Source organism: Grampus griseus (assembly GCF_964374135.1).
Source record: "Grampus griseus genome assembly, chromosome: 14".
NCBI lineage: Eukaryota > Metazoa > Chordata > Mammalia > Artiodactyla > Delphinidae > Grampus > Grampus griseus.
This window is the reverse complement of record NC_139008.1, coordinates 9,559,019-9,701,354: the sequence shown is the minus strand read 5'-3', so window position 1 is coordinate 9,701,354 and position 142,336 is coordinate 9,559,019. Positions and strand designations below refer to the sequence as shown.

At 48.6% G+C, this 142,336-nt stretch overlaps 3 protein-coding genes across 7 annotated transcripts; 1 reads left to right on the top strand and 2 right to left on the bottom strand.

Annotated features, from left to right (window-relative positions):
- Positions 1 to 39,280: 39,280 nt before the first annotated feature.
- RFC2 (replication factor C subunit 2) lies at positions 39,281 to 62,406 on the top strand. Its single transcript, XM_082670603.1, has 11 exons — positions 39,281 to 39,413; positions 42,064 to 42,133; positions 44,292 to 44,333; positions 44,633 to 44,739; positions 48,489 to 48,590; positions 49,875 to 49,975; positions 57,128 to 57,285; positions 57,535 to 57,600; positions 58,323 to 58,403; positions 59,590 to 59,703; positions 61,277 to 62,406. Exons 1-11 carry the CDS (start codon positions 39,307 to 39,309, stop codon positions 61,385 to 61,387), a joined length of 1,059 nt encoding a protein of 352 aa, XP_082526729.1. The 5' UTR covers positions 39,281 to 39,306; the 3' UTR covers positions 61,388 to 62,406.
- Positions 62,407 to 63,496: 1,090 nt separating this feature from the next.
- LAT2 (linker for activation of T cells family member 2) lies at positions 63,497 to 78,503 on the bottom strand. Of its 4 annotated transcripts, none has more exons than XM_082671346.1 (13): positions 78,236 to 78,503; positions 73,743 to 73,871; positions 73,242 to 73,281; positions 69,642 to 69,685; positions 69,398 to 69,458; positions 69,133 to 69,170; positions 68,807 to 68,842; positions 68,696 to 68,726; positions 68,078 to 68,133; positions 66,941 to 67,003; positions 66,585 to 66,656; positions 65,980 to 66,100; positions 63,497 to 63,784 (listed from the first exon to the last, which is right to left on the bottom strand). In XM_082671346.1, exons 2-12 carry the CDS (start codon positions 73,840 to 73,842, stop codon positions 65,997 to 65,999), a joined length of 645 nt encoding a protein of 214 aa, XP_082527472.1. In that variant the 5' UTR covers positions 73,843 to 73,871; positions 78,236 to 78,503; the 3' UTR covers positions 63,497 to 63,784; positions 65,980 to 65,996. The 4 variants fall into 4 exon arrangements, with proteins under 4 accessions (XP_082527472.1, XP_082527471.1, XP_082527473.1 ...); XM_082671345.1 differs by lacking the exon at positions 78,236 to 78,503 and adding an exon at positions 75,431 to 75,545; XM_082671347.1 differs by lacking the exon at positions 78,236 to 78,503 and adding an exon at positions 75,431 to 75,545 and having other exon boundaries at positions 65,980 to 66,064.
- Positions 78,504 to 84,866: 6,363 nt separating this feature from the next.
- EIF4H (eukaryotic translation initiation factor 4H) lies at positions 84,867 to 109,353 on the bottom strand. Of its 2 annotated transcripts, XM_082670162.1 has the most exons (7): positions 109,218 to 109,353; positions 93,987 to 94,174; positions 91,891 to 91,955; positions 91,711 to 91,807; positions 91,335 to 91,394; positions 86,895 to 87,032; positions 84,867 to 86,804 (listed from the first exon to the last, which is right to left on the bottom strand). In XM_082670162.1, the coding sequence occupies exons 1-7, from the start codon at positions 109,274 to 109,276 to the stop codon at positions 86,665 to 86,667; spliced, it is 747 nt and encodes a 248-aa protein (XP_082526288.1). In that variant the 5' UTR covers positions 109,277 to 109,353; the 3' UTR covers positions 84,867 to 86,664. The 2 variants fall into 2 exon arrangements, with proteins under 2 accessions (XP_082526288.1, XP_082526289.1); XM_082670163.1 differs by lacking the exon at positions 91,335 to 91,394.
- Positions 109,354 to 142,336: the final 32,983 nt, after the last annotated feature.

Sequence of the window (142,336 nt, the reverse complement as noted above, 5' to 3'; positions counted from 1 at the left end):
TGCAGTGGAGACTGGCCGGTGACCGTGGCCGAGGGTCCTGGGGGCGCCTACACGGCGCTTATCCACGGCATCCCACGCGACGGCCAAGAAATGCAGTTTGGGGGATGGGAACGGGGCCGGGGCTGGGCAACTGGGGCTTCGTTTCTATTTGTAAGATTTGCTTCTTCCTCCTCCTCTTCTTCTTCTTGTAGGCCATGCTGAATGGCAACGTGGGATCCTAGCTCCCCAACCAGGGAAGGGATCAAACCTGCACCCCCTGCACTGGAAGCACAGAGTCTCGACCGCTGGAGCGCCAGGGAAGTCCCGAGATTTGCTCAAGCCCTGCAGGCTGTACGTGGGAGTTCACTGTGCCCTGTCTATTCTTTTTGAGTGCCTCAAATATTTCAGAACATTTTTTAAGTCAAAAAAATTTAAAGACAGACACCAGGGGACGGGGAGAGGAAACAGTTCCTCCCCTCCCCATGCACACCCACCAAGAGGAATGGGGGACAGGCCCCAAACAGAGTGAACCCCACGGGTGCTGACCGCCAGGCTCCCAAAGGCAGGCCCCTATGTGGGCGCGGCGTGGGCCCCCCCAGCTGCCCCACGGGCCATCCCAACACTCCCGCCTGCACTAGAAACCCAGTGCTAGCCCAACCCCCATGTCCAGCAGGGGCCCCAAGGGCGAGTGTGACCAACGTCCCCATGGGCCTCCGCCCAGGCGGCACCCACTGCTTGTCCCACCTGCTTGGAAAAGAGGCCCATCTTGTTCGCATGCGACTGAGGTCCAGGGAATTTCACCCAGTGGTGAAGCGAGAATCCCCACAGAGCAGAGCAGATCTGGGACAGCCCCCCCACCCCCGCCCCCCGCGAGTCCTGCCAGCTCACACCAGCTGCCCCTCAGGCCTGGGAGAGCGGAGGAGACGGCGCCCGTCTGCCCGCGCCCCAGCCCCCCACCCACCCCTGCTCTCCCCCGGTCAGTGAGGCCGCGGGGTGGGCTGTGTGAGCCCAACATTCACACAGGGGCCGGCCAGCAGCGGGAGATGGGACGGGAGACCCCAGGAAGAATGTGGTGGTGGTGGGCCCGGCTTGGGGCCCCGAGTCGCCCTGGGAGTACCCAGGGGCCTGGTGGCCATCCAGAACCAGCGTGGGGAAGGGACCCAGCCAAGCCTCACAGCAGGGTCGGGGCAGGAACCCACGCCACACCAGCTGATATGGCTTCAAGGACGGGGAGGGAGGATGACGCTGGGAAGACGGCAGGGCATGCGTGCCAGCAGCTCGGACGTGGGGTGCAGGGGCACCCACGGGGCTGAGCGGGGAAGGACAGACCGACCTAAGAGCCTGTCGACTCCCCGCTTCCCTGGCACCTGCCGGGGGGAGACAAGCAGGGGCTGAGGCCGGAAGGCTGGCATCCAGTGCCACACACTCACCATCCTACCATCCTCACGGCCTCTGAGCTCAGGGCTGCGGTTCTTACTTTGTAAAGTCAGTTGGTATCTTCCGTGTCCTGCCCACCCCCGGGGTGACTGCAGAGCCCTGGGAAGGGCCACCCTGTCAGTCCTACCTGAGCTGGACACACTGGGGTGTGGCCATCCTCCCCTCGAGCTTGGAGTTCAGATCCTGTCTCCTGGCAAAGGGGATCAGGGCTGGGAATTGGTTAGGACTCCGCACTCTCACTGCCGAGGGCCAGGGTTCAATCCCTGGTCGGGGAACTAAAATCCCATAAGCCATGTGGGGCAGCCAAAAAAAAAGAAGAAAAAAAGGATCAGGGCTGTGTCAGGTCTAGGGAGGGGAAGGAACGTCAATATACTTCCCTGTCTTACACACACGCATGCACGCACAGTTGGCATGCTCAGAACCAGGGCACAGCCATGGCCCCAGAACCCACTCCTGGTTGTGTGGCCACCCACGGCCCCAGCAACTGGACATCTGTAGCCCTCCTGCTACTGGCCCAGGACACTGGGCAGGCATCACCCTGGCTCCGCTGGATGGGCTCCCCCATCAGGCCCAAAAAGAAGGGCTGGGGAACAACACACCTCAAGTTGCCCCCTGACCCACCTTTATTCCCACTTCACAGAATGGGAAAACTGAGGCCCAGGGCACAGGAGTGAAGCAAACAGGACAGTGAGCGTCAGCTGCCCAAATGAAGAAAACTTGTGCTGGCCAAGAAGGGCCCTAAGACCAGACAGAGTCAGAGGCCCAAGGTGGGGAGGGGCCTGCTGAGGTCGCCCAGCGATCAGGGGAACAGGAAGGAATGGGCTCTGGTATCCTGCCTTCCGGGCCAGGATGCTGACCCAGTCATCTTTCACTACTGCCTCCTTCGCTTCTGGTTTCCATGGCAGCCCCATCCAACACATCCAGGCCAGGGCAGCTGCAGGAAAGTCACCCCCATCTCCTGGGTTCTCCTCCCCAACCCAGCCTGTCGGGGTGGAATTTGCACACGCAACTCAAAATTACCCCTGAGCAAAGGAGAGTCTTTACAATAAGTGGTGTTGGATCAAATGGACAGCCACGTGCGGAAAAAATCATGCTCCCTTCTGCGGCTGGCAGAGTAATGGCCCCATCCCCAGTACTTGTGAACATGTCAGTTTACGTGGCAAAAGGGAATTAAGGTTGCACAGAGAACGGTTGCTCATCAGCTGACCAGACAGAAGAAGATTATTCTGAATTATCCAGGCAGACTCAATGTAATCACAAGGGTCCTTATACGTGGAAGGGGGGAGGCAGGAGAGAGAGAAGCAAAGAGATGGCAGCCTGCAAAGGACCCGGTCCAACATTGCTGGGTTTGAGGATGGAGGCAGGGGCCAACAGCCAAAGCATGCGGGAGGCCTCTAGAAGCTGGAAGAGGCTTCTAGAAACAGATTTTTCCTTAGAGCCTCTAGAAGGAACGCAGTCCTGCTGACATCCTGCTGTTAGCCTGGTGAGATCCATTTCAGACTTCTGACCTCCAGAAGTGTAAGATAATACATTTCTGTTGTTTTCAACCACTAAGTCTGTGGTCATTTGTTAGAGTAGCCACAGGAAACTAATACACTTACTTCATATCGCACACAACAATCAACTCCAGATGGATAGAAGATCTAAACGTGAAAGGTAAAACAATACAGTTTTTAGAAGTAGACATGAAAGAAGATCTGCCTTAACGCTGGAGCAGGCAAAGACTTCAACCCAGGAAGTGTTGAAAATAAGGGAAAAGATGGATAAACTGGACAATATTTAGAGCTTCCTTGCATCAAATGATACCAGTGGGGGTGGGTGGGGAGGGAGAGAAAGAATTTGTAATTCCTGTATTGTACAAAGGATTCCTATTCAGAATATGGAAATAACTCCAAAAATCGAGTTAGAAAAATCAGCAAAAGACTTGAACAGGCGCTTCACCAAAAAAAAAAAGGGGGGGGGGGGGAGTGGGTAATCAAAAGACCAATAAACAGGTGAAAAGATGTTCACCTTCATTAGCCATCATGCCAACACTACATCCTCCGGAATGTATAAAATGAAACACGGACCACAGCAAGCGTTGGTGAGGATGTGGAATATCGAGAACACTCGTGCACTGCTAGTAGGAGTGGAAATTGGTGTAAGCAATGTGGAAGACAGTCTGGCATTACACACTTAAGCTGAGCATGACCAGCGATCCCACTCCTAGCTATGCCACCACAGAAAAGGGCACATACATGCACCAAAAGATATGGACTATTCCTAATACTCCCGAACTGAAAATAACCCAAATTACCCCTCCATCAGAATGGGTAAATACCTGGTGGCCTATTCACACAGTGGAATAAAGCACAGCAATGGGAATGCACAAAGTATCAGTACAGCCACGTGCGACAATACGCATGAACCTCGTGAATCTTGAGTGAAAGAAGGCAGATGTAAAGGTGCTTCGAGTGCGACCTTATGCTTCCATTTAAAAGGAAGTTCAGGGCTTCCCTGGTGGCGCAGTGGTTGAGAGTCCGCCTGCCGATGCAGGGGATGCGGGTTCGTGCCCCGGTCCGGGAGGATCCCACATACCGCGGAGTGGCTGGGCCCGTGAGCCGTGGCCGCTGAGCCTGCACATCCGGAGCCTGTGCTCCGCAATGGGAGAGGCCGCAGCAGTGAGAGGTCCGCATACCGCAAAAAAAAAAAAAAAAAAATCTCAAAGCCAGGCAAAATGTATTAATGGTGCTAGAAATCAGGGAAGGGGGTCACGCTTGCGTGGCCTGGAGAAGGGATGAACCAGGCAGGGGCCCATGATTACCAGCAGGGCCAGCCAGGGCTGCTGGGGAAAGAAGGGGGGAGGAGGGGCAGAACTTGGTGGTCCCAGGGGTGAGGTCAGTCGCTAACAAGCTCTCAAAGTCAGTGTTTTCTTTTATTGCTTCCAGAAAGGCACTCCCCACCTCAATGCTCCCCAGCCACCAAATCCTGGCGGAGTGCCACCGCCACCCCATGCACTCTGTCACATCTCCAGGCCTTTGCACACGCTGTTCCCTCTGCTAGAACACCCTTCCTCTCACTCGCTGGCATAAGCCCTAGACTCTCTCACTGACAGCAGCTTTAAAGGGCAGGTTCTTTGCATATCTTGTTGGTTTCAGGACTCACGGTACCTAGGACAGCGCCCAGCACATAGAGAAGCTCAAAAGATGTCTAAGGAATACATGAATGAATTAAATACACTCCTCTGCCTCCATCATCCTTCCCATGTTGACTTGGAGGCCCACAATAGCTTGTCACACCCCATGGCCACACTCACCCGGTCGGCTTGGAGCTATCTTTGATAAGGACAGAGAGGATTAACTCACATTCTTCTGAATCCCAGCACTGAGCACACCCAGCACAGAGCCAGTGCTCACCAGTGGATCCAACAAGCAAAGAATCAGGTAGTGAGCTCCCTGTCTCTGGAGGGAATCAAGTAGAGACTGAGGCCTGCTCTCAGAGTGGGTTCCTGCTGCCCTGAGAGGCTCTCATGAGCTTGCACAGCAATTATTACTGTCAGTAAGGTTAACCAGAACCTGCTGAGCCCTGCCCCACGCCCCCAGGGCTGGTCCACTGCAGCAGTGCTCTTCACTGCACCTGACTCTGAACCTGTGCGGTGTGCTGGGTGTGGCAGTTCAGAGGGGATGAGGCGCTATCCCCTGCCAAGCTGTTTCAGCCCAAGGAATTCCCAGACCCGTAGCATTTGTTCTGCTGCAGGCATGTCGGAGCCCTTTACAGATATTAACCTGTTCAGTCTTCACAGCAGCCCTGTGAAGAAGATACTGTTGGGAGCTCTACTAACAGGGAAACTGAGGCCCAGAGCCGGCAAGTCACTTGCCCGGGATGACACAACTGAGCAGCGGCAGGTGGGATTCGAACTCAGGCCCTCTGGCCATGGAGTTCACATTTTTTTTTAAATTAATTTACTAATTTATTTTTATTTTTGGCTGCGTTGGGTCTTCATTGCTGGGCACGGGCTATCTCTAGTTGTGGCGAGTGGGGGCTACTCTTAGTTGCGGTGTGCGGGCTTCTCATTGCGGTGGCTTCCCTTGTTGTGGAGCACGGGCTCTAGGCACGTGGGCTTCAGTAGCTGCGGTGCGCGGGCTCTAGGCATGCGGGCTTCAGTAGCTGTGGTGTGCGGGCTTAGTTGCTCCGCGGCATGTGGGATCTTCCCTGACCAGGGCTCGAACCTGTGTCTCCTGCATTGGCAGGCGGATTCTTAACCACTGCGCCACCAGGGAAGTCCTGGAGTTCATGCTCTTAACCACTGCTCTTTACTTCCTCAGAACTGAGACCAACGCTCCTCCAGGCACAGGGTTGCAGGAACAAGGGCACAGATTTAAGCAGGAGGTCATGAGGGTGCCCCACGGCCCTGGGTGCCAAGGCCATGGTCCACAGCACCTCTGCCATCTGGCCTGGCCCCCACTCGCCTCTGGCCTGTTTCCTGGGACCCCTCCCACCCAGCACCCTGATTCCAGCTTCCCTGAACTTCTCACTGCTCCTGAAGACACCCCAGCCCATTGCCTGCTCTGCTGGAATGCGTTCACCCCTCTTCTGCCCCTTAGCCAAGTCCTGGAGCCAAGTGGGTGTGTCCGGAGCTCTCTGCACACCCCTGTACCACAGTCCCTGAGGCCTCCTAGCAGGATGGGGATTCTCCAGCAGGGACCAGTCTGGCTCCTGGCTCACGAGGTCTCACCCAGCCCTGGAGCCCACTAGGCTCTCATGGAGGGGGCTGGCTGTGAGCATCAGCCCCAGCTCCCACAGCTGCTTGTAAGGACCCTCCAGGAGGAGAATTAGAAAGATCAGAAGGTGGCTGCCTTCCTCCAACCCCCCCACCCCACCACCGCATTCTAGACGTTGGCTCACGGGGACCCTACCCCAGAACCAGGACCACACTGTCCAGCCCCTCCCTGGAGCTGCTGCCCCTCACTCAGGCTTTCATGTTATATATAGCAGCAGCTTGCACGAGACAATGTGACAATGCGAAGACACTCCAAACTCCTTATCCCCCTCGATCCGGCTGCTGGAAAGCTCAGAGTCAAATTACCGCCGATAGAAGGTGCCGCAGCTCCTCCAGCTTCATCTGATGTTTGCTACCCAGGGTTTCTCCTCGCTCTGATTTTCTCACAACTTTTTCATCCCGTTATACTGCATTTATCTTTGTAAATCACCTCAAGTCCTTTCTGGAATCGGACAAAGAAGACACGAGACCCTTTCAGATGCCTTCCCTCCTCTGCTCCGAGTTCCCAGTGCCCAGCTGAATGGGAAAGAAGCTGAATGAGAGTTGACGGAGCGAACTTACAAGCAGATGACGTTAAGCAGGGCACAGTCTACGGTAGAAAAGGGAACGGCAGGAGCGGGGTCAGCGCACAAGGTAGCAAAAAAAAAAACAAATCGGGAAACACCAAACGTCATTCCTTCCTTCACCGCAGGGTCCGACAACCAGATGCCCGACTTCACAGTGGACTTGGAAGAATGGTGGGCTCCACGCTGAACCCCACCCCCGCCGGACACTCGACACCCTGCCGCCCAAACTTCTCCTTCCCTTTTCTCTCCCTGTGCCCATACGGAAGGCACTCCCTACCTACCCAAGTCCACCCACCCTTCGGGACACAGCCCAGTCCTTTTCCCCCAGTCTCCTCAGCCTTCCCACACACCCCGTGCCCTGCCCGAGCAACCCTCGCGAGACTTGAACCACTCCCGGGGCAATGACCCCACTGGGCAGGGAGGCTCTTCTGCTCTGGCCTTAAAATGTTCCTCAAAGATGCTGGTGTCGTTTACACTTTCAGGAAGGGGGCTGATGTCTTCCTAATTCAGCAAAAGCTTCTCAAAGGCAGGGTCCAAAACTAAGGTGTACTGTGCTCTCCCCACAGCGAGGGGCTGGCTTCCCCCCAGCCATCACCCTCGATGCTGCAGGTTGGAGGGAAGGACTGGGGCACCCCGGGGAGGAGATGGGTGCAAACAGGAGCAGATCAGCCCTGGACACCACAGGGTCACCTCCTTAGGGAGGAGAGATTAGAAAACCAGGCCCTCGGTGTGAGCCTCAAATTCCCCCCTCTCAGGGTGACAAAGGCACAGATGGAAGTGAATGAGGAGTGGGCGTCTCTCTCTGGGCTGCAGCTGGAGTCAAAGGTAGGTTCCAGGGATGGAGCCAGAGCTGCTCCGGGAAGACGGAAGCCGGTAAGTGCACGAGGCCCCAAATTTATGCCTTGTTAATAAAAACCACCTGATATGCTCTACTTTCTATTCAGAGGGGTAATGTTTCATTATCATTTTGAAGCGTTTCCTCTGAAAACTTGAGTTCTGTGTTACTGTTTCTGTGCGCCTGGCAGCACAGCCCAGAGGAAGGAGTGGTGGGACGGGGGGGGGGGGGGGGGGGGGCCCTGCCAGCAATCGCCACCCCCCCACACCAATTCCCAGGCGCTGAAGGGAGAGCACATCCTCTGCCCCTGAGCCCGGGGCGGGGCAGGGGGGCGGGAGGCCTGAGGTGGGCTGCCAGGGACAGCGAGGCCACCACTCACTCCTTCTCCCCCAGCACACACCCCGCGTCATAACTGCAGCTGACACTGTACCAGCTGTGCCCAGCACTGTCTTCCACTCCCAGCCCCAGAGACCACGTGGCCTGCCCCGACCAGCGGAGGGGATGGGGTGGGCGCCCTCACCCAGGCTGGGCCCATCCGGCTCTTAGGCGCCCAGAGACTGAGGGGAGTGCCCTGGGTGGTCCTGGGGCCTCAAGCGGAAGCCACCATTCAGGGCGGCCAGGCCGGCGATCCAGAGAGAGCAGCCTACAGGGAGAGGAGAAGGGACAGAGGCACTGGGAGAGGATGAGAAAATGAAACCACAGTCCAGAGAGAGCAAAGTCGGAGGAGGGGCTGCCTGCCAGCTTCCCGGGTCCTGGGGGAGCCAGGCCGAGCCAGGCTGCCTGCAACTGTTTCCTGCAAAGTTCCTTTCCTCTCAACTCCCCTTTCACTTAACCTAATTGGAGGCGGTTCCTGTTCCCTGCGACAAAATCCTAAGACATGTGTCAGGGCCCTCCCCCCTCTTCCAGCTCAGGGCCAGGCCCGCCCATCAAGCCAGGGTCACTGGTCAGTTTATAAAAGGTGAGGCCTGTCTGGGTAGAGCCTTGCTGGGAAGGCAGGGCACAGCCAGCTGGGGGTGTCTGGACTTTGTACTTGAGCCAGTGAGGTGGAGGTGTTTGAGGAAGGCACCGCCAAAACCTCGCTTGCTTTCGGAAAATGAACCAGGTAGGCAGGTGGGTGGGGCGGGGGAAGGAAGCAGGTCTCCCAAGCACACAGTAGGTGTTTAACAAACGTGTGGAGAGCAAACAGGGAAACCTCTCCACATCTTGATTTCCTCATCCGTAAAATGGAGGCGATGGTACCAAGATATCCACAAACTAATACAGGCACTCAGATCTTCAAACAGTTCCTGGCAGAGTAAGCATTCAATACGCATTGGGTTTGTTTGGTTTTTTTAACCTATACGAAGGCTGACATTCTCCCCAAGGGCCACCGGGCAGGTGCTTTGGTCTGAATGTGTCCCCCCTCACCCCGCTTCATAGGTTGAAATCCTAACCCCCCAGGGAGACAGTATTAGGAGGTGGGGCCTTTGGGGGGTGATTAGGTCATGAGGGTGCATCCCTCATGAATGGGATTAGTGCCCTTGTAAAAGAGACCCCCAGAGAGCTCCCGAGCCCCTTCCACCACGTGAGGATACAAAAATAAATGCGACTTGGAAGACAGTCCTCACTCAACCATGCTGGCATGCTGCTCTCAGACTTCCAGCCTCCAGAGCTGTGAGAAATAGATGTGTTGTTGATAAGCCCCCCAGTCCTAGTATTTTGTTAGGACAGCTCGGACTAAGATAGCAGGGAACCAGGAGGGGTGAAGAACGCAGCTTCTCTCCTCTGGGTGTTGAAGCAGAGGTAGGGTAGGCGGCATCAAGAGGGCAGGATCAATCTTTAGGGTGGCAAGGCCAGGGAGGAAAGGTCAAGAGAGAACTGTCCCCCACATCGTGGACCAGAGCAGAAGGAGCAAGGATGGCCAGGGTTGTGGGGATGGCGGCCTTCCCATCACCAAGGGAGGCTGGACCAGAGCAGAGAGAACAGCCCAAGGAGGAGGCTGCATTAAAGCAGAGAACAGCAGGGCCTTGGGCAGGGCTAAAGGCAGGACTACCTGACAGTGGACAAACAGCTGGGGAGGGGATGGGCCACTCGTGGGTGTGGATGGAGGCTGGAGGGCCACCTAGTACAGCGGCGACAACAAACACCAGGCATTCTCTCCATCACAGTACACACTTTGCACACATCCATCCATTCAATTCTCTCAATAACCCTAAAAGGTAGATACCTTAAGTATCCTCATTTTATAGATGGGGAAATTGAGGCAGAGAGAGGTGTAGTGACTTGTCTGAGGTAACACAGCAAGTAAGTGGCAGGGCTGGGCTTTGAACCCAGGCTGGCAGGCTCCAGCATCCAAACTCTTAATCGCCAGAGTGGACAGCAGATGCTGAAAAGGGACTAGTGCCTCGTGGGTGGCACCCCTTGGTATTTCAGGCTCTGCATACAAATTCCAGGCACCTCCTTCCCAGCCTGCTGGCTGCACCTGGGGGCTTACGGGTACACAGTCCTGTGTGCTGAGGGTCCCCCCGGGTCTCCTCCGCCAGACTCTTCTGCCTTTGAAACTCCTCTCCGTCCCATCCCCCTCCACCTGTCCCAGAGCCTGTATCCCAACACCCCTCCCAGGCCAGGCACTGCAGATGCCAGTACATCCAGGGCTTATGGAGAAGGGCATCTAAGGAGCTCCACCTGGGAAAGTAGGAGGGACAGAACAATCCCTTCCAACAACAGAACCTCTCTTGCCTTAAACCTCATGCCCCAGTCACCCAAATCCTTTGCTGCTCCTCTCAGCCACCAGCCACCAGGCCTCCTGCCTCCTCTTCTGACTCCTATCCCCTGCCAATGCTCTTTCCCCTCCCTCAAGCCCCCTTTGGCATCCTGACAGCAAACTTCTACAGTGAGCTCTATCAAGCTCCCTGCTCCACCCCATCCTCCAGGTGTCCCTCCTCTGTGCTCCCAGCTCCCTCATCACTGCACTCGTCAAAGGCTGCTGGGCTGTGCTCCGTGGGAGCAGCGAGGCCCCCGTCCTGGGTACCTGTCGGCCCCTGGCAGTGCAGGGCCAGGTGACAGCAGCTTGATGAATGAAGAGCTCACTGTTTACATTACAACTGGTTGGGAGTCTCGCCCCACGTGGTATCCCTGCACCCTCCCCCTCCTCTGCCCACAACCCTAAGCCAGCAGCACCCCCACTAGCCTCCCAGGGCATCTTACAGGATGGAGGGCAGCCCCCCCCCCAGTATTGGACTCCCACTTCTCACCCAGAAGGGAGAGGCGGCATCTCAGAGGTTGGGGGATTCGCAGCTGGGTGTGTGACTCCCCACAAGGTGCCCCCTCCTATCCAGGGTGGGGCTGGGACTTGCATGGCAGTGCCCAGTGGGCACCCGCCCCGCCCAGGCCCTGCCTGAAGGACCCAAACGGGCGGGCCCTGGAGACCCAGCGAAGCATCCTCCGCGCGGCCACGGCCCCTCCCTGAAAATGTGCTGCCTCACCAGCCATGAGCGCCAGCTTGGAGGGGGGGCACCCCTGCGGAAAGCCGCCCCACCCCAGTCTCCCCTAACCCCCTCCGCCATGCACTTCAACCAAGTTGTGCAAAGGGCATTGGCCAGGCGACCCCGGCCAGCGGAGCGGGGGCTCCGTGTCCTCCCGGATCCTGGGGCTGCGTAGCCGCGCCCACCAGGCTCACCCCACCACCACCCTCACCCCACCCCCCTCCGCCGGGCCTGTGAGCCCAGAGCCCCGCGGCGCGTCCAGCCGCCCAGCGCTGCCCTTGGGAGGAGGAACGGGCGGCTCCCCAATATATGTGCCGAAGCCCTGTTGGGGGCACCGAGGGTGCAGGTGATGCCTTCACCGAGAGGACCCGCAGCCCGGGAAGGGTCCGCCAACACCAGCAGCGCCCCCTCCTCGCCTACAGGCGACGGGGAAGTTGGGGGTGCACCCAGGACCAGCTCCCGCTCACGCCCACCCGCCAGCCCCCGGCCCTTAGACCTCCCCCACGCCCCGAAAATGCCTGCGGGCCGGCCGCCCCGCTTCGGACCAGGCCGGGGCTACCGCGGCCTCCCGCCTCCCTCCGTCCTTTGTTGCCCATCGAGCCCCCTCCCTCGGGGTCCCTCCGGCTGCTCCTACCTTCGCCCTTCCAGCATCAGGTTGAGTGGCGGGTGGCCGGGCACCCGGCCCCCTCCCCTCCCGGCCCGGGCGCCGCAGGGACAGAGGATGCTGCAGCCCCTCCCCGCGCGCCGCTGCCCACCGGCTGCAGCCCCTCCTGGCGCCCGGGGCTCCGCGTTCGCGCTCCGGGCCCGGGCCTCGCGCCGCGCGTGCGGCCGGCCGGGCGGCGGCGGGAAGGCGGGAGGCTCTGACCCTGGCAGCCCCGGCCGCCGCTGACCCTGGCAGCCCCGGCCGCCGCCTGCGCTCCCGGTGGCCGAGCAGAGCGGAGCTGAGGGGGAGCGGAGCGAGCGGCCGGGCTCCAGGAGGGAACAAAAGGGGCCGGCGCTAGGGCGGGCGCGGGAGGGCGGGGCCTGGCGCGGCGGGGGTCAGGCGCGCGCTCGCGCGGCCTCGCGTTTCTCAGGCTGCGGCGCCGCGCCGCAAGGGGGCGGGCGGGCGGAAAACGGAGTGGAGACTTGTCCACCGCTTCCAGCGGCAGTCAATCGTGGGGCGTCCGAGGCGCGCCATCCCCTACCTCAGCTCTGGGCACCTATTGGTGCTTCAGTCGTGTTTGGCGGAAGAGCATCCTTCAGCCTTGCTCTGCTCACAAGGATGTCCCAGAGCACTGCGAGAGATGGAAGCTCGGGAAGCTGCGGAGAAGGTTGGGGAGGTTCCTGGAGTTTCCGGGAAGGCTTCACAGGGGAGGTGACGTTTGAACTGGACAGGAAGGGATGAGGAGGAGACAGGGTAGCTGACGTGCGAACTCCAGGTCTTACTGAGCTGTCTTGAGGCCAAAACGGGTGGGGACAAATGGCACGGATGTCTTGGTGATTTTCTCCCAACACTAGTTTGGAAAAAGTGGTACCCAGGATACAGATTGAACCCTGCACCATCCTCCCCCGGCAGGAGCTGACTCCTACAATATCAGAGGATTGGGATAGCTACCCGCCTACCCCACATCCCCTACCATCCACCCCCTCCCAGGTAGGTCAAGGGCAGAGGCTAAGTGGCAGTCCAGGGATGAGAAGTAACTGAATCCCAACACCCAAGGTACCTGGCTGTGGTCGGCCTCTGTGCCTTTGTTCCCCCTTTTCCCCTTGATGAGCTAACCTCAGTTCCTTTGCCCTTGCTGGTTCCTCGCCACTTTCTCGGTTTGACGAATCCTATTTCCCCTTCAAAGCCCATCTCAAATTCACCTCCATCTCCCACGCATATGGGAATGTGGGTGTGTCGTGGGAGGTGCGGTCTGTACAGTGAGACTGGGGAGGGCAGGCACCAGGCCCAGTCTTATTTATATGCCCTGTGAATAAGTGCACTGCCTGGCCAAGGGTCGACATTCAATGACACTGTTTGAATGGATGAATTTGCTAAGTTGCTACCAACCATCTCTCCACTGGTATCCATAATCTCTGAGAAATGAATGAACCTCTTTTTTTTTGGCCGCGCTGCCTGGCATGCAGGATCTCAGTTCCCCGACCAGGGATGGAACCCGTGCCCCCTGCAGTGGAAGCACGGAGTCTTAACCACTGGACCGCCAGGGAAGTCCTCTTCACCTCTTGAGCTGAGTTTCCCCACTGATAAACTGGAGATAGTGTTTCACTTCAGTTCAGCAAATGGGTCATGATATTGATGATGGAGTGTGGGCACTGGACCAGCCCTGAGGAGGTCTCCGCTGGTCAGGGGAGCCAGACCTGGAGACCAAGGTAGGAGGAGGGTGCAGAGTGAGCCCAGTGGAGAGCAGGCTTCTGGAGGAGGTGTCAACAGGGTGGGAAGGGAGGAGAGGGCTGAGCTCGGGGAACATGGAGTGAATTGTTCCATGTGGCTGGGATGGACGGTCTTGATACTGAGACATAAGACCTTAGGCAAAGTGCAGTGGTAAGAATCCAGCTCCGTCACCTGCCAGCTCATGGGCAATCCTCTCTGGGCCTCAGTTTCCCCCATCTATAAAATGGAGCTAGTGACACACTTACCTCCTAGGGCTGTTATCAAGGTTGAATACGTTAATCTAGGTGAAGTGCTAAGAACAAATAGTGCCTGCATTCGCGAAATGTGAACTTTGTTTCAAGTGGCTGCGTCAGAAAAGAACTTGAGTGCCTATTAGGAGTTTGGATTTTCTCCTGTGGGCAATGAGTTCTAACAGGGACTTCTCTCACGGAGAGGAGGAAACACAAAGAGTAAAGGGGCAGGGCTTTTGCAGGTTACTCTCCTCTGAAGATTCTGCCTGGGAATTAGTGTGGGGTAGGAAGGGAGCCCAGGATGGCTACAAAGGCCAGGGGGGTCCTGATGACAGAAAGCAGGTAGGACTCAATCAGAAACTACTCAGAAAGTTCTGGGACTTCCCTGGTGCTCCAGTGGTTAAGATTCCGCACTTCCACTACAGGGGCGTGGGTTCAATCCCTGGCTGGGGAAGTTCCACATGCCTTGAGGTGTGGCCAAAAAAAAAAATTATTAAAAAAAAAAAGGAAAGTTCTCCTAGCAGCCCATGGGAGCAGGCTGAAGCCCTAAGAGACCAGCTGGGAGGCTGGGAGGCTCCAGGCTAGAGCTGGGGGTCTGGAATTCTGTTGGGGAGGGGAGACAGCACAGAAAACAAAGGGAGAGGCCGAGGCCAGGGGTTCTTATAAGTTTTTAGGGCCACACATGCCTTGGAAACTCTGAAATCCATGGGGACTCTCCCCAGACACATGCAATATGCTTACACACATACACGCATGCACACATGTATGTGCACACGTGTGTGTGCGTGCACACACACACAGAGTTTTGCAGACAGCTTCAGGCAGTTCACAGATCCCTGAAGCCCACCTGGTCTGTACACCCAGGTTCTAGGGCAGGAGAGAGAGCTCAGAACAGACAGGGGGGAAGTGGGGTGTAGCAGAAAGTGTGATTTGCCCGAACTGGGGCAGGGCCGGGGAGGGGGGTTGACCCAGATCAAATGGCACCTGGGCCCTGTGGGCACCTCTCCCTTCTTCAACACCTGAGGCTTCTGGAACCAGGAAACTGGATAAAGTTCCCAGGACACCAGCCCATCAGGGATGGACTAAGAAGCTTCCTTGTTGCAAACAAAACCACCATTTAGTACTGGCCCCTCCTTGTACAGGTGGGGAAACTGAGGTCTGAAGAGAGACAGGGATTTGCCCAGGTGCTGCTGTGACACACCTGAGCTCACCTGTGCCACCTGGCAGGTTCAGTCACCCCTCTCCTGCCCTCCTCCCACCCCGGGCCTCACTGGCCCCCCTCCCTCACTGACAGCCGTTCCCCCCCCCCCCCCAGTTATTCAGAGCAGCAGGGAACACCACAGAGTCCTAGCTTCCCCTCACCTGAACGGTGGGCGGAGCTGCAAAGGGGCAACTCACCTGAGAGGTTCTGCCCTTGCTACTGCCAGGCTTGTTCTACGTGAGAAAAGATCCGCTTCTACCTTGCTGAAGCTTCGATTGGGGTTTTCTGCTGTAGATGTGGAGGGTGGAACTGGGCACGACGCCCTGGGCATCAGGCCTGGGGATGGGGGGAGGGGGGAGGCCTGGGGGAGGGGGCTGTCCCCATAGACCTCTCACCCAGCTCTTTTGTCTCCACAGAAAGTGCTGATTTGGCCATCTTCTTGCTGACACTGGCCACGACTGGCAGCCCCACGGGAGGGGGAATTTCATGGGAAGAGCACGTTGGGAACGGGCGGGGGTGGGGGGGGGGGCCGGGGCAGCGCTCTCGCGGGGGGCCTGCGGTGGGGCGAGAGGCCTGGCTGCCCTGCAGGTTGCTGCCTCCCTGGGATACTTTTTATTGTATAATTTTTTAGGACCAATAGCACATTCACATGATAGAATATTTTATAGCTTCTGAATTGCTGTTTACAAGGAATTTGTAATAAATAACATGGGAAACACTCCTGGATTTATGTCAAATGAAAAACAAAATGTACATAGGGTACAATCTCAGCCTTGTAAGCTGTCAAGGGGGAAAAATGTAACCGTGGTAGCCTTTGGGTAGGGGGAGCCAATGGTATTTTTCTCTTCCCTTTTCTGTGTTTTCCTACAGGCGTGTGTTACTTTTAGAACTAACAAAAGAAATGTAAACCCAAACCCGTGTCTGTTCAAATGGTTGTTTGGATGTTGTGTCTCTGTTAAAAACACACAAAACATTGTTTGGATGTTGTTGTGGCCTTGAGCTGGGAGTGACATCACCATGGAGACAGGAGCTGAGGCCACATCACTCTGAAGGCCACACCCTTACTTTCGAACGCAAGGAAGATGCCTGAGCCCAGTTCTTCCTTCCTCAAGAGGAAGCCGTGCCTGCTCCCTCCGCTTGGTACAGGCTTGATACAAGCCTGTACCCAGGCTCGCTGAGTGACCCAAAGCTGGCATTTCTGACTACTTATTACAGAGTAGTTATATGGATTATGGAAATCCACGAAGCCCACCCAGCAGAGAACCAGCCAGGACTGTTTATGCAGCGCTCGGTCTAACGACGGAGTCAGATGCAACACTCGCATTTGGCAAAGACGCACAGGCCAGGAGTGGGAGGGCTTCAGAGAGGACCAGAGGGAAGGTTCGGATGTGGGGTTTGTTTTGTTTTTTTAATAAATTTATTTATTTATTTTTGGCTGTGTTGGGTCTTCGTTGCTGCACACGGGCTTTCTCTAGTTGTGGCGCGCGGGGGCTACTCTTTGTTGCAGTGTGCAGGCTTCTCATTGCGGTAGTTGTGCCTCGCGGGCTCTAGAGCACAGGCTCAGTAGTTGTGGCGCATGGTCTTACTTGCTCCGCGGCATGTGGGATCCTCCCGGATCAGGGCTCGAAACCGTGTCCCCTGCATTGGCAGGCGGACTCTCAACCACTGTGCCACCAGGGAGGTCCTTGGGTGTGTTTTGTTTGGAGGCTGTTGGCTGGGGAGGCTGGAGGCTGGGTAACTAGAGAGGGATGAATATCACCTCTGTGACTGGTGAGGGGAGCGCATCTGGCTTTCGGGGATTGGCCCTAAGCTGGAAGTAGAGGCAAAAAACTCAGGAAGCCGGCAGTTCTTGATCGAACCTTGGCCATTCGGGGCCCATTGCTCCGGGGGTTACCATTTGCCTTCCTGGACTGGAGGTTTCAGACTGTGAGTCAGTTGTTTTTTATATACGGTCTGCCATTGTCCATTTGCCTATGCAGCCTGTCAGTATCAACTCCTGTGATCCTCACCAAATATTCTACAGCTGGTGGGATTACTATATCATTTTAGAGAAAAGGAAACCGAGTCACAGAGAGGTTAAGAGACGTGCCCAAGGTCACACAGCTTGTGAGTGCAAGGTTAGCCAGGCCCCCGGGGTTCAGAGCCAGGCTCCCTCCGGCCTGTAAGGAAAGAGCAAGGAGATAGATGCCACCTTAAACTCCAACCTGGGCTCTGTTTGCTCCCCGGCTTTATGACCCTGGGCCGGTAACACAGGAATCCTGCCTGCTCCACAGGGCTGCTCGCAAAGTGCCGGTTCCAGGCGTACACTTTGAGAGCCTATTGTATACGCTGCATTGATGATTCGCTCCATGCCAGGCACCCTTCTAAGCACCTGAGATTCTGTAAGCTCACGTCATCCTCAGGACGCCCCAGGAACAGGGGCTGTACCCGCCCCCTTTACAGGTGAGGTTCTGAATCTCGGCCAGGCTCACAGGCAGGTAGGGAGAGGCACCCTGTGGGATCCAGGCGGCCCAGGGCCAGAGTCCCTGTTTTAATCCCTGCATTTCCGGCCTCTCAGATGAAGCAGAGGCTGTGAATACGCATCGGGGGGGCACCTGTGACCCCGGGATGGCGCAAGTCCCCCGCTGAGGCCTGATTGGCGGGGGAAGGTGCTTCTCCTCGGGCGACTCCTGAATGGGCTCCTTCAACGGGGGGCCTTGGAAATGGGGGACTGTGGAGGGAAGAAGCCACCCCCTGCGTGGATGGACAGCACCCACAGTCACTGAGAATCGGGTGACGTGCGGCTAAGGACTTTGCTGCTGCCGTGGTTCCCGCTGGGGTGGAAATCTGCCTCTGGGGGTAGAGGCCTTAGGTGCCTGTGCCTGCCACACCCCTGGGGTTACTTCCTCCCTGGGTCCCCAGCTGGGCCACAAGCACCCAGCCTCCTCTCGCCAAGGGAAGCCTCTAGAAGGTGCTACCTGCAGGGCCCCTCTGCAGTCCCTTGCTTTCCAACCGAGGGAAAGAGCCTTCCTTCCCAGCTGCTGTCCCTCATTCCTCTCTCCACGTCCCCAAGTTGGCACATCTGTGCATTGCATCATTCGGCCGAGGTGGTAACACGCCCTGGAATCATGTTTATTCCGTCTCTGTGAGCCTCTTGCCCGGGGAGACTGCCAGTGTCCTTCTCCCCAGGATGCCAGCTGCTGGCCCCTGCCCCCTCCTGGGCCGCCTGCCCCTCACAGGCTGCACCTTCTCCGCAGCCCCCGCCTAAGGGGTCATCTCTTTTGGTTTCGGTCTTTCGGGTCCTTCTGAGAAGTCGCCCCGATCACCAGTCACCCCACCCCACCAGAAACACAAAACTTGAAACTGACAGAAGGTCACCAGTTTGTGATTTGACCATAAAAAGACGCTGGAAAAAAAACAACTGGGCTACCACCGTCATGGCCTGCGAGAAAGGACATTTTAGCACCATAAAAAAGGTAAGAACGTCATTTTGGAATAAAAGACAGCCCTTTGAATGAAGTAAACCTGGCTTTCTGGAAAACGTCCATTCACTTTGCGGCAGATGGAGGTCAAAGTTGGCAGCTGTTCCTGGAATGTTTGGGAACCAGTGTCCTAAGGAGGTTCACGCTGGCCCAGGGCAGTGACGTTCCTGGTCCCACCCCTCCTGGGTTTCTCGGCCACCTTGGTTGCCTGACAGAATTGCGCTGCCTAATCTGGCTTTTCTTAGACCAACCCACACACCCTTCCATCCTCCCCACCCTACCTTCTGGCACGCTCTGAGCTTTGGTGTCATTCCACCCCAGTGTCTGTGAGCCAGATGTTTGGGGAGAAGCTAGGAGGTCATTTGTCCAACCCCTGTTGCTTTTCAGCAGGAAAGATAAAGTGCGTTAGACAAAGCATCATTAGGAAAACCACCGGCAGCCTCCTTACTCTACAGCTCACCCCTGCAGCTTCATCATTCTTAAACATCCCACAGATGTGGTCCAGGTGTGCATAACACACAACAGTTAGAGCTCATATTCAAAATGTTAGTGTCCCAGCAACAAAACCCCTTTTACTGCTTTTAAATACTTTCACCACTTTTCTGCCCAGTGTGTGGCTACAAAATTGCTTTGAAAAGATGCAGACACGGTTTCTCAGTATAAAGTGATAAGAGCTCTGATGAAGTTGTGGGCAGAGTGATTTGGGCCACATCTAATTCTCAATGCAGCTTCCTGGAGGAGGTGACAGCCCCGATGTGTCTGGAAGGATAAGTGTGGTGCGCAGGCAGAGGGGGCAGCTCACAAGTGATGTTGGGAGGAAACTTGAAGAGCTCAGCCCGCAGAGCACCAGGGAACTGGGACTGAGGTGAGGGTGGAGGGGCAGCCTCAGTCTCCTTGTCCGCAAAATGGGAATGACAGGCTCCACCTCCACCTGCATGGACAGACAGACAGACAGAGTTCAAAGCCTAAGTGCTCTGATGGAGTCATGGTCAGGGTGCCTGGGGCCACGTCTCCCTCTCAGTTGCGGAGCTAAGAAGACAGGGAATTTAGGGCAGTGGGGCCGTGTCTGTAAAGCATTGCCACGCCTGTCTTTTCCTGTTGGTTGGGCAAGAAGAGGCAGAAGCAGCGATGTTGGCTCAGAGTGGGCAGCTCTGATCGAGATTTAGCAGGGAGGAGAGGAGGAGGGGACCAAAATGAACATTGTCCGTGTTTGGCAGGAGGGAGGGCGTCTGTGAATGTCATCAGCAAGCTGGCTCCTCTCCTCCGCCAGCCTGGAGAGCCAAAAGCGGCTCCTGCACAAACCCTCCCTGGGGCTCTGAGAAAGCCACCTAACAACTTCCTGCCTCAGTTTCCCCACCACACGCCGCTGCTGTTTCTTCTCACGGCCAAGCTCCCCCAGCCCTCGCCACAAGGTCCCAGGGCTGGTGCCAGTGCAGGGAGGAGCCCAGGTCCTGCAGCCCCTCCGACGTGCTCCTTCTTCTCTCTGCAACTCCGTCCTCCTAGCCAGCGCCCCGAGCTGAAGTGTCCAGAGGCCCCAGGGCAAGTCAGAGGGGCTGTCAGAAATCAAGAGGGTATCATTGACCAAAGAATTATCCACCAAAGGGCCTCCATCTATCAAATCAGGGGGTGCCCGCCTGCCCACACCCAGCCTGCAGCTGCAGTCTCCCCAAGTTTCTTGTCCACAAGGATCTCTGTCTGAGGCCCGGCGTGTTGCTCGAGGCCACCCCTCCCCCTCTTGTGCCTGCCAGCTCCCCGCAGGTGAGGGTGCACTGGGGACAGATCACCCTCTAGCCCCTTTGCCCCGGGTTTGGGATCAGCACACTGACCCTGGTCTCCTCCCTGGAGCCTCGTGGAAACACCAAGATCAGAGTCACAGCAAGGCCCCTAGACTGGGGTGGGGGTGAGGGGTGGAGGTGGGGCTGTCTCTAGGTCAGGGTGGGAGTAGGGTGGAGGGTCTCTAGGTAAGCGTGGAGGTGGGGTGGGAGTGTCTCTATATCAGGGTGCAGATGGGCGGGTGGAAAACAATAGAAAAAATATATTGGTCTCTGTCCCCCAGCCCCCGGCACAGAGCTCCTAAAATTCTTGCAATTTCCTGAGTGAGAAGAGCACCAGGGGCATCTTTTGTGCTGTTCTTTGGTATTTGACCCCCGGTTCCTGACACAGGGCTCCTGAAACCCTTGGAGTTTCCTGGGTGACAAGAGCATCTTCTTCAGCTCTGGGTGGGCTCCTGGATGGGGGGACTGGTCACCGGAAAGAACAAACCATGATTAAAGGCTTAGAACTTTCAGCCCCACCCCCGTAATCCTCCAAGAAGGGGAGAGAGGCTGGAAATGGAGTTAATGATCGATGGTGCCTACGTGATGAAGCCTCCGTAAAAATCCCCAAAGTATGGGGTTCGGGGAGCTTCTGGGTGGGCGAACATATCCGCATCCCAGGAGGGTGATGCACCCCAGCTCCACGAGGACAGAAGATTCTGCACTTGGGACCCCTCTGGACCTCAGCTCTATGTATCTCTTCAACTGGCGGTTCATCTTTATCCTTTACCATATCCTCTATTATATAATAAACCAGTAAACGTAAGTGTTCCCCTGAGTTCTGTGAGCTGCTCCAGCACATGACTGAACCCAAGGAGGGGTCGTGGGAACGTCCAATTTACAGCCAGTTGATCAAAAGCACAGGTGACAACCTGGACTTGTGACTGGCATCTCGGGGGTGGGGGGGGGTGGGGGACAGTCTCATGGGACTCGGCCCTTAACTTATGGGCCAGATGTTTGGGGAGAAGCTAGGAGTGCTAACTCCAGGTAGAGAGCATCAGAATTGAGTTAAATCGTAGGACCCCCGGGAATTCCCTGGTGGTCCAGTGGTTAGGATTCTGCACTTTCACTGACGAGGGCCCCGGTTCAATCCCTGGTCAGGGAACTAAGATCCTGCAAGCCACGCAGTGTGGAGAAAAAAAAAAATTTGCAGGACCCCAGCTGGTGTAGCAGAGAAAATTGCTTGGTGTGGGGATCCCACACATCTGGTATCAGGAGTGCAGTGAAGTATCAGGTGGGAATAAAGGAGACACATAGGGGGTTTTGCCTACAGTGGGGAGTGTGTAGGTCAGGGTGGGGCTGGGGGGGGTCTTTAGATCAGGGTGGGGCTGTAATCTTGCGCTCTGCTCCCAACTCCCTGTGTGATTTGGGGGCAGAGTTCTTTTTTTTTTTTAATAAATTTATTTATTTTTGGCTGCATTGGGTCTTCATTGCTGCGAGCCAGCTTTCTCTAGTTGCGGCAAGCTGGGGCTACTCTTCTGTTGCGGTGCGCGGGCTTCTCATTGCGGTGGCTTCTCTTGTTGCCGAGCACAGGCTTTAGGCGCGCGGGCTACAGTAGTTGTGGCATAAGGGCTCAGTAGTTGTGGCACACGGGCTCAGTAGTTGTGGCGCATGGGCTCAGTAGTTGCAGCTCACGGGTTCTAGAGCGCAGGTTCAGTAGTTGTGGCGCATGGGCTTAGTTGCTTCACGGCATGTGGGATCTTCCCAGACCAGGGCTCGAACCCATGTCCCCTGGATTGGCAGGCGGATTCTCAGGCACTGCACCACCAGGGAAGCCCGGGGTCAGATTTCTGCCCCTACCATCCTGGTCCTTGGTTCATAAGATGGGAATAGGGGTGGGGAGGTGGGTGGTAAATTGCTTTTGGTTTTGATCATAAAATATCATGCATATAAAGCACATTTGTAGACATGGCTTAAATATCATAAAAAGAACAGCGATGTTAGGAACCCCTGGCTTAAGAAAGTAACGTTCCCTGGACCTTTGAACCCCCTACACTCACCTCTCCAGCCCATCCCCTCCTCAAAGGTACGAGATGCAAAAAGCCCAGAGCAGGCCTCCGAAAGACGAAGAGCTTCCAGGAAGCAGGAGGGCAGGGGCAGTGAACGAAGCCTCTCCACCCAGACGGGCTTCTCAGACCTGAAAGGCTGCACGTCGGGGTGTGGGGGGCGGCGAAACTGATCCCTGCCTTGCTGGCGGGTAGCGCCAGCTCAGCCTGGGACCTGGGCTCCAGCGCCCCTAGCAGGAAGGTGAGGGACCCTGCCAGCCCCACCTGGTCTCCCCTTCCACCTGGGCCCTGTTCCAGCTGTCTGTTAAAATCTAAGTATGGCCATTTGTCCTCCAGCTGAATGGTTCAGACCCCAGTGGTACTGAGGCAGGTGGGCTGGGGTGGAGAGGGCATCGCCCTGGTGCGGGGCCCGCTTTCTGGCCTGGAGGCCCTAACTCAAGGAGCCTGGAACTGGGAAAGAATCCATGGATCCTGTTTCCCCTCCCATGGCTGCAGCTCGTTCTCTGGTATATTCCTTCTTACCATCTAACCGGACTGAGGCCACAGACATCTGGGGCCCCTCATCCTGGCTCCCCGCTTTTTGCCTCAGAGAGGAGATCAGATGACACCTCGGACCCAGGTCCCGGGTACTTCCTGGGAAAGGGGACACAGAGGCGGTCCAAGGTGTCTAGACAGAGGCTGCGGGCAGAGGGGTAGGAGGGACGTCCGGGGAGCAACAGCCTCTCTTCAGATCCCGGTCCTCCCACTGACTGTGTGACCCTGGATGACGACCTTCACTGCTCCGTGCCTCAGTTTGCCCCTCTGGGAGAGCAAAATAAGACAGCATTTTCTCCAGGGCTCTGCACGCAGCGCCTGGCCCTGGCACCTCTGCAGGTCCTCTGGAGGGGGCAGTAATTATGCTCTCAAGGAGCAGGGGTGCCAGGGAGAGAATGACTCCAGTGCACTGCAAGGGCCCACCCAGCTCCAGCCAGGCAGGCTCTCCACACGCCCCCGAGGTTGATTCATCCCCCACCAGCCCTGGCATCTGCCCCCCCCCCACTCCCTCCACACCTCCCCACAGCACTGCCTCCCCATCAGCTGCAGGACTTCCGGTGTCCTGTCCTTCCCGCTTCTCTCCCAACGCCTGGTGTTTCAGCTCAGATCTGGCTACCCCCTCCCTGACTCCCACCCTCGTGGGAGGGCAGATCCGGCCCAGGGCGGTTTGCAGACTCGAGTCCCTCTCCTCTCCTCCGAGCCCAGGGTGAAGCGTGCGCAGCCTGGCCTCCGGCAGGACTAATTCTAGTAGATTCCCAGATGGTCCATTTAAGCCAGGAATGCTTGACTTCCTGTTTTGTTTTCGGTCAGCAGTTCTAAACCAGAACTTTCTTTCCCACAAGTAGTATTTCCTCAGGTTACTAACATTGTCACCCCACTCTGAAAACGGGGGAAATTTGGGGGACTTTTTACTTGGATCCGAATTAAAATTAAGGCCGTCCAAGGAAGCAGTGTAGGTTTAAAGCCCAGATCTGGACCTGGGACCTGGGTTCAAACCCCACCCCCGCCTTGGGGCACTTGCTGGCTGCCAGGCTGTGGGCTAACTGATCAGGGACTTGTTCAGTTCTCTCCTGTATAAAAATAGGAAGAAGGATTTCTCTGCTACAGACTTGTAGAGATTAAATAAAATGTGGGAAATAGCTTCTAGCACAGAGCCTGGCGTAGGAAAAACACTCCATGTCCAAAGAAACAAAACTTCTCCCCGACCCACTCCCAACTCAGGTTTTATAGAGAAGTCGGAACCGAGAAAAAGACCACGTGAGAGGCAATCCCGACGAGAAAGGCTGGCGAAGACATTTTTTTAAAGAGAAGGTATCTGAAAGGCAAGGGAGAAAAATTGCTGAGGCTCGAAGAAGCAAGTCCAGGCACCAACCTGAATCCGTCTCTCTAATTAAGGAAGAATTTTGCATCATTTTCCAGGAATTTCCACATCTTTGGAAGGAGCAAAGAATATGAAATATTCAGTCAACCTGTAAGATCTCTATTACTCATGAGGAAGTTTCTATGGGTATTAAAAATATATGTATATATACTGCTTATTGCCAAGTGAAAGAGCCAGTCTGAAAAGGCTACATACTGTATGATTCCAAATATATGACATTCTGGAAAAGGCAAAACCACTGTAAAAGCAAAAATATTAGTGGTTGCCTGGGACTGGGAGGGAGAGGGAGGGAGGAGGATTGAATAGGTGAAGCACAGGTGATTTTTAGGTGCTGAAACTATTCTGTTAGAACCGTAATCGTGAATACATGCATGACATTATGCCTTTGTCAAAATCCATAAAACTGATGAACAGAAAGAGTGAACCTTGGGAATTCCCTGGCGGGTTCAGTGTTAGGACTTCATGCTTTCACCGCCGAGGGCCTGGGTTTGATCCCTGGTCAGGGAACTAAGATCCCACAAGCTGTGCAGCGCGGTCAAAAAAAGAAAAAAAAAATCAAAAACCAAAACCCAAACAAACAAAAAAGAGTGAACCTTAATGTAAACTGTGAGCTTTACATAATAATAATGTATCGATGTTGGTTCACTAATTATAAGTAATGCACCACATTAATGCAAGATGTTAATAATAGGGGAAGCTGTGTGCCAGGGAATAGGCTATAGGGGAACTTCTCTGTATTATCTACTTAACTTTCTGTAAAACTAAAACTGTTCTGAAGAATACTGTATTAATTGAAATTTTTTGTACTTGCCGGAAGTGTGATGCAGTGGAAAGAACATCGGACCAGGTGACAGGGAACCGCGGCGGATTATCACCGATTCGTTGAATGGCCCTGAGCAAGCTCCTTGCCCTCTGAGCCTGTTTCCTCATCTTTAAAATGAGGGCTTTGGGCTATATTATCTCTAAACACCCCCCTCTGGCTATAACATGCTCAGACTTTAGCATTTCTGAAGGATAAACAAGCAAAAGTCTTGAGTTTCTCAGGTAACAGCCTTATGAAAAGAGTTCCGGGTATGTGCACTGCAAATAGTTTAGTTCCAGGAACCCTCAGAGAGTATGGAAACTGCCGAATCTCCCGCCCCGGGTCACCTTGACCGGGGCCAATTCAAATTTCCTCCAAATACCACGCGGGAGGCGACAGCAACCGAAATGCTAAACTGCCTCTGGTCCCTACCAGCTGGCGGGGGTTTCTTCCCTCCTTGGCTCGGCCTGGAAACTCATATTTTATTCATGAAAATTGAGGCCTTGGGAGGCCTCGGCATAAACAGGATGTAAATATTTGCGGGTGGTTGTGGAGAGGTGGTATTTGATCGGGGACTGTCCAAAGTGGGGACCTCCTGGACAATGCTTACTTGGGACCCGCCCACCTCCGTCTCCTCTATAGGTTGGGAGTGGGGGGCATGTACAGGCTCCACCCCCTGATTGGAGACCGGGTTTGGGACTCCAGTGCCCTCCAAGTGAGTCGGGATGCCGCCTAACCTTACGGTGCATCCGGTTCCCCTAATCCCTTCATGGGTCCCTTCACCCCCTCCTCCTCGGTTTGAGACAGGATTGACTTACTGGCACTCGCAGAAGTGCCTGGCCTCCTCTCCAGCCCCTCACCTGCCCTTCCTGCAGCTGGGCATCCTTTGTCTCAGCTACTTAAGAGTGTCTCTAACAACCGCCCCCACCTCCCCCGTCATTCCCCAAACTGTACCTTCTCAGGGTGCTGTCCCTTTGTTTTTTCCAATTGCTCCACCCGGTGCGAACTCACCTCTGTAAGCTTCAACTGATCTCTAAGACACCCCCTCCAGATGTTTGCATGGACTACACCCTTTCCTGAAACCCAGGGCACCCCATCTCTTGGGCTCCCCCAGGAGGATAACTCCCTCTCAACTATCAGGTCCCGGCCTGGGTCCTGATGCTTCCCCTCCAAATCTGGGTTTGGAGTCCCCCTCCCTGCATTCATGGCCTGGGATTTCCCTTATGGTAGCACCTGCAATGCTGAGCTAAAGCAGTTCCTCATCCGTATCCCACACTCTAATAGGGCCCAGACTTTTTGTTCCTGGTTCACTAAATAAATACTTGCTGAATAAATGAATGGATGGATGGATGGATAGATGGATGGATGGCTGAAGAGAACTCAATTACCACCTGTGTCTGTGGCCATCTTTTCTTTTTTTAAAAAAATAAATTTATTTATTTATTATTTTGTCTGATTGGGCCTTTGTTGCTGCACGTGGCTTTCTCTAGTTGTGGCGAGTGGGGACGACTCTTCGTTGCGGTACGTGGGCTTCTCACTGTGGTGGCTTCTCTTGTTGCAGAGCTCGGGCTCTAGGCGTGCGGGCTTCATTAGTTGTGGCTCATGGGCTCTAGAGCGCAGGCTCAGTAGTTGTGACGCATGGGCTTAGTTGCTCCACGGCACGTGAGATCTTCCCGAACCAGGGCTCAAACCTGTGTCCCCTGCATTGGCAGGCAGATTCTTAACCACTGAGCCACCAGAGAAGCCCTGTGGCCATTTCTTCTTGCTACCACCCTCAGATGGAACCCTTCACTCCCGCGCATCTGCTCCATGGATGTCAGACCCTACTCTTTTAGGGCCTTACACACACTGTGCACCAGCCTTTCTTGCTGTGTCTCCTCACCGCCTCACCCTTCAGCCTGTGTACTACACATCCCTGTACCCAGGACACTTCCTGGAGCATAAGAAGTTATAGTCTTGGTGGAATCAGGGTACAGAGGACTTTCGCAGTTACACCCTGCACCCAAGGGCCTCGGGTATGAAGAAAACATTTCCACCTGTGAGACACATCCTTCATGGAACTGATGCCCTCGGGGCTTCCCAAGGAATGTGGCGTGCTTGTGTGAGCATGAGTGGGCATGCTGGGACTAAGCTTTGTTTAAAATGTACATGATGTCTTCTTCAGATGAGACCCATGCTTGGCTATTTCTAGGATTAGGGGAAACATAAAATATACCCCCCAAATTGGAGCACCAGCCAGCTAGACTGGACCAACATGAACCATTCGCAGTGGATGTGGTATTGAAATGGTGGACATGACCTCAGATTGAGAAATAATGTCCTGGGGAGGCTGTTACTGAAAGAAATGTGAAACTGCTTAGATGAGGTTTTTTGAATGCAGTTAATCAACCCCTAATTGATCCTGTGAGGACACACAGTTTTCTTCAGTATAGGCCTTTTTTTTTTTTCTTATTAAAAAAAATTTGGGGGGGGGCAGGTGGCTTGTGGGACCTTAGTTCCCTGACCAGGGATTGAACCTGAGCCCTAGGCAGTGAAAGCACAGAGTCCTAACCACTGGGTCACCAGGGAATTCCCAGGACTTCTTAAGTGGGTTTCCTGATCTGGCAGTCCAAATATCCCATGCCACAGAGTACCCAACAGGAAGTAAAAAATAAAAATATATACCCCACAGATCAGCCTAAAGAGCCTGCCCTGGCTCTCACGTTCCTGCTGGGAGAATCCCCCCACCCCTACTCACACTGCTTCCCCCTCATTTATTGACGCCTTAGCAGAGGTTCAGCCCAGCTGCATGCCCAGGCCCCCAGACCTACTACATCAGAACCTCTGGGCCCTCTGCATTTGTGTAAAACTCTCTAGGTGATTCTCTGCAGCCAGGCTTGAGCAAAAACATGCTGTCTCATTAATCATCCTCATACGTTAAAATGTAGTAATTTTAACATTACTGATAGGGACAGAGTAAAGGGACAGAGTAGGTGATTAAATAGTTAATCCCACTAGGGGATTCTAAGTAAAGAAAAAATTATGGGCGACCCTGTAAGTTAATGATCACTCAAGAAAGCAGGTTTGCTCAACCACAAAACCAAGCAGGCTTGCTTAGCAACAAAACCATGCAACAGAAGCATGAGACATGCCCCAAAACAATAAATGGTGGAATGAGACCCACATCCTGCCCAGTGAGCTCAGTAAGTTAATGATTTCTAGAACATGCTTCTCGGTGCCCAAGAAAAACAAAAATATAAGGAAAAGGTGACATTATACTGAAACCTGAGATGATTTACCATATTTTAGTATATGTTACTGCCTCTTGCCTCTTTTCCATTGCACCATGACAGTCCCGGCTTGACCACGTAGGGACAAAAAAACTCCCCCACCTGAGGTGGAGGCGGAGCTGATGATGGAAGCTTGACGTCTACTCAAGAATGAGGGAGAGGGCTTCCCTGGTGGCACAGTAGTTGAGAGTCCACCTGCCGATGCAGGGGACGCGGGTTCGTGCCCCGGTCCGGGAGGATCCCACATGCCGCGGAGCGGCTGGGCCAGTGAGCCATAGCCGCTGAGCCTGCACATCTGGAGCCTGTGCTCCGCAACGGGAGAGGCCACAGCAGTGAGAGGCCCGCGTACCGCAAAAAAAAAAAAAAAAAGAATGAGGGAGAAGGTGGTCTTCTCCCCCTCCCCACTTTTCCTTTGATTATAAAACTATAGCCCACTAAATTCTCAAGGTGGCACTCCGTTGCCCACCTGCTTGTATCTCTCACAAGTGTCTTATACTAATAAACTCTTTCCTTACTTGTCACTCTGCCTCTCGCTGAATTCTTTCTGCCCTGAGACAGAAGAACCTATGCTCTACTGAGCACTGAGACGCGTTCTGCCGGTTTCATTACTGGTGGAGAGATTCCTGAGAGCCTGCATTTCTAACCTGCTCTCAGCTGGTGCCCATGCTGCTGGACCCTGGACCACAGCTGATGTGGCAAGACTTTAGACAGAATAATTTTCATTTGAAATAAGATATTTCAGACACAAGTAGCTCACAGGTAACTCTTGTCGTAGAAGGTTACAACTAACAGAAGTCCATGAGAGAAAGAGTTCCTTCCCCAATTCACCAGCAGTGCCTCCACACCACTGTCCTCCCCAGAGGGAAACACAACTAACGTTGGTTGTTTCAGGCTGAGATGTAGTTTCTTTTTAAATGCATTGGATTATGTTTCTCCTGTGAGTTTTTTTTTTCGGGGGGGGGCACACGGAGATCTTTCCATTTCAGTATACGTAAATGGCCTTCATTTTTAAGTGACTGTACAGCATGAATATACCATAATTTACCTACTCATTCAACTACAGATGGACATTTCTATCATTTTCTGTTTGTTTCCATTCTAAACTGCTGCAATGAGGGAATTCCCCGGCGGTCCAGTGGTTAGGACTCCATGCTCTCACTGCCAATGGCCCGGGTTCGATCCCTGGTCAGAGAACGGAAATCCCATAAGCTGCTCAGTGTGTGTTCCCCAAAAACAAAACAAAACAAACAAAAACCCGCTGCAATGAATATCCTAGTGCATATATCTTTGTGAATATGTGTATTTCCTTCAGACAAGTTTCTAGAAGCAAATTCTGGGTCAAAAAAATGTATAGTTCTAAAGCATCGGGACTTCCCTCGTGGCGCAGGGGTTAAGAATCAGCCTACCAATGTAGGGGACACAGGTTGGATCCCTGGTCTGGGAAGATCCCACATGCCGCAGAGCCACTAAGCCTGTGAGCCACAACTACTGAGCCTGTGTGCCACAACTACTGAAGCCCACGTGCCTAGAGCCTGTGCTCTGCAACAAGAGAAGCCACCACAATGAGAAGCCCACGCACCACAACGAAGAGTAGTCCCCGCTCGCCGCAACTAGAGAAAGCCTGTGCGCAGCAACGAAGACCCAACGCAGCCAAAATAATAATAATAATAATAATAATAATAGAAATAAAAAACAAACCATCCCTAGAAACTGACACATTGCTCTCCAAAAGGGCCTTATAATTTGTACAGGACAGAAAAATGGACAGACAAGTCACAGAAGAGGAAATGTCAAAGGTCAACACACATATTAAAAGGAGCTTATCAAGGAAAAAACTAGGGAGTTTTCTTGCAGTCCAGTGGTTAGGACTCCACGCTTCCACTGCGGGGGCTGGGGGCACGGGTTGGATCCCTGGTGGGGGTATCCTGCATGCCTAGCAGCGTGGCCAAAAAAAAAAGAAAATGAAAATTAAAACAGTAATTATACATACACATATGTTATCATTTATAGATAATATGTATATTACATGTAATATACGTGTGTGTGTGTGTGTGTGTGTGTGTATATATATATATACATACACACCAGATTGGCAAAAAAACAAAAGTACTCTCTCTCATCTCTCATTTGCATAATGTTAAAATGTAGTAATTTTAACATTATTGGTGGAGGGATAGCCGGGACATAACTGAACGAACTTCATGTTCTGGTCTCCCATCCACTAACGGATTGAGAGGTAGCTACACGCAGGCCAGGGCAGACAGACTGAGAGCAGGAAGAAGGGAGAGCTTGGATGAATAAACAAACAGAACAAAATGAGAAGTAAAAAGTAAAAAATCTAAAGAGACTAATGATCCGGGCTGTCAAGGGTGAGGACAAGTGGTCCAGCACTTGCACTTAAACCCCCCAGCCCTGGGGTCAACCCCCCATCATAGCACACAAGTCACGCAGCCTCTGTAGTGAAAGCCCTAAGGCGCCAGGAAACGTGCATCCGCTTTTATTTTAAGATGGCAAGGAAGTATGTAAAGCAGTTTTCAAAATTTCCCGATTGCTAAAATGTAACGAAACGGTTAAAGTGAAAAATTTACATACAGAAGGCACTGAACTGGAACCGCATTTTTGTAGACTAGCTGGTACTCTGGGAGGGTTTTTAAAGGACTGTTACTGGGGATTTGCCTAAAGCAGGGTGGGCTCTCTGAAATCCCCAGTCCCACCCCCTCTAAAATGCCATTTTTCCTTGTGAGGAAAAATGAGCGTCTTTTAAAAGGTGCATCTTAGGGTCCTGTGTAGGCATCTTCCCCCTGCCCCTCAAAATGGAGGTGTCTGGGGGCCCAGGACCCAAGATTTTCCTCTGAGAGGTGTAGACGTTTCAAAATCAGGCTTCCTCTGGACACTCTTGCTCAGGAGCATCGATTTAAACTTGAGCTGTGCTTCCTTTGAAGGCTGAGCTCACAGATCATCTCCCCGTGGGGCCTGGGCCACTCCAGCCGCAAGTGCTCTCCAGGTGCGAGGACATTCCAATCACGAACTTCTCGTCGGGCTTATTTTTGCATCTCCCACTGTGGTCAGAACAGTGCTCCCAGAACAGAGCTCACACAGGGCCGGTCCTTTGTGGACTGACAGTGTGAGACTCACATCCTGGCTCAATAGCTAGGACTGTCCTGGAAAGATGGGCTGCCTTCTCTGGGGCGCCTCTGGAGAGAGCTGGCTGGAGGTCACTCTGTGACCTCGTTATCCGGAATGACAGGAGCAGCTCGCAAATTCAGAGACACCAGATTCAGGGAGAGACTCCAGGAGAGACAGAGACAGGCACGGAGGGAGGGACTTTCAGGTGGCCAGTGCACCTTCTCTGCGGGTAGATTGACCTTAACCCCAGGCCATCAAGGTCCCCAGGATGCCACGATGTCCTCAGAGAGGCAGACTGCATCTCAGTCTCAGTGACCCTTGTGGTTGTCTCATCTGTACTAACAATAGTACTCAAGCATTGATTAGCACTTAACAAAACTTACCTCCTGGTACTGCGGTAGGAGCTATGCTGGTACACACTGCAGGATACAGTGACAACACCCAGGGGAAATGGGGATTTTCTGGTGGGCCCTGAGACAACTTCTGTGCACTGAAATTTTATTTGCAAAGTTACTTAAGTTTTTTTTTTTTTTTAATTTTTGGCTGCGTTGGGTCTTCGTTGCTGCGAGTGGGCTTTCTCTAGTTGCAGAGAGCGGGGGCTACTCTTCATTGCAGTGTGTGGGCTTCTCATTGCTGTGGCTTGTCTTTGTTGCAGAGCGCAGGCTCTAGGAGTGCAGGCTTCAGTACTTGCGGCTCGCCGGCGCTAGAGCTCAGGCTCAGGAGTTGTAGTGCACGGGCTTAGTTGCTCTGTGGCATGTGGGACCTTCCCGGACCAGGGCTCGAACCTGTGTCCCCTGCAATGGCAGGCCGATTCTTAACCTCTGCACTACCAGGGAAATCCCCCTTAAGATTTTCCTGACTTGTGAAAATTACGCATTTGAAAAACCTTGTCCTTCCTTAAGTTTTCAAGTTCACTTTACAAATCTTATTTTTCTTTTTATCACTCTAGCTAATTTTTTGGGTTTTTTTGGCCTCACCGTGTGGCTTGCGGGATCTTAGTTTCTTGACATGGGATCAAACCTGGGCCCCCGGCAGTGGAAATGCAGAGTTCTAACCACTGGACCGCCAGGGAATTCCCAATTCTAGCTCTTATTTATTTATTTATGGCTGCATTGGGTCTTTGTTTCTGTGCACGGGCTTTCTCTGGTTGTGGCGAGCGGGGGCTACCCTTCGTTGTGGTGCGCGGGCTTCTAATTGCGGTGGCTTCTCTTGTGGCGGAGCACAGGCTCTAGGCACACGGGCTTCAGTAGTTGCAGCACGCAGGCTCAGCAGTTGTGGCTCACAGGCTTAGTTGCTTCGTGGCATGTGGGATCTTCCCGGACCGGGGCACGAACCCGTGTCCCCTGCATCGGCAGGCGGACTCTCAACCACTGTGCCACCAGGGAAGCCCTCCCTCTAGCTCTTTTTGACAGTGACTTTTAAAGGTCTTTATAGATACAATACATTTTATCTGTCAAACATTTGGAACTACATTTATAAATTCAACATATTTGATTCCCTTCTTAAGTATCTCAGTTATCTGACAAACCTTCCAAGTATTTAAATATATCTCATAAATCTAACAATTTAAACGTCTGTACTTCCGAAACTCCCTGGGATTATTCATTCATTGGAAACAAAGTGCCAACGTCTGCCAAGCACCACTGGAGGCACTGGCAACAGCAGTGACTGAGATGAAGAGAAATCCTTGCCATCATTAAACATTCTAATGGGGGGAGGGGGGTTGCACACACAATACATACATAATACCTATTTATCAGCTAGAGTTAGGTTATAGAGAAAAAAGAAAAGCAGGGTAGGGAGGAAAGGAATTGGTGGGAGGAGGGGAGCAGGGAAGCCTTGGTGAGTAGATGACACAGAGCAGAGATCAGAAGGAACCAAGGAAGCAAGTGGACATTGGAGGCAACAGCAAGTGCAAAGGTCCTGAGGTGGATGCGCTTGGCCCTTTTCATCAAGAACTAGGAGGCCCATGTGTCTGGAATCGAGTGTATGAGGGAAGAGTGGTAGAAAGGGAAGTCAGAGAGATGGCTGCATGGAGGTAAGACATATGGGGCCCTACGGGGCTTGGGTTTTTACTCTAAATATGCTGTGAGGTTTTATCTGGAGACCTTCTCCAGAAAGTCATTCTAATGACTCTTGTTAAATTAAAGATGCCCTTACCCGGGGCACAGTAGTTCCATTTCTAGGTATCCACCCTAGAGAAACTGTCTCAGAATGGAATACTCTGCGACAGAAAACAAATTAATTCATTCAGCAAGTTTTCCTGAGCACCTACTTTGTTCCAGGCAATGAAAAAAAAGAGACAACAATTCCACTCTCGGGGAGTTTACATCCTAGAAGAGGAAACAGACCTATCTAGATAAAGCTCAGAAACATAACGCTGAGTGAGAAAAACAAATTGCAAAGTTATACACAGCATGACTCGATTTATGGAAAACTTAAACGCCCCCAAACAATAATACATCATGTTAACAGAGAATCTATGCCTTAACCAAGTTCAAAAGCATATAAACATCCAGGCCCTGGGCTCAGACCACCTAGTCTATAGTCTAGATCCAGACTCTACCCCTTCCTCATGGAGAGACCTTGGGAACCACAGCTTGACCTCTCCGTGCCTCAGTTTCCTCTTCTGTAAAGTGAAGGTGGAAAAGGGAAGAGGAGAGAACAGGATGGAGTGCTTTGGCTGTAACCATAAAATTTTCTTTCTTTTTTTTTTATTTATTTTTGGCTGTGTTGGATCCTCGTTTCTGTGTGAGGGCTTTCTCTAGTTGTGGCAAGCGGGGGCCAGTCTTCATCGCGGTGCACGGGCCTCTCACTATCGCGGCCTCTCTTGTTGTGGAGCACAGGCCCCAGAGGCGCAGGCTCAGTAGTTGTGGCTCACGGGCCTAGGTGCTCTGCAGCATGTGGGATCTTCCCAGACCAGGGCTCGAACCCGTGTCCCCTGCATTAGCAGGTAGATTCTCAACCACTGCGCCACCAGGGAAGCTCTCTTTCTTTTTTTTTAAAAGAAGGCAAAAAAAATTTTTTTTATACAAGGTCATTTTATTTTATTTTATTTATTTATTTATTTATATATTTTTTTTTTTACACGGACCTCTCACTGTTGTGGCCCCTTCCGGACACGCAGCCTCAGTGGCCATGGCTCACGAGCCCAGCCGCTCCACGGCATGTGGGATCTTCCCGGACCGGGGCACGAACCCGTGTCCCCTGCATCGGCAGGCGGACTCTCAACCACTGCACCACCAGGGAAGCCCTTATTTATTTATTTTTAATAAATTTATTTGTTTGTTTTTATTTGGGGCGGTGTTGGGTATTCGTTGCTGTGCATGGCTTTCTGTAGTTGCAGCGAGCACGGGCTGCTCTTCATTGCGGTGCGCCGGTTTCTCATTGCAGTGGCTTCTCTTGTTGCGGAGCATGGGCTCTAGGCTTGCAGGCTTCAGTAGTTGTGGCACACGGGCTCAGTAGTTGTGGCACACGGGCTTAGTAGCTCCGCAGCATGTGGGATCTTCCCGGACCAGGGATCGAACCCGTGTCCCCTGCATTGGCAGGCAGATTCTTAACCACTGCGCCACCAGGGAAGCCCAAGGCAAAATGTTAACATCTGTCTTGGTGGCGAGTACCTGAATGTGGATATTATTTTCAGTCTATTTGAAATGTTTTACAGTTTAAAATTTAGAAATTGGGACTTCCCTGGCGGCCCAGTGGCTAAGACTCCACGCTTCCACTGCAGGGGGTGCGGGTTCGATCCCTGGTCAGGGAACTAAGATCCTGCAAGCCGCTCAGTGCGGCCAAAAATAAAAAAGTATCATCATTAGAAATTAAAAGATCACAAAAAAACACAAAGAATTCTGCACGCATCTCCTCCACATGCACGCTTGCCTCCCTCCAGACCACCTGAGGCACAGTAACCAGAGTGATCGAAACATAAACTGGGTCGTGTGGCTTTTACCCAGCCTCCTCCAGGGGCTCCCTACTCTTGCCCTGCATGCTCTGGTCCCTGCAGGCGTCATCTCTCTCCAACCCCAACACCCGCTCATCTCAGATCCATCTGTCCGTCACTCATCCCTTCAGGACAAATGGAGCACTTACACTGGGCTAGCACTACAGGCAACGGGGAGAAATGATGACCAGGACAGACAGAGTTCCTGTTCTTAACAAGCTGTCATTCTAGGAGGGGAAACAAACAATAAACAAGGCAATAAACCCAGATAATCGTGGGTAAGTACAATAAAGAAATAAACAGAGTGAGAGGGAAGACAGTCATGGGAGAGAAGGAGGGGGTTAGGAGGTGCTTGCCAGGCAAAGCCAACAGAGATTCAGGATTCAGATCTCAGGTTAAATGCCTCCTCCCCAGCAAAGCCCTCCCCGACCTCCCAGGTGAGGTGGTACCCTAGGGCTGATATCCTAACAACCAGTCAGTGCTTTTTCTAACACATCATAATCACAGCTAAGTAAACGTATGATTGGCTGCCTGGTGTCCCTTTCTCTCCCTACAAGCTCCTTAGGGACTGAAGCTTGCCCTGTTCATACATCCAGTGCCCATAACAGCGGCTGTAGGCTCTCAATCAATATTGTTAGACAGAAACCAAGAGTCAGGCTAAATGGTTTCCAGCTTCCAAATCCCGCAAACCTAATCAGAGCAATTCCCGAGAACAAATCCTTATACTGTAGATATGTTTAGGATGTATGCTTTTTCGCTACAAAATGAGCGTTAGTTTTAATATTGAAAATGCTAATGAGAATGTTAGAAAAACTCTACCGGTGATGGAAGACTGCGGTGTCTGAGGGCAAACAATTATTTCAGTGATAGTATCACTATTAGCTAAAATTCATAAGGAAATCCACTAGAAAACAACAAATGAATTTTTAAAACTTCAGTGTAAACAGAGCAAACAGCATCAGGTAGGTTCAACATTCTGGGCCAATGGAGGCTCCAAGTGGGTGGAAAGCTGGAATATCTGGCAGTCCTCGTCCTGAGGTGCCACCAGATTTCCAAACCCACATCCTGCAACGTCACGTGAGAAGTGAGCTGTACTTTAATGGTCAAAGTCAAGGTGTCATCTTGACCAAGACTTGTTGCCTGTCCCATTTGATAAATTTGATTGAAAGCTTCTGGCTTTAGGTAAACGATTTTGTTTTCAATTTGATTACCTTTTGACATCTTTCCTCTTTTCTCTAATTGCCCTCTTGTGATAAGAGTCTGGGAGCTTAGCCTATATGTGAATTCAATTTCCTGGCATTTCACAGATTTGTCAGGAGAGAAGTGGAAGATTTGCTTGGACTCCTCTTGCCCTTTTACAAGAGCCTGTGGTTTCCCCAACACTCCTTGGTCCCCCCATGTGGCTGCTGTGTGGCCCTAGGGGAGTGGCTGGAGCTTTTAAGATCTAAGCTCTGGGGCTTCCCTGGTGGCGCAGTGGTTGGGAGTCCGCCTGCCGGTGCAGGGGACGCGGGTTCGTGCCCCGGTCTGGGAGGATCCTGCATGCCGCGGAGCGGCTGGGCCCGTGAGCCATGGCCACTGAGGCTGCGCGTCCGGAGCCTGTGCTCCGCAACGGGAGAGGCCACAGCAATGAGGGGCCCGTGTGCCGCAAAAAAAAAAAAAAAAAAAAAGATTTAAGCTCTGTCTGGGCCCAAGTCCAACAAATCACAGAAGGCTCAGACTAGAAAAAAGAAAAAAATGTCCTGATGGTGCAGTTCTGCCTCAAAGGTCATCTCCTTCTGATTCTCCTGGTATTCCAATCACATCAATGAACGCGGGGTCCTGGGAGCACCAACTAAGCCCCTCTAGAGTGGGGTTTTTGGAGAACCAAGAAAGAGGAAAGAATTATACACCACTTTCTGCATTTACTGAAAATGTTTAGTTTCTAAACTGTGTATGTGGTGGGACATGTGTGTGTGAGTGACAGCTGACTCTCAGGAAAATATGAATATTACCACATGGGAACAATTCCAAGGGAAAACCACAAAGAGACATTTCAAAAAACGTTTATATTTCAAGAAAACTTGTATTTTCTCCTCCAGAGAAATAAAGGACCTGTGAATAGTGACTCTAAAAATACACAGGATGGCTCTGTTAGTTTAAAGGGGAACGGATGAGATATAGCCAACTTGAAGTATTTTTTTCCCAAATCATATAAAAGGGGAGAAGAAAAACACTGAGTTAGTTTTGAACCTGGAGACTTAAATAATTACCATCATTAAAACAAACTGCTTCAGAATCTGAGTCATTTGAGGTTCCTGCCCAACTGGCAATAGCTTGAAAAGAATGCGGAAGCACATGTTTTCTTCCCAGCTCATAGAACACAATTGTAAATTGTGCCCACTGTCTTGAGCTTGCTAGCCTGGCTGCATAACTGGAAGAAGCAACTGGCAGACATCAATTCCATGCCGCTTATATACAAGGGAAGAAAATAGGAATCGAGGGGCAGGTCCCATGTCCTCAAGGAGCTAAATAAACACTCAGGTTGGAGAGATGAAGCACAGAGTTTACACATGAAAAATGAATAGAACAGTAATACTGTCTTCCCCAATAAATTTCCATAATGGGCTGGGTTTTTTGAGGGAAAGAAAATTGAAAAATAAGGATAAAAAGAGAAAACAAACAATTACTTGCAGTATATATTCTGGAGCACATATTTATTTGAAAGACCAATCAACTGCCTAGAAGAGAAGTCTTCTCCCTGTAATATATACATATTTTAACTGATGATGAAAGGAAAACATTCATGGGGCTTTCGTCAGTTCTCCGATGAAAGCAACCCAGTTCCTCACAGCTGACCCAAGCTGGTCTGGAAACATGGATCCCTACTGTTCATTAAAGATACTCATATTGAACACTTACAGAGCACCAGGCCTTGTGCTAAGCAACAGGGTAGAGATGAAGAGGTCCCAATCCTTGCCTTCAATTCAGACTTTTTTTTTTTTGGCAGCTTGCAAGATCTTAGTTCCCTGACCAGGGATTGAACCTGGGTCCTCGGCAGTGAAATCACAGAATCCTAACCATTAAAGTCAGATTTCATCCCGAAATTATGATGCGATACGGTATGTGCAATAAAACAGAATTTTATATGAACTGTTTTGGCAACATGGTGGGTTGGCTCCACCACTTACAACCCAAATGACACTGGACAAATTAGTCATTCTCAAGCCTGTTTCTTCATCTGTAAAACGAGGGTAATGTGAGTATCCACCTCGGGTCTAGTGCATAGTAGAGCATAGTAAATATAGTCACCATTCGTTATTTTTATTAGTTGTTATTATTATGTTAGCTAGGCAATGGGAGGAAAGATTAGTTCAACAGGTAGAAAACCAGCCCAAGAGAATACTCGAAGCACTTGTGAATATGCAGTATCTATTTTTCTGGAATGAAACTGATTCATATTTCACAGAGGGGCAGTTCCTCCTCTGCAAAATGAGAGTAATTCCCATTTTGTAGCATTATGAGAATTTCCTGATAATAAACGTCAAATTCCAGGGTGCAGGAGCCCGCCCAATGGGAGCTAGTGTTCCGCATGGGGACATTCTGAGCAATCGAGAAAAGTGGGCAAGGGCAGGTCCCAGACGTCGGCTCCGGCCGTCCGCCGTCCAGGACCGCTGGACATCCGTCCCTGTCTGTGTCCACCGTCAGGTCCTGCGTTTGGGCGGAATGTCCACAGGCTCCGGCTTCTCCCTGCACCGGGCAGGATGCTCCTACCCTGCCAGGCCTGTCGGCGTACGGCCCCACCTCCGTGCAGCGGTTCCCCACGGGCCGCACAGAGAGGGCCTCCCCGACAAATCTCACAAAGACGAAAACCAACGAACGTCCCTTATTGGAGCGACCAGCCTTCTCGGAAGGCGACGCGGTCCGGTCTCGCCTTCCACTCACTACCCAGACCGTACACCAGGTCTCCCATAGCAACTGCCGTCAATAGCAACTAGCTCCCCCGCCAGGCCTGTGCCCTCTGCGCAGGCGCAGAAAGGGGCGGGCAGAAGGCTTCCGCTCGCGCCCAGAGTCCCTCGCAAGCAAGGGGCGGTGCCTGCGTGATGGCGTCATGGGGTGAGGTCTCTGGAGGCGGGAAGAGGCGGCGGGAGAATGGAGACGCAGGAGAGTGGCGGTGGCAGTGGCGAGTGCGGGGCCCAGGACCCTGACCCGGCCCCCAGCAAGGCCCCCGGCAGTGCCGGCCAGTACGAGCTGCCGTGGTGAGGATCCAGGCCATCAACGATGGGTTCTCTGGACATGTGGGTGGGCGAGTGGCGGGCCGTGTGTCCCGGGGTAACCAGGGGCGGGAGCTCATTTGGGGGTCACCTGAGCGGAGCAGGAGGCCCCGGGGTGGTGTCCAGTAGATTATTATTTGAAGAAGGCAAGGGATGTGGGTCGCTAAGCCCACCTGGGTTGGAGAGTGACCAGTCTGAACTCTGGAAGCGGGGTCTTGGTCAGAACAATGCTAGTTGTGATAATAGCCGCCCGCTGCGACCACGCACTGTGCACCAGGCGCTGTGCCAGCCGCGACTCTGATGGTCGCTCGGCGGGAAGTGTCGGACGCAGATCCGGAATCGGGATGATGTGAAGGCCCCTGCCTGTTTTCCGTGGCTTGCTCACTTTAAATAGCAACATCCTGGGCAGCTGGGAGGAAAGGTGACTTGGGAAGTCACCTGCCAACAGGCGCAGGTGTAGGGCAGGCTCTCCACACGGTTTCCACTCCCTGTGCGCACCTCTCGGAACTCTCCACTGGGCGTGGGAATGGTTTCCTCCCTGTCCGCTGCGTATTCCCATCCCTCCAGCCCACCCCTCTTCTTGGCGAGACCAGATACCTAAATGATGGGCAGTATAGCTTACTGGAATATCTACGCTGCGCTATCCAGCCCCCCCGCCACTAGCCACATGAGTCTGATGCTAGTCCGAATTGAGATGGGCTTGTAAGTGTACAATACACGCCGTATTTCAAGGACTTAGTTTTAAAAAAACTCAGTAATTTTTATATTGATTACATGTTGAAAATGATAATATTTTGACTATATTAGGTTCTCTAAATCATATTAGTAAAATAACTTCACCCATTTTCTTTTTACCTTTTTAAATGTGACTATGAGAAAGTTTAAGATTACATATGTGGTTTGCATTATAATTTTCACACACGACCCTATTTTAGATGCTTAAGATACTTCAGTGTGCAAAACAAATGCTGTTGTCACAGAGCTTACATTTGATAGAGAAAGACAAAGTAAAAAATGAACAAGTAGACATATAATATATTTGATGGTGACAGCTTCTGTGGAGTAAATCGCTATGGTGGTCAGGGAAGGCCTCTGATGAGATGATATTTGAGTAAAGACCTGAATTCAGGGAAGAAGCCATGTGGCCATGGAGGCAGAGAGAGCTTTCAGTCAGGGAGCAGCTATGAAGGTCCTGAAGGAGGAGTATGTTTGCCTTGTTCAAAGTCTAGCTAAGAGGGACTTCCCTGGTGGCTCAGTGGTTAAGAACCTGCCTGCCAATACGGGGGACACGGGTTCGAGCCGTGGTCCAGGAAGAACCCACATGCCGCGGAGCAACTAATCCCGTGCGCCACAACTACTGAGGCTGCGCTCTAGGGCTTGCGAGCCACAACTACTGAGGCCGTGTGCCACAACTACTGAAGTCCTGGCGCCTAGAGCCCATGCTCTGCAACAAGAGAAGCCACCGCAAATGAGAAGCCCATGGACCACAACGAAGAGTAGCCCCCGCTTACCGCGACTAGAGAAAGCCCGTGCAACGAAGACCCAATGCAGCCAAAAATAAAGAAATAAAATAAATTTATTAAAACAGAACAAAATCTAGCTGAGATTTCAGCTCCAAACATTCCCAGGTGGCGATTCCTCCCTCCTCTGGGCTTCCACAGCCCGTGGTTTTCATAAGCAGTTTAGCATTGTAGTGGGATTTGCCAAGCTGTGTCTCCCCGCTAGTGGGAAAGCCCTTGAGAGCAAGAACTATGTTTTGCTCATGTCTGCACCTGCTACCTTCTTCCCGTTGAGTGTGCTAGCTCCTTACACACCGCTTGGCACCTGGAGGGGGCTGAGCATGAAGAATAAATGAGGAGGAACAAGCATGCTCCATCTGCGGACCTTGGAGGAGAGCTGTCTCCGTTTTCTGCAGTATGTGGCGAAAAAGCTTTGCATGCAGCTCCTTCTGGTGCAAAACCAGTACCTGGAGGGAATACAAGCTAGGAGTAAATCAGGGACTATCATAAAGGCAGAGGAAGTCCTGATGGTCAAATCATTGCAAATCTACTTCCACTTCTATTCTCAGAGCCAGAGAAAGTCACTTTCTCTCATAGCATAGCTTGCTTAGTAGAAGAAGTATTGGTCTGAAAAGGCCACTAGGCTGTCCAGTCCACACAGCCTAATAGGATCACAGGATAGGCCTGCGGTTTCTGTCTAGTCAGCCGTGCTGGGCACCCGGCACAAGTCTGCAGACACTGGCAGTTAAAGGATGAGAAGGGGCCCAGTTGTATCCATGTCTGTCAGAGCAAATGGTGTCAGTGCTGCGTGCGCTGGACTTCTGTTGTGATGGGCAGACTGTGTGGCCACACAGAGTCACATTTCTCCAGATGGCCTGCTCTGGCCCTTCTCCAGCACCAGCAGGTGTTTCTCTGCTGTGGCGGGTTTGAAGTCTTTGGTGCACAATTCTCATGCAATTGACTTTTCAAATGGCACTCGGGCATCTCTTTAAATTTAAAACCTGCAACCATTTGATGTATTTTTATTGAATGTATATCATCTTCTGACAAAGCTCCCAGAATTGCCCTTCAGTGCTTTCTTTTGGGTAGCGTGAAAATAGCCGTGTCAACATCTTTATGCGTTTTCTTAAAAACAGGGTTGAAAAATATAGACCAGTAAAGCTGAATGAAATTGTCGGGAATGAAGACACAGTGAGCAGGCTGGAGGTGAGTTTTTAAAAGAGGATCTTACATCTCATTATTGTGACTTTGATAAGCTCAAGGCATTTGGAGGAAGACAGCCAAGGTAGTGAGCTGGGGGCTGGCCACAAATCCAGAAGAATTAAGGGAATGGGAGACATTCAGTTTGGAGAGGAATCTAGAGGACAGGGTGGGTAACTTCAGATGTTTGAAGGACTGGCTCATTGGAGAGGGCTTATCAGACTTGTTTTGTATTCTTCAAGAGCAGAGGTGGCAAACTTTGTCTGCAAAAGCCGCTGAATAGATATTTTAGGCTTTGCAAACCATATAAAGTCTTTGTCACATATTCTCTGTATTTTTTTTTGGCCGTGCCGCGTTTGCAGCTCATGGGATCTTAGTTCCCCGACCAGGGATTGAACCCGCGCCCCCTGCAGTGGAAGCGCAGTCTTAACCACTGGACCCCCAGGGGAAGTCCCTTTGTTTATTTTTTAAACAACCCTTTAAAAATGTGAAAACCATTCTTAGCTAGGGAGCTTATAAAAACGGGTCTCGGGGTGGACTACCCCCACTCCCCCCACCTTCCTCTCCATCATAATTGCTAAGCCCTGCCTAAAGCAACTAAGTGACAAGGCAACCGACTTCAGGATGACACAAACCGGGAGCAAGCAGAAACAGTCAGCAGTAGAGGAAGCTTTGAATTCCCAGCCCTAGAGGTCTTTAGGCAGAATCTAGAAGCCCAGCTATCTGAGACATGACAGAGGCGGTCTCTGTAGTAACTGGGGCTTAGACTTCAATAGCTACCAGGGTATTTATTTATTTTACAGACTTATTCGTTTGGCAAATATTTGAATATCTTCTCTGGGCTAGTTATGGTGCGGTTTTAGGAATGGTTGATATAATGGTGAACAGAGTAGACCTGAGCCCAGCTCTGCGTGGGATTTACAGTCGAACTGGGGCAGCATTAAAGTCATCAGGCCATGTGATAAGCACTCTGCCAGGGGATGAACAGGGGCTGTGGGGGCATGTGGGTTAGTTCAGGGAAGAGTTAACCTGTTTACAGAGTCCTAATTCCCAAATGGAAAAAGTGACACCAAAGCTAAGTGAGTGGGAGTCAGCCAGACTTGGGGGGTCGGGGGTGGAGAGAGGGGAGGCAGCAGGAACAGCATGTGCAAAGGCCCGGAGGTGAGAGAGAGCATGGTTTATTCTATGGCGGGGGTGGGGGGTGGGGAATGCCGTCTGAGTGGAATACAGAGTAGTGCTTTCCCGACATGGATGGCATACGAATCGCCTGGGGATGCTGTCAAAATGCAGGTTCGGATCTGGTAGTTCTGGAGTGGGGTCAGAGAGTCTGCATTTCTGACAAGCTCCCAGGAGATGCCGATGCTGCTGGTCTGTGGAGCCTACCAAGTAACGAGGCTGTAGAGCACATGTACTGGGGGGTGGGAGGGGTGGGAGGGGTGAGCTGGTGAGGTGGGCAGGGCCTCGTGAACCAGGTTTAAGGGTTTGAGTCATCCAAGAGTTCCAGTCAGGTAAGAGTGTTTTCAGAGATGTGTATTTTAGAAAATTGGTTATGTTACCGTATGGGAAGTGGATTGGAGTGGGGCAAGATTAGATGCAAGGAGACCAGCCAATGGCCTGTTGAAGGCAATGCAGGCAAGAGGTAATGGGCTAAGAAGAATCTAAAAAAGAGTGGCTATATGTACATGTATAACTGATTCACTTTGCTGGACACCTGAAACTAACACAACATTGTAAATCAGCTAGACTCCAATAAAAATGTAAAAAAATAATAATTTTTTAAAAAGAGGTCATGGGCTAAGAAAGTGGCAGTGGGCTGAAGAGAAGCAAGTGGTCTCCAGATAAAGGAGAAAGAGGGGCCCAGCCTTCGTCATTGAGGGGCTGCATGGGGTGAGGGAGAAGGCCAATCAGGGATGACGGTGACCTCCAGGTTCCTGGTGTGGGCGGGAGGGTTGATGCCGTTGACAGTCCACGGAAGGGGAAACATGGGGGGACCTCAGGTTTATAGGGGAAAGTGTTGAATTCAGTTTAGAGTGTGTTGATGTCCACGGGGCATCCACGTGGAACAGTTTGTAGCCATGTTTGCTACACGGGCCTGTGTGGTTGGGGAGACCTGGCTCCTCAAGTTTGCAGATGAACCAGTTTTAACGAGCATTTCTTCCTTCAGGTCTTTTCAAGAGAAGGGAATGTGCCCAATATCATCATTGCTGTGAGTACTGGGTCCTGGCCCTGTCGGACATCTTGGAGGCTCGTTTTCACCCCCTCTTAAGCGCTTTCTCATGTACAGAGCTTCCTCCTCAGAGAAGCCCATGACCACCAGAGCCCATACCATTCCCACCTCCCACTGGTCAGGTCTGCGGGTTGGTTGCTGTATTGATCTGGTGTGTGCTATGGGTTGGGAGGGCTCTAGGCGGGGGCTGAGCGCAAAGAGTGGTGAGCAGTAAATCGGGAGTTCTCATTACGTTCATTCTGTTGGCTTGAAGCACTTACTGGAGATCTCATTCCTAGGGCCCCCCAGGAACCGGCAAAACTACCAGCATCCTGTGTTTGGCACGAGCCCTGCTGGGCCCGGCCTTCAAGGATGCCGTTTTGGAGCTCAATGCCTCAAATGACAGGTACACCTGGGAGTTAGGCCTGAAGGGTGGCAAGTGTTTTACATTTTGAGCTGTTATAGAAACAACATTTTTCAGGTCTCTGTAGCACTTATAGAGCTTGTTTTCCTGGCTTTGTGTTTTCCTTTAATCTTTCCAATGAAAGAGAATGGGGATTGCTGGCTTGTTGATGTGGCATCATAAGCACTTGACTTATTGGTTTAGTTTTTTTTTTTTAATGGAGAGTTTAAAAATTACTTTTAATTGTGCTGAAATGCACATCGCATAAAATTTACCATCTTGGGACTTCCCTGGCGGCGCAGTGGCTAAGGATCCGCCTGCCAACGCAGGGGACACGGGTTCAAGCCCTGGTCCGGGAAGATCCCACATGCCGCAGAGCAACTAAGCCCGTGTGCCACAACTACTGAGTCCGCACTCTAGAGCCCGCGAGCCACAACTACTGAGCCCGCATGCCTAGAGCCCGTGCTCTGCAACAAGAGAAGCCACCGCAATGAGAAGCCTGCCTGCCGCAACGAAGAGTAGCCCCCGTTCGTTGCAACTAGAGAAAGCCCGTGCGCGGTGATGAAGACCCAACACAACCAAAAATAAATAAATAAAATAAATAAATTTATTAAAAAAAAATTTACCATCTTAACCGTCTTTAAGTGTACAGTTCAGTGGCGTTGGGTACATTCACATTATTGTGCAACAGATCTGCAGAACTGTTTTCTTCTTCCCAAACGGAAACTGCACCCATTAAACAACAACTCCCCATTCCCCTCCCCTAGCCCTTGGCACCCACCATGTGACTTTCTGTCTCTATGAATTGACTATTCTAGGAACCGCACACAAGTAGAATCATACAGCATTTGTGCTTTTGTGACTGGCTTATTTCATGCATATTTCAGGTGCCTCCATGTTGTAGCACGTGTCAGAATGTCCCTCCTTTTTCAGGCTGAGTGGTATATACCACTATGTTTTGTTTATCCATTCAGCTGACAATGGACACTTGCGTTGCTTTTATCTTTTGAACATTATGAACTGTGAATAATACTGCTATGAGCAGGAGTGCACAAATATCTCTTTGAGACCCCGCTTTCAATTCTTTCAGATATAGACTCAGAAATGGAATCACTGGATTATTTGGTAATTCTATGTTTCAATTTTTGAGGGACCACCGTACTGTTTTCCATAGTGGCTGCACCATTTTACATTCCCATCGACAGCACACAAGGGCTCCCTTTTCTTCACATCCTCACCAACACTTGTTATTTTCTGTTGTTGTTAGTAACCATCCTAATGGAGGTGGGCTGCTAGTTTACTTTTTTTTTTTTAATTTAGTTTTGGCTGCGTTGGATCTTCATTGCTACACGCTAGCTTTCTCTAGTCACATCGAGCGGAGGCTACTCTTCGTTGAGGTGCACAGGCTTCTCACTGCGGTGGTTTCTCTTGTTGCAGAGCATGGGCTCTAGAGCGCAGGCTCAGTAGTTGTGGCACACGGGCTTAGTTGCTCCGCGGCACGTGGGATCTTCCCGGACCAGGGATCGAACCTGTGTCCCCTGCCTTGGCAGGCGGATTCTTAACCACTGCGCCACGAGGGAAGTCCCTACTACTTTTATTTTTTTTAACATTAAATTTACCATCTTAACCTTTTTGCTTTTATTAATTAATTAATTTATTTATTTATTTTCGGCTGCACAGCGTGGCTTGTGGGATCTTAGTTCCCCGACCAGGGATTGAACCCCCTCCCATGGCAGTGAGAGAGCCGAGTCCTAACCACTGGACTGCCAGGGAACTCCCCCAGTTTACTTTTTTTTTTTTTTTTTTGCGGTACGCGGGCCTCTCACTGCTGTGGCCTCTCGCGTTGCGGAGCACAGGCTCCGGACGCGCAGGCTCCGGACGCGCAGGCTCAGCGGCCATGGCTTACGGGCCCAGCCGCTCCGCGGCATGTGGGATCCTCCCGGACCGGGGCACAAACCCGTGTCCCCTGCATCGGCAGGCGGACTCTCAACCACTGCGCCACCAGGGAAGCCGCCCCCCAGTTTACTTTTTAGACATGGGATAGTAGAGGATTATAAAATGAGGACCTGTTGAATAAAATGTCTGCAAAGTCTGCCGTGGTTCTCTACTCTGCAACGTCTTCCTGGTTTTGATGATGTATACAGACCTGAAACGGGCTCTGTTGTTTGAATGCAACTAACAGCTCGTCGGATGCCATGAACACGCCTGCAGTTGAGCCGTTTTGTAAACGCCGATTCCAGATGGCAGATACCAGCAGAAAATGTTGGTGGCTCTTAACTGTGTTGAAGAGAGGATGGCCCATGATTGCAAATATTTTCAATTTCAGATTTATTAGAGGGATCCATACAATGGCTTTTTTTGGTTCCTTTATCATCTGTTTCCTTCCAGGAACCTTATTATACACACCTGCCTTCAGCTTTTGATCACTTACAAACTGTACCCAGTAAATGTGGGTGTTCGAATATCAAAGATGAACGAATACGGTCACATGTTCTTTTTTTTTTTTAATACAGTTATTTATTTATTGGCTGTGTTGGGTCTTTGTTGCTGCTCTCAGGCTTTCTCTAGTTGCAGCGAGCGGGGGCTACTCTTCATTGTGGCACTCGGGCTTCTCATTGCAGTGGCTTCTCTTATGGAGCACGGGCTCTAGGCTCATGGGCTTCAGTAGTTGTGGCATGCAGGCTCAGTAGTTGTGGCTTGAGGGCTTAGTTGCTCCACGACATGTGGGATCTTCCCAGACCAAAGCTCGAACCCGTGTCCCCTGCATTGGCAGGCAGATTCTTAACCATTGCGCCACCACGGAAGTCCTGTCACATGTTCTTTTAGCAAAACAGGATGGTCCAAGTTCTTGTCACAAGACATTGGAGAGCTAAGTTCTTCCTGTTGAGTGACTAACTGGGTGAAAATATGTTTAGTTTTTGTCCTTAGAAATATGTTCATGCCTTGATTCTTAAGTTTGAGAAAATTCATGGAGGATTTTGGCATCTGAAGACTCGTAGTCTAAAATTTTGTTTATGTGATCTAGTTCACCATCAGCATCATCAGAGTCTAGAATCCTGCTGTCTCTCTACTTCATTTTCTGACTTGTCTTATAATGATGAAACATCTTCCGCTGTCATTTCTTTTCTCTGTGACATTATGGGTAGAAAATGAAAAATTTTGAATTTTTGGCTGTGGTCAATGAAAGCTTTCAGATGGTGTATCTGAACTACTTTTGTATCTTCCAGAAAGATAATGTAGTACCTCACAAAACAATAAAAAACGGAAGGATGAGGCAGTAGTAACAGTTTTTCCGAATATTGCATCGATCTTCTAAGCATTTCCATCACTTTCATTTTATTATTTTAGTCTTTTTTAGCATAGTTGGGAATAATTGATGAGTAATGATGAAATAAGTACTAGGATGATGAAGTAGCAAACATTTTAAGATACAGGAAGCATAAGATTACTGAGACCCCCAAAATGTATCTTAGATTATAAAGAATCCAATGGACCTGTATGATAATTGCAAGATAAAATGAGTTTCATTCTGTTTTTAAAAAGTAAGTAAATTTTTTCCTTTGTTCTTCTGAAGACCTCCAAGAAGGAATAAAAGTAATGAATGACAATCCTTATAAATAGTTAGATTGCCCAAAAAGAAACTTAATAACTAAAGTTGGGCCCATGATGGTGTCCTGAGGGTTAAAAGTCCCCGTGAAGGTGAGTGAATTGGTCTCAGAAGGTGACAATAATATTGTGGCTCATTGTTTCAGGGGCATTGACGTTGTGAGGAACAAAATCAAAATGTTTGCCCAACAGAAAGTCACCCTTCCCAAAGGGCGACACAAGATCATCATCCTGGATGAAGCAGACAGGTAGAGTGCTTTGCCAGGAATTTTTTACCTTGATCTCTGAGTCTTTTATCGGCTGGATTAAATCAGGAGGAAGAGCTCTCACCTTGGCACTTCTGTGACAGATTTGCTTATCACATCTTCAAAAGAGATTTAATAGAGGCTTGAGCCCTAAACCTGATCTTAATTAAGTCATTTACAAACATTTGTCGAAGACAGTTAAGGTGTTTGTTCCAGCATCACTTACATGCATAATTTAAATGATTTTTTTAAATTGTGGTGAAATATATCTAACAGAAAATTTACCATTTCAGCCGTTTTCAAGTGTACCATTCAGCGGCATTTAGTACATTCACAACATTGTGCGATCATTATCAGCATAAATGAGAAAATGTTAGGTGCCATTTAGAAAAATAACAGTAATTCATGTTCTTTGAAGAAACTTTTAAAGATATGGGTAATTTCTTGCTTTATTTTATCTCCTGTTTTTCTACACTGGGCATTTTTACATAGTTGAGATGATAATAATTATAATTTTTGTATCCTGGTTTTGCGTTTTAACGCGAAAAGCAGAGTTCCATGTTATTGTAATCTTGTTGTGAACATAGGTTGTTTTTTTTTTTGCGGTACGCGGGCCTCTTACCGCTGTGCCCTCTCCCGTTGCCGAGCACAGGCTCCGCACGTGCAGGCCCAGTGGCTATGGCTCACGGGCCCAGCCGCTCCGCGGCATGTGGGATCTTCCTGGACCGGGGCACGAACCCCCGTCCCCTGCATCGGCAGGCGGACTCTCAACCATTGCGCCACCAGGGAAGCCCTGAACATAGGTTTTAATTGCTGTATTCTGTTCCATTTTGTTCCATAGTGGGGATACACCTTAACCATTTTACTGTAACATTATTTACAGCAGTAATAGCCGCTAACGTTTATCCAGCACGTATCTGTAAGCATCTGCATTATGCTAGGTGCTCTGCTACACACTTTACATGTTATTGTTTTATTTAACTGTCATAACAACCCTCTGAGGTGGGCAGTAGCATTATCTCCTTATAGGCGATGACATTGAGGCTCAGATAATTTGCCTAAAGGTCCCACAGGAGTGGATGAAGGAGCTTTGAGGTGAGCCCAGGCAGCCTGCCTGCAGGGCCTCTGCTCTGTCCATGTGCAGCCTGTCTGCGTGAGACCCACACCAGAGAGAGACTGAGCATGCCCAATCAGGAGTGTAGGCTTCCCAGGGTCCGTAGGAGGGGATTTGTGTCCCGTGGACCTTGGGTCCCAGCTGCAAACCGCCCCTTGTGTTTTTCTTCTCAGCATGACTGATGGAGCCCAGCAAGCCTTGAGGAGAACGATGGAAATCTACTCCAAAACGACCCGCTTCGCTCTTGCTTGTAACGCTTCGGATAAAATCATAGGTGAGGGTCAGCTCTGCATGGCTCGGGGTCCACGTGCCGTTCACGTTGGCTCTTTAGCAGCAGAAGAGAAGGGGCTTTTGATCGCCTGCCGTGGGCTGAGCACTGTATAATCTGCTTTCTCATTTAATCTTATATAATTCTATGAGGAGGTATTATTAGTTCCACCTTAGAGATGAAAAAAACAGGGAGCTCAGAGAGGTCGAATAGTTTGCCCAAAGTCTCACGGCAAGCCGAAGAGCTGGGATTGGAGCCCCAGGTCTGTCTGACTCTTGCATCACAGGCGCGTGTGATGTTTTGGTATCCTGTGCACAGTGTCACGGTCACGGCCCCTGTGCAGATGCACTCTTGCGCTTTCTGTGTGTCTGGAGCACTTGGCATACAGTGTGTCTGCACGCTGGGTTTTGTCATTACCAGGAGTTGCCTCCCCTGTGAAACCTCACACGCTCATCTTCCTGACCTGGCGTTGGTCCTTCCAGCCCCCTCCCTCCCTCCCTCCTTCCCTCCCAGCAGTCTGTCTTCTTCCTCACTGCTTTGAGCCCTCCCACCTCAGTGTCTCAACTTCCTGCTGGTTTCACACCCTTCCCTTTCTGATACAGACTGTGAGCACAGCCCAGCTTTTTTTCACTCTCTCTCTGACTATTTCTCACAGCTCTCTTGTCCCTCTGTCCTTGCCTCACATCCGCCCCGCTAACCCCCAGCCTGTGTAAGCTCAGCTGTCCGGCTCCTCCACCCAGACAAGCGTGGTACCAACCATGATGCCCCCCAAAGTCATTGTCTCCAGCCCCAGTGGGCTCGTGGCCCTTGACCTTCCCCAGGTCATGAATCTATTCCACAAACATCTACTCTGTTCCTAGTAGGTGTCGGGCACTAGGCTAGTGCAGAGCAGACAGAGTTTAACAGGAAACGTTCTCTACCTTCAAGACACCCATGGTGCAGTGGAGGAAACTGTGCTAAAAGGTCTTGATTTATGGCCGCGTATGTTGCTTGTCTCCTTACCAGTGGTAGGACAGGTCTGGGAGGGCGGGAGCTGTGTTATACTTAAAGAACTGCCCCCACCCCCCAGTGCATTTTTTTTTAATTTAAATTTTTATTATAAATTTTACTGTAAAAGTGAAATGAACAATATCCTAGAAGTCAAAATTCTATCTACAGGTAATGGCAAGAGTAGGGAAACTACAGAGTCCAGATTTTACCAAATAATGTTCAACTTTCCAGATCAGCAGCTTAACTGGAAACAACATGAACTTTGTAAGCAAACAGATTTCAAATCAAATCCCTGCTCCCCTAACTAACAACTGAGTGGTATCAAACAAGGTAGCTGTGCTATCTTTTTTTTTTAAAACATCTTTATTGGAGTATATAATTGCTTTACAATGTTGTGTTAGCTTCCGCTGTATAACAAAGTGAATCAGCTATATGTATACATATATCCCCATATCCCCTCCCTCTTGCATCTCCCTCCCACCCTCCCTATCTCACCCCTCTAGGTGGTCACAAAGCACGGAGTTGATCTCCCTGTGCTATGCAGCTGCTTCCCACTAGCTATCTGTTTTACATTTGGTAGTGTATACATGTCAGTGCTACTCTCTCACTTTGTCCCAGCTTACCCTTCCCCCTCCCCGTGTCCTCAAGTCCATTCTCTACGTCTGCGTCTTTATTCCTGTCCTGCCCCTAGGTTCATCAGAACCATTTTTTTTTTCTTTTTTAGATTCCATATATATGTGTTAGCATACGGTATTTGTTTTTCTCTTTCTGACTTACTTCACTCTGTATGACAGACCCTAGGTCCATCCATCTCACTGCAAATAACTCAATTTCGTTCCTTTTTATGGCTGAGTAATATTCCATTGTATATATGTGCCACATCTTTATCCATTCATCTGTCAGTGGACACTTAGGTTGCTTCCGTGTCCTGGCTATTGTAAATAGAGCTGCAGTGAACATTGTGGTACATGACTCTTTTTGAATCATGGTTTTCTCAGGGTATGTGTCCAGTAGTGGGATATCTGGGTCATATGATAATTCTATTTTTAGTTTTTTTAGGAACCTCCATACTGTTCTCTGTAGTGGCTGTATCAATTTACATTCCCACCAACAGTGCAAGAGGATTCCCTTTTCTCCACACCCTCTCCAGCGTTTATTGTTTGTAGATTTTTTGATGATAGCCAATTCTGACCGGTGTGAGGTGATACCTCATTGTAGTTTTGATTTGCATTTCTCTAATGATTAGTGATGTTGAGCATCCTTTCATGTGTTTGTTGGCAATCTGTATATCTTCTTTGGAGAAATGTCTATTTAGGTCTTCTGACCTTTTTTGCATTGGGTTGTTTGTCTTTTTGATATTGAGCTGCATGAGCTGCTTATATATTTTGGAGATTAATCTTTTGTCAGTTGCTTCGTTTGCAAATATTTTCTCCCATTCTGAGGGTTGTCTTTTCGTCTTGTTTATGGTTTCCTTTGCTGTGCAAAAGCTTTTAAGTTTCATTAGGTCCCATTTGTTTATTTTTGTTTTTATTTCCATTTCTCTAGGAGGTGGGTCAAAAAGGATCTTGCTGTGATTTATGCCATAGAGTGTTCTGCCTATGTCTTCCTCTAAGAGTTTTATATAGTGTCTGGCCTTACATTTAGGTCTTTAATCCATTTTGAGTTTATTTTTGTGTATGGTGTTAGGGAGTGTTCTAATTTCATTCTTTTACATGTAGCTGTCCAGTTTCCCAGTGCCACTTACTGAAGAGGCTGTCTTTTCTCCATTGTATATTCTTGCCTCCTTTATCAAAGATAAGGTGACCATATGTGCATGGGTTTATCTCTGGGCTTTCTATCCTGTTCCATTGATCTATATTTCTGTTTTTGTGCCAGTACCATACTGTCTTGATTACTGTAGCTTTGTAGAATAGTCTGGAGTCCGGGAGCCTGATTCCTCCAGCTCCATTTTTCTTTCTCAAGATTGCTTTGGTTATTTGGGGTCTTTTGTGTTTCCATACAAATAGTGAAATTTTTTGTTCTAGTTCTGTGAAAAATGCCATTGGTAGTTTGATAGGGATTGCATTGAATCTGTAGATTGCTTTGGGTAGTATAGTCGTTTTCACAATGTTGATTCTTCCAATCCAAGAACATGGTATATCTTTCCATCTGTTTGTATTATCATTAATTTCTTTCATCAGTGTCTTATAGTTTTCTGCATACTGGTCTTTTGTCTCCTTAGGTAGGTTCATTCCTAGGTATTTTATTCTTTTTGTTGCAGTGGTAAATGGGAGTGTTTCCTTAATTTCTCTTTCTGATTTTTCATCACTAGTGTATAGGAATGCCAGAGATTTCTGTGCATTAATTTTGTATCCTGCTACTCTACCAAATTCATTGATTAGCTCTAGTAGTTTTCTGGTAGCATCTTTAGGATTCTCTATGCATAGTATTGTCATCTGCAAACAGTGACAATTTTACTTCTTCTTTTCCAATTTGGATTCCTTTTATTTCTTTTTCCTCTCTGACTGTTGTAGATAAAACTTCCAAAACTATGTAGAATGATAGTGGTGAGAGTGGGCAACCTTGTCTTGTTCCTGATCTTAGAGGAAATGGTTTCAGTTTTTCACCATTGAGAATGATGTTGGCTGTGGGTTTGTCATATATGGCCTTTATTATGTTGAGGTAGGTTCCCTCTATGATGAGTTTTGATCATAAATCGGTGTTGAGTTTTGTCAGAAGCTTTTTCTTCATCTATTGAGATTATCATTTTTTTTTTCTTTTGCGGTACGTGGGCCTCTCCCTGTTGTGGCCTCTCCCGCTGCGGAGCACAGGCTCCAGATGCACAGGCTTAGTGGCCATGGCTCACGGGCCTAGCCGCTACACGGCACGTGGGATCTTCCCAGACCGGGGCACGAACCCATGTCCCCTGCATTGGCAGGCGGACTCTCAACCACTGCACCACCAGGGAAGCCCCTATCATATGGTTTTTCTCTTTCGGTTTGTTGATATGGTGTATCACAATGATTGATTTGCGTATATTGAAGAATCCTTGCATTCCTGGGATAAACCCCACTTGATCATGGTGTATGGTCCTTTTAATGTGCTGTTGGATTCTGTTTGCTCGTATTTTTTTTTTTTTTTAATATTGACATATGTCGTGAATTTTTAAATTTATTTATTTATGGCTGTGTTGGGTCCTCGTTTCTGTGCGAGGGCTCTCTCTAGTTGTGGCAAGCGGGGGCCACTCTTTATCGCGGTGCGCGGGCCTCTCACTATCGCGGCCTCTCTTGTTGTGGAGCACAGGCTCCAGAGGTGCAGGCTCAGTAATTGTGGCTCACGGGCCCAGCTGCTCCGTGGCATGTGGGATCTTCCCAGACCAGGGCTCGAACCCGTGTCCCCTGCACTGGCAGGCAGATTCTCAACCACTGCGCCACCAGGGAAGCCCTGTTTGCTTGTATTCTGTTGAGGATTTTTGCATCTATGTTCATCAGTGATATTGGCCCGTAGTTTTCTTTCTTTGTGACATCTTTGTCTGGTTTTGGTATCAGGGTGATGGTGGCCTCGTAGAATGAGTTTGGGAGTGTTCCTCCCTCTGCTGTATTTTGGAAGAGTTTGAGAAGGATGGGTGTTAGCTCTTCTCTAAATGTTTGATAGACTTCGCCTGTGAAGCCATCCCCCCAGTGCATTTTGCATAGGGCTATACGTGGATGGGTCTGTTTTGTGATTTGAAACTGCAGTTATTGGTGGAGAAAGGTCTGGCCCTCCCTTTTCATGAAATTAATTTTTCTGGTATATATCGGTAGCATTCTGATTATTTTTTAATTTCTAAAGGGATATAAGAACCATGTAAACCAAATCTGTAAAGAAATGTATTGCTTAGCTTTAGAGGAGATGGTTCATGATCAAATCACTGCAGAGCTGATTTTTGAAACTGTCAGTAACAACCTCGCCTTAGCTCCTGGAGCTACACCAGTTAAGGGAGAGCTCTGCTTTCTTGGAGGAAGGCTAGGACTGCTTTATTCTGACGTGTATCTGAATTCGCAGCTTTTGGTACTTCTCCAAAGAGAAAAATCTATGAAAGGAAACTTCTAGTGTAGTTTGCATATTAATTGCTTTTAGATAAGAATTCCATTGTGTTTTTTTTGTTTTGTTTTGTTTTATTTTATTTATTTTTTGGCCGCACCGCGTGGCACGTGGGATCCTAGTTCCCCGACCAGGGATCGAACCCAGGCCCCCCGCATTGGCAGTGCGGAGTCCTAACCACGGGACCACCAGGGAAGTCCCAAGAACTCCCGTTTTGAATTGGTCTTTCTCTTGTCTGTGCTGTTAAGCCAAATATGTAAAGAAGGTTCTGTCGTGAATCTTCCTGATTTCAGACAAATTGAAATGAACCCTTAGGAAAGCCGTTCTTTGAAACATCTCATCCATTGGACAGATGTTGAACACAGTGTTTTATGTGCACAGCATCTCCTCCACCCAAGGCACAGTGGAGGCTACAGACCTGTATGAGGCTCTGTCCCTGCCCATCAGGGGCTCACACAAGGCAGGGGGTGTGTCCCAAAGCCAGCAAGCCCTGAGCCATCTCAGGTCCTCCCTTTTCTGCTCACCACCACAGCCAGCCCCTCACCAGAATCAGGTCCAAGGTCATCCCACCTCCCCAGTGTCTTGAGCCCCTACCCCTCCTTCCCTCACTCTAGGTCTGGCCTCAGTTTCTCCCCTTCACTGGTGCAGTGTCCCTGCAGCTTCCCTGCACCTGAGTCACCAGCTGGCTGCCGGGGTCTTCTCAGCACAGATCTGACCCTGCCACTCCCCCACTGAGCCCTTCAGTGGTCCCTCATGGCCCACACAGCCACGCCCGCCCCCATCCTAGCACACGGGAGCCCATTACCCACAGCCTCATCTCCTACCCTGTGTGACGCAGCTGCACAGTGCCTCACGGCTCCCCAGAGCCCCTGTGCCCTTTCATCACTCTTGCCTCTGAATGTGCTGTTCCTTTTGCCTTTCCGGCCTGGAAAGCTCGTCCCTAAAGGCCCAGCTCAGAACTCACCTCCACGGAGCTGATGCTCTCCGGCTGGGCTCCTGGAGCCGTTCCTACAAACCTCTTCCATAGCCCTGTCCCAGGGTGTGGGAACGTCCCTGTTGGTGCTCACTCCTCTATCCCGGCAAACCTAAGCTCTGAGGGGCCGGGGCCTGGTCGTGGTGTTCGTCCACTGCATCCCTGGCGGAGGTAACTGGTTTCTTTAATGCAAATAAACGAACAGGAACATGTTCCTTGAAAGTGTATGTGAGAGCAAAGGAGGGGCGGTCACTTCGGTCTGGGGTGGTCTGGGCCGGCTCTGCGAGGACGAGGGTGGGAGAAGAGCTGTTTCAATGACGGTTGTGATTTAAGTGGGGAGAAGCTGGGAAAGGACGTCCTTGGTGGGAAGAGCTGCCAGGAGAGCACAGGTCGATTTTTCCATGGGAGGCACGCAGGCTTAGGAGAGGAGAGACCGGTGAGGTTTGCGGAAGATTTTATGTAGGAGGGTCAGAGGTGGTCTGTACCGTGACCTTGGTGGGCAGTTGAAGGGTTTGCCTGGGCAGGCAGAGGTGACGACCGGTCAACACATTTTGAGGAAAGCCAGTGGGGCAGCAGAGCAGGATGGATCAGAGACCCACTCGGGGCGTGGAGATCATGGAGATGATGTTGTCATGGTCTGAACTGAAGGTCAGGGATAGCACCCAGAATCCGGCATTCGTCCATCTGGTGGTTCTCATGTGCCTCAGAATCTCCTGTGGAAGCTTAAAGAAGCCACGCAGGTGCCCTGTTCTCACCCCAGACTGGCTGGGTCGTGACCTGCCCAGAAGGGCCCAGACGTACCTCATACCCGGCGGTTCAGGAGGCCACCTGGGCGCGCACTGACTCTCCTGTGGGCTGTGGCACGTGGCTGTCTCTATCCTGGAGGACCTTTTCCCCTTCTGGAAGCCCTGGCCAGCCAAGGTCAGCCTGGGCAGTCCTAGCTGAGGCCACTATTGGTTGGTATTTTGAAATTGAGCCTGTTTGCCGGGTCCCTCTTGGGCACTGCTGGGCAGGGGCTGTGGCGTCAGCATGGCCGGGCCACGTGGCTCTTGCGGCTGCTTCCGAGTAACTGAAGGACCGACGGGGTCACGCCGTGCTTTGCTGGGGAGCCTGACTCTTCCTGTCCCGTGCAGAGCCCATTCAGTCCCGGTGCGCAGTCCTCCGCTACACCAAGCTGACCGACGCCCAGATTCTTGCCAGGCTGCTTTGCGTCATCGAGCAGGAGAAGGTGCCGCACACGGACGACGGCCTGGAAGCCATCCTCTTCACCGCCCAGGGCGACATGAGGCAGGTGCGTGCGCCACCGCTTGGGCGCCGGCCTCCCGGGCTTGCTGCACCCCTCGTTTGGGGGGAGAGGGGGGCGACTGCTGCCTGGGGATGAGTGTAGCCAGACTGGGGAACGTTGACCAGATACACTGGTGGGGCCTCGGGCCAGTGGGGAGCAGGCCTGCAAGTAGGGGGGTAAGTTCAGATCCCAAGAGGGGAGATGGGGCGGGCAGAGACTGAAGATCACCCTGGCCTTGTTTCTGCTCCTCGGCAGGCGTTGAACAACTTGCAGTCCACTTTCGCGGGATTCGGCTTCATCAACAGTGAGAATGTGTTCAAGGTAAAAGCTGGCGTGGGCATCACGGTCGACAGAGCGTCGTGCACCTGCCGGGGCCAGCAGAGGAGGGCGGGCGGGCGGCGTTGGGAGGAGGGGCACAGACTCGCCCCCGCGGAGAGCGGGAGGGGCTCGGCTGTGGCGTGGTGTGGGTGGTGGACGTGCCCCGCTGCTGCGGCAGGCCCAGGGCTTCCACGTGTGTCCTGTTTGGTCCTCACACATCCCTGCCCGCAGATGTTCTCATCATTTTGGGGCTGAGGAAACAGGCCCGAGATCACGCTGAGGCTGGGGGCCCTGTCCAGGGCAAGCCTGTTCCTCTTCCAGGTGGGAGATTGGCCCCCAAAGACCTCCCAGTTCTTAAGTGGGTTCAGAGAGTCCACTGGGCAGGTCATCTTCCCAGTGATGTAAGACAGGTGACTCGTGGCTTTGAAGCTGCCCCTTGCGTGTACATTCCTTATTGGCTCTTGTGAATTCATCTGGTGTGAGAAATCTGTAATGATGATGTCAGAGGCTTCCCCTCACCGCACTAGGTCGACACCGAACTCTATTTGGTGACGACTCTGGTGGTGAGAGAGGCATTCCCAAACCTTGTTCTGTTTGCTGGAGAATTCAATGTAAACAGCAAGTGAAGACGGTGGGTACCTAGGTTACCCAGACGTGGGTCTGCCAGGGCTCCTCCTCGGATGACCCCCCTCAGCCCCAGACCGGCCTCTTTTCTGTTTGCTCAGGTCTGTGACGAGCCCCACCCCTTGCTGGTGAAGGAGATGATCCAGCACTGTGTGAGTGCCAGTATCGATGAGGCCTACAAGGTGGGTCTCCTCCCCCTTTCCTGACGCGGGGGGAACCTCTCGCTTCTTGAGCCGGGCAGAGAGGGTGCTCCCTGTGCTGGGGACTTTGCTCCATCTCATTCTTAACTGATGCTGGGAGTTGGGTACCCTCTACAGGTGAGAAAACTGGCTCAGAGGCCAAACTCGTTGCTCTAAATCACACTGCTTGAAAGTAATAGACCTGGAATTCAAAGTCATGCCTTTCTACTTGAATTATATTCTCTGCAAGAGGAATTTGTCCTCCTAGGACATGAGGAAAGAACAGCCCAATTCCTTGCTTTATAGAGAAAAGCCATCTTTCTCTTTGTGGAGGGGAGCTGTCCCCCTCTATCTTCCTGAAGAGCCTGGGAATGGGCATCCTGGGACCCAGAGCCTGGTCCTATGAGCAGATTCCAGTGGGCATCGTTGGGGTGTAGGTGACCCTCAAGTCCACGTGGGGGGCACTGATGTGATCTGAGGCCATTGCTCTGATTGCAGCCGGTTTCCCTCCCCATGCTGCCACCAAACTAAGCTACAAGCTGAGTGGGTTTAGGGCAGAGCTCGACCTCTCGTGAAACTGGCGTGCAAGGCAGGGAGACCCAGGCACGTGGCCTGAAGGACGCCGTCAGATTTATGGACACGGGGCTAACCCCACCCCCTGCGTTTGCCCCAGGGAACCAAGGACTCCAGGCCCTGCAGTTGGGGTGGGGTGAGCGTTGGAACTGGGGCCTGGGGTTGAGAAGGCAGGAGGCTGAGACCACTGCGGTCATCTCTGCCCTGGTCAGGATTTGTTCAGGCCTAATCGTCCCGGGGGTGTTCATTTATAAGAGTGGCAGCTCAGAGAGCGTAGCAGACACTCTGGGGCACTTACTGGGACGATTAAAAAGTCTTTTTAAGAGCCTTGGATAAAGACGTTACAGGGTATGGTGGCAGACTGTCGGTTTAAAACATTTGCGATACTATCTCTCTGCTTGCTGGGAAGATCGATCACCCCACATGACCTAAAGGGTGCGGCCCACCAGCAGGGCCGCTGCGTTGGGCCGATTCTTAGAAGCACTCGTGCTGTCTCAGATGGCCTGTCTGCTCCCAGCTGTGTGACGGGCCTGAGACTGGTGTGGGTTTGACCTCACTTCCCCCAGCATCCTTGTTCACACCGTTACGCGGCCTCCGTGTGTTTTCTTTTGTCTAGATCCTTGCTCACCTGTGGCATCTTGGCTATTCCCCAGAAGACATCATTGGCAACATTTTTCGAGTGTGTAAAACCTTCCAAATGGCAGAATACTTGAAACTGGAGTTTATTAAGGTCAGTGAGAGTAGAGCAATGCTTCTCTCGTCAAGAACTGGGCCACGCTGAGGTTTTGTTTTACTCGCAGACCAGGTGCCTGGAAGATGCTCAGTCAGTGGCCGGTCATCCTGGGGGCTGGGGGTTTGTTTAAGTCAGTCCTGCCAGGCAGTGACCTAGTGTTCCTTGGAATGACTCTCTTTATGAGAGAGGTATTTATTTGTTTGTTGTTTGAGTGAGATTAACTGAGGTGTAATTTAAATAGAGTAAAATTCAGCCTCTTGGGTGCATTCTGTTGACAAAAGCATTCAGTCTTGTAAACACCACTGCAGTCAAGATATGGACAGCTCTGTCATCTCCCCAACTGTATGGGCTGCTTTGTAGTCAGCTTGTCCCCCTAGCACCTGGAAACCACTGATCTCTTTTCTATTTGGGGGACAGAATTTTCCAGAAGGCCATACAAGTGGAATCAAGCAGAACGTAACCTTTTACGTCTGGCTTCTCTCACTTCACTTAATGCATTTTGGATTTGTTCACGTTGTTGCCTATGTCGGTGGGTCCTTCCTTTTCATTGCTGAGTCGTGTTCCCTTGTGTGGACGTCCCACTGTTGTTCACCAGTTGAAGGACACTTGAGTTTCCAGATTTTGGTGACAGTGAATAGAACCACTGTAAACATTTGTGTACGTGAACTGGTGTGAACATGAACCCCAGTTTTCATTTCTCTTGGGTAACTTCCCAGGAGTGAGATTCCTTGGTTGAATGGTAATCGAAGGGTTAACTTTATAGGAAACTTCCAAACTTTTCCAAAGTGGCTATAGAACTTTGCCTTTGTATCAGCAGTATGTGAGCATTCCAGACAATCCCCCTTCTGGTCAGCACTTGGAATGCTCAGTTGGTCTTTTTTAAGCCATATAATAGGTGTATAGTAGTATCTCATTATGGCTGTAATTTGCATCTCCCAATAACTAATGATGTCAAGTACTTTTTCATGTGGCTCATTTGACATCCATGATCTTCTTTGAGGAAGTGTCTAAGTCTACCCTTTTTTTTTTTTTTTTTGTGGTACGCAAGCCTCTCACTGTTGTGGCCTCTCCCGTTGTGGAGCACAGGCTCCGGACGCGCAGGCTCAGCGGCCATGGCTCACGGGCCCAGCCGCTCCGTGGCATGTGGGATCTTCCCGGACCAGGGCGCGAACCCGTGTCCCCTGCATCGGCAGGCAGACTCTCAGCCACTGCGCCACCAGGGAAGCCCTACCCATTTTAAAATTGGGTTGTTTGTGTTCTTATTATTGCGTTTTGAGGGTTCTTTATATATTCTGGTTACAAGTCCTCTGTCAGATATGTGTGTTACAAATGTTTTTTCCCAGTCTGGCTTTTTTTTTTCTTTTTCATTTTCTTAGCAGTACCTGTCAAAGAAATATCAGCAACCTTTTAGGAAATAAATTGAACTCCTCAGAGTTCATTTTCCAGCTGGAGTTTGAGTTCACTGCATCACTTTTGAGCAAACCATTCGTTTAGATGTTCAGATTTTAAAAACTAAACTTCTTCCCTCACTTATTAACCAGATTTAAATTTGATTTTTTTTTTTTTTCAGGAAATTGGATACACTCATATGAAAATAGCAGAAGGTGTGAACTCCCTTCTGCAGATGGCAGGGCTCCTGGCCAGGCTGTGTCAGAAGACAATGGCCCCGGTGGCCAGTTAGAGCAGAGAACTCATTCGCTGGGTTATGAGTCCTTGTCACTGAGAGGCAGGAGTCATAGCCTTCTGATGTGGAAAAAGTGCTGCCTTGGATGGCCCTGGAGTGCATCTTCCTTGCCGTCACCTTCCAGTACGTCTCCCCTGCTCCTGGAGCGTTTACCCTCAGCCTCAGACTTGTGGTGGGGCGACAGCATGGAAAGGCCCCAGAGACCCTCCAGGGCCCAGTGCCTGATCTGTGCACGTGTTGGCATTTTAGTAATAAAACCGTACAGCTTTGTCAGCAGAAAGGTGGCAGTGCAAGGCCACAAGGAAAGCTGGCTTCCCGTCTCTGTGTATACGCCCCTAGTGTCCTACAGGTAGAAAGGTGATTTCGATAATAGACTGGATAGGCTAATCTCAATCTTTCTAGACGCCTAGAGGACAGTCCCACAGAGTGAGGCAGGGTTTGTTGTAATTTATCAGCTTCTCAGAACAGCCCAGGGCCCTGAGCCCTTCAGAAAGGACTTGCCAAGAATCACAGAGGAGGATGGTGCAGACAGGCATAGGGGACCCTCCCACCAGGTCGCCTTTTCTGTGCAAATGGGTGTACGCATTTGCTTTAGAATTTCCCAGTGAATTTTGCATTAATTTGTGGAATTGCTTTTTCTTTTTTGGCAAGGTGTTATTTTTTTCCACGTTTAAAAATTATGAAAAATATCAATTGTACGTAAAACAGAGAATGATACAGGGAACTTCCACATACTCATCATCCATCTTAGCAGTTTTACCAACACGTGGCCAGTCTTGTTTCCTCTGTACCCGACACCAGCACCAGCATCCTACCCCACTCCCAGATTGTTCTGAAGCAAATCCCAGGCAGGGTTAGACACGTATCCAGACCACGTGGTTGAACGGATACAGGAAAGGCTCCAGGGTCACTGGTTCTTTGCGGTTAGGGTTTTGATTAAGAGGGGGAAAAAAAATTAAGGTCCTCAGAAACTGCCGGGGGAAGTTTTACAAAAATACTTCGGCATACCGTCTCAATTGTTTGTTTTGTTTTGTTTTTTGGCGCACGGCTTGCGGGATCTTAGTTCCCCAACCAGGGCTCTCACCCAGGCCCCTGCAGTGAACGCACCGAGTCCTAACCACTGGGCCGCCAGGGGAATTCCCTACCTTCTCACTCTTATCTTTTGTCCGGAGCCTTGGGACCCTTATGAGGCGAAGGGATGCTCGTGCCCATGGTGCAAAGTGAGACCCCAGCTTCCCACACTCAGTGACAGCGGGGCAGGACCCCCTCCCGCTGGAGCCTCACTGCAGCCCCACCACACCTGTGCTCAGGCCTAAGCTGTCCTCTCCACGTCGTGAGGCCAGGACTGCGGGGCGTGAAGAGACAAGTGGCCAACAGCTGTGTTCTAGATGTTTTTTCTTCTAATTTCCTAACTTGCAGCATTAACTTCGTCTCATAGAATCGGTGCAGCATCTGGAAAGAGGGTTGGACTCAGGGACCAAGTTCTTGTCCCCAGCCTTCTGTCTCTCTAGGCCTCAGGGTCCCTTTCTATGAAACAAGAAGCCTGACTTTCATTGCCTTAGAAGGTTCTACGTGAAGCAGGGAAAGCAGACGGGAGAATCGCTGCCCTTGAACTGGAACGGTTTATTGAGATGTTTCAGTTGGAGGAGGCATTTTGTTTCCCTGACTCTGGCTTCTCTGACTCAGGAGGTCCCTTGGACCCCGTCCTTCCCATGAGACGGTCCTGTTTCTGCCCAATCAGCTGAGGCTCCAGGCCACTCCACTCCGCCTGCCCCTTCCCCAGAACCGTGCCGTGCTCTGTCCACAGCAGACACTCCTGCTGAAGGGTCATGAAGGTGGCCGTGGCCTCATCTCTGATTCGGTCAACGGAGGGCCAAAGAAAGGAGCGCCAAGGCGCCCCGTAACTCTGCTGAAGTTAAGTACGTGTAATGCTTACAGGAGACAAGATGGACACAACCTCTACTCTGAAACGCAGAATATTAAATACAACTCCACCTATATAAATTAACTGTACAAGCTTATCCACCACGCACAAGAATCCCAGCAACCAACATTAGTAAGCAATTTGGGATCAAAATCCAAAGCAAAAAAGGACACGAACACCCATGTAGTATGATGTTTTAAATGCGGTTAAGGGGATGCGACTGCCCTGAGTCCTGGGCGTCTGACCACAGCGGGAGCTGCCCTCGGCCCCAGGCTCCTGCCTTGCCCGTGGGAGCTGGTCAGAGGGCGGCTCCATGCGTAACTGTCCTTTCCCGGGCTGGGTACCCCGTGGCCGGCTGGCTGGTCCTCAGGGTGCATTGGTGCCCCTCCCAGGAGTAGCCGTAGGGGGTCTAGAAGTCGAGCAGCTCTGGAGAAGGGACCCTGGGGAGGCAGTATATGGTTCCCTGGCTCCTTCAATGAAAAGGAAAAGTATTTGTTAAAGAGGGAAAGGTTTGCCTGGCCTGACGCTTTGTCCCCTCAGCCCCGGAGCAGCCGGCACGGGTCGGGGAGGATGCACATTGGTCAGAGTCCAGTGAGCAGAGAACCCGCCGTCAAGCAGCCTTAAGCATGTTTCTTATTCCAGGAGCGTCTGCTTTTTGTTTGAAGTCCTGACTGCTCGGTTCTGGCCGAGGCCCGAGTTATTCTGACGTGCCTTGGGTGCAGGAACACCCTCTGCACAGCAGCTGGCGGCTTTCCCCCGCACGTGTCCTGGGACCAGTACCATTAAGCTGCGTCCTCTCCCCTCGAACCCAGAAGGGACCTGACAGGGGTGCTGGGCCCTAACTCCACTCTGCCTTTCCCCTTGCCTGGCAGCCCTTCCACCTGCTAGAATATAGGGATTGGGCCTCTGCAGTCCTGTCGGGCTGCTGTGGGCCCCAGCCCATGGAGTTCAGTCCCTTCTGTGTGCGGGGTCCCGGGTGTAAATTCCAGCCAGCCGTAGCCGACACAGACTCGAACCTCCCGTATCGTTTGTCAGTGTACAACATACTCTTAGTTTCTTTCGTCTGAAGAACCTGCACAGCCTCTCCACTCCTGCCTGTCCCTGAATCCAGGCGCAGATCTCTAACTGCCCATTTCATACATCCTCCTGCATGGCATCTCCAATTTAACAGGCCCAGAAATAAACCGGCCTTGCCCACAAAACCCGCCCCGCCTGTAGCCTCCCTGATCTCAGTTGCTGGCAGCGATGCCCTCTCATTACTCAGGCAAACCCCTGCAGGCCTCCTCAAGTCCTCGCTCTACTGGGCAGCCGACACGCCACGCATCAGTGAGCCCCATCGTTCCACAAACAGTCGCTGGATTCCTGCCTGAGCGCACCGGTCTCCCTGCCTCCACCGCGTCCCCTGTATTCACGTCTCTATGCGCGGAGGCCAGCGATCCTTTAGAAACAAGTCACTCTTCTGTTCCAGACCTTCGCCTGCCCCATCTCAGGAAAACCCAGGTGCTGGCCCTGCACACCTCCCGCCGCCACCCTCCACCTCTGCCGATGCTCCCCCATCACTGTCTGCCCACACACATTATCAGACGCAGATTCCTGCCGGGGGTCTTTGCCAGTCCCTCTGCCTGGGTGTCCTTCCTGTCCCCAGAGGGGCGAGGAGCGGAGCTCAGAAAGGCTGCGCTGTCTCCCGGCTTGAATCACGGCACCGCCTCTCCCCACCCGACGTTGCTCCCTGCCCCTTCCCACGCCTGCAGTCCTAACGCGCTGCATTTCTCTCCCCTTCTCTTCCAGCTGGTTATGTTCTGTCTCTCCCACCAGAACGGAAGTTCTAAGCGGACAGGGATTGTGTGTCTTCTGTTCATCACTGTGTCCCCAGCCCCTAAGGCAGGACTTGCCCCTGGCAGGGGCCCTCTAGCTACTGGGTGAATGAATGAACCCCGGGCTCTGCCCGCTGGGCTTAAACTGCTACCACCGATCCTGCTGCTCGTTCTCAAACGGCCCAGACCGGCCGCCCGCTGAGAGGACTGCCCGTGTCCCCCACGTCGGGACCTGCTCCCCGTGAGGCAGGGCCTGGGCTCCGACATCTGAGCGCCTGGGGGACCGTTCCCTCCTCCACTCACTCTAAGTGGGACCTCCGGCAGGTGGCTTGTCCACTCTGAGCCCTGGGGGCGCCAAGAGACGGTGTGTGAGCGCTTGGCACCATTTCCTCCCGATCCCGCCCCATCCCTGAGTCCAACTGGTCCTGCTTTCCGTGCTATGCCTTGTGCGTGTTGTCAAGACACGGGTCCCAGTAGCTGCAGGTTGCAAGCGAGGAAACGGGTCGAGGGAGGTTAAGTCTCTCGCCCAAGGTTGCAGAGGCCCACCCAGAGCCCACCTTCTCACCCCATGACTCACCAGCCTGCCCTGCCTGACACCCCCTGGGCCTGAGACTTTGTGTCCACCGTGGGTCTGTCACCTCCCCACACCAGGCACAGGAGCGGGGGGTGGGCAGGGACCGCTCGGGAGGCCCAGCACCCAGGGCGGCGTCCCAGCGCCCCGAGGAACCACCCCGTTTCAGCATCCGTGGGTGCTGCCCCATGGTCCCTGCTGTGGCTCCTCCCGCCCCAGCTCTGCTTCTCCCTGGGAGCGCAGCCCCTTAGGCCCGTGCAGCCCCCACCCTGGACCGTACCTTCCTCCAGGGCTTCTCTAGGCGTTGATGGCTGCCACGTCCCCATTCACGTAATCGGGCTCCCCGTCGTCCTCGTCTGGGCTTCCTACCGGGTAGGGAGGTGCTTCCCTCGGGACCGGCTCTGCGACCCGCGGGCAGATGGTCAGAGGGTTCACACGCACATGCCCAGCCCTGTTCCCGCCACCACACCGCCCGCAGGAAAGGCTCCACTGGATGGTGTGTCTGTCCCGTGTGTCTGTCCCGTCCTCTCTGGGATTTGCCAGAGGTGCGTCCTGCGGGGAGCAGGGCGAGTGCGAGCAGGGCGAGTGCGATGCCGTGCGTGCGGCTGGATGGGCAGCCGGCCAGGAGGACCCAACCTCAGGAGGCCATGGTGTTGCTGAGGGGGGTCCTGGCACGGTTCGAGCCTCTGCAGCCGCTGATGTGCCAGAAGCTTCGCTGTGGAATCAGCTGGACTGGCGGTAGGGGAGCCCACCCGGCCTTGCCCTCCCAGCCAGATCCCCTAAGCTCCCCTCTCTCCCCCTCCCCTCGACTGTCTGTCCCAGGCCTGGCCCCTCTGAGCCTGCTGAAGGTGACCGTTTGGAAGCACCGGGGCTCCGGCCGCATACCCACGACTCTCCTGGACTCCCGCCACTGCCGGATGGATGCTGAGTTCTGATAACCCTCAGACTCCTCGTCCCCTGCAGGGAGGACACCGGGGGAGGGGCTGGCAGAGGGGCAGCCACCATGGCCAGCCCTTAGGCCAGAGAGGTGCCACGTCCACCCCTCCCGAGGGGCAGCCTGTGTCCTCGTGCTGGGCAGGCCCCTCGAGGGAGGGAGGGAGAGTCCAGGACTGATGGGGACTCCTCCCGGACACAGGGTCTGATATTGGTGAACCGTGCAGCGGGGACTTCAGAGCTCAGCGGGGCAGGCGGGCCTGGCCTAGCAGGGCCTCCCTGCCCTGCTCCGGGGAGGGCAGCCTCACCTGATTCGGTTTTCTTTGGCTCACAGATGAGCACGTTCTCATAGGAATTGGTGTCATCTTCATCTGCCAGGGAGAGAGGAGAGGGCGCCGGATGCTGGTGGGCCCTGCCCGACAGGCCTGGCCCTTCCTCTCTCCCTCTGTCTCATCAAGCCCCCAGCCCTCTGGGTCCCCCGGGGCCTCGAACATTCTCCTGGACAAGCTTCTTAATGGGTGCTGGCCTGGCTCCAGCAGCCTCCACCCTGGGCTCCTTCTCTGTCTTCCCCTGAATGCCCTGGGGAGGGGAGATTAGGGGGTGTGGGGGGGTGCAGTCAGGCCCACGAGGGACAGTCAGAGAAGGGAGGCCCATCTCTATGGGGCAAAGAGGGGCAGGGAGAGCCGCTGGGGGCCCAGGGGACAGGAACCTGCCTAACCCTTCAGGCAGTGGGGTGGGCTGAGTGTCCTTTGTCCAGGGGCCTAGGCTGGTTGTGGCATATCAGAGCCTGGTACCCCGGTATTCCCCCCCAACCCCCCAACGGGGAAGCTGAGCTCTAAACGCCACCCCACCCTGCGTCCATCTGTGTCGAAGAGGCTCTGAGAAGTGAGGGCCTCTCCCCAATTTAGAAACGCAGCGGGGAGAAAAGGACCCCCCCACCTCTCACCCCAGCCCGGCCCAGGCAGGAGCCCAGCCCTGTGCACCTCTCAGCAGGCACTGCCCACCCTCAGTTCTCAGTTTCTGTAGAGCAAAGGTGTTAGGAGCACCTTTGCTCTTCACAAAGGGTGCCAGTATCCTCGGAGCCTGGAGGGCTCAGCGTTTGTCAACAAGGCTGACCGGTCCAGGGCCTTTCTTCAAGGTCCCCTGTGTGCCCAGCCTTGAGAGGGGCCTGGATGACAAGGGGACCAGCCTGCCCCCTGCGCCTGCCCTCAGCTCCCCTTCTGGCCCCCCTACCCTCTCTTCCCGCCCATCCCTTCCCTCCTTCCCTCCACAGGGCCAGCCTCCCCCAGGTCCCCCCGCCCAGCCCCCTCCAGCCACCTAAACCTAGGCCTGGCCTCCTGCTTTACATCCTCCCGCCACCTCTGGCCCCGCCCCGGGGGTGTGACTTCTGAAGCTGCGCTCCCAGGCCACCGCCTCCCTCTCCCCTTCATCGACCTTTGCCTCACCTTCCGGGGGCTTCTGGAACCGCCCACTATCAAAATAGTCCGTGGCGAAGGGGTGTCTGGCAAGAAAACATAGATACAGCACCAACTTCTGGGCAGGCCCATGGTCGGGCCGGGAGCTTCCTGAGCAGGCAGCGAGGCCAGGGCTGCTCCGGCCGTCACTGCCCCAGAGCCTGTGGGGGGCCCTGCCAGGGTCTCCCCCGATCCTCCCACCCTGCTTCCCTGCACCCCTGAGCTGCCCTGGCTCCAGCCACCTCACCGTGTGGCCTTATGCAAGTTACCTCCTGCCCTGGGCCTCAGTTTGCCCAACTGTGAGATGAGGAGACGTCCTGGGGGCCCTTCCTATCTGAGGGTCGGTGGAACTCGTCTCTGACCGGGTGGTGCAGGATGAGGTCCCCCAACGGCCTCCCCCACCCCCAAACAGAGCAGGGCTCCTTCCTGTCCCTGTCCTCAGCCCCCCCAAAGCTACGGTCATCTGAGGGAAACAGAGCTACAGAGAGCCTGCCTGGGCCAGCGGGTTCCAGGGCAGGAGGTCTTTCTCACGTAAGGAGGCTGCGGGCAGGGCGGGCAGGGCGGGCGGCGGGGCGAGGGGGTGGCCAGGGCCCGGAGAAGCCCGCTCACATGTAGGATGCATCTGATGTGCGTCTACTTCCTGCAGGAGGAGGCGAGAATCAGGCCTGAGCGCGGGCTGTATGCCCCACTGCGGCCCCCTCCTCCATGGAGCCCACCTACCTTTGCTGAAGTTCTGGTACCTGGAGGATGAAGACTCTGGAAGAAAGGCCAGGCCTGTTGGGTTGGCTCAATGCTGGCTCCCCAGCCCCCGCCCCCTCCCAGCTGTGACCACCGGAGGAAGAAGCCTAGGTGTTTCCAATCTTCACGCCCTCACACCTGCTCTCCGTCCCCTCCCCCTGCTGGGCCAGCCCCATCGGGCCTCCTAGCCCAGCTCACAGCGTCTCTCCTCTGGGAAGGCTTCCTGCTCAGTACCTGTCCCACCAGGTATTCACCCATCTCCGTCCCACCTCGCCCCTGCCCCCAACCCTGTGTCCCAGGGCACTCACCCTCGAGGCTGGGGGAGAACTGCAGCAGCTTGTCCTTCCTGCACGGGAGTGGGGCAGAGGCTAAGGAGGGGCTGGGAGAAGGCCCCGGGTTTCCTGGGGGTCTGGAGGCCACAGTCCCACAGCCCCCCGGTAGGGCCCTCAGAATCAGAACTGGGGCTCTGAGGTCCGAGGAAGGAGCAAGGTCTTGGCCTGGGCTCAGCCAGGTGGGGACCCTGGGACCCACCTCATTGCCTCCCGTGGGGCTGGGACAGGGGCTCCTTCCTACCTTGCTGATGCCGCGTTGGAGGCCGTGTCCACCAGGGGCCCTGGCCAGGCCTCCCTGACCACTGCAAAGGTTGACGGGGTGTTGGCTGGGCCCCCAGGCCAGCTGCCCAGCACAGCCCCCTCACCCCATCACCCCACTAGATCAGGCCTGGCCACAGCCTCAGAACAATGGGGACGAAAGGGACTTTGATGTGGACACTCCCAATCCCGAGCCCAGCCCTGGACCCTTCTGTCTGGGGACTCACGGGTATAGGTCCGGGCCACCGCAAAGTTCTGCTGATTCTCTTGCCTGGAAACACATGGAGCTGTGCTGAGCCAGGGCCTGGCCTCCCACAGCCCCAGGGACAGAGGGGCAGGACAGACGGACAGGGAGGGACAGACCAGGGCGAGAGTGAGGAGGGGCTGCCAGCCCCCCAGGACTCAGATCCAGAGCTTCCTGATGCACCCCTTCTCTAGAGTGCTTCCCTGCCTGCCCACCGCGTGCCCACACTTCTCACATGGCCCTGCGCTGGAGCCAGCTGCCAGCCAGACATATGCCCCCACAGAGCCTCCCCAGGACCCCTGGAGATGCCCAGGAGAGTCTGTGGGTAGGACTGGGGCAGCTGCTCAGGGACCTGGCAGTGACGTCAGCCAGGAGCAACAAAGAGGCTGCTCCCACCACCTGCCATCCCAGGAGTGTTTAACGTTCCTAAGAGAGCACGGTCCTCTTAAGTTGTTCACACACGCCATTTACTCCCCAGTATCTGATGAGGCAACTTCAAGGCTTAGCAGACACAGCCAGGTATCTAACCATCACCTTCTTCCTTTGAAACAGAACCTGATTTTCATTTAGACAGCCACACACCCATCCAAAGGACTGTATTTCCCAATAAATGGGACTACCTCAAACTAGAAACCTTCTGCTCAACAAAGGAAATCATCGACAAAACAAAAAGACAACGTACCGATTGGGAGAAGGTATTTGCAAATGATGTATCCAATACGGGGTTAATACCCCTTATAATATAATATATAATTAACTCAACAACAAAAAAACAACCTGATTAAAAAATGGGCAGGGGAACTGAATAGACACTTTTCCAAAGAAGACATACAGATGGCCAACAGACACGTGAAAAGCTGCTCACCATCACTAATTATGAGGGAAATAAATGCAAATCAGAACCGTGATGAAGTAACACCTCACACCTGTTAGAACGACTATTATCAAAAAGACAAGAAATAACAAGGGTTGGTGAGGATGTGGAGGAAAGGAAACCCTTGGGCACTGTTGAGGGGAATGTAAATTGGTGCAGCCACTATAAACACAGTATAAAGATTCCTCAAAAAACTAAGAATAGAGCTACCATATGAGCCAGCAATCCCACTCCTGGGTATTTATCTAAAGAATACAAAATAACTAATTTGAAAAGATATATGCACCCGTATGTTCATTGCAGCACTATTTACAATAGTCAAGACATGGAAACAACCTAGGTGCCCATCAACAGATGAATGGATAAAGAGGATGTGGTATATATACACACTGGAATACGATTCAGCCATAAAAAAGATGAAACCTTGCCATTTGTGACAACATGGATGGACCTTGAGGGAATTATGCTAAGTAAAATAAGTCAAACAGAGAAAGAAAAATTCTGTATGATTTCATTCATATGTGGAATATAAAAAAGAAACAAACAAAAAAGCCCAAAATAAATGAACAAACCAAACACAAACAAACACATAGATACAGAGAACAGAATAGTGGTTACCTGTGGTTACCAGGGGTGGGGAGAGCAAAATGGGTGAAGGGATAGATGGAAACTAAATTTTTGTTGGTGATCTCAATGTAGGGTATACAGAAGTAGAAATATAATGTCGTACACATGAAACTTATATAATGTTATAAACCAGTGTTACCTCAATTTTTAATAAAAGGCTATATTTCCCAGCCTCCCTTGCATTTATGTGTGACCATATAATTCTGGTTAATGACATGCAAAGCCAAGGTTGTTGGGCTTTCAGGAAAACTCCTTTAAGGAGGCACTGCTAACTGGGATGCCCCATTTCTGTCCTCCTTCATTCTTACTACTTACTGCCTGGAAGGCAAAGATGAGGGCTGGAGCTCTAGCTGCCACTTTGGACCATGAAATGCCCTTGGGAATGAAAGCCACTGCTAAGGATGGTGGATCAGATTAGCTAATCATTAAACCATTTTGGGTTCCTCCCCTGGACCAGAATGGTGACCTGCCCCAGCCTTCCAGCCTGGGGGGCTGGGGGTCAGAGTGATCTGATTTAGGAATGATGCCCTAAAACCACAGAAGAGAGTCAGGCATGGCTTCCCAGAGGAAATGAAGCAGGAGCTGGGCCTGGCACACACAGGCTGATAGGACAGAACCCAAGTGAGGTGGGGAGAGCCCAAGTCTCCCCTCCCAGCTCCTCCCACTTAGGCCTAGTTTTCCCACCTCCCACGTGAGGAGGTTTAACTTGTGCCTCTGACTATCTTCGGTTCTAAGATTAATCAGGGGCCTGGAGTGGGCAGGGACTAAGGGAGGAGGGGAGAGGGAAGATACTGAGGAACTTGCCCTGGGGCAGGGGTGTGGGTGGGCACTAGGGGAGCCCAGCCCAGCCCTGGTGGAGGTTATGGGCTGGCGAGCCAGGGGACCAAGTGGCCCCAAAAGCCTTGGAAAGTCCAGCCCCGGCCCCAGGAGTGGGCATGGATGGGAAAATTCTATTTTCAAATCTCATTGTGGTTTTTCAGTTGCAAAAGGAAATGAGAGAGGGTGTGTGTGTGAGTTTGTATGTGAGTGCCTGCCCAGGCGTGCAAGCGAGTGCCGTGCGTGTGAGAAGTGCACGCATGAGCGAGTGCTGGGGGAGCCTGTGGGTGCGAGTGGGCATGCAGGCTTGTGCACGTGTGTGCACGCAGGTCTCAGAGCCCTCCACCAGGCACTGTAAGGACACCACTGGCTGCTGCCCTCCTGCCTCGAGTTGTTCTTGGGTTGCCCCCCGATCTGCAGCGCCCAGCACTGCTGACCCTCCCACGGCTCACAGAACGGCCAGCCTGTCCCCAAGGTGCCTGGAACTCCCTCCTGCCCAGGTCCTGCAACTCTGCCTGGGATCAGTGGCCCCGTTTCATCTCACCCCCACTGCCCTGCTTCCAGCTCTCCCGTGGCTCCCTTTGGCCCTTAGGACAAAGGCCAAGGTCTCTCTCCACAGTCAAGACTCTTCTTCCTCCGCATTCAGCTGATCTCTCTCAAGACATGCTCACAGCGACCACCTCTTCCCCAAGACAATGTCCACCCCGGCCCGACATCGGCAAATGCCCACACCATTCCCTCTCTCTCTGGATGTCCCCTTTCGCCTTCCTTCTCTCTTAAAATCCCTCCCGCCTCCTCCAGGAGGCCTTCCCTGGTCCCCCAAGTTTCACACCCATATCCTCCCCTGAGGTCCTTTAGTGTTTTCCAGGGGAGACTCGGACACAGCGCCCGGTCTCTGTTCCCCTCACTGCCCCGGGAGGGTGGGATTGCTCTGTCGACCTCCAGCACCGGCACAGCGCGCTCCCCGGGGCTGGGGTCACTGCGGGGATTTCTGGAGATGCTCCTGGGCTAGCTGGAGTGTGGCATCCCCTCCTCCCCTCCTGTGGCATCCCCAGCCCTCCCCAACCAGGCTGGGGCCGGGTCTGGACAGCCCCTGGGCACCCCCTCGCCCTCCTCTAACTGCTTAGAACCCACTAGAGCCCGGCACGGAGGAGGTGTGAGTGAAGGGTTAGGGGTGGGGCGTGGCGGTGCCCGAGGGGATGCCCACATGGACACCCATGCCCAGGGCACACAGCGTCACTGTGCTGGGGACACTGAGACACTCACAGGCTCCTCTGCTCATAGATTTTCTCGGACCTCTTTGCACCTGCAAGAACAGGACCAGATTAGCAAGCGTCCCGGGGCCGGGTGGGAACTGAGATCCGAGGCCCAACCATCGTGTCTCCCCTGTGCCCTGTGCAGGCCTCAGACCGGACGTGCGGGCTAAGCCACCATCACTGGGGGCCACCTGACACTGGCAGGGGTTGCTCACCATTTATTTAGGAACGCGGAGCGTGGAGAAGGCAGACGCAGGCAGCCCAGCCCCCCTCCCCACGCTTGTCCAGCGCAGTCCATCGGCCCCAGACACATGCCCTTGACCCAGCAGAACCGAAGCCCCCAGCGAGCCAGACCCATTGTCTTCAGAGGAGAAACCCAGGCCGCTGGGGTTCACTTCTGCCTCCTGAGGCTTATCTGACTGCCCCTTCCGACTGCAGCCAGGTCTGGGCCTGAGTGGCTCGCTGGGTACACCGCACGCCCCTCACTCGTACCCGTGACCCCAGCCTTTACCTGCGCGGGGGGAGCAGCGCACACACAGGCCGGCTGCCGCCCCCAGCAGCAGCAGCAGTAGGGCCGCCCCCGACCACAGCAGCTCCGTGTCCACGCTCATGTCCACTCCTGGCCACTCTTCCTGCAGGGCTGCAACGTGGGGGCACTGTGAGCTGGGGTGGAGGCTGCAGGGCCGCCCCCTCCAGGAACCCCAGGTTTCTGGCCCCCACTGTCCCCTGCCAACCCCACAGCTGAGCCCAGCATCACCTCCCCTGCCTGCTCTGGGACCAGGCAGGGACAGAACCAGCCCTGTTCCCCCATCTGACCCCCAACCTGCACCCCGGGCTCCCAGGGCCATCATCAACTCTTGGTTAAGTGCTGGAAGGTTCTGGAGACCCGCCAGACAGCACCACATGTATGTGCACACTCCCACACACGTCTTCGCTTACCCCCCAACTGCCCTTTGAGGGAGAGGCTCGAGCCATTTCACAAACAGAAAAACAAAAGCCAGAGATCCCACAGCTGCTAAGGGGAAAAACAGGATTTGAACTCCAGCCTCCAGACCCTAACGCTGGCTCCGCCCACTGCATCCTGTTGCCTCCTGCCTGCCCAGCTTTATTCCCCAACCTCAGAGTCCATGGCCCCTTCTGCCTGGGAGCCCCTGGCAGCCCCCATCCACCCTTGGGTGGTTCTCCGCTCCCACCCATGGCCTCTGGGGAAGCTGGGGGTGGGATTTCCATTCCTAAAACACCCATCTGCCCAGATTCCTCCTGCCCTGGGTGACGGAAGGAGGGAGGTCAGGAAGGCTTCCTGGAGGAGGTGGGCCTGAGACCAGGAGGGGAAGAAGGGCGCCTGGGCAGATGGACCTTGGTGGCTGGTGGTGGGATGTGCTGGGAGGTGGGGCTAAAAGGCTGCTTCTTGGTCAGTGGCCGGTCCCAGCCTCGGGGCCCCGCTGTGACTGCCAGGCCTCAGCAAAGCCACAGGCACCCACACAGGAGGGCCTGGTGAGTACAGCCCTCTTGAGGGGCCCTCCAAGGAGAATCATTACAACTATAAAGAGACTCAGCTCCCCCCTTGCAAATGCCAGTGACAGAGCTGAGGGCAGCCAGGGGTCCTGAGAGGGCAGTGCCCCGTGGTGGGCACGTGGAGCCCACGCTACTGAGTGTCCCCTCGGTGAACACCTGTTCCTCCTGCCGCGGCCCACCTGGGAGGAGGCTTCTCCCTGCTTCCCAGCTGGGGAAAGCAAGGCTTGGGGAGACCTGAGCTCTGTGCTGCCCGCCTCCTGCTCCGGGCTCCCCAGAGGCCTGCATGGCACCCAGCCGTCCCCCTCGCCGCTCTGAGCTTCCTGATTCCCTGTGGCAAAGATGACAAGGAATCTCCATGCAGGGCTGAGCCCCAGTCAGGGGCCCGTCATGAAGTCACCTCTCCTTCCCCCAAACTCCAAGTGAGTCAGCGGAAACATGACCATTCCCAAACCTCATGACCCGGCGGCCTCCACACGAGGAGAGAGGATGACCTGATCACCCCAGGAGGTTGTCCGAGGGGATCTACGAGCCTGGGCACTGCCCTCCCAGGCTGCATACCCTCCTCCCTCCCCCCCACCTCGTTCTGCCCCGGGGCTGCCTCCCTCCCGGGCCTCCAGCCAAGGCCCAAGTCCATCTCAGGCTGGTGAGGTTGGGAGCATCTGGCCTTAAAGCAGGGAAGCTTGCCTGTGCCTTGGGGTCTCTTGGCGTCAGTTTTCTCATCTATAAGACTGGGATCAACCCAGGCCGTTCCTCAAAGAGTCGTTGGGAGGACAAGCACGTCCAGCCTGGATCACGGTTGGGGTTTCCGGAAGAGAAACTTGCTGAGGGTGTTATTTCCAGCTGGCTGGTCTGGACAGTTCCCTTGGGCTCCCACCCTTGACGTCTTTGTCCTTTGGTCAAGACAGAGACTCTTTCTGCCCCAGAGGAGGTTCAGGCACAGACACATGGGAGGGTTGCACCCATGGGACAATGGTCCAGCACTGGCCACCGCCGGGGTCTGCTTAAGACCCCAGGTTCAAGTCCACACTCTCAGCTTGGCATTCAAGGCCCTGGGACCTGGGCTGCTGACCTCTGCTGCCCTCCCTCCCAGAGGACCCCGACCATCAGAAAGCCCTCTTGCTTCCTGGCCCTGCAGACGCTCGGGATGCCCCCAGCCCTGGTCCATCTCCACCGACCTGGCACTGGGTGAGGGAAGGGAGGGGAGCATGAGAACACAAATTCTGCCCCAGCTGTTGAATCCCAGTGTCACCAGCCTTCGGTCACCCCTCTGTTAAACGAGGGAAAGAATGACACTCAACACTCAGGTTGCCATCTGAGGCCCAGCATTGAGAGGATGCCTGTAAGGTGCTAGTGCCGGCCGGTGGGGCATGGTTGCCTGTGACCACTGTGACTTGCCATCATCACGGTCCCTGTGGGATGGGAAGAGACAGCCGCATCCTGTCGGGGCCAGAGCTGGCTGGACGGCCCGCACTGAGCAGTGTGGGTCAACCCTACCTGAAGCCCTCCCTGCCGGGTCCCCCAGACATGCAGGCCTGAGCCCCCCCTCTACTGCACCATGCAGGGCATCGTGGTGGGACCCTGGGAGGGGCTGGGATCTGAAGGAGAGCAGCGCTGTTGCCCCAGCCCTTCGGTTGTCACAGACGCGGGTAGCATCACCTTGGAGATGCCAGCTCCTTTCTTCCAAGGGAGGAGAGGGAGGCCCAGAGAGGTGAGTATTCTGCCCAAGGTCACACAGCTGACCAGTCACAGAACCAAGATCTACACCCAGGGCAGGCTGACTCCAAGGCCTACACTCCTTTACGTAAATCCTTTCTTATATTATATATATATATATATTTGCTTATATTACATTTTTAAGAATCATGCAATATTTTTTAAAAGAGAGGCTCATTTGAGGAAAACTCTGTGGCTGCCCCCCAGACTGAATCAATCTGTCCTCTCTCCTTGCTTTCCCAACCAGGCCTGAGAACAAGTGGGGCAGGGGAGGGCGGAGGGAGAGGGGCTGGGCCCCTGGCGCAGGCAGGCCTGGCAGCCCCAGGAGGGCCCCAAGGGGCCAAACAGGGCTGAGTCGGGTGGGGAGGGGAGGGGAGGCCGCCACAGCCTGTGGCCTGCAGGCCAAAATAGCAGAAAGGGAAGTGGGCAGTTTTCATATGAACAAGTTTTGCAACAAGCTGACGGCGGAAAAGCTCTCAGGGCTGGGCTGAGCAACCCTCTGCACCCAGCCGCTCACCCTGAAAGGCCCTTGGCAACCCTGCTGCCCAGCCTCCCAGCCCTCCTCATGTAGTACATGGGGAAACTGAGGCCCACCAGGGCCGAAGGTCAGGCTGCGGGGGTAGGGGTGGACCCAGAGGTCCCCGTCCGACCCCTGGAAAGGCTTATCCGCTGGGCTCTGCTCCGTTTTCCCAAATAACCTTGGCCTTCAGATGAGGCTGACCGAGAGGTCTCTAATGGAGGCTCTTATGCTCAGGCGGCCGGGGTAGGGACCGGGGCAGCCCTTGTTCCGGGCACAGGTGCGGGATGGTGAAGGCCAGGGCCACCCGTAGGCAGAGCAGGGCGCCAAGAGCACCCCAGGTCATTTGTAGAGACGTGGATGCATCTGGAGACTGTCACACAGAGCGAAGTAAGTCAGAAAGAGAAAAACAAATATCGTATATTAACGCATATATGCAGAACCTAGAAAAATGGTACAGGTGAACCGGTCTGCAGGGTAGAAATAGAGACACAGATGTAGAGAACAAACCTATGGACACCAAGGGGGGAAAGCGGTGGTGGTGGTGGTGGGATGAATTAGGAGATTGGGATTGACATGTATACACTGATGTGGATAAAATGGATAACTAATAAGAACCTGCTGTATAAAAAAATAAATAAAATAGAATTTAAAAAAACAAACAAAGAGCACCCCAGGGCCTACAGTTTCTCAGCCCCCCAGCAGAGAGCTGGTGGCCAGCCTGGGGGCTGGGCGGGGTGGCCGGGACAGCTTCTTCCTCCAGGCCAGGGGTAGGACCTGGCTCTGCTTATCTGTAGCATCTCTCCCATCCTCCCACAGCCCTGGGGCAGGGTTGTTACAGCCCCATTCTACAGATGAAGAAACCAAGGCTCACGGGTCTGGGCCTCCCTGCGGAGCTGCTGTCCTCGACCCTCACTGGACTCTGGAAGTGATGGAACCCCCCCTGGGGGGCTTCCCAGGGCTGTGCAGGCTGGGCCGGGGAAGGCGGGGCGGGAGAGGGGCCAGAGCCCCAGAATCAGCTGCCCCTCTAGTGCCACAGGGTCTGGGGCGAGGGCTTGCTAGCTGGGGGCGCCAGGACAGGGCTGGGGCCAAGGGAGGGGGTGCCGGGCATCCCGGCTTCTTTCCAGCCCACCCGCCGGGCAGCCAAGCACTCCTGCTGGGCCAGCAGGGCCACTCCCAACCCCGTGGGGTGTCGGGGGGACAGCCTCAGGACCCCTGCCTTGGGGGCCAGGCTCCAGGCACCCCTGGAAAAGGCTTACCTGAGAGCGGGGGGCTCCTCACTGCGGCCACCTCATCCTGAGCCCACACACCTGCCTGATCCGATGTCAGTGCCACAGACACTGGCAGGCAGGATGCAAGGCGGCGAGCTTCCTGTCAGCCACTGAATCATCCCTCATACATCCGCTGCTCCACCGGACAGGCTCTGCTCTTAACAGACAGAGGCAGAGAGACAGACAAACAGACAGAGACAGAGAGACAGAGAGACACACACAAACAGGCACAGAGAGAAAAGAAAGACATGGACACACAAACACACACAAAATTCACACTAAATACACACACACAAACACATGTCTCACAAAGAGGAAGTGACACACACTGCGGGACAGGGACAAAGGGAACGAAATGGGAGAGCGCACACAGACACGCACGGGCAGCGAGAGTAGGAAGACACGGAGAGACACACTGAAAACACACACACACACACACAAATACACGTCCACAATGAAAAAACACACACACACAGATATACGTGCAGGGAGAGAATGAGAAACACAGATACACACACGCACACACACACACACACACACACAACATCGGATGTGGGTGGATGGGCACAGACAGACATGTATCAGGGCAGACATCACAAACGAATGGGCAGAGACAAAGACAGATGGACAAAGGAGTGGACAGTCCCTGGCAGCAGAGGAAGGGACCAAGCTGAAGGACAGAAGGAAGGACAACCATGACTCCTCTGCCAGGCCTGGGAGCCTCCGCACACCCATTTTCCAGATGAGGCTCACAGAGGCGTGGAGCCAGCCAGGGCGGCTAGAGCTCAGCCCCCACTCCCTCCACCTGCTGCCCTGGTGCCTGGGCCCTTCCCTCAGAGGTGAGGATGGCGCTAGAGAGACGGGTGCGCCGCACGCACGCAGCAAAAATGTTCCCCAGTGCCTCCCGTTACTGGCCATTAAATAACTTGCCCAAGGCCACTGAACTCTTAGTGGTGCCCCACCAGCTAGAGACCAGGAAGTCCACAGGGGTCACCCCAACCCCCATCTGTCTGGCATCCCAGAGCCTGGGCTCCCCAGCTCTGGGCCCCTCTCTGCTGGGACAAGGTTTTTCTTTCAGCCCCAGTCCAGGGTCCACAGGCTTCCCAGACCCGGCCAGGCGACAGTGGAAGTGCCGCCAGGAAGCCCAGCGGCAACCAAAAGAGAAATGCGAGGGCTGGGCGCCCGCTGCTGCCCCCCCGCGGGGCAGAAGGGTGCTGCAGGGACTGGAGCTTATGGGAGAGCCCGTGGGCCCTGAGCATCAACAGCAATCTTCATCCCCGCAAGTGGTGGCGCCAGGACTAAAGCCAACATCACGTGACTCCCAAGCCTGAGAATCACTGCTGCCTCCCTCATCCCACGTGGGGCAGTGCTACGTTCAAGTCCCACGGCAACTCTTGGAGGGAGACCTTACTTTTCTTATACAGGTGAGCTGACTGAGGCTCAGAGGCTAAGCTGGATTTGAACCCATACTCCAAAGCCTCCAAAGCCTGTCGTCTTTTCACCTCCCTTGAGCGCAGGTGCTCTCTGGGACCGCCTGCCTGGCTTCTCCTCACCCACTGGGACAAGCCTGTGTTCGTTTCCATCCACCTGGACTATGTACCTGCCCAGGGTTTCCTGCCCGCAGAGATGGACAGAAGCTCCAACATGTCCAGTGGGAATGGCGCTCTGTTCTACATGCTGGCTTCTGTCGCGGCCTTAGCGATGGCAGATGCTGGAGAAGTGACCTCCAACCACCGGCAAAGTCTCAGGGCCCGTCTACAGTGGCACCTAGGAGCCCTCTTGCACCCTCTCTGAGCCCATTTTCCATCTATAAAAACAGGGGCCTGTTGGGCTTCCCTGGTGGTGCAGTGGTTGAGAATCTGCCTGCTAATGCAGGGGACACGGGTTCGAGCCCTGGTCTGGGAGGATCCCACATGCCGCGGAGCAACTACACCCGCGAGCCACAACTACTGAGCCTGCGCATCTGGAGCCCGTGCTCCGCAACAAGAGAGGCCGCGATAGTGAAAGACCCACGCACCGCGATGAAGAGTGGCCCCCGCTTGCCACAACTAGAGAAAGCCCTCGCACAGAAACGAAGACCCTACACAGCACAAAATAAATAAATTAAATAAATAAAGTTACTCAAAAAACAAAAAACAGGGCCCTGTCAATCTAAAGACCCTTTTTGGCCTTGAGTGGAAGGAGGATCCTGCCCCCTTTTGGGCAATTCTCAAATCCCTCCAAGTTCTATTTCATTTATAGACCAGTTTTCAAAAAAAAAAAAACAAAAAACCAAAAACCCAAATTAGATATTTCATGTCCGGTTGTGTAAACGCTAGTGCACTTGGGTTTTGTTTTGTGCTCGCAGCATGTGGAATCCTAGTTCCCTGACCAGGGATCAAACCTGCAACCCCTGCCTTGGAAGTGTGGAGTCTTAACCACTGGCCCACAAGGGAAGTCCCGGGGTTTTTTTTATTGCTTTTTTGTTTTCAATTCAATGGTTGCTGGTATATTACATTTTAAAAAGTTGTGACAAAACATATATAACACAAAAGTTACCACTTTAGCCACTTTTGTGTGCAATTCAGCAGCATTCATTATTCACGTTGTACAACCGTCACCAGTCTATTTTCAAAGTTTTCATCACTCCAAACAGGGCTAATTGGCTTTTCAGCTCACAGCTGAGTGTCAGTTACGTACACGTTACAGAAGCGAGATATCTAGGTAGTCATGCAGCAGTTCTAAGAACTCAACAACTCCAAGGCTCAGAATATTCGGGCATCATACATGCCTTAAAGGCTAGAGTGAAGGGAGGGATTTTCTTCAGAAAAATGCACCTTGAGAAGCGTACACAACATTCTAGAAGCCCCTGGAGCCTGTCTATAAAGCTGTCTGCCACCCTCAGCTCTCAAGGTACAGACAAGCATCACTCCTGTCCCTCATCTCCAGCCATTTATGATTTACCTTTGGTCATGACCTCACTACCCAACGGAACCTAGAATATCCTCCCAATTCTTCTGCCTCCCCCGACCTACGTGACTTTTTTGTCATCTATGTGTATTTCTAAAGTGTCTTTTATGTATAAAATTATCATGCTGCGTGGCTGTTACTTCTCTTGGGTACATATCTGGGAGGGGAACTGCTGGGCTAGAGTGTGGGAACATTCAATTTTCAGGTTAATGCTAATTTCAAATGAATTCCCACAGCGGCTGTACTCACAGTCTCATTTGTAACATGTTGAGAGACCCACACACTTGCCAGCAACCGGTCTGTCAGGCTTCTTGCCGTGTGGAGGGGTGTAGAAAAGTATTTTCTTTGTAGTCTTGATTTACAGCTCCTTGACTGCTAATGAGGCTGACCATTGTGGGGCCATATTTCCTCTCCTGTGAAATGCCTGTTCACGTGTTGCTTAGTTTCCTACTGTTTTTCTCTTACAGATCTGCAGGAAATCATCATATACCCTTCATGTATTTTTAGAATGTAATACCTCCGTTTTATCTATATTTTGATACATTACTTTAAAAAAAATCTAGTGAGCATATTCTTACTTTCAAGAGTATAACGCATGTGAGAGACTTCTACCAATTCCGAGGAGTCTTGGTGCTATTTACAGAACCTCTGGGCTACCTGGAAAGCTTCTCTGATCTCCCTCCCTCCCAATCCCGTTTGGAAAGATAAGCTTCTAGGCCAGTAATTTTATTACCATTTACCTTGTCTCCCACAGTGAACGGAAGAACAGGTACAGGAAACAGATTTTTTCTAAGTGCCTGAACTGAAAACCAAAGAGCCTGCCGCTGCAAAGGAGTGCGCTTCTGTTTGTATATTTAATATTCTACAGTTAGAGTGTGGTTACAGATGGAGGAAGAGATTAGTAGGAGGCTATAATTAAGTACAGAGCTTTCATTATTTCGGCTCATTTTCATGACAAAAAACTGCAAAAGGAAAACTCTCAGATACTAGATGTGTTTATAAGCCTGTGAACCTCTCCCAAGCGAGAAAATAACTCAAACATCTCAATGTTGTTAAAGACTGGCCAAGAAAATGCAAAAGACAGAGCAAAGCTCCTCACCAACAAGGGCAGATGTGGCCAGGCCCAGGCCAGCTGTTCCTGGAAAGAAGCACAAGGGGCCCAGCCTGCCGTCCACACAGCCTTCCTTCAGGGGGACCTTTTAGGATGGTTCACTACCCTACATGCCAGACAAACTGTTTGGGGAGGGTGGGGAGAGCCAGGAGACAGCCATCTGTGACATGCGCCACAGACTTCCGGTACAGATGATCCTTCAGAAAGTTCAGGACGTGACCCATCTCCCTTCCCAATTTCCCTACAGAAACAGTGGGGAGAAATCCCACTGTGCAGACATCAAGCAGCAGCTGAACTGCAAACAGGCCACCGACCCCATCCTCCACGGGACCAAGTAGCCCCACAGACAGCACTGGGCCCCCTCAGGTCCTACTGAGGTGGTCATTCTAAAGAGTGAACCTTGTCGCGGTACTAGTGACCCCGCATGACCTCAACAGCCATTTGGAATTTGAGAAGAGGACTGACAGGAAGCAAAAGCGTATCTGAAGCATAACTCGTGAAGAGAGATTATAATAAGGTTGTTTAAAAAATCAGGCACAGGAATCTCTAGAGGCTGCCTTGCACCATCTCAAGACATAGCAAAGCAATGCTGTTTCTAACGCATCTCAAGCCAGAGTGGCTTTAACAAACTCAAGTCAATCAGTTTTTCTTCTTCTAGACTTGATCTCTACCAAGTAACTTCCTTCACTGAGAAAACCAGGCTACCCCTAAGCAATGACGAATGGAAAGGGGATGCTAGGTAACAATGGCAACACCTTCCTTCCTCACCCGCACGTACGCCCCTCCTGACTACTGCCCCCTTTCTGCCTCGAGCTCACCAAGACCTCCCTGAAGAAACAAGACATTTGAGTCATGAGGGGAAACCCAGGCTTCTGGAAGCCTGCTGTGGAAACTTGTCCTCTTCCGGGACCTGGAGAAACAATCTGGCTTTGGACAAAATGGACTCCGAGGAAAGAACATTCTTAGAAACCTGAACCCCTTATTAAAAGGGCCTCACTTGGCACTCCACTAAAATGTTTCTCTGAAACCAGTTCAAGAATAGCAGAGAGAAACCAGATGTCAACTATCTGTCTAAACCTATCTCTGGAACACTCACATAGGTGGTACACACTTTTATGAAAATGACCCTATTTATTTAGGTGCTTATTTGGAGAAAGACGTACCTTCCCGTCTCAATTCAGTTACTTATGGATGAGACACAGGTACTAAAACACTGTGATGTCTTAATATTACGAAAGTATTACAGGCCAAGGGAAGAGGTGCTTGTGAGAAGCAACCACTGCATAGTAACAGCAACATCTGGGGGAGGCAGAAAGACAGCTGCAGTCTCATTTCAATCATAAGAAACCTCTGAATTACTGGGAGACATAGATGATCCTTCCAAGGGTCTGAACATTCCACAGGCCCTTTAAGACGGAATCCAAAGAACCTTTGGAAAAAAGGCTCATAGAGTTGGATTTCAAGCCTCTGGCCACCAGTCCCAGGAAAACCCTCCAGGAGACCAAGTTCCAACGCCTTAACTTTGGGCAGAGGGTTTCCAGCCTCAGGAATGCTCCCACTCTTTTAAGGAAACACCCGTCAGCATCAAGTCCTCTCCTCCAAGCCCGCGGCCGAGAAGCAGCTGCAGTCATCAGTCCCTCACGCACTTGGCCGGAACAGCACCCATCCTCCCCGCCTTGTTTCTCCAGATTAAGCTGCAGTCAGGCTCTGACCGCAAGGTAAGCAACTTCTGCACCCTCCCCACCAGCCTGGCCTCTCCCACACGTAGCTCAAAGCCCTGCCCCTTGCCCACTGGGTCATAAAATCACTCAACTACACAGCAGTGCCTCCTCAAACACACAATCTGCTTGCCATGAAGTAGCACCCATCATGCACACGAGGAGCACCTAGGATTTCTTCTCAAACAAGCAGTTATTTTTAAAAGTTCCTTTACCCAACCAAAAACTATGACCGCACCATGTAACATTTGTTAGAAAAATTAGTTTGGGGACTTCCCTGGTGGCACAGTGGCTAAGAATCCGCCTGCCAAGGCAGGGGACGTAGGTTCAAGCCCTGGTCTGGGAAGATCCCACATACTGCGGAGCAGCTAAGCCCGTGTGCCACAACTACTGAGCCTGTGCTCTAGAGCCTGCGAGCCACAACTACCGAGTCCACATGCCACAACTGCTGAAGCCCGTGCGCCTAGAGCCCATGCTCCACAACAAGAGAAGCCACTGCAATGAAAAGCCCACACACTGCAACAAAGAGTAGCCCCCGCTCGCCCCAACTAGAGAAAGCCCGTGCGCAGCAATGAAGACCCAACGCAGCCAAAAATAAATTTAACCCCCCCCTCAAAAAAAGAGAAATTAGTTTTTTGGGGAAAAAAAAAAACAGGAAGAAAGTTGGCATCCCATCTCTGATCATCACCAGCTTCTAAAATAATTTTACAAATCTTGTAACTTCCGAAAGCAAGACGCTTTGCTCACTCCGCAGTACATCCACTAAATTTGGACACTACTTTCCAAATTTAAAATTAACTTCACAAGCAGCTAAAAAACAACTCAAAAATAAAGACAAGCATTAAATATTACGTAAGGTTTTCTTTTATTTAAAAGATCATTCACAAAATACCATATCCATAGATTTACTTTCTGTCATATAGCTGAATGTGTTAAGTGTTTGGAATTCCATTCTTACATTTAAAAGTCAACTGGATTGCCCAGAAGTTTAGATGAATTTGTTTTGTTCTTAATCTTTTCCACACTGAAGATGTAAGTAGGTCATCTGAAAGCATCAGGTTTGATTACAACCACATAATGCATGTCTTTCTTAAGGTAAGTATTGGTGTTACACAAATGGTTCTTATTTCAGAAGCAAACATGACAGGTGGAAGGAAGGAAAGGAGGGAGAGTTCTGTAAATTGCTGAGACCTGGTGACAAAGACAAAGTAAGAGGGGCCGAGGATGGCAGCTAGTGAGGAGCTACTTTCTAAGCACACTGCGTGGGCCAGCCTGCCCCCGGCCCTCCAGTCATGCTGGTGAGGGTCTCTCTTTTCCGGGGCTCTAGCTGACCCTGAACTGCTCCCAATTGGATGAAGTGGGACTCGGGCGCTCAAGAATTTGTTCACACAGAGGTGTTCAAGCTCAAAAGCTGCTGCCTAGCCTGGGTGAGTGCTGAACACTGTACGTGGCAGTGAACGTCCTAAAGCTGAGAACTAGTGACCTCAAGCCACCTACCAGTTACCTGACAGCTCTGCATAGTCAAATTCTCAATTCATCAAGTGAAAGAGAGTCATTCTAGGCCCATTCTTTCACTCTAAAATTAAGAGATGGTGGGAAGCGCAGTATCTCACTATTACTTGTATCAGGGAACAGATAAACACAGGGAGTGATGCAGAACACACGACAACAGGGGTTTGAGAGGAAGCAGCGTCCGCACTAGGAAGTGAGCCCAGCACCGCGCTACCACCTGCAGTGCCCAATGCACCTCTGCAGCCAGCAGAAAGGAAACCAGACAGCAGTTCGCTACATCCAGCCACAGAGGAGCCTCTAAAACGGCCAGTGAAAGAAGGGAACCAGTTTGGACACGGTATTGAAAGAGCAATAATAAAGCATGTGAACACAGCAGTGTATTCAATTTATCTCCTATGTGCACCCTGCCAGCAGTTCACATTATCTTTTTAGGTTTTGCTGTTTGAAATGTAAGCCTATTCTCCCATCTGGGGAGGGAGTAATGGAGTCAGGACTATCTATAAATAGTTACAGGAAGGAATTTGCAAAGATCAACAGATATTTTATCCTTGTTTTGAAAGCAATGTGTCCCAAATTCTGTATGTTGATAACAGCTGAATAAAAACAAGATGCTATCCAATTTGTGACTTGTTTTTTTTTTTCTTGGAAGCCACAGCAATACAGAACTCAACATGCAGGTTGCTGAGAAAAATCAAAGGAAACGCCCAGTGTGGCTAAAGGAAAAACAGAAAAGCAAAGGAGAGAAATGAAGCAGCATTTCAATATAAAGAACTCCCGCATGGCAGCTGCCTCTGTCCCTCTAGAGAAACTCATGTGCTGGAAAGAAACAAGGAGCGAGAAGGAAAAAGGACAGAAGGAAAATAGGAAAGGAGTGGCAGGAAGGAAAAAAAGAAAAAAAAAAAAGCACAAAACAGGCACTAGGTAGATTCAGCAAAGCCAAGAATGTACTAAAAACCACTTGTTAACTGCTGACATGCACTCACAAGCTCTGTGTTTCCATTGTAAGAAAGGAGGACAAAGGTCAGGCGCAGGAATGGTAACTGCAGGACTGCCGGTCTGGGGGGCAGCCAGGCTGTGCTCTCGCTCGAACCCCCCCCCCCACATCCCATTCCCTCCCAACCGCAAGCTCATTCTTGCTCCTTGTGAACGACTTCCTCTCTGGGCCTGGCTCCCCCGAAGATAGCAGAGTTGGGGTTGGCTACTTGATTGAGGGGCGTTGCAACTGTTCGAGGTTTAAGCTGGAGCCGTGGTCTCTGTGCTCTTTCCTCTGGGGGAGGGAAACACAACATGGCTTACAAATGTGTCACGAGAAGACACCCTTCAGAGCTCCATTTACACGTTCACGTTATCGTCATACCTTCTGTTGGTTCTCTGAAATCCATATTGGGCCCTCGAAGGGGAGGGCCATCTCTGAAACGACTTCCCATTGGGGGGCCTGTTCGCCGGTCACCTGGGCGACTCCCTCCCCTGCCTCCTAAGAAGTCATCCCTGAAGCCTGAAGGAGGAAGATGACATTGAATTATCTTTTAAACTACTGTCTCAAAGCTGATAACATAGCTTGTGTGAATTAAGTTTAATTTTAAATTCTTTAGTTTGTCCAGCATCAAAAGTGCATACAAAATGAGTCCAAACGTGAATCTGTTGGGTAATTTCAATGCTAACAGACTTCTAAAATAAAAAAAGAATCTTAGGAGAGAAAAATAAAACGAGCTGTAAATTCTTAGCTTGCAGGAAAAGTTCATAATATTCTAATATGGCTTAACACAAAAATGCTCAAAGCACGTTTTATTGTTTTCTAATACAATCTATAGAGTTATTAAAAAAGATAAACCTGAAATTTAGAAGTTATAATTTAGAACACAAAATCAAAAGGAAAAAGCTAGATATGAAGACAAAATAAAAATACAAAGTCACCTCTGGGTGACATCCCCCATTTTTCTGTTTCTGCTGCGATTCGGGTGTGGATCATTCTAAAAGCAAAGCACCTGTGTGTAAACAAAGCTGTGATCAGGCCCACTCCCTTCCCAGAGAGGGCGCCAGAGAGCAGGAACCGCAGACCCAACCCACACCTCCTCTGGCTGCAAAGGGTTCCCACACCCCATTCATTTGTGCACCGCTAAAATAATTACCAACAGAAGTAAACTGCATCTCATTTAGAATTAAAAAGTAAGTTGCAATTTGGACTTCCCTGGTGGCGCAGTAGTTAAGAATCCTCCTGCCAATGCAGGAGACACGGGTTTGAGCCCTGGTCTGGGAAGATCCCACATGCCGCGGAGCACCTAAGCCCATGCGCCACAACTACTGAGCCTGAGCTCAAGAGCCCACGAGCCACAACTACTGACGCCCACGCGCCTAGAGCCTGTGCTCCGCAACAAGAGAAGCCACCGCAACGAGAAGCCCACGCACCGCAACGAAGAGAAGCCCCTGCTCACCACAACTAGAGAAAACCCATGCACAGTAACAAAGACCCAACGCAGCGAAAAATAAATAAATAAGTAAATTTATATTAAAAAAGTTACAATTCTCATCAGTGTGAAGAATATCTTCTCAATGGACTTTAAGAACCTTAAGGCTTATTTAGTTTTGCATTTAACTGAAAGTCATAGGGGGAGGTTAAGATAATTAACCTTTTAACAGTATAACCAACTTAACTTTCAGTAAAAATTTAAGCAATAAGACTATAATTAAACAAATGAGCTTGCCCCCTCTGTTTAAGCTCCTGAAGGTGACTATTTTTACTCACTCCAAGGACAGTGCGATTGCTCAAAGCTTTGCAGGAACTTATCCTTGAAGAAGGATCCTGAGCTTGAGAAATATTTTTCTACTAAATAGTTGATTCCCATTATTCATGGATTTCACGTTTGCAAATTTGTCTACTCACTAAAATTTATTTGTAACCCTGAAATCAATACTTGGGGCCTTTCGCTGTCATTCAGACATGCACAGAGCAGTGAAACGTCTGTCACCTGACACATACATTCCCAGCTGAGGGTTGAATGAACCAACACTCTGCCTTGTCTCAGCTCAAACAGTAAACAAGTGTCCTTTTCACAATCTATTTAGTGCCAGGCTTTCTGCTCTTTTGTGCTTTTTGTTAGTGATTTTGCTGTTAAAATAAAACAGCACCCAAACATCATGCTGAAGTGCTGTCTAGTACTCCTAAGTGCAAGGCTGGGATGTGCCTTGTTAGAGAAGCCTCACGCAGGCATGAGTTACAGTGCTGCTGGCCGTGAGTTCATTGTTAATCAATCAACTATATATATTAAACAAGGCGTCTTTAAACACAAACACATAAAGCAAGGTTATGTATTGAATGGCTGACAAAAATATGACCAGAGGCTCACAGGAGCCTGTGTATTTCCTCTATGAGCGATGGCTCCGTATCCGCCAATTTGCTGTTTGCAGTGGTTTTAAAGAACCTAACTACTGTGAATATGGAGAATTAACTATCTGCAATAGTGGGGTTCTTTTGTTCTTTAAGGGTAGCAAGGAATTTTTAAATTGATCAAGTTATCTGAAACTCAGTTCAGAGACTAAATCGAACAATTTCAATTTTAACAAAACAAGTAATGAAAACAATTCTAAGAAGGTTCAGACCAACAGGAGCACTGCTTTGGGGGAAAACCCATTTTGGAAGCATATCATCAAGTATAAGTTTCTTTACAAAATCTTTTCTATCAACCAGAGAGGATACACCATTCATTAAACAAGCTTAATTAGTATTCAAACATTTAACCTGACATTTCCCCCAAACTAAACTGTGTGTACCTTTCCACACTGATTATGAAAGTAAAGTTACTTCCCTCTTAATGAGATTAATTTTTGCTACCAGTGTTTAGCATAAAACAAATTAGCTCACACCCACACTGACAAGGCACATAAACACAACTGCTACTTTGTCCAGGTCCATGAGACAAAATATAGTGGGGAAAAACCCCAAAACCTAGTGTACATTAACATCAAGTGACCACCTCATTTCAAAACTCTTATGATATGAGCGATGGGAAGATTATGGGGGGGGGGGAACCAAGGTTTGACACTAACAATTATCTTTTCATCAAGTTTGATGACAGATTTCTAGGAGGCACACTATTCATGAAAATCTTCTGAGCTTTCTTTACGAAGTTTAGTTTAACACACCGCCTAGGGACTTCCCTGGTGGTCCAGTGGTTAAGACTCCGCACTTCCACTGCAGGGGGCGCGGGTTCGATCCCTAGTGGGAAACTAAGATCCTGCATGCTGCATGGCACGGCCAAAAAAAAAAAAAGATAAAAAATAAATAAAAGCACACTGCCTATTTCTGGTTGACAGGGACTTTCTTATTTGTTTTCTTCTTTATATATTTTTTTGTACTGCTTAAAAAAATTTTTTTTACAATGAGAGTATGTCATTTAAAAAAAGGCATTATTCTAAAGAGTAAAAATGGTCTACCTATACAAATAATGTATATAGGCCGTACCCCACCATGTGTGCACTGCTGGTTTTAGATTATTACCAGAACACTGTAGTTTACACTGGTTGGTGGCAAGGTAGCTTCTCTGGCTATGTTCACTATATGTCTTGCTTCAGAGTAAAAAAGCCCAAGCTAAGCCAGCAGTAGAAAGACATCAGTTCCTTTGGTAACCTCCAAAGCTGTGAGCTCACTGTACTATTTCTACAGTACTAGGAAAGGCAAAACTGGCAGATTGGAGACCACCACTCATCAAGTCACTAACTACTACACCTGAGGTGGCTTTGAGATGACATCTGTTGCATTTTTCAATCAGAGACTAGCTTATACATAAAATTACAGGTTTACTGGATTATACTGTACTTTTATGAATAAGCTCATTTCTGATTGGCTATAGGACTTTTAGGAACTAAATTATTCAACAGATATAAGCAGTAATCTGTTTAGCTAACACAGTACTGGAATGAACTTTTAAAAAATTTCGACTCACAAGACAAGTTCCTCCCATACTTACCAGTTACTTTCTACTGATTTTTGTTTTGATTGGGGGGGGTGATGGGGGGGCAGGCACTAATGATCTCATCTTATGTGGTGGCAAATGCAGAGACAACCTCAAGTTTGTAGGAAAGAAAACAGACTTGTTTTTCATTCTCTACCTTATGGTTACAATGGACATTTTTACCATATGATTTACCTTGATAATTAAAAAAAAAAACAAGTAAAGAGATGAAGAGATGTTTAGGAGATCAACCCTTCAAAGCCTGGCATGCAAACTGACCTCTTGAGTTGACACAAGGAGGCACCCACTGGTATGCTTTGATGAGTTAAGAAAAGCAATGATAAAGTGGATTATGTCCACTTAAGGGACAGGTGCTCCACGCCCTTTAAGAGACAAAGAGGTCATCAGGACTACCTATTACCATCTAAGAGGGAGCCACCAGGAACCATTAGTATGAGGCTTTCTGTAAGCTTCTAGAACCTTCAGACTTCTAGAAATAATAGTACTTCTATTCATGCCATACACACAAGCATCATCAAGGGGCTCCCCTGGGCTAAACCCTGAGAAAGACTCAGCATGAGACACAGGCACATATAAGAACAGTAGACTAAGAAAAGGTAACAAAATAAGGCGGATCAGTCCAACTTGCCCACGATGTGGAAGCTTTCAAGTCCTACCCCAAACACTGAGGTTCTAACAGAGGCTTATTGCATGCCTGGGTACCTTTTCGGACAGTTTCATTTGTGAAAGGAACTAAAGTAGCCCGGCCAGGCGGGCTACTCACAAGAAATGTACAATAGCAGCAAGGCCACCGAAAAGGGAAGTGGTGATACTTTAAATACTGATACCGGAATTGCAGTCATCCCGGGAATCCCATCCACCTCTAGATTCTTGAGAGCCACCCATTCCTGAGGATACACAAAAAAGATAAAGTTGAGGTCGTATCATTACCTTGCTGCACAAACATGGAAAAATTCATTGGGAAGACGTACAACTCATGTGATGGGAAGTTCAATGAAATTATAAGAGTTTTTGCTGCCAACAGGAAGAAAAAAACCCAGGCTTGCAGAAGCATCATCCATTCTTTCTAAGATTTTACACATTTTTAAAAGCTCATAAACACCTATCAGACCTACAAGATAGGAGTTCTTCTGGTAACCTTCAAGAGCTGTAATCAGTGGGCATACAGCAAGTTTTATGCTCAGTTGTAGAAGAGCCAATCACCTCTGTCATCTGGTCCACCTTTCCTGAATCCAAAGCCGCCTTTATCTTGTTTTCTGCCTTCTGCAATGTCCACACGAAGTGACCGGTCACCCAAGAGCTAATAAGTGGAAAACACTGTAAGTACTGGCAAGAAAAAAATCTCAACTACTACCACCACAGAGAAAACCTGAATATACTTACTGCACCATCGTATGTCAAGGCTTCCTTAAGGGAATCCACTTCATCAAATTCTACATAGCAGAATCCTGTAAGAGAAAACAAACCCCCGATTTCCTCAAGGAATTCCGGGTTAAAGATAAGGTGGGATCCCTGTCTGTACCATTTCCCTACATCATAACTACCACTTCTGCTGCATCGAGATGGTAGCAGACTTGCAGAACCTGAAAGAGCGTATTTTACTTTCTAATAAATAGAACTTGACTGGTATTCCTCCCTCTTAATTATATTTTTTCCCCTCTTAATTATATTCTAACAGAAAGTGCTAATCAAATAGGTACTGAAATAGTAGCTGTGTTTTTATAAAGCTTTATGTTTTAACCATAATATTAAAACCTTCTTGGGTCACTGAAGAGCTGTTAGTTCTGACTTCTGAACGACTTTCATATAACCTAACAGGGGCTTTAAGACACAGACTTCAAATTCGATACCAAACATGCTTTGATGGAACAGGCTGAGGGCGCCATTACTTACTACTCAGGTAGCTGGTATAAAACTTGTTTTACAAAGCTAAAAAACATACCCTCGGCCACAAGCACATCCTCCTCAGGATGCTAATTAATTAAAGACAGATGGCCTTGGTGCAGCATGCTTTATTGACAACTTGAGTCTCTAACGCTAGATTCTGACACAGGCCTGTAAGCAGAGGACACTCCAGGCAGAAGAAACCACACCCTCTCTCTCACCTCCAACCTCTGAATAAGCTTTTCCTTCTAGCTGCAACACTCTTGTCCATGCCCTCTCGGTTAAATCTGGGTTAAGCACTCCCCCTGCCCCGTATGCTCACACTGCACCCTGTATCACCACCCTCCCGATCCCCATCCTGTATGACGATTACACTTCACCTTCAAAGCCCACTAGACTGCAAGTGCTTCTAAAGCCTGGGTCCAAACTTTTCCTGTTCGCCATTTGCTTACACAAAGAATGTACTGCTTGGCTGTAGAGTTCCCCGTCCTCCACCCCCAACCATACTCCACCTCCCCATCCATGCCTTTTCCCCTAAGTGGATTCAATGCTTAGAAGAACTGAGAAAACTACTTGCAAGTTCAAAGAGGCAACAAGAGCCTAGTCACTCCAGAGCTCCCACTCATCTCACACTCCAGAGCTGCTGAAACTAAAGATGCCCTTCTATGAGACAATCTCTGCTGCTGCTGACTCAGCCCAAAGGCTGGCTTCACCCACACATTTTTACCTTAAATTTGCATTCTTAACGCTTCCTAGCAGCAGGACTTACTGCTCCAAGCTTAACTGATACATTCTTTTTCACTGTTCGATCACTTACTATAACAAGGCTCCAGGTTCTTAAGTCAGAAGGCTTTCAGAACAACAAAACTATGGAACCGCTCTGCTGAGCAGCACCCCTGCTTCTCCTACAGCCCCACAGCCTGTGTGCCTTTCACGGATGTACTTCTGGGTAAATAAAGCAAACCAAATGCCCTTGTATCTGGCATCACGCACTTAAATACAGGGCACATTTCCCTTTAGGAAGCCTTGGAAGTTGGATAATGCCCATCTGGTTCCTCATTCTTACTCCTCTGCTCAAGAACCTGAAAGACTAACCTACAGACACTAACTTTATCTGAAATTTGAGCCAATCATTTCCCTAAACACATGCTCTGAAATCACAAATGTACAGTGACAACAAGTACTAGGTTACCTTTTGGATTTCATAATAAACTAGATTACAGAAAAACTACCCCCTAAAAATGCAGGAGTCGGCCAAGGTGATATGCACCTGAAAAGTCCTGAGTTTTATCTGTTCATTTCTTTTCTGGTAACTCCTTTTCTGGCAGAGACAGGATTGCTATATAGCTCAGGAAAACACCAGATTTACTTGGGCATATGCCACATATTTCTACAAACTAGATTATGTATAACACTTTCCCCCCCAAATAGAACTGAAGGCCTATGCGTTAAAGCGCTAATAAATGTTTATTTCAACTGCGTGGAGTAGGCAAACGTTCGGAACACTTTCATTGAAACACTTTCATAATTAGAGCCCTCTGGTTTAGACCCTCCTCCCCTTACAATAATGCACAGTAAAAATCCCCCAAACTCACCTTTAAATTTGTCTGTGTCTTTGTCTCTGACTAGCCGTACACTCCTTATGCTGAGATCCTTAAAGATAGCGTCTATGTCGCCCTGCACCGTATTAAAAGGTAGATTTCCTACATATGCTGTGTAGGGGGGCTCTGTGGGCAGCTCCTTCTGGCTACGGGAACCATGGCCACCAGCACTGCCACGGGACCTAGGAGGGGAAACAGACAGGATTCAACTCTGCCCCTGTGTACTTGCCCCAGAGGGCCAAGGAAAATGTCTCCCACTCAGCCACACCACCCAGGCAAAATAATCCTATATAATGTGTACAGTAACATCTCCTTGAAATAATAGAGTATTCCAAAATATTTATGAAAAACATGCTTATTTCTGGATGACAGAAATGTCCACAGAAACACAGAATCTCTGTGAACGTACATTTCCCTGGAGAATCGAATCCAAACATTAACATCCTCCTACAGACAAGTGGTTCTCTCCTATTCACTAAGAATAGGAGAAAAGAACCTAAGCCAATGCCCTCCTTCACACCCGATAACACTAACACACACAGAAATGGAGTGTCCACTTATTACCCTGAAGCTGAAGTTTAACTCATTCACAATACAATTGTTTCTTGCTGATTATAGATAATATGCTCTAATAAAAATTTTAGATTTTGTGCAGCAAGTACTATGTATTGTACATATTACTCTCCACTCCCCCATGCACTACCTTACTGGATCCTCAAACACAAGGTGCATATTACTAATTCATTTAAACGTCAATGTCATTTCCTCAGCTAAGTCAAGAGGTGTTTAGCTTGTCTATGGTTACAGAGCTTAAAAGTGGCAGGACCCTGACTCCACCATATCATGGCTAATCTGCGTACGCACTGGTTTAAATCCGAGCTCTACCACATACTTACTCCACCATATAATCTTGAGGAGTTACTCAATTTCTCTAAGCCTTATTTGGAAAACTGGGTTAATACTAAGAGAGACCTTGAATTATTGAGAAATAACATATGGTGCGTCATACACTGCCTGTCACATAGTTCACATGTGTAGAGTAACAATGACCATAATAACTGCCGTCTAACACCTGAGGTTTACAATGTTTTATAGATAATTTAAAAATAAATGGGACCACCTTCCCCGGTGGCGCAGCGGTTGGGAATCCGCCTGCCAATTCAGGGGACATGGGTTCGAGCCCTGGTCTGGAAAGATCCCACATGCCGTGGAACAACTAAGCCCGTGTGCCACAACTGCTGAGCCTGCACTCTAGAGCCTGCGAGTCACAACTACTGAGCCCACGTGCCGCAACTACTGAGCCCACACGCCTAGAGCCTGTGCTCTGCAACAAGAGAAGCCACTGCAATGACAAGCCCGCGTACCGCAGCAAACAGTAGCCCCCGCTCGCCGCAACTAGAGGAGGCCCATGCACAGCAACGAAGACCCAACTCAGCCAAAAAAAAAAAAACCACAAAAAGCAAACAAACAAATAAATAAATAGGGCCACGGGACTTCCCCCTGGTGGTCCAGTGGTTAAGACTCCACGCTCCCAACGCAGGGGGCCCAGGTTTGATCCCTGGTCAGGGAACTAGATCCCACATAATGCAACTAAGAGCCTGCATGACGCAACTGAGGATCCTGCGTGCCTCAACTAAGACCAACTGCAGCCAAATAAATATTTTAAAAACAAACAAAAAAATAAATGGGGCCATTATACATTTGTCAAAACCCATAGCACAGAATGGACAACACCAAGAGTGAACCCTAATGTTAACTATGGACATTGGGTGATAATGACATTGTCAATGCAGATTCATTGATTGGAACAAATGTACTACTCTGGTGCAGATGTTGGCAGCAGGGGAAGCTGTGCCCCTGTGCATTTGTGAGGGCAGAGGGCATATGGGAACTCTATACTTTCTGATCAATTCTGCTCTGAACCTACATTGCTCTAATAGATGGTCTACTAAATTAATGGGAAGGGAGCTCTTCTTTACATCAATAAGGCTGTCAGCTAAAAAATGTAGGAGGAATCATGTAATTAGAAAACCTCTACTCTGCAACCACCAATGTAGTAGTGACTGATTCAGGCAAGGCTCAAAGGATGCCAAAACACTGATAAAATGAATCTGCCAGTCACTACTGCAACCAGGTAACTGAACTTAGTATCACTAATAATGGGAGAAATTTAAATGTGCCTTCTATTTTGGCACAGATTCTTCAAATATGTAAAAGTCATGAAAGACAAAAAAGGCAGGGGAACTAACGAAATGATAACCAATGCTACATGTGATCTTTGGATCCTGGAACACACAGCCATAAAAGAAAAAGCAGATGGAGAAATCTGAATCTGATGAGTATAAATATTATTGTGAGCATTAAATTTCTTAGGAGTGATTAATTGGTACTGAAGTTAGTAGGATGCCTCTGCTCTCAGGAGAGACAAAGTACTTAGGAGTGAAGTGTCAGGACAGCCATTTATTTTCAAAGGGTTCAGCATAAAGCCATGTGTGCATGCACGAATATATAAAGATAAAGCAAGTGTGAAACTTGTGACATCTACCAGTGTCCATCGTATTGCATTCTTTCAACTTTACTGAAGACTTGAAAAATTTCAAAATAAAATGTTTGCAGAACACAGGAGAAAACAAATTTAAAAGGGGGAGGTGTTGTTTTTCTTTAAGAGACATTTAAAGCAAAAGAGTCTCCTCATATCAGTCAAAAATCTGCTTAAAGTCAACCTTCCTTTCTTTTGGCAGAATATATATTAATACCAGGTCTTCGAAAGTAACTTGATTTTTAAAATTCATATATTGCTAGAAATATCATGAAAGAGATTCCACATCTTGCCTGACACAAATTCCAGATATCTCAAATATTTGATAATAAATACCAGTCTTTAAGACAACGCTTTCTTTTTTTTTTTTAAGCAGAAGAACCAGGCTATGAAGTAATTATTAGATGGCTAAAAATTTTAAGTTTAATTACCTCAGAACTGCTGCTTCCCAACAGAAAAATCCTGCATTCTGTCCTAATACCAGAAAAATAGGCTTACAAGTGAATGTGACTTATTTTGCATTTCAATAACCATAAAACTGGGACTTCCCTGGTGGCGCAGTGGTTAAGAATCCTCTTGCCAGTGCAGGGAACTAGGGCTCGAGCCCTAGCTGGGGAAGATCCCACATGCCGCGGAGCAACTAAGCCGTGCGCCACAACTACTGAGCCCGCGTGCCACAACTACTGAAGCCCACACGCCTAGAGCCTGTGCTCTGCAACAAGAGAAACCACTGCAATGAAGAGTAGCCCCCGCTCGCCGCAACTAGAGAAAGCCCACGCGCAGCAACGAAGACCCAATGCAGCCAAACAAACAAAAAAACCCACCAACAACAAAAAAAACCCATAAAACCTAAAATATTCTCAGTAAGATACTCTTTGGGGCTGGGTACTGAACATATAAAATACAGTATAAACACTTGGAAAACTGTCAAAACAGGGGACCAACTATAATTAAAAACACTTTAAATTCATCTACTCAACATTTATTAAACATCTGGTGGAAAACAGCCCCTTGTCCTGGAATAGCTTACACCTGAGTAGCACATATAAAACATAAATAACTGTAAATGCATACATGCATGTTTGTGTATACATTTACATAGACATGTAAAAAAGCAAAGGGCTACAATGATTTTTTAAAAATTCAACATGAAGGTGAGGATGAAGAAATGATAAATTTGGCAGGTGTCTGTTTGATGAAGCAAGAAAATGGAGGTAGGAAGTCTTGCTAAAAGGGCACATGAGAACTTCTGTGGGGTGCTGGACAGAGGACTGAAAAGATAGGGTCAACCGACCTCTGACTGAGTACAGAAAGCCATGTAAGCAAGCCTTGATAAGGACCGCTGCCCAGGTGAATGCTACTGAGGGGGGGGGGGCACTAGCAAGAATGCAGCAGGATCAGAAGCCAGATCTGTCTTTGCAAAGATAGAAAAATCCTGCTTCAGGCAAGCAGTACTTTAAGAGCTGGAGATGTGGAAAGAGCTAACCCAAGCCCATCAACTTGCTCATTTCACCCTAGCCTCACAAAACTGCCAGTGGCTTAACACTCTAGATTTTTTCAAGACTAACCGATGCAGTCCTCAATACTGCCCTACCTGATGTGGTCAGTTCTACAGGACTTGAGTGGTTTTTAGCTTTTCCTTGAGTAGTTCACTGAAGACATTACAATGCAGTGGGACTGGGGCCAGCCTGGTAGATTTCAATTTATTCACTCTATGAAGAGTCTGCAGTGTGCCAGCAACTTGAGAGACAAGGGTGAAGAAGACAAACCCCAGAGAATGCATATGGACGTAATAAAAGGATACATTCTGTCATCAATCAAATAAAAATGTCAAATGTCAGAAATTCTTTGAGCTAAAATTCTTATGAGATACTTCTGACACTAATTTAAGTTTAGAGGGGACTATTATCTAAATAAGCTATGTTACATGAAAGCACTTTCTAAAACAGGTTAAAAACACAGAAGACACACCTGGCACCTTACTTAGCTTGGTGTAGGACCTCTTCCAAATCACCTCTGTACCTTGGTTTTCTCACCTGTTACTTTATAAATATTTCAAATTTCTATGTTATAAAGGAGTTTGAAATTGACCATAAAAACACTTCACAGAGACTGATTGCTTTACAAAAGTTTAATAATTCTAAAGTGTTATGGGTAAATTAAACACGCTACAGGATACACTGCTTATACAGAAGGAGGCTGACTAACAAGCCATGGATGTAAAGCAGGCAACAGATGAGGCAAAGCTGCAGGCCTGGGCACACACCCCCACCTCCCCACCACCCTGCAATTCAGAATAGAGACCTGAAGGGCTGTGCTGCAAACTCCCAGGCCATATCGCTCCCACTGAGCAATGGGCTTGCCCGCTCATTACTGCTGCACAAAGGGACAGTCTATTGATTTAAAAAAAAAATACGAAAGTTTTAAAGTAATAATCACATCCTCAGTCATTCAGGAAATCCAACTTTCAACTCCAGGTGTGACCAAAATCACACCTGGAGCTACAGACAAATCACGTTTCTTCACTCAAATCAACAAAGTATCTGAATGTCTATTAAATACAGAGCACCATATTGAGGGCACAAACCTAAGACTTGTTCCTACCCTCAAGGAGCTTATAATTCAGCTAAGGGGGTCCAGGCATCTAGAAAGGAGAAATCACATCCCAAGTAAAAGACTGCAGAAAATTCAGGAGACAGCAACAAGCACTGTCTCTGCAGGGTGGAGCAAAAGGCACTTGGACTCTATTTTCCAGGCAGCAGACAAAACACTGAACTCTTAAGATGATAATGTGTGAATAAGCAAAGATATATAGGAGTGAGAGGAAACTGGAGGAATGGCAACTATAAGAAAAAAGAAGAGAAGAGATTATTAGGGCTGGGATTAGAGTCAGTAAGTGGATGAAACAAAATTAAGTGCTCAAGACTTGCTTCCAAAGTGTAAAAGATAATAAAAAATGAAGGCCACATGCTATTATTTCTGGACAAGAATTTTACGAAGATTCCTCGGTGCATTAGAAACTATACAGAATTTAAGTACTGTTGCTGTCATTCTTAAAACTTTAAGACCAGTGCCAAGATACCATGACTATAGAGTATTAACCTCTCTTTGGTATTTGGAACATTAGGTGCTCTCCCTCTATTACTTCTAGGTGATAACTGAGTTCGTTTCATTGGGGCTGATCAACAACTTTGGTCTTTCATGTGCCACCTAGAGCTTATTAGCATATATCACATGGCCTGAGGCACTATCCTAGATCCTACATAAAATCACAGTAAGACTACCTTTATGAGAATAAAATCCAAGTAAGCAACAAAGACAAAATCCTCTGAGCATGCAGAAAGAAAGAAAGATCAAAATGTGTAACCTACTTGGTTTCTAGACAATAATCAAAAAAGGTTAGGCTCTCAAAAGCCAAGCCCTTATTTCATAAACACCCTTTTACACTACCTATTAACATCTTACATTAGGAAGATACACTGGTTACAATCACAGAACCAACATCAATACATTACCAACTAATTCATTACTAACTAGTTCAGTTTATTCAGATTTTCCTAGCTTTCACCTAATGTCCTTTTCCTGTCCCAGGATCCCATCCAAGATGCCACATTACATTTTAGTTGTAACTTAGGTTTTAAAAAACTAGTCCAATGAACTTGGATTAAAGACCCTTCAGTTCCAAGCAGATCTTCCTCTAAGTGTATGTATTTTCCAAGGCCTTCAATTAGCACTCAAAATTAAATCCCTTTATCTTGACAACTGTCATTCCTACAGGATGTGCATGAAAGCCTCTGAAAGTTTCTGGTAAACACTGGGGGTGGGGAGGGAGCAGTGTCTATGGTGAATTCTTCAATGAGCCCTATTTCAAGGAGCTCTTTTCTGCTGTGAATGGGAACTTAATAATTCAATCACATCGGTAAGATATAAAAAGCAATGCAGAGAAATGCAAAGTTGTTCTGAGGCAGGAGCTCCTGTCTTGTTCACTGCTTTATCTCCAAAACTATTACAATATCTGAGACTTAGGGTGGAAGGAATGAAGCCACAGGCCTACCAACTACTTTAGGGCTGCCAGTAACTTCTTCACCAATGTGGGTACGCTTATTTGGAAAAAAATTTAGATTATAAGAGAGGGTTACATGTATTCAGAAGACATCCCCAATTATGTACTTAAGTTTTTTGTTTTTTTTTTTTTTTTTTTTTTTTGCGGTATGGGGGCCTCTCACCGCTGTGGCTTCTCCCATTGCAGAGGCTCCGGACGCGCAGGCTCAGCGGCCATGGCTCACGGGCCCAGCCACTCCGCGGTATGTGGGATCCTCCTGGACTGGGGCACGAACCTGCGTCCCCTGCATCGGCAGGCAGACTCTCAACCACTGCGCCACCAGGGAAGCCCTGTATTTAAGTATTTTTCAAAAAATTTTCAGGCTGTGTACAACAAGAAATACATTTTACATCACAACTTAATACATGCATACATTCCTGCATGTTAACTACACAAATTAATTTTAAAAAGCTTGCCAACAGTACTAACTCATAGTATAATGCACACTATTGTCTATTCTATTTCACCTTAAAAGATGCTTACCAGGACCCACACTAAGTTGATTTCATCATCTCCCAACAGGACACAACAGGCAGTTTGAAAGCCTTGTTTTAGATGAATAGTGAACACGAAAGGGACTTCTGGTTTACAGAGTCTTTTAGGGAACTTTTCTTACTGGGAAAAGGTACTTATCATAATGAACTAAAATTCTGGACTCCTAACATGAAAGGAAAGAAATGCGCTTAGTAATTTAATAACTTCATATGGGTGAAAAAGGTTATTCAATCCAAAAGTTCCAGATTTGGACTTCCCTGGTGGCGCATTGGTTGAGAATCTGCCTGCCAATGCAGGGGACATGGGTTCGAGCCCTGGTCCGGGAAGATCCCACATGCCACAGAGCAACTAAGCCCGTGTGCCACAACTACTGAGCGTGCGCTCTAGAGCCCGCATGCCACAACTACTGAGCCCATGCTCCGCATCAAGAGAAGCCACTGCAATGGGAAGCCCGCGCACCGCAAGAGTCACCTCCGCTCACCGCAACTAGAGAAAACCTGTGCGCAGCAACGAAGACCCAATGCAACCAAAAATAAAAATATAAAAAATAATAAATACATTTATTTTAAAAATCTTTAACTATTAGGTAAAATGAGCAACTGGTAAATTCCAATCTAGACTATACTGAGGTTCCTCCGTTAACAGAAAATCAGTTAAAGTAACAATTCTTTGCATTTTCAGACGGCCTCTAAAAGCACCAAAATGTACTTCCTTTGGTTCTGGCTCTGCCCCCGCAGAGCCAAACCTTTCTGGCTGTAGTATCCCTGTTAAGTCAAAGAGAGCAAACACATACACCGATCCTGCCATTGGCCTTCGCATGAATCAGGCCGGGGCACCAAACTGCACTATTACTCATGCATTTGCAGTATTAAAAAAAAAGGGGGGGGTGGATTCCCTAATGGTCCAGTGGTTAGCAGTCCACGCTTTCACCCAGGTTCGATCCCTGGTGGAGGAACAAAGATCCGACAAGCCTCATGGCGCAGCCAAAAAAAAAAAAGCCACCTTCTGCAAAGAATGTTTTTGATAAAGTGGTAAAAATGATTAATTTTATTAAATACTGACCCACTTTTAAAATATTCCGTTACAAAATGGGAATGAAGCACTTCTGTTGCTTACAGAAGTACATGGTTATCTCCAGGAAAGGCACTCCTGCAAGTGAGTTACAAGCTGAACTAGCTATTCTTTTCATGGAACACCATTTTTACCTGAAAGAACTGACTAACTATGGTTCAGACTCGGATGCTACATAGACATTTTCTTGTAAATGAAGTGAGCCTGTCACTTCAAGGAAAACAACAGTATTGTCTGCTGCGAATGACAAAATCGCAGGCTTTCAAGCAAAAACCAGAATTTTAGAAAACTTTTATCTATCAATATAAGCTTGACAGTCTCCCAATACCTGAAAATTTTCTGATGAAACTGATGGTGACATTAATGAACATGATTTTTGATACTGTATAGTGAAATGCTTCAACATTTGGAAGAGCTACATAACTCAGTGAACTGGTATTTTCCAAATGACCAAAGTATCATGTTACAAAAAAAAAAAAAAACCAATGTACAGCTGGGCTTCCCTGGTGGCGCAGTGGTTAAGAATCTGCCTGCCAATGCAAGGGACACAGGTTTGAGCCCTGGCCAGGGAAGATCCCACATGCCGCGGAGCAACTAAGCCCGTGTGCCACAACTACTGAAGCCCACGCTCCACAACAAGAGAAGCCACGACAATGAGAAGCTCACGCACCACAACGAAGAGTAGCCCCTGCTCACCGCAACTAGAGAAAGCTTGCGCACAGCAACAAAGACCCAATACAGCCAAAAAAAAAAAAAAAAGCACAGTAAAAGATCCACACAAAATATAAGATAGATCTATGGATTTTAATGTAAGAGTATTAAAAGTTTATTGTTACAACTAACTTTTATGGAAATTACCACCTGTCAAGTTTTGGTACAGTCACAAGAGTATCTACAATTATCTGAAAAGGCTATTAAAAAGTCCTCCCACTTCCAACTACTTACCTATGTAAGGCTGGATTTTCTTCATATATGTCAACCAAACAACCTACCTCAAGAGTGAATACAGAAGCAGCTATGAGAAACGAGCTGTCTTCTACTCAGCCAGATATTCAAAAGGCTCCAGGGAATTCCCTGGCGGTCCAGTTGCTAGGACTCCTTGCTTTCACTGCCAAGGGCCCAGGTTCAATTCATAGTCAGGGGAACTAAGATACCAGAAGCCCCGCGGTGCGGCCAAAAAAAAAAAAGGGGGGTGGGTGGGTGGCTCCAAAAATGCAACTGATTATTTCAATTAGAGAACTGTGTGCAGAGCGAGGGAGATCACCAGCTACATCTATCCTATACTGGAGTGCAATGAAGGTACTATGTTTTCAGTAGAGTATCAACATACTGAAGCACATCCAGAGGGTCCTATCAAGAACATTTTAAAAACCATCATATGGTTGGCAAACTTAAAAAAAATAGGATGTTCAATTATTTAAAAAGACAACCTAGACATTACAGCTGCTAAGTGCAATCAAAATCAAGTGGTCACTTACTTCGTGCCGAGTGTGCAGGTCTAACCAGCTGCACAAATGATGAAAAGGTAAAGATGCATGGCATGGTCTTTTGCCCAACACTCTTCCATTTCTAGCAGAAGCTGGAAACTGGAAGGTGGATCTGATCTAGGACTGACCATGCCCCCCCACACCCCCAGCCAAACATTCTGCTTTGTATGTTCCAAGTTTCTGGGAAGACTTCTTGAATTTGTGTAAAGTCTTTCCAGAACACTAAGGTTAATTTCAAACAGAAATATAAATTTTGAAAGTATGCGAAAAAAAATTTTTTTTTTAAGAAATCTCAGAAGCATTTAACTATTCCAAGCATGAGTTCTGTTACAAACCAACAATGTACAAGGATGAATTACTTGGGCTTCCCTGGTGGCGCAGTGGTTGAGAGTCCACCTGCCAATGCAGGGGACACAGGTTCGTGCCCCAGTCCGGGAAGATCCCACATGCCGGGGAGCGGCTGGGCCCGTAAGCCATGGTCGCTGAGCCCGCGCGTCCGGAGCCTGTGCTCCGCAACGGGAGAGGCCACAGCAGTGAGAGGCCCGCGTACCGCACAAAAAAAAAAAAAAAAAAAAGAATGAATTACTTGGTGGGACTTCCCTGGTGGCACAGTGGTTAAGAATCTGCTTGCCAATGCAGAAGACACGCGTTTGAGCCCTGGTCCGGGAAGATCCCACAAGCCATGGAGCAACTAAGCCCGTGCACCTGCAGTCTAGAGCCCTCGAGCCACAACTATTGAGCCGGAGTGCCACAACTACTGAAGCCCATGCGCCTAGAGCCCATGCTCCGCAACAAGCTACCGCAATGAGAAGCCCGCGCACTGCAATGAAAGAGAAAGCCTGTGCTCAGCAACTAAGAGCCAAAGCAGCCAATAAATAAATGAATAAAAAGAATGAATTACTTGGTACTAATTTACCATACTTATGGTATTACATTATAAATGCTTTATGCCTATAAACTGAACAGCTTTCCCTTTATTGGCTTTAGAAATATAGACAGGAAAATAAAAACTCACTCCATCTAACCCTCAACAGAAATTTTCCCACTCTAACTCCAAAGGAATTATTTTAAGAATTAAAAAATTATAAATTGGACTTCCCTCGTGGTGCAGTGGTTAAGAATCTGCCTGCCAATGCAGGGGACACAGGTTTGAGTCCTGGTCTGGGAAGATCCCACATGCCGCAGAGCAACTAAGCCCGTGGGCCACAACTACTGAGTCTGTGCTCTAGAGCCTGCAACCCACAACTACAGAGCCCATGTGCCACAACTACTGAACCCGCATGCCTAGAGCCTGTGCTCCACAACAAGAGAAGCCACCGCACCGCAACAAAAGAGTAGCCCCCTCTCGCCGCAACTAGAGAAAGCCCGTGCGCAGCAATGAAGACCCAACGCAGCCAAAAATAAATAAATTTTTAAAAATTAGAAATCAACAGCTATCAAATATTAAGCATTTTTAATGGACCAAATACTGTGCTGCACAGTTTAACATCTCATTTAATACTCCCCAACAGCCCTATAGAGGAGTTTCTATCTTATATGCAGGGAAAGTGAGGCTCAGAGAGGTAAAGAAACTTGTCCAGATCATACTGCTCATACACAGCCAAGAGGACACTTAAGCTCTGGTCTGCCTGATTCTAAAGCCAGGGCTTCTGCCTGAACATCTGACATCTCAGAGATCTCTTGGTAAAACCAAGTATTTGTGGTAACAACACTTCGCAAAGAGGACAATGACTTGGAATCAAGCACTGGGAGACTGAGTGGAGAGAAGGATGACAGTAAACCCAAACAACTTGCCATGTGATAGGTAAACAGGATTTTAGAATATGCCTTTCAACACCTTTACAGATCCTGTTATAAGTGAAACTAGCTAGCTTTTATACACTTTCTTCCCCATTTTAAGGCTTAAGATATCCTTAGAAATTTAGACAGAGATGCCAAGCTTAAATTCTATAAGACTCGAAGATTAGAATTCTAAATCCCCTAACTGGAACCTAATAAAGAATATTTAATTTTGTAGCTTAATCAATTTTTAGCAGGTACCATTTCAGTAATATCAATTCTTGCTAATTCCAAGTTCCAATCTAATTCTCAGGATTGATGCTACTTTTAGGTTAAGCACTCAAAAGGCCTTTTACAGTTAAAAATGTAAAATCAGTGTTACTCTCCACTTTACTGTCAATAGCAAATGAAAAACTGGAACCCCACAAAGATAATTTAGCAAAGTGAAAAACCAAATACATTCAAGATATGGTACAATCAACTCCTGATAATTTGGAATTTTGTTTTGACTTGCTTTCTGAGCAACAATGCAGTCCCTGGTTCTCTCCTCTGCTGCAGGCGACATGCCTCTATAGGCTGGGGAAATAAAGCAGTTGTTCAGTATTGCTTCCTGACAACCGTACTGGTTATTACACACAACTACAAAATAAACTTACGGGGAATGTATAATTATTAAAACCCAAGTTCTTGGTTTTTTTTTTTTATTAAATGAGAAGACCCTTCTTTTTTTTAATTAATTTATTTTTATTTATTTTATTTTTGGCTGCGTTGGGTCTTTGTTTCTGCATACGGGCTTTCTCTAGTTGCAGTGAGCAGGGGCTACCTTCCTTGCAGTGTGCAGGCTTCTCATTGCGGTGGCTTCTCTTGTTGAGGAGCACAGGCTCTAGGCGCGTGGGCTTCAGTAGTTATGGCTCGCAGGCTCTAGAGTGCAGGCTCAGTAGTTGTGGCCCAAGGACTTAGTTGCTCCGCGGCATGTGGGATCTTCCCAGGCCAGGGCTTGAACCCATGTCCCCTGCATTGGCAGGTGGATTCTTAACCACTGCAGGGAAGCCCCTTGACTCTATATTTCAAACCTGCCATTCCTTTCACCTGTGACCCAAGTTGCTTAGAGTTGAGACATCTTATCTACCTAAGGTGTTTTAGACTAGTGAGAAGTTGCCTTACAAAAGTACCAAACAGGGACTTCCCTGTTGGCGCAGTGGTTAAGAATCCACCTGCCAATGCAGGGGACACGGGTTCGAGCCCTGGGCCGGGAAGATCCCACATGCCACAGAGCAACTAAGCCCGTGCGCCACAACTACGGAGCCTGCACTCTAGAGCCCTAGAGCCACAACTACTGAGCCTGTGTGCCACAACTACTGAAGCCCACGTGCCTAGAGCCCGTGCTCTGCAACAAGAGAAGCCACCGCAGTGAGTAGCCCACGCACTGCAATGAAGAGCAGCCCTCACTCGCCGCAACCACAGAAAGCCCGCGCGCAGCAACGAAGACCCAACGCAACCAAAAATAAATAAATAAATTAAAAAACAAAAAGCACCAAACAAAGCAATACAAGACCAGCTTTCCATAGGTGGTAATCGTCTATAATGCTTAAGCTTCTATCTGAACATAAACAAACAGCACTGAGACACGTACTGATGTGAACATAATTCAAAACTCAAAATTATCATTGAAGAATATCTGGTCAACTATCCTATCACCTTGCTAAATTTCAAAGATTCCAATAACTGATAACTTTCGACCTCATGAAGTTAAAATAATATTAACTATCTGGAATAGGAAAGCTTTGGCACAGATCACATCACTACATGTCTAGTCCTCTGTGAAGTTTCCTGACTCACCTGTGACACCGCCTCAAAGAACACACAAATTCACCGACAGGTTCTAAAAACTACTTTTTGGCAATCTGAGCAGTATTTCCTATGTACTTTTACATGAAGATGAAGTGGAAAATTCTGAGAAGGTAAGATGTAGAAGGTGCTTAATAGTAAAAGGACTTTTTATGAGGAAGCTTAGGAGATGTATCATGCCAGCTACTATTCTCTTATACAAGTTTTTGGAGTACATCTGGGTAAATGGCTAACAGTGTCCTCGTCTTTTGATATTCTGATAAATAAATGGCATCTTAAAAGAGAATTTTACTTTTGATCAACTTCTATTGTTCAAGGTACTCCAACTGTCAAAATTTGATATCCACCGAAAGTCTAACTCGAACACCTCTAGTCACCAGAACAGCTGGTAAATTTGTCAAAAGGCAGAATTAAAAAATAATAATAAAAAAAATCCCCAGGCTCTGTATAATATGACTAACACTGTAGTTCCAAACCAACTAAAATTCCTTGGAACTGCCTTAATCTGAACTACTCTGTTTAAGAGTTTTCCTGGGTACTTCCAAATGCTTTTTGAAACTAGGAAGGAAAAAAAAAATCCTAGTTATTAAATTTCAAGATGACTGACGTACAAATTTGATGTCTAGAAACCTACCCCCAAAGCATTAACTTTACATGTAATCCAACATCTATTTCTTTTTTATTAGTAAAGTATTCTTTGAAGTAACAGGTGGCTCCACCTCCCCCAACTTCCATGTCCCCAACTTTCATGAATGATACTGGGTACACTCCCGCACCCAAACAAGCTTTTATTTGAGCCATTCCCAAACCAAGGTATTAAAAGATCATTCTTCACCAAACAAAGATACTTTTAGGATTGAAACCCAGGAGACTGGACACCTCAGTAGGTACTATTGTGGTGTTATCCTGGGAAAGTAATCCTTTCTGTGAATCACACAAAGGCCAAGTGTGCCCTTGACAAACAACAAGATGTTTACAGCCTATCTTCTAAATTCTGTATGAGGTAACTTGTGGCTAAAAAGAAATAATCTAGGGCGGGTTCCTGGAATTGAACACCATAAGCTTTTCCTTCACTAGTCAGGGATCTTTCTTTTAAACAAGGTGCCTCAATTACATATAGCCTGTGTATGACCAGAATCAGAACGAAGCTAAATGCGATTCCTTCTCCAGGTCTGGAGAAACCAGGGAGAATAACATCTTCTGCCAGTAGGCACGTAGCACTTGTCAACAAGGCACTCTGATCTAAGAAAGGATAAATACAATGCTATGATGTGTATGTTCTGGTTGGTCTCCCCCGACCCCGGGGTGAATCGAACTATTCCAGGGCTCCAGCTGCCAAATCCCAGCCTCACACCCGTAAAGGGATGGGAATCGCCCCTCTCTCGGCCTTCCGATCATACCAAGCCCGCTGGTCTCCTGGCGAAAGGGGCCAGGGGGCCTGCAGCGCAGGCTGACAACAGGAAGCCGCGGCCGGGACCGGGACTGGAGCGGGGCAGGCCGCGGCCCCCACCCCCGCGCTGCAGCACAGCCCCGCGCCGGCCCCGCCGTACTGGGGGATGGGGCTGGAAGCGGGAGCTCGTCCTACCGGGCACTCAGCGCCGCTGCGGCCTGGCCCTGCGACCGAGGCAGAGGAAAGACACATCGTAGGCGGCGGGGGAGGGGTGGCACAGAGAGGGATCTGTCCCGCGAGCAAAACCCGGGGAGCCTAACCGCCGCCGCACCCTCCCCGAGCGCGCCATTTCCAGACCCCACTCCTCCCGGCGCCTCTACGAGGCCTCAGTCGGCCCAGCCGGGCCCCTACCGCTCGCCGCCCCTTGCTGTGCGCGCGAGAAGGCCGCGGGCCAGGGGCCCCTGACTCCGCCCGCCTCTCGCGCCCGGCCGGGGCCCGCGCACGCCCGCCTCACCCTCTGCCGCCGCCGAAGCTGCTGTAGGCCCGATCGTCGTAGGTATCGAAGTCCGCCATTTGCCGTCTCCGCTCCGAGAGGAACCAGGGTGAGCGAGGAAGGACCCCGCAATATAACTCCCCCCGCCCCGCCGCCGGGGCTGTCCGCCGCACCGCCTGATCGCAAATCGCACGCACGCACGCTCGCGTGCGCGCACGTACGCCGCGCCGGGTCTGGGCTGGCTGGTCTTTGGCAGCCCGGCGCGTTTTGCGGCCCACGTGGTGCGGCGGCGCGTTGGCTCGGCTCCTGCCCTGGCGCTCCGGCCCATTGTGTGCTAGCTCTGAGGCTTCACCCGCGGCCGCCTCCTGCCCCTGCCCCGCCCCGCCCCACCCTTGGACGTGAGCCTTGCCCTACCAGCCGAACCTCCTGTGGCTCCTTCCGCGCGCTGCGAAGGCCCCGCCCCGGGCTGGCCTTGGAATCTGCGCCGGGCTCGCGGTGTTTTCTGTCGCCTAGCTTCCGAACTCCAGACCTGGCAGGGACGCCAGAGGTCTCCTCCGCTTGGTGGGGGGGTGGGGGGTGGGGAGGTGGCGGGGAGGTCCCACTCCGACACTTACACGGTGGGGGCGGAGAGGTCCCACTCCGACACCTACACGGCCAGGGCGTCGCTTGCTAACACCAAAGAAAGGTCTACCTCCCCCAGGACGGAGACCCCGCAGAGCTGAGCATTTGTTGAGAATGCACAGGGGGCGAAAGGCCTGGAAGGGTGAGATTGGGGTCAGCATCTGAGCGTGTGAGGCAATGGGGATGCCCTTATTGAATCCTGCCTTCAAGGATCTACTTGCCACCTGGGTATTGGTGGTGGGGAAGGGGTGTTGAGATTGGAGTATAGCTTGTCGTTGAACCTGCGAGCGAGTTGGTGCATCTTACTTTTGGAAGAAAATTCTATCCTGACGTGAAGTCCATCTAGCAATCACGAAGAATGGATGTGCAATGAGAATTCATTACACTGGTAATTTCTCCAGTTTGTGATTGAGATTGTGGTAATATTGGATCCTCCAAACCCTTCCGTGTCTAGGAAGAGTTTAGAAGAACCTCAGAATTTTTGCAACGTATGCCCAGTACTGTTATATTTAAGCACTTCTGCTACTTTATCCCAGTGCTGGCACTCACAGGGCAGCTGTTAACTCGGTGTTTGCTTTTCTGTCTCTATCTTTATTAAGTATTGATAATAAAACCACTTTACTATCCAATAGACCCAAAGTAATCTGGGCCCAGCCTCTTACTAGTTGTGTGACCTCAAGCAAGTTACTTAACCTCTTTAATGTCTCAATTTTATCATTTTATCATAAGAGGAGGATATCACCCACCTCCTCAGATTGTAAAGATTAAATGAGAAGCAAAGTCTCCCAGTCCAAAGTCACCCCAAGGTGAGATTCTGGAGGATAGGAACCCGTGTTGAGAGAGGTCTGTCATCCTACAGGGCCCTGCGTGAGGGAGAAGAGAGTGATTTATTATGAATGAAGTAAAAAGAGGGAAGACTAATAGGAAGGTGTATGTCTGGGGCTTTCCCAGCACCAGGCCCATCCAGGGGCCATCCCCTCCCACCAGGCTTAATGGCCTTTTCTCTACTTGGGCAACACCCGGGGCCAGTCTCAGGCCACACTCTTAAGCTTTACTATCCATAGGCCCTTTCCCCTTCTGTTGGTCTCTAGCACACAACCTGTGTCCCACACAGGATCCAGAGGATTGAGACCAACCCTAGAAAGTTCCATAAATGTGCTGACTGCCTCCATGGCAAAGCTAGATGCCCAAACTCTCCTGAGATTGTCCTCATGAGCTTTGATCCTAATTTGTTCCCTAACTCCTTCCCAAGAGTGGATATCCCAGCCTTTACCAGTTCTCTTTAATCCTGGGAGTTGGGGGTGTAACCTGCTAGAGGACCCATCTCAGATGCCACTTTCTTTGAGATACCTATAGTGTAGTGAAGCTTGTGGGTTGCATTTCAAACTGCCTGTGTTTAAATCCTGGCCAACCCACTTAACTACTAGCTGTGTGACCTCAAATTGTTTAATCTGTCAATTCTTTGCCTATAAAAGAACGATAGTCCTTGTGATAACAGTTTTCAGTATTCAGCTGTTTTTAAGTTTCGAAACGATGTTTTGTTGGTGAAATGCTGTTAACCTATCTAAAATAACCTCAAATATGAATCACTTTTATGTTGAGATTAAGATCAATGACTTAGTCAATTTATGTGAAAAGACATACTGATACTCTACAAATCTACGCAGATCTGGCCCTGCGTGAATCTCAGTAAGCATCTGTATTGAGCTACTGCAAAGCTTCTGTTACAAGCACGTGTTACTCTAGGTCAAAGGCTTTCCAAACAAGTGAATGTGAATATGAGAAAAATTAAAAATGAAATCTCTATCTATACATGATGAAAATAAAGAAGAAAAAGAGTACTGAATATGCTTTCTTTGTAACCAAAACTATAGCTTACTAGCACTAAAACTGTGCAGACTTTGTGAAGTAACTCAAAAAACTTTAAAAAGATCTCAAATATATCAAATAAGCGGTGAAACTATTTGGAGAAGAAGGATGCTTCAACTCTGCCCCCTTGGTCCATTTTTCACAAAGCAGTCATAGTGTTTTTTCTAAACCCTAAATCAGGGCATGTCATTTTCTCTGCTCCAACCCTCCCATCTTCCTGGGTAGGAGCCAGTGCCCTTACTATGGCCTAAAGGCCCTATTCTGTCCCCTCCCAGCCCCTCCTCCCTGTCTTTCCCATCACTTGTCTGCCCAGCCACCCTGTTTTCTTTCCTCTTCCTCTAGCACCCTGATCACTTCACCACTTCAAGCCTTTGCTTTGCCTGTCCCCCTGACACCCACATGGCATGCACCTTTGCTTCCTTTGGGCTTCTGCTTAAAGGAGCCTTCCTAACTGCTCTGTTCGAAATAGCAACAGCCTCCAGTTTTCTCTTTCCTGCCCTGGTGGTTCTTTCTCCCAGCACTTGTCGCACCTGACTTCTTATCTATTTATTGTTTTCTTATTTAAAGTCCATCTTCCCCGAGAGCAGGGAATTTGTTTTGCTGGCTGATGAAGTCTTGGCACCTAAAGCAGGGACTGTCTCATAGAGGAAGTTCAATAAATACTGGTTGCTTCTATGAAAACTGGGAATCAGATGAAAATATTTGGAGTTTGATTAAAACCCTTTCTTCATCATCCCATTTCCTCCCATGCCTCAACTTGGGTAGCATTGCAAAGAGCTTCCGCAGCCACTGGTGCTCTGTGGACAAAAAGACCCTGTGATTCAACAATGGCACCATTCATGTGCTTCATTAGTACTATTTTTAATAGTTTTATTGAGATATAATTCACATACCATGCCATTCACCCATTTAAAGTGTATAATTCAGTGGTTTGTAGGATAGTCACAGAATTGTACAACCATCAACACTATCAATTCAGAACATTTTCAATACCCAGAAGAAACTCTGCTCCCCTTAGCCTAACTCCCCAACCCCCATATGCTCTCCCAGAGTCAGAGACCAACTAATCTACTGTCTATAGAGTTGTCCATTCTGGACATTCCATGTAAATGGAATCATTCAATATGTGATCCTTTGTGACTGGCTTCTTTCATTTAGCATAATATTTTCAAGGTTCATCCATGCTGTATCATGTAGTACATCCATGCAGTACTTCATTCTTTGTTATTGTGAAATAAAATTCCATTGTGTGGGTATGCCATATTTTATTTATCCACTCATCAGCTAATGGACATTTGCATTGTTTCCATTTGGGGTCAGTATGAATAATGCTGCTATGAATATTGTGTACAAGATTTTGTGTGTCTTCCCTTCTCTTGGGTCTATGCCTGGAAGTGAAAATGGTGGATCATATGGTTAACTCTACGTTTAACTATTTGAGGAACTTGTGGACTGTTTTCCAAAGTGGCTGCACCATTTCACATTCTTACCAGCAGTATATAAGGGTTCCGATGTCTCCCCTTCCTCCCCAACACTTATCTTTTTGATTATGACCATCTTGTGGTTATGAAGTGGGAGCTCGTTGTTGTTTTGAATTGCATTTTCCTGATGGCTATGAACATCTTTTCATGTGCTTATTGGTCATTTATATATCTTATTTGGAGAAATGTGTAATCAGAGCCGTTGTTTTTAAATTGAATTATTGGTCTTGTTATTATTGAGCTGTAAGAGTTCTTTATTCTAGATACAAGACCCTTATCAGATATGATTTGCAAAAATGTTCTCCAGTTTTGTGGGGTGTTTCTTTTTCCACTTTCATTATGGTGGTGTTTGAAACATTAAAATTTTAATGATGTCCAGTTTATCTATTTTTTTTCTTTAGTTGTTTATGCTTTAAATGTCATATCTAAGAGCCTGTTGCCTAAGCCAGGGAGCTTTCATTGGGCAGAATCTAGGCTGCTTCCAGGGTGGCTGATCTAGCCTGTTCTCCCCAGAGCTCCTGTTCAAACCCAGACCCAAATTCTTGTGGCCTGGGCCAAAAGCCAGAAACTGGGGGGGGCCATAGACCAAATGTGATCCTCCTATGGAAGATCTCCCCTCCCCAAGTTCAGGCTTTCAAAGAATTGGAACATAATTCACATAAATGCCTTGATTTCTTGTTCACTTTCAAAAACTGGGAAGATCTGGTGACCCTGGGCCTTCATTTCTCCATGGTACCAGGCACTGGAGCTGAGTATGGACCCCCACCAGGCCAGCTGGGCCCCCAAGTCCTCCTGGCCTGCAGACTCTCACCACTTGCCATTGACTTAACAGTCAATCCCTTCATCTCTAAGGAATAGATATGATTATTGTTTGTATTTTACCATTTTATGAAATGTTATCAGACTTTACAATTCCTTTTGCGCATGATTCCATTCCAAATTGTTTCTTACTTGTATTCGTGTGGACGTTTGTGAAACTAGTTCATTCTTTTTAGCACCTCTATGGTATTCCATTATGTGCCTGAACCTCAATTTATTTATTTTCCTATTAGGACCAATTGGTGGTTGGGTATTAAACGACCCATTTAAAAAATGGTTATAGGGGGCTTCCCTGGTGGCGCAGTGGTTGAGAGTCCGCCTGCCCATGCAGGGGACACGGGTTCGTGCCCTGGTCCAGGAAGATCCCACATGCTGCGGAGCGGCTGGGCCCGTGAGCCATGGCCGCTGAGCCTGTGCGTCTGGAGCCTGTGCTCCGCAACGGGAGAGGCCACAGCAGTGAGAGGCCTGCGTACCGCAAAAAAAAAAAAAAAAAAAAAGGTTATAGGTTTATTAGGGGTTTCTATTTCTTCTTCAATACATTTTTGAATACATTTTGGTAAGTTATATTTTTAAGATAAATTATCTATTCCATCTAAAATTTCAAATTTAATGTTATAAAGTGGTTCACAGTACAGTCTCTGCTATATCTATAATATGGCCCTTTTTCTTTCCAATAGTTTTTCTCCTCCCTCTCTCTCTCTTTCTTTCATCAGGGGATTTCTTAGACTTTTAAAAGAACCAGTTTTGGGTTTATGGGCTTTCTATCTTGTTTCTTTGTTCTCAATTTTATTGTTTCCTTTTTTTTTCCTTTGGGGTTTTTCTATTTTGTTTTTTTCCCTCTAACTTCTTGAGTTGGATGCCCAGCTCACTGACTTTTGGTCTTTATTTCTAACATATACATTTAAGGTTAAAAAATTTCCCCTAAGTATTAGTATATATTTTTATAGCCACATCCTACCAGTTTTGTTACATGGTATTTTCATTTCTTTGAGCGGTAAAATACTCAGAAGTATATTTTAAAATTTCAAATGTGCATGGACTTGCGTATGTTTTCTCTTACTGATTCCTCATTTTATTATCACCAGAGAAGATGGTATGTACGGTATTAAATTTTTGGCATTTATTAAGGCTTATTTCTTTTTTTAAAAATTTATTTATTAATTTATTAATTTTTTGGCTGCATTGGGTCTTCGTTGCTGTGTGTGGGCTTTCTCTAGTTGCAGCAAGCGGGCGCTACTCTTCATTGCGGTGTGTGGGCTCCTCATTGTGGTGGCTTCTCTTGTTGTGGAGCATGGGCTCTAGGCGCGCGGGCTTCAGTAGTTGCGGCATGTGGGCTCAGTAGTTGTGGCTCGCGGGCTGTAGGGCACAGGCTCAGTAGTTGTGGCACATGGGCTTAGTTGCTCCGCGGCATATGGGATCTTGCCGGATCAGGGCTCGAACCCACGTCTCCTGCATTGGCAGGCGGATTCTTAACCACTGTGCCACCAGGAAAGTCCCTAAGGCTTATTTCTGACTTATCATGTGGTCAGTTTTTGAAAATGTTCCATGTGTAGTCTCTAATTGTTGAATATGGAGTTTTGTGAAGGTAGGTTAACTCTTCTGTGTCCTCACTAATTTTTGTCCGCTTGAGCTAGCTCTCAACTAATGGGAGACGTATATTAAAATCTCCACACTGTGGTTGTGGACTTGTCAATTTATTCTCTGTAATTTTGGCACTGTATATTTGGAGACTCTTTGTTGCTATTGCATACGAGTTTAAATAATCTTATCTTCTTGGTCTGCTAATCCTTTTAACATTATGTAGTGAGCCTTCTCTCTATTCCTAATTTTTTTGGGGGGGTGGGGAGGGCTCAAAGTCTATTTAAATGTCTTTACTAATGCATAGGACACACAGAAGCACACCAGCTTTCTTTGCCTAGCACATTTTCTTTCATCCCTTTATATTTAGCCTTTCTGAATCTTTATATTTTGAGGTGGGCTTCATAAATAGTATATGGTTAAACAGTATGAACAGCATGTCATCAGGTAATGTCTACCTGTTAATTGGTGAGTTAGTGCATTTTCATTTATTGTGAGTCCTGCTATATTTGGATTATTTATGTCATCCTATTTCGTGCTTTCTATATACTGTGCTTTTTCTTTGCCTTTCTTTGGTTCTATCTTCTATTAAATTGGTCAAAATTTTTTATTCCTTCCCAACTTATAATAATTTTATTTCAGATATTTGGGAAATTGTCATTTAGTTTCCAGCTCACATATTTGATTTCACAAAGTCTAAAATCAATCCAAAACAAAACAAGGACCCTACAACTCTTTAATAACTCTCTAGCCATCTGTAGTAAGTTGAATAGTAGTCCCCCAAAACAAGTCTTAATCCTCTGAACCAAGTGAATGTGATCTTGTTAGGAAAAAGGGTGTTTGTAGATGTAGTTAAGTTAAGGATCTAGAGATGAGATCATCCTGGGTTTAGGGCGAGCCCTAAATCCAATGACAGGGATTCTTAGACGAGAAAGGCAGAGGGAGATGTGAGATAGAAACACAGAGGAGGGACTTCCCTGGTGGTCCAGTGGTAAAGGATCTGCCTTCCAGGGATTCCCTGGTGGCGCAGTGGTTAAGAATCCGCCTGCCAATGCAGGGGACAGTCGAGCCGTGGTCTGGGAAGATCCCACATGCTGCGGAGCAACTAAGACCGTGCACCACAACTACTGAGCCCATGTGCCACAGCTACTGAAGCCTGTGCACCTAGAGCCTCTGCTCTGCAACAAGAGAAGCCACTGCAATGAGAGGCCCGTACACTGCAACAAAGAGTAGCCCCCGCTCGCTGCAATGAAGACCGAGTGCAGCCAAAAATTTAAAAAATAAAAAAATAATAATAGTAATAAATAATTGATAAAAAAAAGAATCCGCCTTCCAACACAGGTTCTATCCCTGGTTGGGGAACTGAGATCCCACATGCCGCAGGTCAACTAAGCCCATGTGCCACAACTACTGAGCCCACGTGCTCTGGAGCCCACACGCCCTGGAGCCCCTGTACCACAACTAGAGAGAGAAAATCCGCACACCACAACTAGAGAGAACCCTGGTGCGCCACAACGAAGAGCCCGTGCCACAATGAAAGATCCCACATGCTGCAAGTAAGACCCAGTGCAGCCAAAAAAATAAAGAAAATAAATAAATATTAAAAAAAAAAAAAAGAACAGAGGGGAAGGCCATGTAAGGATGGAGGCAGAGACTGGAGTGATGCAGCTACAAGCCAAGGAATGCCAAGGAATGCCAACAGCTACCAGAAGCCAGGAGAGAGGCGTGAAGCAGATTCTCCCTCAGAACCTCCAGAAGGAGTCAACCCTGCTGACACTTTGATTTCTGGCCTCCAGAACTGCAAGATAATAAATTTCTGTTGTTTTAGGCCACCCAGTTTGTGGCACCTAGGTTAGGGCACACCTAAAAAAACAAATACAGGGGCTTCCCTGGTGGCGCAGTGGCTGAGAATCCACCTGCCAATGCAGGGGAGAGGGGTTCGATCCCTGGTCCAGGAAGATCCCATATGCCGCGGAGCAACTAAGCCCGTGTGCCACAACTACGGAGCCTGCGCTCTAGAGCCCATGAGCCACAACTACTGAGCCTGTGTGCCACAACTACTGATGCCCATGCGCCTACAGCCCATTCTCTGCAACAAGAGAAGCCACTGCAATGAAGAGTAGCCCCCGCTCACTGCAACAAGAGAAAGCCCGTGCACAGCAACAAAGACACAACTCAGCCAAAAATAAATAAATTAAATACATAAATTTATAAAAAAACAAATACAACATCTCAAAAGTTATCAATTTCCAGTATTTTATTTTCAACACCAAAATTAGTCTTCTTAAAAGTCCATGCTTGTTTAGATTTGTCCACATGTGTACTAATCATGTCTTTGTTCTCATCACTTCTTGCAACTGACCACTTCGTTCTGAATTCTAGTTCTTTCTTCCTGGAGTACATCCTTTATAATACTCTCAGAAAGGATTTATGAGAGAGAAATTCTCTGAGTCGTTTCTGAAAAAAATTTTATTTTACTTTCAATATTGAATGATGACTAAGCTGGGTATCGATTCCACGGTTGGGAATTATTTTCCTGTAGAATCTAATGATGATGTTCCATTTGCCCTTTTTGTCTTCTGATGTTGCTGTTGTTTTGCTGTCAATCTCACTGTCAGATTATCAGCATTTTGCCCTCTGGTAGCTTTAAACAGTTTTTCTTTTGGCCTTTGTTCTGCCTTTTCACTATGATGGTTCTAAATGTGGACTTATTGGGAATTCCCTGGTGGTCCAGTGGTTAGGACTTGGTGCTTTCACTGCTGTGGCCTGGGTTCAATCCCTGGTTGGGGAATTAAGTTCCTGAAAGCTGCAAGGTGCGGCTAAATAAATAAAATACTTATTAAAAAAATTAATGTGGACTTATTGTTTCTGAGCAGGGGTAGAGTTTCTGCTTCTTGAATCTTTAAAATTGTGTCTTTGATCAACTCTGGAAAATTAGTAATCATTCTCTCTTTAAATATTGTCTTCCCCACATTCTTTCTTTCTCCTTATAGAACCTATTAGACCTGTGTCGAATTTGTTATTCTCTTTTCTATGTCCCCTAACTTTTCTTTTATATTTTCCACCATTTTGGCTTTCTGTGCATTCTGGGCACATTTAATCTGTTCCTCAGATATGTCTCCCAGGTCAGTAATTTTCATTTCAGGTACATTTAACCTGTTACATAACTCATTTCCCTTATAAAAATTTGTTTCATTGATTGCATTTTTCATCTTTATTTTTAAATTTTATTTATTTTAATATTTATTTATTTTTGGCAGTGTTGGGTTTTCATTGCTGTGTGTGGGCTTTCTCTAGTTGCGGCGAGTGGGGGCTACTCTTCGTTGCGATGTACAGGCTTCTCATTGCAGTGGCTTCTCTCATTGCGGAGCACGGGCTCTAGCTGCGCGGGCTTCAGTAGTTGTAGCGCATGGGCTCAGTAGTTGTGGCTTGCGGGCTCTAGAGAGCAGGCTCAGTAGTTGTGGTGCACAGGCTTAGTTGCTCCGCGGCATGTGGGATCTTCCCGGACCAGGGCTCGAACCCGTGTCCCCTGCATTGGCAGGCGGATTCTTAACCACTGCGCCACCGGGGAAGTCCCCATTTTTCATCTTTAAAAGTTCTGTTTGATTCTTCTTAAAACCTGCCTCCTCTGTTTCCACCCCCATAATGTCTTATTCTTTAGAATTCTGATTCCTAATATTTTTCCTTTAATTATTTATTATGTCATTTTATTGAATTATAACATACATCCGAAAAAGTACACAAATCATAGGTATGTACCTCAGTAAATTTTCAAAACTGAACAAACGCATGTAACCAGCACTTGGGTCGGGACACAGAACATTCAGTACCCCCAGAAGCCTCTCTCACGCCCGCTCCTTCCCCCCAAAGGCAACCACTCATCTCTAACAGACTAACTTTGTGTTCTCTGTCAGACCGTTGTGTGTTCTGGAGACCCTGGGCCTGTTATCTTGTATTTGTTGTGTCTTCTGACTTTCAATCCTCATGGATTGTTCCCCCAGGGATTGTGACATTTCTTGCTATGAGCTCACCCTTAGGGTGGTGGGTTCTTTTATTTTTTTCCTCCAATAGAGCCTGTTGCAGCCTGGGTCTTGGGAGCATGGCTTCAAAGCTTTTCCCTTTTTGCTTATCTCCCAGAAGTATCACCAGACTATGTTCAGTATTTATGTCATTGCTTAGAGTTGGGAGTTTCTGGACCATTCCTGTCCAGTAAATTGACATCCCAAACCATGCGATGCTGAGTTGGGAGCTTTGGATTCTCAGGCTGAAACAGACAGGCTTGCTTGTCACCTCCTTGTAGATGGGCGTTTTTTCTCAAGTTCGCCCTTTTGCCGAGAGTGCGGCTTTTCAAGGGTCCAGCTTTATACAGAGATCTCAGGACCTGCCCTTACCTTAAGTGTGCTCCCAAGGCTGTCTTCTGTCCCCACATGCGCTTAAGCACAAGCCCCTGCTTCTCACCCCATCCTCACCCCAGAAGCAGGGTGAGCTCATTAGCTGTCGTCTGTCGGGGTCAGTCCCCTCTTGTTTTTGGCATTTGGGATTTCTCTTTCTTTCCTGGGACCTCAGCTGAGCATTTGATATAATTTCTGTTCTGTACACCTTGAGGAGGTATTGAGCATTTGAAAGGCAGCTCGTGTGGCTGTGGAACTGATTTTTAAATTTTATTATTTTAACCAGTTGACGTTGAGATTTAAATAGCCAAATGTGGCTGGTGGCTCCCATATTGGACAGTGCAGCCTTGGAAAGGAAGCAGGAGCTCACCACCTCCCCAGGCTCAGGTCAGACTAATCCTAGGGCGTGGACAACCTGCATTCCAGCCTTGGTCCAGGTCTCTGAGGACCTTGATGGAGGTCACATGGGAAGCATGTGGGTTGGCCTGGATTCCATTCTGTGAATTTGGACCCATACGTGCTTGAGGAAAGAGCCAGTCAGCCTGGAGGACAGGCCCGAGGGGGTGCCTCAGGGGTCTGTATTAGGCCCCATCTATTTATCTATTTGGGGGGTGACACAAAGTTGAGAAGGATCAGGGAACTCCAGTGACAGGACCCTGGATGACCTCTTTTGCCCCTTAAAAACTTCAGCTTTCCTTCTCCATCCCCTCCCCACTCTTCCATTCTGTCCTCAGCCCTTTCCTGACCCCAGACTCTCCCTGGAGAGCTCTTCCTCCAGGGGCTCCAGCTCCCCTGGGTGCCTCCGTTACAGCCTCACGCATCTTGGGATTCCCCAAACTCTTCCCGCTTTCCCAAGCCTGAAGGCCTTTGCCCACGCTAGCCATTCCCTCTTCCTCGCAGGCCCTCTCTATCACCCCCAACCCGCTTTCCTGATGGGCTCATTTTCTTTAAAAGCCAAAATCTCAAATGTCACCTCCCCTAGAAAGCCCGACATCTATGTTCCCCAAACACTCTAATATACGTATTCTATGTGTATATGTACACACATGTATAACATTTGTTTTTAAGAGTAAGCTTTATAGGACTTCCCTGGTGGCGCAGTGGTTGGGAGTCCGCCTGCCGATGCAGGGGAGGCGGGTGTGTGCCCCGGTCCGGGAAGATCCCACATGCCACGGAGCTGCTGGGCCCGTGAGCCATGGCCGCTGAGCCTGCGCTTCCGGAGCCTGTGCTCCGCAATGGGAGAGGCCACAACAGTGAGAGGCCTGCGTACCGCAAAAAAAAAAAAAAAAAGAGTAAGTTTTATATGCATGACACATGCATGGTTTTATATGCATGACCCCTGGATGAATATTCAAAATTCATCCAGGGGTTTAAGGTGAGAGGTCTGTCCTCCCCGTCCCGGCACTCTGGGCTTCAGGCCGCCCAATTCCCCTTCCCAAAGACAACTGCTGTGCCTGAAGGCTGTGAACGCCCTTCCTCAAGGGCTATGTGGGTTTCACAGGGAGTGCCTGGAGGGCAGGATAATCTTGTTCTCTGCAAGCTCTCTGGGAACTACAGAAAGATTTGATGCTTGGGTAAACCACGGCCGCCTGAGGACAGGGATAGTAAGAGGGAATATAAAGGAGCTGTAATGAGGGGTCTGGGCCGAAACTCAAACTCATGGACCCCTGCCACAGGAATGAATGACAGTGCAACTGCAAAATGCACCCACCAGCTTCCCCAGGGCACCACGGGTGGGAGCTGGATTTGTTCCTGGGCAGTGCCTGATCCACAAACAGCACTATTAGGTACAACAAAACCTTGGAACACACCCAGAAGCCCAGCAACAGTAGAATAGATGAATAAACAGTCATGTCATTCAACAGAGTAGCTCACAAATGTGAGAATGAATCAGCTACGACTACACACAGTGTGGATGAATTTCACAGACGTAATGTTGAATGAAAGAAGCCAGACACAAAAGACAACATACTGAGTCTATTTCTATAATAAAAGTCCCAAAGCAGGCAAAACGAAACTCCAGTGTTAGAAGTCAGGATAGTGGTTACTTTTGGGGTAGCACATGCTGGCATTGGGAGGCTGGAATCTGCCTCTTCATCTGGGCGCTGGTCTCTTGGGTGTGTGAAAATTCATTGAGCTTTTTCCCTTACGTTCACTTTTATATATGTATATTATACTTAAAAAAAGAAGTTACAGAAAAGGAATGAGAAACCTTTCCATGTAACTGGAATGAAATGATCTCTGAGATTCTGAGATGGAAAGAAAAACACAGAGGAGTACACGCCCATTAAAAAGAAGTGTGTGCTGGGAAGAGCATTAACCTCCGTCCGCTGGGGAAGCCACAGTATAATTGTGTGTGCCTTCTGAATTTCCTACCATGTGAATGTATTTCTTATTCAAGAAAACAAATGAGTTTCAGATTAAGCTTTAACAAACATTATGGAGCCCCTGCCACAAGCCAGGCATCGGCTGGACCACGCTTCCTGCAGTCCTTGTAAGGGCAAGTGGGCACTGCTGTCCCCTCACCTGAGCCTGAGAGGGCCAGCACTTGCCTGCAGGTACCCACAGCGTGAGTGATGGTGGCCGTGGGGCCTGGAATGGACCACCCCGCTCCTGTGACAGAGAATTTCAGAAGCATCTGGATCTCAGGTTACCCAGCTCTGTGGTTTTCACATGTGTTCTCTGGTGCCTTAGGGTTCTGGAGAAGGGCCACAGCGCAGCCACCCCAGCTTTAAGCACCGTGATTCTATTCTGTATACTCAGTTCTGTGAAGCTATTGTTTGAAAAATAGCTCCATCGCTAAAAGTGGTTCGAAAGCCCCTTTTCTAACCAAGCCCTTGCCCAGGGTCCTCAACAGCATCTTGGGTACACAGCTCTTTTTATGGGACTGTCCCACAAGTTGCAAGGCTCTCAGCGTCCACTGTCTATCAACAACATTTGCAGTCATTGTGACGAGCAAAAGCACCCCTTAAAGTATCCAGCGGGTGAGGGGGTCTGGCACTCTAACCAAAGCAGCAGACTCCTCACCAAGGTACTTGATGGTCCACCAGCGCCTGCTGGGATGCCCCTGGTGATGAGGGCTCACCACCTCACAAGGCAGCCCATGCCACATTCAGCAGCTCTGATGTCTGTACACAGCTCCCTTTTTCCCTGTAATGTCCACCAGTTCCAGACATCAGTCTAAACATGGAGACTTGGGACTTCCCTGGCAGTCCAGTGGTTAAGACTCTGTGCTTCCACGGAAGGGGGCATGGGTTTGGTCCCTGGTTGGGGAACTAAGGTCCCACATGCTGTGCGCCACTGCCACAAAAACAACAACAACGGCAGAAAACCATGGAGACTAAATCAAACTCCTTTCCCCTATTTACACCGCATCACCCATGAGATGTTCCTGTCAAAATGTTTAACTAAGCCCAGTCAAGCCTTTATATTTAACCTCCCTCCCCATTTACAGGAAGTAAAGGGGATAGAGGAACAAGGTTAAATGACACCTCAAGGAAACATGACAAATCCAGAAGGTAGGATTTATACAAGATGATTGGCCTGGGACAAAAAAATGTCAGGGACAAAAGGATTGGTGGGGGCACAAGAACAAAGAGACACAACATGCAAAGTTGCCCTAAAGCCTCAACTGAATCCTGATGTGACCAACAATGACAACACAGCTGAGAAATGCTTAGCTGAGAAAACTGGGGAAACTGACTATGGACTAGATGTTAGATAATACTGGGAATTATTGTTAATTTTCTTGAGTCTAATAATGGTTTTGTGGTTTTGAAGAAAATGTGCTTTTAGGAGATGCATGCTTAGGTATTTGATATATTCAGGAAGTGAAACGTAATGATATTTGCAAACTGATTTCAAATAGTTCAGCAAAACCAACCAACCAACTAGCTAACCCTATACATACATCAACAAATGTTAACAATTGTTGAATATAGGTAGTGGGCAGAAGGAACTCATTAACTTATTATTTCTTAGTATATGAAATTTATCCTAATGAAAAGTTTGCAAAAAAAAAAAAAAAAAGAGCCTTTCCTCCAAGACAGCGCTCATTCATCGAGACAATGTTTTATACTCAGTGTACTCACTTTTGTGTATATGGTCCAGTACAATCATTCTTAAGTAAACTAAGTAGGAACAAAAGCCCAATTACAGGCAGAAAGGTTTGGGAAAGCAGGATGTGTATGGGAATTGTGAGACGGGTAAGCTGTGCTTCTCCAGGGGAGAAGGACTGGGGTGAGGCTGGAGGGTTGGCCTGGGTGGACTGGGGAAGGGACTCGAATGCCAGGTTAAAGAGGCTGATTTCCTCTGCAGGACGTTGGACAAACTGCTGAATGACAGCGTCAACTTTGAGTTTTAGCTGGGAGCAGTGAGGATGATGACAGACCGGAGAAAAGCCTTAGTCTCAAGTGCCCTGAGGGGCAAGGCAGACTGGTTAGGGGTCTGTGATCATCAGGGAACAGCTGCCACTTGGGGACAGCTAACAGCCCCTCCAAGGGGACAGCATGCATTTGGGCCCTGCAAATTACTCAAGAGCAGCCAGAATTCTTTCCTTGTGTGTGAAATCTTCTAGTTGATAGTGTTAGCTCATTTAAAAGCAGAAGCAAAGCAAACCACAGTTGGAGGCAGACAAAACAAGTCTGAGGCCCTGATCAGGCTCAGGGGCCACCAACCCCGGACTAGAGGCTGCAGGTGAGCTAGGAGGTATGATGATCCCGAGGGCCATGCTGGTGGCTGACCTCAGGTGATGGTGCGGAGGGAAGGTGGAAGGCAGAGGCCTGATTGCAGACATACCCAGAAGTGGATTCCATCCAGGAGACTTGGTCTAAACAGATTTGGAAAGAGGAGGGCGGAGTCCAGGGTGACTCACAGTGCCTGCGTGGGTTGGATGATACCCTGGAGTTGGGATCACAGAAGGAGGGCAGGATGCTGGGGGAAGGGGAGTCTGTGTCTGTGCACTTGGCCTTTGAAGAGCCTTTGGGTCTTCCTGCAATGGGTTGGTGACCTGGAGAGATGAGCTGGAGGCGCTGGTGTGGGCAGCCCTGCTGAAGGAGTCGTCGTCTGCAGAGAGACAGAGTCAGGAAAGGGCTGGGGACAGATTGGAAGAGTAGGGAGGGGATGGAGAAGGAAAGCTGAGGCTTTAAGGGGCAAAAGAGGGGATCCAGGGTCCTGACTGTCACCTAAGGTGTCCTGATCCTTCTCAACTCTGTGTCACCCCCCAAACAGATAAATAGGTAGGGCCTAATACAGACCTGTGAGGCACCCCCTAGGGCCTGTCCTCCAGGCTGATTGGCCCATTCATCAGGCGCATGAGGGTGAAAATCCACAGAATGGAGTCCAGGCCAACTCACGTGCTTCCCTCGTGCCCTCCATCACAGTCTTCAGAGACCTGGACCAAGGCTGGAATGCAGGTTGTCCACCTTGAGAGTAGTCTAACCTGAGCCTGCCACGCCCATGGGGTGCTGGTAAGCCCCTCTTTCCTGTTTTAGGGGAAGGGAAAATGATCTTTATCGAGCAGTTACTATCTAGTTTAATCACATGTGGGACCTGCACGGTGGGCGTTATGCTGAACACAAGTATCAGTCAGTAATCAGTCATGTATTCAGCATATCTTTACCCGGTATCTCCTGTGGGCCGTGAAACTGCATTAGGCACAGAAGTCTAAGACACCAGGAACGGAATCAGAACACTAAGGAAGTGAGTTGTGTTGTTTTTCAAATTATACAGGAATGATCCCCACCGCCACCCCATTTCTGGTCCCAGCTCCACCCAGATTTTGGCAGACTCTCTAGGAGGTGGTATCAGAATTTTGGCAGGGGAAGAAGGACTAGGAAACATGTTCTGAAAAATCTCCCCATATGTTTCTGATTTGTCAGCTAGGATAACCAGAAAACTCTACTAGCAAAATTGTTTGAAATGTTTGATTAAATTAAAAATGATTTTAGATGCACAGCTGAGTTCCCATGGAAGAAAGAGAAAATTCAGGAGTCCAGAAACAAAGAGGGGACTAAACAGCATAGATGACAGTCGATGAGTTGATAATGTGTCTTCCCTTAAGTGTCAATGAGGGTCAATAACCAGGAGTGACAGGAGATGAGGCCCTGCACTAGGGTTACAAGAAAAAAAATACAGAACAATACAGGATGCCTATATATATGTACATATATATATACATGTATATAGGCATCCTGTATTATGTGTGTGTGTATATATATATATAAAATATAAAATATATATGTATAAACAAGCATATATATTTTTTGGGGGGGGGGGCGGGGTAAGTATGGCAGTTGGACCCACCTACAATGGAAATTGTACCCATTATTACAATTAAAAAATGTCAAAGCCCTGACACACTTTTTCACATATGAGACTAAAAATTACAATTAGGACAATCAGAGTCCCTAGATCTTGAGATTATACAACAACAGCATGGAGGAGAACATAAAATTCAATGTTAGAAATCCAAACTCTAAGAAAACGAACAATAAAACCCCCAGAATTTGACAAAGAAACAGTTTCTAAAAACAGAAAATGTAGTCACTGGAACAAACAGCACAATAAAGCCCTCAAGGGGTGGATTTAACAGCAGATTGAACACAGCAGAAGAGAGGATTAATGAACTGGAAAAGAGAGTTGAAGAAGCACAGAGAACTGAAATGGTGAAAAAGAAGTTAGGAGACACAGATAATAGAATCAGAATATTCAACGTATGTCTAATAGAGATTCCAGAAAGAGTATGAAAAGAATGAAGTAGAGATATCTGAAGATATAATGACTAAGAATTTTCCAGAATTGTTGAGACACGATTCTCAAGAATGAAGAAACACTATGAACACTAAATACAATTTAAACTAGGTCCAAATAGATTCCCATGGTAATAAAAAGCAGATAAAGGTTAAAAAGAAAAAAGATTTTATTTCTCACAGATCCTTTCTGAAAGAATTCCTAATGGATGTACTTCAGGAAGAAGAAATTTCTACTTAGAGCATTATAAGAAGCAGTGAAGAATGAGGAGGGGAAGTAACAGAGGGAAGTGACCTTGGCAAATCCTCTCCTCAGAAAAAGCAATGATAAAACTGGCAAAATTATCCAGTACAACTATTTCAGTGCTCTGGAAGGTAACTAAAGGCATACAGCAAATTGAAAGGCATTTATTCAAGAAAAATTGAACCTCAGTAATAACAGTGGGTCTGTGGCATTTTATCTCCAGGCTGCTTCCATTTCCCTTCCCCCACCCACAATGCCAAGACATGGTAGCCATGAAAACTGGCAGCCTCACTTCTGCTGCTGGAGGAGCTGACCTGATTTGGAGCTCTGCAAAAAAGCTCATGGTGAGGGGTGATGTTGAAAATAATATCGATTGGTGGCAAACAATTGGGAAAGGCCACTGTCACATTTGCCTAAGGCTACAGTGCTGCCTGGGGCAAGCAAGAGAGCAGTCAAAAGTTTGAAAAGGAGATGTAGGGCACCAGATAGCCACAGGGGGCTTTGAGAAGCTCTGACATATTCCTGGGGATCTAGAGGTGTGCACACACATGTGCGTGCAGTTGAGGACCCCACCCCAGATCCCTGGCTGAACATCAGGCCTTGTGCAAAAGCAGAAAGTAAAAACCAAGGCAGACTTGTAACCTGCCTGAACTTTGTGTGCCCCAGTCCACACACAGACCCACTTGGCAAAGGGCGGAAGGCACGGGCTCAAGCTGTTTAAGAAAAACTTCTGACCAACCACTGGCTGGCCACTAAGCTATGCTGACCCAGGGGTGATACCTAGGAAGTCAAGCTTAAAAGTAAAAACAAGATGAAAAAACAAAAACAACAAAACACCACACCAGAATAAAACTGAACAGAGACTTCGGTGGCTGCACACTGTGGGGAAGACAAACTATAAAGAATTAGTCCAGACAAGTCACTAAGTCAACCAACCGGCCAAGCAGCAAACAACAACAACGATAGAATCAACAACAACAGTCCCTGGGAGATCAGGATCCAGAGTTACAATATATTCTCTAAAATGTTCAGTTTTCAGTAAAAAATTACGAGGCAGATCTCATTTAATCCTCCCAACAGAGCTATTTCTAACTTACATTTGTGGAAAATGAGGCTCAGACTGATAAAGTAGCTTGCTCCAAATCACACAGCTAGGACACGGCTGCACTGACACACAAATTTCACACAGCTAGGACACGGCTGCACTGACACACAAATTTCACACAGCTAGGACACGGCCGCACTGACACACAAATTTCACACAGCTAGGACACGGCCGCACTGACACACAAATTTCACACAGCTAGGACACGGCCGCACTGACACACAAATTTTGGTCTGACTGACATGCAAAGGAACAGGAAAGTATAGCCCAAACACAGAGGGAAAAGAAGTAATAAGAAACTGTCTGAAGGGGCCTAGACACTGGACTTAGTAGACAAAGACTTTAAATCAGCTATGATAAATATGTTCAAAGAACTAAAGAATACATGTTTATTGAATTAAAGGAAAGTATGACAATTATCAAATAAAGAACATCAATAAAGAAATGGAAATGGCTTAAAAAGAACCAGATAGGAATTCTGGAGTTGAAAAGTACAGTAACTGAAATAAAAAATTCACTAGAGAGACTCAACAACCGATTTGAGTTGACAGAAGAAGGCATTAGCAAATTTGAAGATAGATAGGTCCATACGGATGATCCAGTCTGAAGACTAGACAGAAAATAAAGAAAAATTGTTGAGTGGAACGCTATCGAGTATATCAACATACGTGTAACAGGAGTCCCAGAAGCAGGGCCAGCTATGTAATGTGTGGATCCCAGTGCAAAATGAAAATGTGAGGACTTTTTCTTTATTCCATGAAAATGTGTTGACTTTTCATGGTGGTTTTTAATTTGCTATTTAATGTTGTGCACTTACAGGCTTGGAGATACTTGTGGGACTTGTAAGTGTTATACGGAAACCTGCTGACACCCTGATTTTGGCCCAGTGACACTGATTTTCAGATTTCCAAAACAGTGAGAGAAAATATTTCTGTTGTTTTAAGCCACCAAGTTTGTGGCAATTTGTTATAGCAGCCATAGGAAACTAATACAAACACTAAATATCTGTAGGGACTTCCCTGGTGGTCCAGTGGTTAAGACGCTGCACTCCCAATGCAGGGGGCCCAGGTTCGATCCCTGGTCAGGGAACTAGATCCCACATGCTGCAACTAAAAGATCCCGCATGTCACAACTAAGACCCAGCGCAGCCAAATAAATAAATTAATTAATATTAAAAAAAAAAATGTAGGATGTGGCTATAGGAGTTAAATGTACAACCATAAATACCTGTATTTAAAAATAAATTATATATAAAATAAGAAAGAGCAAATAATCTCAGAAATGTAGAAAAAGAAAAATGGAGCAAATGAAAAGAAATCAGAAGGAAGGAAGGAACCTAAACAAGAGCAAAAATTAATGAACCATCAAACAAATAAATAATTAAGAAGATCTATAAAAAGAAACCTGTGGGAAAATTATCAAGAAGAAAAAGAGGCACAAATTAACATTTTCAGAAATGATAAAGAGGACAGAGAGATTTAAACTATCTATCATTTTCTAACAATAATTTAAAATCTTAAGTCGAATGGTGAGTTTTCTAGAAAAATGCAAATTATCAAAACTGACTCAAGATGACGTAGAAAATCATCAACGTGTAAAACAAAAATGTTGCATACCATACAGTTTTCCAAGAATCAAGTCGTTAGCCACTGCAGTCGCTGACCTATAGTGCAGCCTGAAAGGAATTCAAGACCAAGAACAGGACGAGGCACTTTGTACTTTGGGAAAACAGGCCCTTAGATACTGAGCTATACTTCGGGAAACATTTTTATGAACCCAGATTCTTGCATCTTCCCATACTTAGAAAAGCACTAGAATCATTAACTGGGATATCTGTTCCTTGTGACTAGCAGTAACTTCCTACTGAGATGTATGCCTGATTGCATGTGCTCCTTAGCCAAAATTATATATATACTGGCTTCTCCCCCCACATCTTCAGAGCAGTTTCTCAGAGCTGTCTGAGAGGCTGTCTCCTGGGCTATAGTCCTCAGCAAAACACTGAATAAAACTCAACTCACAGCTCTTAACGTTGCGTGCTTTTCTTTCAGTCAATGAAAGAAATTGAACGGTATGTTAAGTCTTTAAAAAATGACAACATTCACAGCAGCCTTATAGGTGACTTCTGCCAAACATTCAAGGAATTCCACAAGAGCGTAATACATAGTCTTCTAGAGAATAGAAAAAGAAAAAACAAAAAGAATAGTACCCAAATATTATATGAGGCTAGTATAAGCTCAATGCCAAAACAAAAAAAGGATAACAGGGGAATGGAAAGCTAGAGGACCATCTTCCTCTGAATTATGGGTGTAAGTATCATAAAAAAATCTTAGCCAATAAAATCCAACAGTATGTACAAAACTGAACACATTATAGCAAAATTGGGTTTGTTCCAAGAATGCAAGGTTTTTAACATTTAAAAAAATTAATGTAGGGACTTCTCTGGCAGTCCGGTGGTTAAGCCTCTGAGCTTCCACTGCAGGGGGCGTGGGTTCGATCTCTGGTCGGGGAACTAAGATCCTGCATGCCGCGTGGTGTGGCCAAAATAAAATAAAATAAAATAATCTTAAAAAATTAATGTAAGTTATCACATTGTCAGTTTTACAAAGAAAAACCATAAGCACCCCAATAGATGAATAGGAAATATTTCATACTTTTCAAAATCTATTCATGTTACAACCTCTTAGCAAACAATGAAAGCAGGGAACTTCTTTAACTGGATACAGAGTATTTACCAAAATCCTATAATAAAAATAATTTTCAAAAGAGAAATATTGAAAGTATCCTTTTAAAATTAGGAACAAGAAAAGCTTGTCCAATATCCACTTCTGTTCAACACTGTATAGGTGGTACTAGCCAGTACATCGAAACCAGAAAAATAATCTAAGGATATTGGGCTTGAAATAGGTCATGTTGGTTCACAATTAAAAAAAAAAAAAACTATATATGTGATCATCTATCATTGAGGGTTTTCCTATTTATGGAAGAGTTAACAATATTTGCAAAATTAGTTATTGGCATGTTTGAGCTTCTTAAAGTAGAATTTTAAACCTTTTCATGAATGGTTTGGGGCCAACCTCAGAAGGAAACAGAGCCCATTTTACATACATGTGATTGCTTTGCTGTATTAACTCAGCAGCTTACAAGAAGGAATGCACTCTAAAAGAAGGAAAGTATATAATTTTAAAAGTCATATTAATCTATATAAAACAGCTGCTTCTGCTATAAACTCTGATAAAAAGACTTAGTAATTTGATTTCATACTTAAATAGTATTTTTGTGGTGGGAATTACCGTTAAAGTGATATATGATTCCAACAAATACAACACAGTTTTACTGTATTACAAAGTACTGTATTGATTGGCCAAAATTTTGTAATTTGGAAAAGTAATTCCCTTGTTTATATTTGTATTTCCAAAAGTCTTTATGATTTAGAAGGCTGTATTATAGGCTGATTATGTTAACTGAAACCTATTGCCTACATTTCGAAGCACTCTAAGCTTAAACAGAACAGCTGTTCACATCTTTTAGCATTTTACATTTGCCTAATTTATAAAATTGCCGTGTGTCAAAAATCACACTTCTGTAATTGCTAGAGCATGATATATCAATTATTTGAATGTAATCACATTTTGAAGTAATTGTGAACACAGAACACTCTTTTTAAAAGGAGACAGGCATTATTTGGCTTATCAACTAACTGCAGCATAATTCCTAGGTGCATAACGCTTTTAATAATGTGGTGCCACAGCTGGGAAAACAACAACTGACTTAACCACTAGATGCACTGCAGTGGTTCTTATTTATGGGAAATCCTTATTTGTGATTATGTATGTATGTGTGTGTGTGTATACATATATATATATATGTATGTGTATATATATATATATATATATATATATTTTTTTTGCTGCACCATGTGGCATGTGGGATCTTAGTTCCCCAATCAGGGATCGAACCTGCCCCCCTGCAGTGGAAGTGCAGAGTCTTAACCCCTGGACTGACAGGCAAGTCCCTATTTCTGATTCTGAAGGCCAGGGGCTATCTGAAAAACCATACAGTAAGTGAATTTTGTTTCCTATTTCAGGGCATGTAATTGACAACCACTAAATAGTATTTCTGATATTGGCAATTGTTGCATACAGAGTAGTTCGCTAATAGGCAATTAGCTTTGCCTTTATTTATTTATATTTTTAATAGTTTTTTTAATTAAAAGTTTTTAAAATTTTTTTTAAAATTTATTTATTTTTGGCTGCGTTGGGTCTTAGCTGCTGCGCGCGGGCTTTCTCTAGTGTGGCGAGCGGGGGCTTCTTTTCATGGCGGTGCACGGGCTCTAAGCATACGGACTTCAGTAGTTATGGCTCACAGGCTCTTAGAGCGCAGGCTCAGTAGTTGTGGTGCACGGGCTTAGTTGCTCTGCAGCATGTGGGATCTTCCCGGACCAGGGGTCGAATCTGTGTCTCCTGCATTGGCAGGCAGATTCTTATCCACTGTGCTGCCAGGGAAGCCCACTTTGCCTTTATTTTATAATGCTTAATGTAAGTGATCAACTTAAAGTTTCTTATAAAAGAGAAAGTTAATGTATGCATGTAAACCACAGAAACAGATACTAACTTATTTGAAAAATAGAGTTCTTTCTACTTAGAATATTGGTTACAAAACCCACGTGATCATCTCAATAGATGCAGAAGAAGCATTTGACAAAATTCAACACCCTGTCATGATAGCACTCAACAAACTAAGAACAGCAGGAAACTTCCTCAGCCTGATAAACGGCATAAACCCACAGCTTAACATCATATGTAATGGTGAAAGACTGAAAGCTTTCTAAGATTAGGAACAAGACAAGGGTGTCTTCCCTTGCCACGTCTGTTCAACATTGTACTGGAGGTTCTAGTCAGGGCAATTAGGGAAGAAAGGCAGATAAAGGCATTCAGACTGGAAGGGAAAAATAAAAACTATCTTTATTTGCAGATGACATGATCTTGTATATAGAAAATCCTGAGAAATCCACAAAAAATTAGTAGAGCTAATAAAAGAGTTCAGCAAGGAAACAAGATTAATATACAAAAATCAATTGTATTTGCATTCACTAGCAATGAACAACACCCCCCGCCAAAATGAACAATCTCATTAAAAGAACAAAGTGCTTAGGAATAAATGTAACAAAAGAAGTGCACAACTTATACAATGAAAACTTCAAAACGTCATTGAAAGAAATTTAAGACTCAAATAAACGGAAAGACATGTTCACGGATTAGAAGAGACAATATTGTTAAGATATCAATACTCCAATACTCCTCAATTGATCTACAGATTCAAAGCAATCTCTATCAAAAACCCTAGCTAGGGGACTTCTCCGGTGGCACAGTGGTTAAGAATCCACCTGCCAATGCAGGGGACACATGTTCAAGCCCTGGTCCGGGAAGATCCCACGTGCCACGGAGCAACTAAGCCCTCGAGCCACAACTACTGAGCCTGTGCTCTACAGCCGAGGAGCCACAACTACTGAACCCAAGTGCCACAACTACTGAAGCCTGCGTGCCTAGAGCCTGTGCTCCACAACAAGAGAAGCCACTGCAATGAGAAGCCCATGCACTGCGACCAAGAGTAGCCCCCGCTCGCCGTAACTAAAGAAAGCCTGCGCACAGCAATGAAGACCCAAAGCAGCCAAAAAAACACAAACAGAAAACCCCCAAAAAACAACAACAAAAATCCCAAAACAAAAAACAACCCCCCCCCCCCCCCGCAAACCAAACCAAAAAACCAAACCAAAAAAACCCTAGCTGGGTTTTTTTTTTGCCCCAGAAACAGACAAGCTGTTCCTAAAATTCATATGGAAACAATCTTGAAAAAGAAGAACAAAGTTGGAGGGTTCACCTTTCCTGATGCCAAAGGTTACTACAAAGTAACAGAGATCAAGACTGTTGATACTGGCATAAAGATAAACATATTAATCAATAGAATAGAATGGAAAGTTCAGAAATAAACCCATACGAATATGGTCAATCGATTTTTGACAAGAGTGCCAAGATCATTCAATGGGGGAAGAATAGTCTCTTCAACAAATGGTAGTGGGACAACTCACTATCCACATGCAAAAGAATGAAGCTGGACCCCTACCTCATGTCATATACAAAAATTAACTCAAATCACAGGTCTAAATGTAAGATCTGAAACTAGAAAACTCTTGGCACTTTGAAAAACAGTTTGGCAGTTCTTCAAAAAGTTAAACATAGAGTTGCCATATCTGCCAGCAATCCACTCTTAGGTATATGCTGAAGAGAACTGAAAATGCATGTTCAAACAGATGTCCATAGCAGTATTATAATAGTCAAAAGGTGGAAACAATCCAAATGTCCATCAGCTCATGAATGGATAAACAAAATGCAGTACATGAATACAATGGAACATTATTCAGCCCTAAAGAGGAATGGATGAATCATGCTACAAGATGGATGAAACTTGAAAACATTACTCTAAATGGAAGAAGCCAGACACAAAATTCCACATACTGTATGATTCTGGAATGTCCAGAATAGGAAAGTCCATAGAAACGGAAAGTAGATTCGTGGTTTTCAGAGGCTGTGGAGCAGGGGAATGGGCAGTGTCTACTAGTGCAGATGGGATTTCTTTTAGATGAAATGTTCTGTGATTTGATCGTGCTGATGGTTGTAAATATAACTTTGTAAATACATTAAAAACTGCTTGAGGGACTTCTCTGGTGGCACAGTGGTTAAGAATCCGCCTGCCAATGCAGGGGACACAGGTTCAAGCCCTGGTCTGGGAAGATCCCACATGCTGCGGAGCAACTAAGCCCGCGAGCCACAACTACTGAGTCCACATGCCACAACTACTGAAGCCTGTGCACCTAGAGCCCGTGCTCTGCAACAAGAGAAGCCACCGCAATGAGAAGCCTGCACACCACAAGGAAGAGTAGCCCCCGCTCGCCGCAACTAGAGAAAACCTGCGAGCAGCGAAGACCCAACACAGCCAAAAATAAATAAATAAACAACCAAACAAATAAAAATACCGATGGAATTTTTAAAAAACATGATTCACTTAAAAAAATGCTTGATTATCTGTAGAAGGATGAATTTTATGTGAATTATATCTTAATGAAAATACATGTATAAAATCTTGTTTAGCTTAAGGTTTATTAGTCCATTTGTAAAAGCAGTTCAGATACATGAAGTATGTGATTATTTTTGGAAACAGAAGATTGGTTTTACAACCAAAACAACTTTTTTTTTTTTTTAATTTTTGGCCACACCTCGCGGCATGTGTGATCTTAGTTCCCCGACCAGGGATGGAACCCGTGCCCCCTGCAATGGAAGCACGGAGTCCTAACCACTGGACTGCCAGGGAAGTCCCCAAAACAACATTTTAACTAAACAAAATGTGGGTAACTATTTATATTTGGAAACAAGTTGGTGTGTAGAATATGTGTAAGGTAGATTTGTTCCTGAAAAAGTGTTATGTTCTAATGATTATACATTTCTTAAAAACAGATAAATAGGTTGAACAACCTGACAAGCCTACAGCCCCTACTTTCTCGGGGAATTTGTTGGGTATGGGGTGATGGGATTGAGGCTACAAAGCAAAGAGAGGTGGCACAGTCTCGTGGTGCTTAGATTCTAGGACACTACTAGAGTTAAATATAAAAGTGAAGCCAGGGCTTCCCTGGTGGCGCAGTGGTGGAGAGTCCGCCTGCCGATGCAGGGGACACGGGTTCGTGCCCCGGTCCGGGAAGATCCCACGTGCCGCGGAGCGGCTGGGCCCGTAAGCCATGGCCGCTGAGCCTGCGCGTCCGGAGCCTGTGCTCCGCAACGGGAGAGGCCACAACAGTGAAGGGCCCGCGTACCGCAAAAAAAAAAAAAAAAAAAAAGTGAAGCCAAAGTAACCAAGGCTACAATGCAACTCCTTCTAAATTCAATTCCTTTTTTTCCCCTTTTTTTGGCCTCACTGCATGGCTTGCAGGATCTTTGTTCCCCGACCAGGGACTGAACCCAGCCTCCCTGCAGTGGAAGCGCGGAGTCCTAACTGCTGGACCACCCGGGAATTCCCAAATTTTTTATGTTAGATATTTTAAGTTCTAGAATTTAAATTTGCTTCTTTTTCATAGTTTCCATTTCTCCACTAAGATTTCCTAATTCATCATGAAAAAATTTTCCTTTACTTCATTGGCATAATTATAATAGCTACTTTAAAATAAAATTCCATAGTGCTAATGTCGACATTTGGATTATTTGGGGATTGGCCTTGGATGATTGACTTTCTTTTCTGTCGAGATTGGTCACATTTTCCTATTTGGATTTTATCCTGAACCTTGTGAATATTATGTTGAAGAGATTCTAGATTCTTATTTATTTACTTTTGGCTGTGTTGGGTCTTTGTTACTGGGTGCGGGCTTTCTCTAATTGAGGCGAGCGGGGGCTACTCTTCGTTGCAGTGCATGGGCTTCTAATTGTGGTGGCTTCTCTTGTTGCAGAGCACGGGCTCTAGGCGTGTGGGCTTCCGTAGTTGTGGCTTGCAGGCTCTAGAGCACAGGCTCAGTAATTGTGGCTCACGGGCTTAGTTGCTCCGTGGCATGTGGGATCTTCCCGGACCAGGGCTCGAACCTGTGTCCCCTACATTGGCAGGCGGATTCTTAACCCCTGCGCCACCAGGGAAGCCCCTCTAGATTCTTTTATATAACCCTGTGTTGATTTTTTTTTTTTTTTTTTTGCGGTACGCGGGCCTCTCACTGTTGTGGCCTCTCCCGTTGCGGAGCACAGGCTCCGGATGCGCAGGCTCAGCGGCCATGGCTCACGGGCCCAGCCGCTCCGCGGCATGTGGGATCCTCCCAGACCGCGGCACGATCCCGTGTCCCCTGTATTGGCAGGCGGTCTCTCAACCACTGCGACACCAGGGAAGCCCTTGTGTGTAGATTTTATCTAAAAATTATCTTGGCAGTTCTTTTCCCTACTTTATGTTTTAGGTTTATTAGGTCTCTTCTGTTTTTCGGTGCTAATTAATGGAATTCTGGGGAGTAGGTTTGAAAATGCTGCTAGTAAAGAAAATGTAAGAGAAGTATATGTAGCCTTGTCCTACAGCTGCAGAGATGCAGACCATCACTGAGGATCATAAAGCTATTTCTGATAGAGCATTCACAAAAGTATCAGTTCTGCACTCCTATCTGATGTGACAGTTTGCAAATGTATAATCTTCTTCTAGAAATGGTATTTGTTCAAATGAGTTTTTTTTATTTTTTAAATTTATTATTTTTGCCTGTGCTTGGTCTTCACTGCTGTGCACGGGCTTTCTCTAGTTGCAGCGAGTGGGGGCTACTCTTTGTTGTGGTGCACGGGCTTCTCATTGCAGTGGCTCCTCTTGTTGTGGAGCACAGGCTCTAGGCACGCGGGCTTCAGTAGTTGTGGCATGTGGGCTCAGTAGTTGTGGTGCATGGGCTTAGTTGCCCCACAGCATATGGGATCTTCCCAGACCAAGGTTTGAACCCATGTCCCCCTGCATTGGCAGGCAGATTCTTAACCACTGTGCCACCAGGGAAGTCCCAAATGAGTCTTTTAAGACACTCAGACTTCAGGGTCTTTCACTATATTGTGTGAACTGTAACCAATAATCCCTGAAAGTCTACATTCTGGTTACCTTTTTAAAATAATTAATTAATTAATTTTTGGCTGCGTTGGGTCATCGTTGCTGCACGCCAGCTTTCTCTAGTTGCAGCAAGGGGGGGCTACTCTTCATTGTGGTGCACAGGCTTCTCATTACGGTGGCATTTCTTGTTGCGAAGCACAGGTTCTAGGTGCGGGGGCTTCAGTAGTTGTGGCACGTGGGCTCAGTAGCTGTGGCTCGTGGGCTCTAGAGCGCAGGCTCAGTAGCTGTGGTGCACGGGCTTAGCTGCTCCATTGAATGTGGGATCTTCCTGGAGCAGGGCTCAAACCCGTGTCCCCTGCATTGTCAGGTGGATTCTTAACCACTGCGCCACCAGGAAAGTCCTCTGGTTATCTCATTTAATAATTTGTTGCACTTCTAATAGTGTTTAATTTGATGTATATGCTTTCTGAAAGATATACATAATTAATCTTTTTATTAAGTCAAGAAAGGATCATTGGCAATTTTTTCCTTTCCCTACCTGCAAAAATTTAATAAAACTCCAAACCTATTGGATTTCTTATTCAAACAGAGGGTTGCAGAGTCTGAGTCTTATTTAAATTTATTGGGCTAACCAGAAATAAACCGACTCACCTGTGGTCAATTAATCTTCAACAAAGGAGCCGAGAATATACTATGGAAAAAAGGCAGTCACTTCAGCAAGTGGTGTTGGGAAAGCTGGACAGCCTCATGTAAATCAGTGAAGTTAGAACACTCCCTTATGCCACACACAAAAATAAATTCAAAATGGCTTAACGACTTAAATATAAGACATGACATCATAAAACTCCTAGAAGAGAACATAGGCAAAACATTCTCTGACATAAATTGTACCAATGTTTTTTTAGGTCAGTCTCCCAAAGCAACAGAGATAAAGCAAAAATAAACAAATGGGACCTAATCAAACTTGCAAGTTCTTGTATAGCAAAGGAAACCATAAATAAAACAAAAAGACAACCTACAGACTGGGAGCAAATATTTGCAAACGATGTGACCTACAAGGGCTTAATTTCCAAAATATACAACAGCTCATACAACTCAACAACAACAAAAAACAAACAACCCAATCAAAAAATGGGCAGAAGGGCTTCCCTGGTGGCGCAGTGGTTGAGAGTCCGCCTGCCGATGCAGGGCACACGGGTTCGTGCCCCAGGCCAGGAAGATCCCACATGCCGCAGAGCGGGCTGGGCCCGTGAGCCATGGCCGCTGAGCCTGTGTGTCCGGAGCCTGTGCTCCGCAACGGGAGAGGCCACAGCAGTGAGAGGCCCGCATACCGCAAAAAAAAAAAGAAAAAAAAAAAAATGGGCAGAAGACTTAAATAGACATTTCTCCAAAGAAGACATACAGATAGCCAACAGGCACATGAAAAGATGCTCAACATCACTAACTGTTAGAGAAATGCAAATCAAAAGTACAATGAGGTACTACCTCACACTGGTCAGAATGGCCATCTTTTAAAAAATTTACAAATAACAAATGCTGGAGAGGGTGTGGAAAAAAGGGAACCCTCCTATATTGTTGGTGGGAATGTAAATTGATGCAGACACTATGGAAACAGTATGGATGTTCCTCAAAAAACTAAAAATGGAGTTGCCATATGATCCAGCAATCCCATTCCTGGGCTTATATATGGACAAAACTATACTTCAAAAAGATACCTGCATCTCTATATTCATAGCAGCAGTATTCACAATAGCCAAGACATGGAAACAACCTAAATGTCCATCGACAGATGAATGGATAAAGAAGATGTGGTACATATATACAATGGAGTACTACTCAGCCATAAAAAAGAATGAAAAAATGCCATTTGCAGCAACATGGATGAACCTAGAGATTATCATACTAAGTGAAGTAAGTCAGACAGAGAAAGACAAATACCATATGATATCACTTATATGTGGAACCTAAGATACAACACAAATGAACATATCTATGAAACAGGAACAGACTCACAGACATAAAGAACAGACTTGTGGTTGCCAAGGCGGAGGGGGGTAGGTGAGGGATGGAGTGGGAGCTTGGGATTAGCAGATGCAAACTATTATATATAGAACGGATTAAACAACAAGGTCCTACTGTATAGCACAGGGAGCTATATTCAATATCCTCTGATAAACCACAATGGAAAATAATATGAAAAAGAATGCATATACATGTATAACTGACTCACTTTGCTCTACAGCAGAAATTAACACGTTGTAAATCAACTCTACTTCAGTAAAATAAATTAAAAAAAATAAATTTATCGGGCCAAGAGGTGGAAGCAGAAAGGCGTTGATGGACTCATTTGATGGAGTGGTAAAGAGGTTAACATAGACAAAGAGCAGATGTTGAATGATTTAATTACTGAAGGAATAATTTAGTTGCTCCTCCTGAGAGTAAGATGGCAGCTGGGAGTCCTAGATCTTACAAGCTCAATTATTCATTATTCTGTTCATTTATCCAGCAAATATTTCTTTTTTTTTTTTTTTTTTGCGGTACGTGGGCCTCTCACTGTTGTGGCCTCTCCTGTTGCGGAGCACAGGCTCCGGATGCGCAGGCTCAGCGGCCATGGCTCACGGGCCCAGCCGCTCCGTGGCATGTGGGATCTTCCCGGACCGGGGCACGAACCCGTGTCCCCTGCATCGGCAGGTGGACTCTCAACCACTGCGCCACCAGGGAAGCCCTATCCAGCAAATATTTCAACCCCACTCCAGTACCAAGTACTATATCAATCAGGGACTAGTCAGGATAATGGGAACCAAACCTTATAATTTACCAAGACCTAGGAGCTCTACATTGTATCTCCATGTAGCTGGTGTTCAGAACCCTGAGGAAAGGGAGCCCTTGGGTGGTACCCAGACTACTGCGGAGGCTGTGTCATGTGGCTGGTACTCAGACCTGTGAAGAGAGAGCTATGGGCAGCCTGGGCTATGCCTGCTGCAAGTAGTTGGGGGCAGAAGTCAAGTGTTTGCTGTTGCTTGAGAAATACAGACAATCCCCGGAAAGCTGGAAGGAGTCCTTTTTCCCCTTTGTCCATCTTCCAAGGTCCCTTTAGTGATTCCCGTTGTCAGAAGTTAGAAGGAAGCCAGCTGGCAAGAGAAGTAGACTTTAAAAGGTGGGACCATGAAATTGATTTGGTTACGCCCCCAACCTTGAACTCAGTGCTGAGCACCTTGCCAATGTAAATGGGATTCTCATGTCCCCTGGCATAAAGAGACATCTCAGATAAACTGATTACCACTCGTGGTTGCTTGAGAAGTGCCCAGTGCCACGTGAAAACAAATAGCTACGGAAAACTATAAGAATGGTGAGGTGGGCTGGCTATTTCTGACTGCACTGCAGAGTTACAGGAAGAAAGGGACTAGCTTAGGACTTTAATTCTCAGCTTAAGTCATGGTCAAAGAACCAGAGAGGTTTTATGGTGGCTTTATTAGGTATCTATTGCTGTGTAACAAATTCATCTAGAAGTTAGTGTCTTAAAATATTAATAAACACTTATCAGTTTCTGATGGTCTGGAATTCAGGAGTGACTTATCCGGACAGTTCTGGCTCAGCGTCTCTGATAAGGTTGCAGTCAAGATATTGACTGGGACCACAGTCACCAATCTAGGGCTGGTGAATCCACTTCAAAGGTACTACTTCACATGGCTGTAAAGGTGGTACTTCTATAATATCTATTTTTCCTTTCAGTTCTAGGAATTTTTGCTTTATGTATTTCAAAACAATGTTTTTAGATGCATACACATTTCGTGTCTTCTTGGCTAGTTGATTCTCTTATTATCATGTAATTCTCTTTATCCCTAATCATCTTCCCAGTTCTGAAGTCTACTTTGATTGATATTAATCTAATCTATCTCATCTAATCTAAATATAGCCAGTCCAGCTTTAAAAAAAAACTAGTGTTTGTGTGGTGTATCGTTTCATCCTTTTACTTTATCTATATAATTACATTTCAGGTTGGTTTCTTTCTTTGTTTTTTTTTTTTGCGGTACGCGGGCCTCTCACTGTTGTGGCCTCTCCCGTTGCGGAGCACAGGCTCCGGACGCGCAGGCTCAGCGGCCATGGCTCACGGGCCCAGCCGCTCCGCGGCATGTGGGGTTTTCCCGGACCGGGGCACGAACCCGCATCCCCTGCATCGGCAGGCGGACTCTCAACCACTGCGCCACCAGGGAAGCCCTCAGGTTGGTTTCTTGTAAGCAGCATATAAATTATTTTTTGAATCCCATCTGACAATTTTTTTTTTGTAGGAACATTTTATATTCAATATATTATAGAATTCTTTGACTATTACATGGTTTGCAAATATTTTCTGTATGTTGCAAATATTTCTTCTGGCTTGCCATCTGCTTTGGTATGATTTTTTAAAATTGTTTTAAAAATGTACACAGAGTAAAATTACCTTCTTTTTCCACTTACAGTTCTAGGTGTTTTAACACATTTATAGATACACATAACCACCACCACAATCATTGTATTTTACAGAGGAAGTGTTTTAATTTTGATGAAGTCTAATTTATCAACCTTTTTTTTTTTTGATTGTGCTTTTGGTGTCACATCTAAGAAATCTTTGTTTAACCCAAGTCATGCAGATTTTCTTCTTCGTTTTCGTATAAACATTTTATACTTTCACATTTTACATTTAGATCT

Bases quoted from the DNA above. Each gene is read 5' to 3' on its own strand.
- LAT2 (XM_082671346.1), bottom strand. From the start codon at position 73,842: ATGAGCGTGGACACGGAGCTGCTGTGGTCGGGGGCGGCCCTACTGCTG. The intron at 67,004-68,077 runs GTGAGGCAAAGG...TCTCCCTGGCAG, and splicing joins GTTCCAGAAGCCCCCGGAAG to ATGAAGATGACACCAATTCC. The intron at 66,101-66,584 runs GTATGCGGCCGG...CGCGGGTCGCAG, and splicing joins GGAGTCCAGGAGAGTCGTGG to AGCCGGTCCCGAGGGAAGCA.
- EIF4H (XM_082670162.1), bottom strand. From the start codon at position 109,276: ATGGCGGACTTCGATACCTACGACGATCGGGCCTACAGCAGCTTCGGC. The intron at 94,175-109,217 runs GTGAGGCGGGCG...TTCCCCTCCTAG, and splicing joins AGCTTCGGCGGCGGCAGAGG to GTCCCGTGGCAGTGCTGGTG. The intron at 91,395-91,710 runs GTGATTGGCTCT...GTGTATCCTCAG, and splicing joins AGGTGGACCAGATGACAGAG to GAATGGGTGGCTCTCAAGAA.
- RFC2 (XM_082670603.1), top strand. From the start codon at position 39,307: ATGGAGACGCAGGAGAGTGGCGGTGGCAGTGGCGAGTGCGGGGCCCAG. The intron at 48,591-49,874 runs GTAGAGTGCTTT...TTTTCTTCTCAG, and splicing joins ATCCTGGATGAAGCAGACAG to CATGACTGATGGAGCCCAGC. The intron at 58,404-59,589 runs GTGGGTCTCCTC...TCTTTTGTCTAG, and splicing joins GTATCGATGAGGCCTACAAG to ATCCTTGCTCACCTGTGGCA.